A 111,143-nucleotide genomic window follows, 5' to 3' on the forward strand; every position below is an offset into this window, starting at 1 on the left:
TGTCGCTGACAAAGATATTAAACAGTGCCGGTCCCAATACTGACCCCTGAGGAACGCCACTCAAACATAGAGCCGCTGACCGCAACTCTTTGAGTGCAACCATCCAGCCAATTCCTTATCCACCAAGTGGTCCATCCATCAAATCCATGTCTCTCCAATTTAGACACAAGGATGTCATACAGGACATTGTCAAATGCTTTGCACAAGTCCAGGTAGATGATGTCAGCTGCTCTTCCCATATCCACCAACACTGTAACCCCGTCATAGAAGGCCACCAAATTTGTCAGGAACAATTTGCCGTTAGTGAAGCCATGTTGGCTGTCACCAGTCACCTCCTTGTTTCCCATGTGCCCTAGCATAGTTTCCAGGAGGATCTGCTCCATGATCTTGCCAGGCAGAGAGGTGAGACAGACTGGCCTGTAGTTCCCCAGGTCTTCCTTTTTTCCGTTTTTAAAAATGAGGGTTATGTTTCCCCTTTTCCAGTCAGTGGGCACTTCACCGGACTGCCATGACTTCTTAAATAGGATGGAGAATGGCTTAGCAACTTCATCTGCCAGTTCCCTCAGGACCTGCAGATGCATCTCATCAGGTCATATGGACTTGTGCACCTCCAGGTTCCTTAGATGGTCTCGAACCTGATCTTCCGTGATAGGTGATCGCAGATAGGCGACAGGACAAGAGGAAAGGGCCTCAAGTTGTCCATGGGAGGTTTATATTGGATATTAAGAAAAACTTCTTCACTGAAAGGATTGTCAAGACATTGGAACAGGCTGCCCAGGGAGGTGGTTGAGTCACCATCCCTGCAGGTATTTAAAAGACATGTGGATGAGGCACTTAGGGACATGGTTTAGTGGTGGACTTGACAGTGTTAGGTAACGGTTGGACTTGATGATCTTAAAGGTCTTTTCCAACATAAATGATTCTATGATTCCACATGGAGCTCTAGTTATGTGTTCCACTTACTTTTTCCATATCGACATTTTGTTTTTCATAATCTAAAGGTACCGTCGACTCTTCGCTTTCGGCAGCTGGTTGAAAGACTCTTAGGTATCCTTGATTCTGTAATGTTAACATTAGTGGTGGGAACAGCCTTCTGTCTTGAGATCTGTAACATTAATTGAAGGTGGATTGAAAGTAGTCTGGAGACAGATACAGATCAGTTACAGATTCAAAATATTAAACACTGTACAGTCTCATACACTAACTCTAAATGCGTATCTGACAACATGGAAACCCTACAAACTTAAGAACATAAGTATATAATAAACACAAAATAAGACAAAAAAAACCCTGTAAAGTAACAGCTTTCTTGGTAAACTATTGCTAACTAATCCTACCAACCCCTCTGGATGTATTTGTCTGTTTGCTGCATCTTTTCTTACACCTAGTAGGTTAGTTTTCAGCAAGTGGTTGTTACCTTTGGTATTGGTCTGGTAGTGTGTCCAGCACAATGTGACTTAGATCTTTTATTTAGCTTCCCAAACACAACTGTAATGAAAACAGTAAAAACAACTCCTGTCTACATACAGTATACTCAGCTGTACAAACTGAATACAACTAAATTCTACTTTTAAGTTATATAAATGAACACAGACATAGAACAAATACCAAAAACATAATAAAATTAGTAACATCCTCAGAAAAAATATTTTATTTCTTCCATTGTAACAAAGATTTTTGGGCTGAACTACATGCTACAGAGTTCCCAAGTAACTGATTCACTTGAAGTCATTGTCATGAGACCTGTATAATACTGGAAGAAGGAATTTGTCAAGTTTCACATGAATTCATAAGAATACTCTCTTACAAACACAATTGACTTAAGTCCTCCATTTTAAACTGAAGCTACTATTGTAATAAAACATTTCTTAGACTTCAAAGCAATTTCCAGAATAAGTTCTCCTTGACCAGAATGTTATGCTATATCCTCCATACCCATTTCCAGATAAATTAAAAATTTTCTGTATCCTTTATTCATTTTTTTTACTCTTAAGAACAACCTTGTTTGTATCTTCTTGTACTTGCGTACATAATTTTGCTGTGACTGGGGCTGAAGGAAATTTGGTTGGGCTGGTATTGACTTCAGTCACCCATGACAAAGTCCTGCCCAAGAATAAAAGCTGCCCCATTTGACTCAAAACTGTTCTTCCTGGGTTCAAAAATATCTTGAGTCATCTTCATGGTATAGTCAACCTTTCTGTTTTAAAAATGAGATTTGAATTACAATAGGAATTTGGGACACTTACTATGCTTTTCTAATATGTCTTCCTTCATTACTACAGTTATACTGTAAGGAAGAAATTCTTCACCATGAGGGTGGTGAGGCACCGGAACAGGTTGCCCAGAGAAGTTGGGGCTGCCCAACCCTGAAAGTGTTCAAGGCCAAGCTGGACGGGGCTTTGAGCAACCTGGTCTAGTGCAAGGTGTCCCTGCCCATGGTGGAGGGCTTGGAACTAGATGATCTTTAAGGTCTCTTACAACCCAAACCATTCTATGATTCTATAAACTATTAAAAGTAAATGTGTGCAATTGTGTAAGAGGCTGCCACGACAATAAATTCGAATTGCAACCATTTTGGTTACATCAGTGGAAAAAAAAAAAAAAGAAGATGGTATTTGTCCCTTAAAAAACTGTATTCACTACAAGCTAATCCTTGGCTACTTTTAAAAACAAAACATAACATTACTCAAGAAATATCTTTATCTGTGTCTACATCTCTCTTGCTGGTATTTTCTTCGGCCTCCTGTGGTATTCTACTGCTGGCATTTGAACAACTCACTTGAAGGAGAATACAGAAGTTGCTGTATTCCGAAAGACCTCTAAAATAAATCACATTATTGTAAGATCTTTTTCACTAAATCTAATCAATCCATTAATAATTGTAAAGGAATTCCACTGTCTCCTTGCCCTCTGGAAATTAAACACTGCTAAATCAATCCTTTGACTAACCCTCTACCTACTATAGAAAAAGATACTTGGTTTGGGCAATGGACTGGCATCAGCCTCCTTACTCTGAGGCATTTTTCTGAACTATATCAAGCTCTAAAATTAAAACCCTGCCAAGTTCCTCTTCCTTATGTCATCATTTATTTATTTGAAATACATTTTAAGAGACAGAATGCTATTCACATGCCACTTCAAAAACTTTAACATTAACTTTAAAAGTTCTGTGTGTGTGGGCTTACACATTTGGAAGACAGTAAATATGCACCCATACTTTCTGAACTGTTGCATAATCTCATTGGTTTTATACTTAACAAAAATCCTCCTAATGAAAGGAGGAAATTAGACTCTGGGGAAGTCCAGTGAAACAACCCATTATTCTGGGTGGAAGTTAAAAAAGGGAGGACTTTTTTTTTTTTTTGAGACTGTATACACCTCCTAAGATCATCTGTGGCCATTTTCCACTTCAACAACAGTGAAAATTTAGCAGCAGTGTGTTTCCCCTAAGCCTTCTGGTTGTGCAAAATCAGCACTGGTGACCTTGGCCAAGGTTTTAAAAACTTCAGCTGCTTTACTAATCCAGTCAGCTGATCGATGAAGCTTTGGAGAAACCTAAGGCAAAATTATGTACTCTGTAAATTAGGTGTTCAGTGCAGTACATGCTCCTTCAAATTCTTTGACCTTATAACTGCTCCATGTACTGCTTACTTATATTCAAGTATCATGGATCTTCCTTAGCCCATTATATCATTAAGACAGATAGGACTATTTTAAGTTAGCTACTCAGTTATAAAACTAATATACTTGTTTTCCCTGCAATGCCAATTATTTGCTGTGCTTGAAGTATCTGTCACGTGAGCAATACCCTTCAGTGGCAGGGAATCTCTTATCCTGAAAATTCAAAAAAGGAAGGTGCTGTCTTCAGACGAGGAAGCTATTTTCAGCTTTAGTACACGTGAGCAGCATAGCTTTTAGAAAAGTAAGAAAAAAAAAATGTATGCACTTTTCAAATAAACAATAGGCTATGACTAAGACCCACTAGCTGATCCATCTCAAAGGCACTGTAAAAATTACAACAGGCATGGAACTTGTGCAACTTAATAAAAGAAGCTCTCTTTGAAAAGCTAGAAAATTTCATTCTTTTCTCTCATGCACTAGAAAGAAAAGGTTGCCTCTTTAAGGCCAAACTCTTTAGTTATGCAAATTAACCTGAAATGCTAGAGTTAGGTAGCTGAATGACTACGGAATCTACCTCACCTTTCCGAAAGATTCTGACGGTAAATAAGGTATTTTGAGGATTAATATTTTTGTTTTCTCTAATACCATGATAAAAGCATTACTCTGGATTTACCAGCATATCTAAACCAGTAGATTTTGCTTATACATATCTTCTTGCAGCAGTGAAGATCCACAGTGAAACAGCAAAAAATGGCTGACTATATTTGATGTTGTAAGGTGTTGAGTATTCTGAACCCAACTCAATACAGTATTTTAGCATCTTTTTTAATGGTAATGGTTTAATTACTTCAATAAAGCTACGCATGTTTTATATGGTACATGCTAAGGCACTTTAGTAGATATGGGCAAGTGTTAAGTACCTTCCTGCATTAAGTTGTAGGTGCATAAACATATTCCTGGTTAAACAATTAAATGGAAAGGCTTACCCATAAAAAAATCTCACTTCTCATATTCCATGCAAATACCCTAAGAGTGGGGAAAGAGGGTGGGAGGATTTGCTTGTGTATATCAGTGTAAATTTCTCAAATTTAAACAGAGTCCAATCTTTAAAAAAAAAATAAAATAAAAATACACACACACATATATACATTTGCTCTGACTTCACCACCACATCATAGTACCCAGAATGAGACAGAATATACAACATTGACACACACAAGAATTGAAATGTGTATTTTTATTAAGCATGCAATTCCACTAAAAGGATCCCATTTCATGCTCTAATTATATGGTACAATCATACAGATTAGCCAATTCTAGCTGCTTGCTGCTACAGAAGGCATAGTTCTGCTACCCCTACTTCCTTTAATCTCAGCCTTGCTCATCAGACTACCTGCCAATGTGATTAGATTTGTTGACCTATCAGAAAACTAATCCATCCCCATAAATTGAACAGCTTCCTTTAGGTCAGCTAGCAAGTCAGTGCAGATACACAAGAGCCTACAGGACAAGACAGGAAGGCATGGCTGGAACCAAGTGTGGGAGAGGTAAGGAAGGATGTGAAACCACTTCTTCCATAAGACAGTCTGATTCCCATACAATAATTAAAACTGGCAACCACAAGATTCTCCAGCATAATAGGCATTCCTAAGAGACAGAGCAGTTTATTAAAAGATACTCCCTACCTTACTCTACTACTTAATACATTCCTAATTCAAATGATCATTTTCCTTATGCACTGTCAACCAGTTTTAATTCAGAAAAGGATCTATTTAATTTAGCTAAGTATTTAAGACCTACTGCCTTCTAATTGTTAACATGAATGATTTTATTATTCAGTAGCAAATCACTTGTAGTATAGACTCCTCCCACCTAACTTCAAGATTGTCTAAGAGCCAAGGATTCTCATTATATCTGAACCAAAATAACAGCTTGTTTCTCCTCTCTCCTTCCTTCTTGGCTCCTTCCCCTTCATATTCAGTCCCACAACTTCACTCTTCCCTCTGCCATTGCACAGACTCTGGCACTTATTTCATCAAAAATGAATGAATTCAATTATTCCAAGATGAAAAAAAAAAATCTACTTGCTGCATTAGTGACTTAAACAAGACTACTCTAAAATGAAATGAGTACCTAAGTTGACTCAAGGTAAACAAACAGCAGTGGCGCAGGGCAGGGAATGGATGCTAGGGAAGGGGAGGACGTCAAGTAGAATACAGCTCTAAATTTTAGTCCAGCAGTTAACTTGGTTCAAACCATCTCATGGAACTACAGCCTCAGCATGTAACCAATCTCCTTTGGCTCCCTCCCTAGCAAACAGAAGAAGATAAAATCTGAAGCCTTCTGAAGGTCCTTTTCTCCCATTTTGCCACCTAGAGACAGAGCCTGATTTCCAAACCTGGGTACTAAAATGGAAGTAACCCAACAAGTTTGACAATATGACCAAAAGCCATAATGCAGCACTGAGACAAGTCCCAAAGCTGGGAGGCCTCAGCCCCCTGCCACCTAACTGCTACTTACACAGTGCAGGAGAATCAGTTTAAGCACTTTGTACATATAGCAATTTCGCTGAATGTTGGCATGCTTTCTCAAAAAAACCAGGTCCTAAGCCAAGAAAAGGCTTAAAGCAAAACAAAATCTAACCCCTAGAATTCCATTATTTATATCTGCTCTCTTCCTCTTGTCCTTACTCTTCTACCACTGTTACTTAAACAGTTATTGAGATATTAAAATTGCAAATTAATTCTCAAGCACCTAAATTATTGTCTTCTATCTGAAGCCAACAATAGAGCCAACTGAATTCTGAAGCCAAATCCAAATAAGCTACTTGAAATCTCACACATATTAACATAATTGCTTCGTAAAAAAACATGTAGTTGGGTATCTAATTTAGGAACATTTGGGACTTCTCTGCAATATTTACATTCATGTTCGAATACAAAAAGCTGATATAAATATTTGAAAAAACCCTTGTGCCTTTGACAATTACAACTACAAATAATAATAAGCAGATGACTTTCTTTCCATCTCTCCCCTCTTTCCCAAGATTAATTATGAATACGTCATGAGCTTAGCAAAATGTGAAGTTTCACATGGACCTTATTAATAATTTTATGTGCATGGGCTCCATACTGATGTAAAGATCTGACTGCTGACTGGGGCCCTGCATAGTAAAGCTGAATATATTGATATTTCTCTTTTAACTTCTTATCTCATTTACTGGTGATCAAGTTTACAAAGAAATTGGATCCTTTTCTGTGAAACCTAGCAGCACCAGTAATTGCCATCTGCAACTTGGCAACCATGTGATTTCAGCAACCTTTAGCTGTGAAGGAGCCAGTTTTTCCATAATAATTCAACATCTGGTTATAATGCAAGTATGGCAGTTACTAGCATCCTTTCTTACAGTCAAAAACAAAGAGACATCTTCATTTCTTACCATCCTAGACTGATACAAAAAGAGAATTTGTATTATCATCATATAGATTTAAACCCTTGGAAATTACTAAGTATATCAATATTAGTCTGGAAAGAGTTTTACGCATTATTTCTCTATAAAGTCACAGAGAGAATGAACTACTGCAATCACTTAGTCAGAAGAACATGTTTTTCCATGGAATATTAGACTGTCTTTATAACATACATTAAGAGCTCTGATATATGGGCCACTCACTCTGGCATGCAGAGCAGTCAATGCTGGCAGAAGACATGTTCACCTTGGTAGATGCAGGATGCCCAGATTATTCACATATAGGTACACACTTACAAAGACAGCCCACATCTAGGCCACACACAAATCCCACCTGCCTTTGAGTCATGCAATAGTAGTGTGCTCTCTAATAACATATCTCAAGGCATTCATCAAGCCATCATAAGCCTCATAATACTCTCACAAAGTCAGTCGCGGAAAGTGGTAAACATCTGGGGTAAGTGCAGGCCCATTCCCTGAAGGAATCAAACCATCTCTCCTCCCTACTCTTCAGAAGTTCTTAAGCTCACTCAAAACCTGCACCTGAGTGGCAGTTTATGTTTACATATTGTGACTATGAAACAACCTCAAGCTAATTTTTAAAACACAATAGCCCGCTGTACTGTCTATATATTGGCTATACTGCCAGAGGAACTCTTTTGGTTCTGCCTGCTCTCCAGGCACAATGAATCTTCACTTCTAGAAAATACGCAAAGAACTTCCACCTCCTATTGTGGAAAATAGAGAGACTGACACTGGCTTCTGCAAGTATATACTAAGACAAGGCACGAGCCACAGATGTTGATTTGGGTGGTACATAACATCAGCTCACTGCTTAGCTGCTGCAAATTAAGCACAAATTTGTCCATCATTACTAGCTCTATACTTACCCATGCAATTCAATCTGATATGTAACACCTGATTCAACAAGGTGTCGTGGTTTAAGCCCAGCTGGCAACTAAGCACCACACAGCCGCTCACTCACTCCCCCCAGGTGGGGTGGGGGAGAGAACTAGAAGAGTAAAAGTGAGAAAACTCGTGGGCTGAGATAAAAACAGTTTAATAGGTAGAGCAAAAAACACCGCGCGGAGAAGCAAAGCGAGAGAAGGAATTCATTCACCACTTCCCATCGGCAGGCAGGTGTTCAGCTATCTGCAGGGAAGCAGGGCTCTATCACGCGTAGCGGTTGCTCGGGAAGACAAACGCCATTACTCTGAATGTCCCCACCTTCCTTCTTCCTCCCCCAGCTTTATATACTGAGCATGATGTCATATGGTATGGAATATCCCTTTGGTCAGCTGGGCTCAGCTGTCCTGGCTGTGTCCCCTCCCAACTTCCCGTGCACCCCCAGCCCACTCGCTGGTGGGGTGGGGTGAGGAGCAGAAAAGGCCTTGGTGCTGTGTGAGCCCTGCTCAGCAGTAACTAAAACATTCCTGCTTTATCAACATTGTTTCCAGCCCAAATCCAAAACACAGCCCCATACAATCCAAAACACAGCCCCATACTAGCTGCTATGAAGAAAGTTAACCCCATCCCAGCCAAAACCAGCACACAAGGGCTCCACATCCTTTTTATATTTATACATGACTGACCCACTACAAAATTACACGCTGAACTAACACAGTACCAAGTTCTTTCCAGCATAAACAAGTATTTACTGGCATCACTTCCTGCTACCTTCAGGCAAATACCTGCGCCACGTCATGTGTCTCATTCTCAGCAAAATTTGGCCCATTGTGACTGTATAGCAAAAACAAAAAAAAACACCTTTTACAAACAGGGAGAAAATTGAAAAAAGAGTTGTCATGACAGATATTACAGGTAACAAAGACATACTTCAAAATAGAAAAGCAATAGACAGGTATATAATCTTATCATTAAAGCATTAATGTCATCTGAATTGTTAAGACAAGTTGCTTCTTACCACAAGGTATTTTTGTCTCCTAAAAAAAAAAAAAACACCAAAAAAAAACCAAACCAAAACAAAACAAACAGTCACGTATCAATGTTACATTATCATTTTCAAGTCTACCGGGCAAATCTGGGAACACAGTAAGGACAACCGCAGAGGATAAAGAAACAGGCAAGAGGCTGAGAATTCCCAAGACATTGTACAACAGCAGCTATGCATCCCAGGTTAGTTCAAAGTATCTCTGAGCACAGACAAAACTGATTTTGCTGCCCTGAGTATGAGGAACCAGGCTGCTCTCATCACAGAGATGGAATGGTGATGCCAAAGTCTTGGCCAGAGTGGTTTGTCCCTCCGGCTGCTTGAGGGCAGACAAAATAATCACTACTGTGGAAGGAACTACCATCACCTGCATCCCAATACATCAAATCATTTAGAGAGGGCAAAGATGGCATTGTATGGCTCTGGAAGAAACACACAGGCCACAAGGTCAGTTGCCACTCAGAGGTCTGCTGCCCTATGTATGTCTGCCTAATTTGCCTATGATTAGAACTAGCACTATTTTTCTCTGAAAGAGATACTTCATACTTTATTTTCCTTAAGACTCTTTCTCTCTACATCAAAATACAGAAAGTTATACTGAAGGAAGAGACTGAGTTCTTTAACTTTTGAGGCTCAAGTCGTGAGGTTTTACTTCTAAATCAAGCTGGGAATATTTTACATACACAGTGTTCAGTCCCATGGTTTTCCCACAGAACAGTATGCAGATTAATTTCTTTGCACAGAACAAGTAACAAAAAATCTTCTGTAAGGGAGGCAGATGTTTAAAGCAACACTCATTTATTACCACTGGCCTTTCCAGACCCCTTTCCAAACAGGTGAACACACATGCTGTGTCCAGCCCATCACAGTTTTGCTTCCCAGCAGCTGCCATAGGATGGTGATGAGGAGCTAAACTAATTTTTCTCTCTTCTGCTCCTTCTGTCACTTGTACCTTCTGTTTTCCAAACAGGACCACTTGGAATTTCTCAGCAGCCCCACATCATTAGGAAAAATTTCTTCACTGAAAGGGTTGTCAGGTATTGGAACGGGCTGCCCAGGGAGGTGGTTGAGTCACCATCCCTGCAGGTATTTAAAAGACATGCGGATAAGGTGCTTAGGGACATGGTTTAGTGGTGGACTTAGCAATGTTAGGTAACGGTTGGACTTGATGATCTTAAAGGTCTTTTCCAACCTAAACAATTCTATGATTCTATGATCATCAAGTCCTTTCAATTAGAAATGCCAAACAAGCAAACTATACTTAATCACTTTGTGCTGATCACTGATATGAGCGAACGGATTTTCTCATCCACATCAGAAAGGTTGGTGAGGTGCCCTACCATTCTTCCCAGGATCTTCACAACTACAGTACAGACCACCCTTACCATCCTGCAAAGCCACCTGTACGAGGAAGCCTTTTCTCCACTCTTTTTCCTTAAACTTACATGAATTACTGGGTACAATCCACAGATGCTAAAGACTTTCTTTTCCTAAAATTAGAATAGTATAATCATAGAATGGTTTGGGCTGGAAGAGACCAGTAAAGATCATCTAGTTCCAAATTAGGTTGCTGAAAGCCCCATGCATCATTAAAGAAAAAAAAAATAAAGAAAAATTATTTACAAATTATTAAAGAAAATTATTTTAGAAAACTATTAAAATTGTTAATAAAATTATTAAAAAGCTACAAACCTGAGTGTTCAAAAAAAATCCTCTTAAAAAAAGAAAAAAGAGAAAAAGAAGGAAAAAAAAAGAAAGCATATTCACAATATTCTAGCTTTTTGTAGACAATATATACTTTTAAGAACTTAAAGCTCAGAGAAACTTGAGCGATTAGCAAATATGGGGGTTTTGCAATTAAATAATTACCAAACATATTTACCTTAAGTGCCTTTCTAGAAATCTTACCAAATCGTATTTATCTGGTTTTGGGGTAGAAAATAGTTCTTGTGCATTTCTACGGTTTAGCTCTATAGAAAAAAAGAAGCAAAAGCAACTATAATCCAAGCAACAATAAACAAAATCAGTATCGGAAAATTTTCTCTCATGTCTGTCTATTTATCTATCTATTTATTCAGTTTTACTACTTATATTAATACTGACATGCTGAAAGGCTTAGACATCTGGAATTTTTCAGATTTGATACAAAACAGTTTTACCTGAATTCTGAGGCTGCTGACTACTGTTAGGTAGGAAAGAGCATAAACCCTGTGATTAATTACTTCTATAAGATCTGACTTTGTTTAAATTAGTTTCTCTTAAAATCAAAAACATTATTACATTTCTCAAATTCAGATGTATATACTGATTTTGTATCAACTCATATTCCCACAACTATATAATAACCTTAATAACATTGGAATGTAAATAAAGCAACACTGCAAAAATACACCACAACATCCTGAGTTTACTATGGACTTACATAAACCAACTTTTTTTCCTAATGCAGATGAAAATCAGATGACCTGGAAAGGGAAAGGCATTTAAAGACAAGTTCTTAGGAACCAATTTCCCTAATATGAACCACAATGCATATAATTTACCCTTTTTTTCATCAGACCACAGCTACGAGTGCAACTAAGTACTTGAAATATTTTGTTCCTTTGATTTTAGCAATAAAAATACTAATTTTATCTGATTTGGTTTTCTGCTATGCCCACAACATTTTTCAATCGTGGCTGCATAAAGGAATAACACTAGTGACTGAATTAGAAATTATCCTTACCTAAAGAGCTGTAGTGCATTTAGGATTCACACCATTAGAATGAACACAGGCTGAAGCCCCTTGTCCTGCTCACTTGTTCTCAAATGTGTGAAGACCCCACCTGCCAATTAGCCTTGGTGGCACGAAGTAAGATTTAAATATAAGATTTAAATACTAAACCCTCCTCAGTGCAAGCAATCACAACAAGTGACAATAAACAAACCCAATTGCCTCTGTGGAGAACAATGTTATATCCAGTTGTATGAAAAGCTCTCAGTTCTCCACCTCACTGTATAAGAAAACCAATTTAGCCGTGCCACTAATTGAAAATGCATTGCCAAAATCTTCTTGGATTATTTACCACAAGGTCTACTTCATTCTGCTGATAATTTTTTTTTGGCTCTGGCTTGTTGCGAGGGGAGGGGATTCTCCTATACTCCTTGACGTCTCCATGAGTATGATTATGGCTCACCTTTAAAGTCCTAGTACATCATTATTAGGACAGACCGGATTTTACAGAGAAATAGATACTCTGTGATTAGATACTAGATCTATGGATCAGATTATGAATAGAATAGATATTGAAGTATTGGGTCATGATACACACAAAAAATGGAGGTTAACACACAAGAGATGCTGCATACGAGGACACCAGCAGTTTCTAGAACAGAAAGTAACCCTTAACCTTCTGGAAGGATTGAAATAAAAACTCCTTCTCAACTACCAAAATTTCAGCTGAGGTCAGCAGGGTAGGATTTCAGATTTTAGACTCTATTAACAGCAGGACCAAACAAGAAATAAAAATAAGCTGAGTCACAGAAAAATGGAAAGTTTCTTCTCACCACGTTCTCCTTTCTCACCAAATCTAGGAAAAGTGTTTCCTTGAAAAGCGTGGACCAGCAAATGACAGTGACATGGGGAAGTCTGGAAAGTCTGGCAGAGTGGCAACTATCAACGAAGTGATGCTATGTAGCCTTCAAAAAACGGGAAGTATAGGATAGGGTTTGAAAACATTGTAAGCGGCAACAGTGCTGGCTTAAGATAACACTATATCTGCTGTCCTGTGCTGTAGCATGGCTGTGAAGCCACACTGTAAACTGAATAAGGAAACCAATGCAGCTTTAAAACTTCTTCAAAACAAAGAGTGATTTTGTGCGATTTGAGTGATTTGAGATTTTTTAGGCAGATCGGTTTGAAGCATCACAGGTGTCCTGGTGGAACTCAATGTAGTAGCAGACAGCATGGAGTAGGTTGAAGTTTTAATGCTATCTTTTTTCCTTCCCATTTCCATCTTGAACTTCAGTGTTTATATAATGCAGATAAAATCTTTCTGATTTTATGTAACTTTTTATATAAATCAGATGTTGGAAAGAACATAAAAATAAATACAGAAACTCCAAAATGAACCATATTGAAATAAATGAGACTCTTTCCATAGACTTCAATGGAAGCGGGTAAATGAGCAGCAGAACACGACGAATAATTTAAACCAGGACTGCTGGCAAAGAGTACATATCCTCAGAACTGAGCCTAAGTGAGTCAAGGCCTCCGTCTAGAAAAACAAGCTCCAGAGTAGTTGATATTAATCCTGGTTATTTGTTAAATGGTGAGCCCAGGAACAAGCAAGAACCAGTCACGATCCCTGCACTGTCAATAGGGGCCAGTAGGAAAGACAGGCTACACTATATACAGACAATGTAAAGGTACAGAGGTAGGAGATACGGAGGTAGCAGGCACTCAATCATCATCTCCCCTCTGGTGGCACTTCTGAAAACAAGCAATGTCGGGGCAACCTCTAGCAACTCTGCCCCTGCAGAAGCACATAGCCTCTTGTAGCTGGTAATACAGGAACACATTTCCAAGTTCCTTCCGGATGCCCAAAGTCTGATGGCATAAAGTACAAAACCATGCAATCCGAAACAGCAAATCATCCTATGCACACAGTGTTTTAACACTCTTATTTTACCTTTCCAGAACACACAGGTGGTAAGAATCCCTACAAACTCTGTATATTTGGATTTCAGCCTCCAGGGTTCACAATAAGCAGAGGAGAAGAGAACAGGGCCTGTTCAAACCTAAACAGTCTGCCCTTTGTTTGAGGAAATGGCCACTACCAAGCATCTATAAGAAAAGGTTTCTTGCCTTAGAACCTACATCAGATTTTAAAAACAGAATCAGCTAGGGGAAAAATCATTCGAAACAAGAAATTCAGTATCAGTTTTATGTTTTTTCTCCAGAAACAGTTTGTCTTTACAGGATGGAAAAGAATAATTATACCTGTTCACTAAAGAGGTTATAACTTTCAAATGAATTAAACAGAAAGGTTAGGTAGGAAATAAATGTTTATAAAAATATTCCAAGGAAAACTCCAGTAAGCATTACATAAGGATATTTTATACCTGTAGACCTCTCCTGTCTTGAAAAAGGAAGTACAAAAAGCAATTTTTGCTTATATTTCATCATCATAACTTGGTATTAACAAAACACTGATTAGAAAGTAATTGGCCAATACAAACTGTTTTCATGGGCATTTCTTTCTTCATTGCTTAAAGCTAGTAGGCATGGTTTTCCTTTCACATAGATCTGATTCATCGTAATACATTCAGCTCCGTCATTGTTATTTCACTCCTTGGCTGTTTTCCCTACAAATAGAGGGGCAGAAAAACAGTTTACTGTGAAATATCTCATATTAGCATTAGACAGGTAATGCCAGATGGGGGGTGGAATCCAAAACTCATCTTTTAAAGATACTTTATCTAAGATACTATTATTCGTAAAATGGATGATACTAACATTTTCTTCTGTCAGTTTCTCCCTGAGGGACTTCCCACTCAGTAACAAACAAAAATACTTCTAACATTTGAAAAAACAGGAAATTATTATAAAACCAAATCAGTTGCCAGAGAAGCCTGACCGCTCCAGTTTCTGAAACCAATTTAGATTTTATTATTTTCATCTCATGGATTCTCTTGAGAAACACAAGACACAGATCACAAAAAATGCAGTTTTTTATTTGAGAAACTCTTTAACTCTACCTATAATTGACAGCGATCTACACACAAACAAATGATTACATGGTCACTCTAAAGTTGTAATTCCTGGTGCAGATCATGTACAAGTCTACTTTTTCAAATGGGGAATGGAGAGGAGAAGGGGCATATAACCAAAGCAAAACATAGGCAAGGAATGTGATGGGAAGGGACAAAGGAAGTACTAACAAAAGACAAATACTCTGCTGATCTACCTCCAATGAGGTAGAAGTCCAATTCTACTTCCAGTTGGTATGAAGTCATATCCAAGATCTTAGAGGGCCACTATGAGTTTGCAGTATGCTAAGCTGGCTAATTAAATCAGCAGGAAACTATTCATTTATTGATAAATTTTCTGCCAGTTTAATCAGATACCAGCCATGGCTACCCCAAGGGAAGAGGCCAGAGGAGGCAACTGCTTTCAGCACTGAGTTCGATCAGCTCATTCGCCTTGTAAAAATCTCCCCTTTCAGCTGCTGGAGACGAATGGTAGGAAAGATCTAAAAAACTCGTATCAGTTCAAAACTATCCATGCAGAACATATATGTACATATAAAAACACGTATGCACAATCCATTTGACATAGAAACATTTCTGGATACAAAGAAAGCTCTGTATTCCTGTTGTGGGGTAGGCAGCGTACCACTTCTTCCAGATCTCTCATTCTAGTTGAGCACCTAAGGTATTTTAAGCCCAGGTTCACAACCGGAGCTTAGGTCTAACAAAACTACAGACATAACTGCTTTTCTAACCATAACTAGGCATGGGTCTTAACAGAAAAACAGTAGATATAAGCACCAAAGGGGAAACTTGGTAAATTAGATGCTAACTGCAGTTTTCCTCCTCACTTGCCTGTTCTTATAAGATGGGTTACTACTAAAAACAACAAAAAATATAAACCAATAGTCAACTGTGTGTTCTTGTTCCTGGTGAAATGTTACAAGAAGTTTGCCTGCAGAAGCAGAGAGGATTGAAAAATGCTCTTAAAACTGCAATTTTTCCCTCCTGCTTTCCTCACTTTTTCTAGCTACATTGGTAGCTGAGCAAGGCTTTATGCACCAGGTGCACACAATTATTTTTTTCAAATGATGCTTCAGCCAGATTTGTTTGTTTATTTTACCTAGGGCTATTTTTTCTTTTTTCTTTTAAGCTAGGACCCTAACTTCTGGTATAAGCTAAACAGTAACCCATGGCATTAATTCTAGTGAAACCCAGCAAGGCAGGAAAGGGCAGTCTCCACCTGAATCCAAGCAGAAACCCTTATAGCATGGCACACACACTGTTATCTCTCCAAGCTGACCTCAGAGAGGGCTATGATTTTTGTCCCTTGAACAGGCTTCCCAGCTGTGCTGTGGAAACAGATCATTTACCAGCACACCCTAATTAAAGCTACAAGCAATCCAGATTTACTGCGTGTCAAACACCAACACACAAAAGCACTTGGCAAAGAAGGGGTGACAGTAGCAGGGGCCACAGGGGGTGTTGCTTTGAATTACAAAGGCATTTACCCACAGAGATTTACAGTGAAGCTTTCTCTGCCTGAGAAAGGATTTTCATGTCAGCAGCCAGCCCTAAATTAATTATGGTTTTATTAAAAGCCTGCCTCTTACCTCCATGATTTTCCTTCTTGCATGGGATAAGAAAATTCAACCTCCAGACCAGTATCCATGGTGGGGCTCCTAGTTTACTAGGTGTGCAGGGAAATGTCCTGGCACCTGGCAGATTGTGCAGGGCCCACTGTGCTGAACAGGGCAGGAAGGGAGCCATGGCCAGGTAGGGAGCCCAGGGGTGTTCATCTTCACTGGAAAGCAGAATCTATGGCTGGTAGCTCTATGACAACCTCTTCTTTTATTCCCATCTATTCCTTCCCTTTGTTAATCTAAGAAAAATTTAAAAAAATTAGACACAGTCATATATTTCAACCACTACTCCAGGGTCAATCCAAATTCTAACTGCATAACTCTGTTTAGCCTATTTAGTTTTCCTTTTTCTTTTTGACGAATGCTATTTTCTTTACCTCTTATTAAAATACTTTAGTTCCCCAAAAGAAAGGTAAATATCCTCTCTTACATCCCATCATTAGGTTCTTCCTAGCCACACCTGACAGCAAAACAAAAATCAGTAGCTGTTTAAAAGGTTCTTACTGTTTGGAGGACAGCACCTCAACCCATTTGACTCAAAAGGAGGTTGAAAACTCTCAGTGCCTTGTTAGTGTAAGCCTTTTGTGGAAAGGAAATTCCTTCAGATGTGCAACTTCTTGTTAATTTCTTTTCCAACCAAGGTCAGTAATAGATATCTACCTATATCTAACCTTCTGGATAACCAAAGCCAATAATCATTTGACAGAAAAGATACAGATGATCTCCTGAAGATACAGATTCAGTTAAATGAAGGCAAGTGTGTTACCACATAAAAGAAAGCAAACTGTTAAGATAAATTCACTCTATTCTGCATATGACTATCTTCTCACTTTACAGTGATTCATGAAGAACTTCTACACTATCTACAGTCTTTGCCCAGCTTCAATCCATGCATGAGATTTAGAAAGTTGTTTGGATGTTTATTTTTAGGTAGAACTGTCACTGGTTTTTTGTGACTTTCAAAAAATAGTGTACAATCGAAAAGTACCACCAGTAGAGGCATGAGTTTTGGCAATATTTAAGGAAACAGCAGCTACATCCTCTGGTTGTTGATGTATTAGTCTGAACCAAAACCACACACTATTTTAGGTGAACGGACAGGTTGCTATATACATGCTCTTAAGAAGCACTGCTCTAAACTTGAAAGAGTATTCTCTATGCATTAAAATGCCATAAACCAAAAGAAAACTTGATAGCATACCTGAAGGGCTCCGCACTGTACATACCTTTCTCTCTCTTTATTTCCCCTCCCCAAAAGTGAAGAGGTAAGCTTTGCAGCATGCTCTGAACAGATGACTTGGGTTATTTCAGAATAAAAAAGAATGAACTTCAAAGTCTAGAACCTTTCAAAAACCAACAATAAAAACAGAAAAACAATAAAAAACCCACCACCTTGTCAGCAGCTATCTCCCTAGTTACACCAAAAAGCCTATTAACACGGAAATTCTTACAGTGTTTGAAATCTACATGACCATACACATAATTCAAGCTAGGAGGAAAAGACAATCTGTATGGGGGATATCCCTTGTTTAAAGGCAGCTAGGTTCTCTAAGTTTTAAAGATAGTTAGGAAATTAAATAAATGAAAAGTAACATACCTAAAAATACATTTTCACATGTGAAAAAAATCTTTTAATATCAGTAGTATCTCCTGTTATTTGGCTGATTGCTTCTCTTTTTTGTGATTTTTTTTGCTTTGGCTAGTAGATTTTGTGCCTGGCCATTCAGAAAAAGCCCCTTCCCTCTCTAACAGTCCAGAAATGGAAGCTTAATGGGAAAGAATATTCTGTTTTCACCTCTCCAATTAGAACGTCAATCCACATTCTTGAGTTTCCACATAATAAAGACTTTTATTTATATAAAAGCAATGAGATGCAAAATAACTTTACAACTCCTACAAAAGTGAAGTATAAGCAAAAATATCAATTATGACTTGTACTCATAACTTTACAAAAGCGTTTCTCAGTTACACTGACTGCATGTAACTGCAGTTATAACAAACTTCTGCAAATATATGAAGCCTACTACATATTGTCATATTTTACTTTGCCATCAGCATAAATCCATGTGACTCATTACCTTTTTTCTAAAGGTATCTTCTAAAGCAACACTAGAATACAGATACCAACAGAAAAGACAGATGTGTTAACAATATTATCAATATATTTCAAAATTATTAGAAAGACACATTATTTATTGTGTTATTCCTTGGCTCCTACTGCTGTTTATAAACTGCAAAGTTTTTAAGCCTTAATTCAAACAGTTGATTTACTGTGTTGGACTGTACTGTATTGGCTGCATTTGCAGAATCCAAACTACTGAGCCATCTGCACCACAACTGCTTTCCAGGCTTTGTCTTTGTCAAAATCCTTTAAGGTATTACTGGAAACCTAAAAGTAAACAAATTTCAGACAAATGGAAACATGAAACAATGCTTTTGTTAAAAGCTGAAGTTCAAGCAAATAAATATCTGAGACAATCTAGGAGAATGTAAACATGAATAGTTACAGTGTGAGCTATTAAAATATTCTATACATTGTAAATGGTATCGTTTTGTATATTGTATAGTATACATTTATGATAGAAAATATAATAGTAAATTGTATAATACTTGAGACATTTGGGTCAAAGAAACTTGGCCAAATTCCTATTTTAAACATGTTACTTAGGACATTCTTTCAAGATTTTTGCCAAAATGTGACTGAAAGCCCTAGCATCTAAATCTCTAAACCCAAAGCCAGAAGTAGCCCCCTACAGTGCAACTGAAGCAGGATTCATCTACATACATGCAAGCAAACTAAGGTCTTGCCTAAGAACACAGACTTCTGAGAAGCCAAAGGGACCTACAGTTTCACCTGTAACACTATTCATGTGTTTAAATACTAAAAGGTAAGCAAAATGGCATTGCTTTTCAGGACAAAGTGCTCCTTTTAGCATTTAACTCGCACTTAATTTCTCAGTGACTCACAAACTAGGCATACTTATGTTAATAATCCCTGGAAAAGATCTGTTTAGCCATTGTACGACCTATGCTCCAAAGTGTGACTTGCAGCAGTGGAAGTGCTGCTGTGCTTCATCTTTTATACAGAACATAACTCTCAGGACACAGATCCAGAAAATAAGCAACCTATACCAAATGCCCTCAGCAGCCTGAGAGGACATAAATCCACAGCTTCTACTTTCCATTACCAGCTGTATAATGACTTGACTGCATTTCAGTTCCTGCTCCCAATGCTTTCTATCCAGTGCTGTTTCAATGCAGATGTCCACTCTAGAGCAGCAACTGAATCCTGCACTCTATCTTTCTAGTGCTGGGCCATGCAGTAAGCATCCAGCTAATGTGAGTTACTCACTCTTAGTCTTCAAGGATACAGTGCTTTGCTCTGTACAGCAGAGGTGAGGAAAGCCTAAGGGCTACAGTGCTGTGCTAGGAGATGGATGTAGTTAACCTACACAGGCTGAAGACAGCTGGGTTCCCCCAGTCCCTGAAATAGCACTCTAACCCTGAACGACTATATGAAAAGTAGTAACAGTAATACTGGCACCACCATGCTCTAAAAAAAAAAATATGTGCCACATCTGTATCTGAAAAGATAGCTTGAACATGTAAGTGCAGGAGGGAAATGGAGGGGAAATAGCAATTCTGATCTTTATCACCAACTGTGGTAGTGTAGTTAGGACATGGAGAGACCTGGGATTCCAAGCACCCTCATCTGTACACTACTCCATACTGTCTGGCACAGGTAACCACTCAGCTTGCCCATTGTTGTTGCTACGCTCCAGGTTCTTAACTCTTCCCATTCACAGTTTTGGGAATTTAAGAGAACTAACTCAGCTTAGTAAGTTCACTCCCCCACAGCAGGCCTTGGAAAGGTACAACTATATTGAGTACTCTCATTCCATAGCACAAAACTTCTGCTCACCTTGAAAGGGTTAAATCCATTCCTTTCTTAATAGGTGGCTATCTCATTATCAGAACATGATCATGCAAGGCCCATCATCTTTTCTATAACTTCATTCTGACATATAAATAGCAATTATGGATGTGCATCAGGACAGTAGGACTATCATTTTATCTTAGTACAATGAAGAACCTCACCTATAATTGGGAGCCCGTACTACAAATAAGAACAAAAGGGGGCTTTAACCTTACAACTGTTTTTCTCTTAACAGGACTTGTCACAGGTTTACAGATATTGAGTCTGTCATGCCCCAGTTATCATTTAACCAGCAAAATATTATCTCTTTATTACAAAACTCACCAGTGCATTAACATCTTTACAGTTTTACAGAGCAGCTTATGTTGTGGTCCGAATTATGTAACATGAAACACTAAAAAAAAAAAAATCTTTTTAAATACAGATTTTTTAACTTTATAATGGGTATAAATACATACCTCTGTTGTTCTGTATTCCTGTTTTTTAACCTGTGATGCTGTCCATGACAAATCATGTAGTTTCATTTTTGTCTTGTAATTTACACACTGTATTACAGTCCCAATAGTAAGGCATGCCTGAATTAGCAGCATCAGCATCAGAAGCAACAGGAGTACATCATAAGATTGCTGAAAATACAGACATTAAATACATTGTTAAATACTTGAATAAAATACTTTTTGCCATTCCCACCCCTTGAGATTTGTACCTAGATTTAATTTTTTAACTCAAATTATAATTTACAGGTTATTTCAGCATAAAGCTTCAATTAAAATTTGAGTGCCTGAGTTTGCTCAAAGTAGGACAGATGGATAATTTTTAACAAAACGTTAATTTGCCAAATGATCTTTTCCTCTAGAAATAGAACAGAATTGAGGAAACCATCACCTAAAATATAGAGTCTTACTGCTGGTTCTGACCTGAGGAATGTCACAGCTATGCCTGGGCCTGGCCCTGTGCCTTGCTGGCTCTGATCTTACCCTGCTGACCTGAATTCCTGGCTGACCTTCGATCTACCTCACTACAATGGACTGGTCTGGCAATCACTGAACTATTGGCTGAACCTGGTTACCATGGCCAAACCTGCCTTGTTCTCTGTTTTTGGGAACTGTAAGACTGCACCCCTTGCCAATGAGGTCACTGTCCTTGTCTGCATTGCTGTCACATTCCACTCCATTGTTCACCTTCCTCCGCAGACTAGACACTAAGTAGAATGTAAGAAATGCTCTACAGGGTCACACCAACTGTCTGGACAGTCCAGTCTTCTGTCTCCAACATGTGCAACCAGAGAAGCTGCTTAAAGAGAGCATGTAAGCCTTGGCCACTTCCTGAGATCGAACAACACACTATGCTCCTCCAGTATCAGAACAGGATCACATAGTCAAAAGCTAGTTTTCCAGTCCTTAAGATCTCAGTTTAATAAATATTTTCCCTCTCTTCTTCTAAAATTACAAGACTACTTAAGGACTAGTGGGTACTAAGAAACAACACTGTTATTGACACTATTTTAATCCCCATAAATGGTTCTTTGAACATCATCATGGATTGCTAAACACTTTGACAGTAAAGCCCTAGAAAGCTCTTCAGCAATGCACTGGTAACACTTCATATCGAAATGCTTTAAGATTTGCAAACTTTTTTTCTTCTCTGCCCCAATCCAGGCTTTGAATGAATCCAGGTCTAAGTTTACAATCCCAACATGCCACCTGTTGGTAGACATCCTAAGAAACAGAAAAATGTATTCTTCAAGTAAACCTAGAATCTTTGATTTATATACTGCAAATTTATAAAAACCTCAAGGAGTCCAGCATATTACATATTATTTCTACTGATTCTTTAGAATAATATCCCATTGTTTTAAAACTATAATTCCAGGGTGGCAACAGATTTAACACATTTAAAATTGTATCATTAGTCAAATAAGAGCTTTTGAAAAATTTCTGTAACATTTTATTCAATCTTTACAATGCACTACCTTGTCTTCTTATACTTCTTAATTAATTCTTGTGTTGCTACTGTAATAGGTAGATGTTAATTTTTCAATTGCATAAAAATACATACTTTAACAGCAGGTGGATAATTTTTAAAGATGTCAACAACTTGCATGATACTGAAGGACAAGTATGCAGAAGCTGTGAACAACAACGGAGAGATAACACTGCTAATGGCAATCAGGACCTCAACCTAAAAAATAAGATAATAAATGTTAAATAAGAATGAAAACAAGTTAACACTTTGGTTTGTGAGCTATATTGCTTACAATATTGCTTGAAGGAGCATAACAGAAGTATGTAAAAGTCTGTAAGATTACACATATGGGACAAATATTAAGAGCCATCCATATTGCATGGAGATACGGAAGCAAGGTTTGAATAAATTAAGTTTCCTAGCCAAAACACTGCTGTTTTGTAATTTGTTTTCCATTTAATATAGATGATGGCGTTTTGTTTGATTTTAAAAGTGCCTTTCACATGCAGATAGAGAAAGCAATACCCAATTTAGAAAGCCAGTATAGAAGTATCACTTATTCTTCAGTTTGTATGAAATAATGAGCATTAACAGCAGATATTGCAGATTTACAACCTAAAATAACTATGCAAATACATTTGAGTGCTTTGAGGCAAATTTATTTCAATACAATAGCAGCAGAGTTTTCATTCAAATATCATCCTACAGGATCAAATTCTGACTTCAGTTGTGGTCATGCATCATTACTGACTTAAATATGGTTGCATGACTATAACTTAGAACAGATGTTTTAAGGAGGCTTAACTACACAACTGGGACAATCAAGGAATAAATGCACTCTACTGAATATTCTTAGCCCTTGTTGCTAGTCATGCAGATGAGGATTTTGTTTAAAATACATTCTAGGTACAGTGCAGCCTGCACACCTAATTTTCTTCTTTCAGAAACCACAGCTCATAATGAAAGGAGAACAGAACAGAAAGGACCCCAGCTCAGGAGGATGAAAGCAGTTCTGGGCGTACCATATGAGGTATGTCGTTTTCCTATAGTAATAACCATTCCCAAGAAACCAGTACAAAAAACCTGACAGTCCTTTGAATTCTTTTCTAGAATTGATGGAATTAAGTCTCCAAAAGACCTACTGGATTTCTTTTCAGGAATACCAGCTTACACTCGTGCTACATATTTCTGTCACATTTTGTAGAAGTAACTAAAAAGAAGTGAGCAAATATGAGTAGCGCCCACTATCAAAGGCAGGCTTTCTTAGCATTATTCCACTCTAATGACAAAATCCAAGAATTTTACATACTTACCAGACATTTACTTGGATATTCAGCAGCTACGTGACTTGCAATAGCACTTGGAAAGCACTAAACAAAAAAGCATAACAAAATAAACACTTACCTACTTGAAAAGTACAGAAATTACAACTGAGTTACAGTGATTCCCACTAGTCACAGATCACATTCTAGATTTCCTGAAAAGGTAAAACTGTATAGACTTATTACGACAGTATTAGGAATCACTTAGTCAAATGGAGATAAAACTAATCTTCATTTAACTTGCATTTAATGAGTATCATACATTAAACCTACACATACTGACATACGATTATCCTCAGAACTTGACAGTTCTACATAAAAACCTAATGAACTCTACAGAACTTTGTGAATTCTGAATGCTGAAAAACTTTATGATCTTTTTCCACTTCATGCTGAGGGATTTTCCAGGCAGAGTAGCCATATATAAATCTAATGTTCATTGTCTTCTTTCTCAACTGGTTCAATTTGTGGCAAACAGGGCAGCACAGCATCCTTTATGAATCCATTGCTCCTAGGTACAGACTGTTATTAGTGACAAGGGTTACCAATCACCGTCTCAGGCTTTAAGACAGTTAAGGCTGACAGGATAAAGATGGTGTTTTAAGGATTCTACCACGCTGAAATTAAATTCAACTTTTTATTTGGCAGCCTGAAATATTCTAAAACCTAGGACTTGTTTGACAGAACACTTCACTTCCAATAACCTTGTTGTATTACTCATTTCCATTTTATTGAACTGAGAACTGAAAAGGTATCAGAACATTTCATAAGAACCAAAGTATTGTAATCAAAAGAGAACAAGCGAACAAGCATACTGTATAAATATATTAAGTATATTGAAGCACTAATTTATTTGCTAAGCAACAATTGCCAATTAGTATAAGGGCTAAATAAATATTCCAGTAGGGAGGGGAAAAAAGAAAAAAAAATTAAAAAAAATTTAAAAAAATCAAAAACATTGTTTTAAAAGAGTGCCTTCATTTTGCAATACTTACAGCAACTAAGATCCAAAAGAACGTTACTGAAAGATATGGACCTGAGACTAGAACATCCATATTCAAAGCAATTATGCCACCAAATACTGATGAAATTCCAATAATCACCTCAATTACCTAAAACAAAGAAGAGCACACGAATTATTAATAGTGCATTTGAACACCAAATTTCCTATTTGCATACAGAAAGGAACTCACAGGATGGAAAAAAATGCATTTATGCTATTAGCTATGCATGAAGTCAATGTTTTTCACATCTAAAATATGGCAAAACTTCAGCTGGCTTAAGTGAAAACAAGATCAGCTTCATTATACATATTTATGATCTCATTTATTAGCTCCACTGAAGTACAGTTCAGTTTACACTATTTATCCTTAAGTCATTAAGTAGTCTCCTTCCTATTATACATGACAGTTATCTTTTCTCTTGCAATATTCTAAAAGGAAATATTTTAAGTTATATCTCTCATTTCTGTCTTTATTCTTTTAGCTCTTACCTACACTGACCTCTTCCTGGCTTTAAAGAAGCTTAGCACTTGGGAAGATTAAAGAACAAATTTATTTAAAGAAAGAAAACAACGTTTTTCTTACTGAGTATGACTTCAGAATTCGAGTAGGAAAGCTGACATTGCTCAAAACGATGGTACTATCATATGCAGTATTCTAGAGGGGAATAAAAAAATCACAATTAAAAAAATACACAAAGCAATACATTTACTTGTAATATCCTGTACAACCTGTTACAAATCTTAACGGTGGCATGCAATGTCTGGTTGGCCCATCAGAGCTGACAGTGACACACCACGGCGTTCGCCAGTGTCAGACCACAGCAATCACATTAAAAACAAATAAGGTAGTCCCAGATTAGCTGTTATACAACCACTGTTCAACAGTGAAATACGGTCACCTTGTCTCCCCTTTCCACCTCAAAATACATACGTTCTTACTGAGCCTTCAGATTTTACTGATGTGGATGAACACTTACTGAAGGAAGACAGTACACTACGTGACTATCTAGCAAGCAATACTTCCACTGGAACACAAAATAGCACAGCATGCTTGCTTCATTATTACCTAAAAGAAGTACTGTTGTAGAAAAATGAGGGAGGGATTTGGGAGAGCACTTGTGACTAAAGAAAATTATCTATAGGCCCAAATCCCAAAGGCAATATTCATTGTCCAGATACCACCAAAGTGGCAGACATGACAAATACTTTCCCCACCTCAGGCTTCAAAAAGGCATTGCTTGCATACATACAAGTCACAGTATTCTAATGTTTCATACGTCATTAAGTTTTGTTCCACAAAACAGAAATAAAACTTTTGCCATGCCTTTTCATAAGATATTCAAATAACCCTGTGCTGTATAATTGCAACAGATCATTTTGCAGGGGCCCACTGCACTCTTAAAGATAGAAGAGGCTATTACTGTTTAGCAGGGTACTTTTATTTATTGTTCAAATCTAGTTTTACCATGTAACATTAAGTTATATACTGGAGTTGCCTGTAAACTTTTTGATGTATGTAATACAGGAAAAATCTAGGATTTTTTAACACACGCACACAAAAAAAGACATTTTTAATCCTTAAGGGTACCTACTTTCTTTCTTGTACAGCAGTCTTCAGTAGACCTAGCTGAAATGATCACAGTAGTTGCCATGAAGATTTCCAGCAGAATAAGTAGAATCAAGTTGAAATTTATCTGTCAGTAAAATCCCAGACATAAATGAGTTACATCTTCCATATTAAAAATAAAGGAGGGGGCAGGGTCTAGCAGGATCCAGCAGTCTGTCTATTGTCTGTGACACTTAGACGTATCTATTCAGCAGATACCTTGTTAACCATGTTCTTGGTTCTTGATTAATTTCTAGGACAACATTTAGCTGTCTACATAATACTCAGAATGCCTAACCTAAGAAAGAAACATTTATTTCATTCATGGGAATATTCTGCCTGAAGATTTTAGCACTGCCTTCCAGAAGAGCACTTAGTGACAAGGGGCTGATTGCTGGGTATGTTTGCATTTTGCAGGACCTCCCATGTGAAACCAGAACACTGCAGCAAATTATGGAAGATTCACAGGAACAGAAAGAGGACAAACAAGAGCAAGCCTGACTAGCCCAGGGGCTAAGGCAATCCACTGCAGGGGGGAAGGAGGGCCACAGGCTCCCAACCCCTATGCTGCAATCCAAATGGTGCAATACAATGTCTAATGCTGAATGAAAACACAATCCAAAGAACTGGGCCAAGAATCCTAGTTCTGAGCTCTACCTAGTGCTAGTAGAGCATGGATGAACACTCTTCATGGTTTCGTTACTCTTGCAGGTCTAACAGACTGCATTATTGTGCAAAAACATGGATGCTGCCATTCCTCCTGCCATTGCTCATCTTCAAGAGACAAATAAGTGTAATACTTAACATTTCTCTTTGTTTCCTTATTATCGCATGAAAAGAGGTAGATACCTACTCTACATTTTCTACAGACATGCAAGTTAGGCAGACTGGGTCTCCCTCTCTTGTCTTCGAAAACACCATGTTTTTCCACTGGCAGCCCAAGAAAACATTTGGTGGTTAGGTCCACTGGGCAAAGTACCAAAAATTTAGGGAGAACTGACTCCATTCAGAACCTATACAATTATAGCAAACCATTGTTCAATGACTTAGAACAGAATTATATTGTTCCATCATGTTAGACCTGCTTTGTAGATCACCAAATCTCAGTTTTTCTCTGACATGTATCTTGCAGCACATGATTTTGAAAAAGATCGTAAGTGGCAGATTTGAGAGGCTTTTTTGGGCACTGAAATTCATCCTTCTCAGGAAATCTTAATTAGAACTATGTGACTTGCAGTACACAACAAACTGTACAGTTTGTACTAGAGCCACAAACAGCAATAAATGTCATAGTGGTAAGCTTCTAGGGAAAGTGCTAGCATGAAGAATAAAGACATTATTTGGCAAAAGAAGAGGTGTCAAACATGTGGCCTGCAGAACAATTTAATCCAGCCTGTAAATTCCTATGATTTGGACACGTTTTGACATGTAGTGCTGGTACTGACGTGGGCTGGCAAGGCCACACTATACAGTGCAGTGCCAAGTAGACATACAAGTTTGAATCCAGAAGCACTATAACTACATTAAATGACTAGCTCATTTAGTGCTAGCTATAAGAAGTAAATAACAGAAATTGGAAAAGTAACAGTAAATAAATCAGATTTTTTAATTTTATCTTTCCAGTATTTTTTTCTGATATGACATGTCTAGAATATCAGATAGAGCCTTCCACTCATAAAATTAGTTCAACACCCCTAGGCCAAAGTAAAAATATCTCATCTCCAGTTTTGGAGTTTGGGTGGTTTTGCTGTTTTTATTTTTTAAACAGAAATACAGCTAAAGCTAGAAGTACATACCTTTTTATACCATCTGTAACAATGGGAAATTCAATGTTAGATTTCCAAGCACTAAAGAAAATTATCTCTACAACTACCACTATACATAAAATCTACCACCAGATGCAGAAAACCAAGTAAGCTGTGTCCCTAATCCTCTTCCATGACTAAGGAATGTGCAAGTGCAACTGGGTAGAAAGTAGTAGATTAGCACAACCTTAATACAATTTGCTCTGAACCTGCACCAGGTATTAAAAATGTGTTTCACTGAAACTGTATGAAAGTGTTGAATTAATTTCAAGATTAAATAATTTAAAGTTCAATATAGTTACTTGAATGCATACTTTTAACACAATTTAAGATGTTTCAAGACATCTGCACAGGTCTGACAAATAATGACAGAGGACCTAAAGGAGACTGGAGGGGGACCAGCAGCTGGAGTGAGGCAGGACAAGATAGCACATACCTAACGGAGACACACACTTACGGTTAGGCAACCAAATCAAGCACCTACACTCCAGTATCTGTGTGCACCACGGTGACTAGGCTTCCACTACTGTCAGTGGAGACCTATACAGACAAGAGAGGGAACCCCAAAAGCTACTGGGCCAACCAGTCACTAGAGGTGGGGTTCAATTATACTGGCTGCTAGTGCCATTTGAAATACTCAAGCATATTGAACGTGCCTGCATGAATGGGATGTACGACACAGGACTGATGGGAGACTCTCACCCATCCAGAGTAGAAGCAGCAGTCAGGCAGAATATCTCACAGCTCATTTAAAATAAAAGATGTCTAAGTTCAGGCCTTGGAATCCTGCCTTAGCCATCTACACTGAGGCAAATGAGATTGCATTGCAGGGTCTCAATGACTGGATCATCTGAACTACAATGGAGGTACAGACACTCAACTCACAAGAAGACAACAAATGTATGTACTCAATTTGGAGTTAATCTGAATCCTGTTCAAGATCTGAACCCCTTCAGTTGCAGTGGCCAGCATGCACGAGGTTCCACTCATTTTTGCCCATCAGGCTTCTTACTCAGAGCTGGGAAGGAACAGAGCGGCAGCAGTGGCAGTTTGCACGTTTTACACATCGCATCCTTCATGTTGATAGCATACTAACTACAGAACTGCACACCACTGGAGTGGTGTCACATACTCACAGTCTAGGACATGGCTTGTATCTTGCATTCCATTTATCTGTCTAAAGTAATTTTGTACAGTTATCCATCAACACGAGCAACACTAATGAAGAACTACCCAGGTCCTTTATAAAGAGGGGGAGTTAAATATGAATTGTCTCAATTGGATAAACTTATCCTTTTTATGAATCTTACTGCTTTTAAATTACTGGCAGTGATTTCACATCAGACCTAGCATTATTTTCTTGTGCAGTTTCACATGGGGAGGGAAAATAAATCTGATGATGAAAGAACAGTTAAAGAGATGGTATTCTACATCTTCTTTGTACCACATGGGTAATGGAAAACAGCTGGCAGCGAGCTGCCGAACAGTGAGACTGTCTCACTGAAACAGTATCCTTCAAAGAAGAGAGCAAGTCAGCACCATGAATAACTCTTAAGACAGAAAGGTTCAAAAAAGCTCTAGAGCCAGCTTTGCACACACAGTTATCCTGACTTATTTTTATTCAAGGATCAACGACATAGTATGAACATGCAATAGGCAAGTTCAAAAGAATTAAAACCACATAACCAAGGATGTGTCATGGATATTATTGTAGATAACTAACATTTAGCAAAGACAGAATTTGCCTTGTTATAAATTTAATGTTTGTCACTTATACATTTCCAGTCTAATATAATCTCTTTTTTGAAATGGTTTGATCTGCCTTGAAAATACAAAAGCTGTTAATATGTAATAATAGAAAACACAAGTTTTTATGCAATCTAAAAACTACTCACTTCAAAAGTACAAAACTAAAGTTAAGCTCTTAGACACAGGGCCAGCTCAAAGCTTCTCAAGAGCATAAGCAAAATTAATTTTGTCACACTGGGGCTCATGACAAAATAACTATTTATCGTGGTGACAAAATGAGTCCCTTTGGTCCAATTTCCCTGGGCAGACATAGCCCTCCACTGTCCTGACAGTGCTGTGATCCTGTCTACCAGGGGAAGGGAATGCAAAGGGACTGGTAGTCTCCAGTCACACTTCTCTGCTGTTTTCTCTCAGAATGCTTAGGCTGGTTTCTAATATTTGAACTCTCTACCAAGAAAGGAAGGGAAAAGGGAAAAGGCAGTACCCCTGTGTCTGGTATATAATTCATTCAGCCCCAACAGCCTAAGACACTTGAGGGTGCAAACGCATGAGGGAACTGCTACACTAGCAATAAGCTAGCAAAGACTGTGCAAAGAATTGACTGGTGTAAACTGTCCCGAGATACACACAGAACCCAAGGGGCCATGACATTGTCCCACCAAATACAGGGCAAAACTGCCCGCATCTAAAGCCAGTACTACTTGAATTCAAGTCATCTGACTGTCCGGAGTGCTAAATCTCCACAGTTCCAATTGACTGCTGTACTCCATCTCTCTGAAAATTGGGCCAGCTGCACAGAAACGTGAAGCTAGACTTAGTTACCCAATTTAAAAAGCAGGTTTGTAAGTATTGGCCTAATATAGTGCACTTTCTAAGGGAAGTAAACACAGTTAATTTAAAAGTTCAACATCTGTGAAATCTGGAGCTAACCAGATTTTATTAAAATAGCATGGATAACTCCAAAGCAAACTCTAGTCTCTGCACTATTTTTCTATTAGAAAAGTCTTTTGTTACTAACACTAGTTCAGATCTGCTATATTATTATAGGGAGACATTATTACTGCTGAGCTCTTAGTATCACAACAGCTGATATGATAGTGGGAGAAGAACTGAACAATAGTACATGAGAGCACTCATTAACCTTCATATGAAATGTATGACGAAGTTGTATTGAGTACTGCTATTCTGTGATAGTCTATTATGAATATTCATCAATGGTAACAATAATACCTAATGCAATGTTACTTACTCATACATGTAATATTCTTATGTAGTATAGAGGTCTCAGAACATTCTACCATAGCAAAAAAAACAAAACAAAACAAAACCACCCTATAGTTCTACTTTTCGGCTCAGACTACCAAAGACAGATGTTAAAAGGCTGCGACTCAAAACCAGTGAACTTTTCCCAGCATGAAACGTGTATGCTTCAAATGACTGCTGCATTCTCTTTGTTGACAATGTATAATAAAAACGTTCATCAGAAGTTTCTTTCCTGGTGGCCTCACAAGCAAAACTATCCATTAAATAAGATCCAGGAAAGAATTATACTTAATATGATGATGAAATGTCCTAGAAGTAGCACTGTTTGGGACACCTTTTCATTTCAGTACAACTCAACCCTAAAAACTGGCTGATCCACAGATAAGCTACTAACTCATTTTCCATTTTCTCTTCTGACCCTGCTCTTTCAAAAAAAAAAAAAAAACCCACCAACAAAACTTGCTATAGTCAACATAAAAATAAAAGTCAGTTGATCGAACTGGATCACATTTGAAGATCTAATTCATGTTTTTGAACTTGAATACAAGAAAACACAAAAGTCGTTTCCATATCAATCTCCTGTAAGTTAGCTGTACCATGCATCTTTTAGCCATGTAAGTTTTCATCTCCAACGTCAGTTTTCTAGTCTTGTCTTACTCAGAAAAGTAAAGTTACTGCTGGATGATCTCTCCTCACAGACTAAGTAGGAATACTGGGGTATTGACAACAACGTAATTACATGTTATCTCCACTCACCTCACACCCCCCCTTTTTTTTTAACAAAGATAAATGTAGCATTAATTAGTAATTCTTTTAGTAACTTACATTTATAGCTGATGGATTGAGGACAAGTTTGCATCCAAACCAAATTAAACACGTTGTTGTAACAGCAAATGTAGAAACAAACAGAATCTGAAAATTGGGTATCTGAAAAACAGTTTCAGAATGAGTTTCTCTCTCATTTTAACCACAGGGGGGAAAAAAAAGATACAATTGCCAATAAAATCCTATACTTACCGTATTAATTTTATTCCTTGCTATAGCAAAGCTCACAACTGCTGAAGGAATACACTGGGAAAATTAAAAGAGAAGACTAGTGGGATATTCTGCACAAAAAAATTTTTATATGTATTTCTATACATGTATTTTATTTGGTCTGAATTAATATTTCAGTTAACTTAGACAAACAGGAACTCTGAGGAAAGTCTGTCACTCTTGTCTGAGCCCATTAATTACAATCAGTGTCTGAGGATTACAAGAGGTTTAAATATGCCTTCCATATCCCTCAGTTTTGACTAGCTACCCAGCAAATGTGATGAATAAAGGAAAGAAAGACTTTCATGAGGCATTTCATGTCTTCGTTAGTTTAAATTAACTCTAGAAGGCCTGAGATCCTTGAGCAGGAAAAGAAACGCACTGCTACTGCCAAACTGGGCCTCCACATTGTTTTAACCAGACAAAGTCACGGTTGTGTAAGCTAAAATTTGGCCAGTCTCAATACAGTTCTGAAGAACTTTGTAAAAACTGATCTGTTGAGTCAAATTACACTTTAAGAATTGTGCCTGGGATCTCCGCTACATTCACTAGGAACTGTTTTTCTATACTTAAGGGCAGAGCTAAATGGAAAAATCATGCATAAGTGAAAAGTTTCACAAAGTAATTTCTCTATCTTTAGCTGTTCCCCACTGCAATAGATATGGTAGCATTACAGATCCAACGCTATTTTACACAAATGCATAATGTTACAACATACTAATAAGCAAAATAAAAATATACTCAACTAAATTTATTAAATATGTTTCCATGTTAAACAATGAATAATATAACAAATGCTGCATTTCTTTACAAATTATCTTTTCACACATCTGAACACTGATGGCTTAACAATGGAACCACTACAATTAGATTAACAGTGACATTTAAAATTCTTGGCAGCACTTCCTTAACACCTAAATGACCTATATTTAACATAATTAAAACATCCTTTTATGTCCTGGATACCTAGTCTCTAGAACACTACATGACTATGTTTAGGCAACTACCAGATCTACCAGATCTTTGGAAATTATCAATAAATACAAAGTTCAAAGAGACAAGATTTAGGGCACTAAAAGAGACATCTCAGTAACACTAATGTTGCAGAGAATAATACATCAGCGAAGAAACTAACTTCAAAAACTGCTTCAACTTTATTCTAACACCTCTAGCAGAAACGTAAGCCATAGCTCATTCACAGAACAACTCCTGGGACTTGTTTGTTTAAAGTAAAGCATTAGTCTTGCACCTAACTTAAAACAAATCTGCAAATCAAGTTGCTAAAATAACAATGACAGAACAGAATCCTGCCATGAACAAAGCAAGTACATCAGACTCATCTTATACACATAGAGCTAAAGTGTAGATTAGCATATATAATACAGTAAAAAAACAGAAGAGTGCCTAAAAATACAGCAAAAAAATACTAGAAATTGGAAAATGTCAGACATCTAATGCATATTTTACTAATAAAATAATAATATTCAAGAGAACTTTAGTCTGCTTCAGTACTTGGATATTACGGCAAAATAAACTGAAAAAGTAATACTTTGAAATACAATCTGAAATATACTCTGACAGCATTTAGCCAGGAAATTCCCCAAATACATAACAATGCAAATTTTTGTAAAATCAGTCACAGAAAAACTGTTCATGCAGATAACTACTGCATGCCAGTGGTAAGCTGGTTAACGAAAATGGTAGCACAAACCACTTGTTTTATGGCAACTGTTATTCCCTTAACCATAGGATGAAAAGCCATTTAATGAACTGTTAAATAGAACTAAATCTTTACTACTAACTTTCTTCATGGAAAAGACAGACAGAATAAAAAGACAATAAAACCAGAAAAATTATTTACTACTGATTTTGCAGTCAAACAGCCACAGCAAATAATTAAGAATGCTTACTGAACCTGCTGCACAACGTAAATAATCCATTTCAGATGGAAAAATATTTCCCAGATACAGTGAAAATCCAGAAGTAATAAGGAGGCAAGTCTGCAAAGCAACAAATAAGACAAATTAATATGAATAAAACTATTTTTAAAAAAGCAACTAGTCAGATAGAAATCAGTAATTCCTTTCAAATTAAGCTACTGATGAACATTTAATGCAGTCTTTGTGTGAATAACTTTGAAGAAAAACATCAAAACATGCTGAGTTCTGAGCAAGATGTTTTTCTGGTTACCAAGACTTAATACTGAACAATATAATCATGTCTGCATCAAGCATTGTGCCCTGACTAGGCAAATACCTAATTAAATGCTCAAAAGGTAATTGCAATGCTCAGCAGTAAAAATGTTTCAGAAACCTCAACTAAGCCTCTACTTTGCATTCTCTGCTTGGCTCCACTAACATTCATTATGCATATGGGCAGCTGGGCAATTACCAACTAGAACACAGTAACAAAAACAATAGTAGGATACATTGATGAAGATTCTTCCACCTATATTCCTGCCTCCCTCCAAACTCTCTTCCTGCTTTGGTCCAGCAGCACACCCATAAATGTTCAACTCCTCCTGTTCCCTTGCTAACTATTCCATTTATTTAATAATTATCAGAGTTACACTCTCAGCAATAAATGATTAGCGTATTCTACTAACAATTTTTCCTTTTGCTTGTCATTCCTCTGGGTAGGCATTTCTTTTGAAGGGGCTGGGGAAGATGAGAGACAGAATGGCTCTTTCACGTTATTTGGGCATTTTTTTTCATGTTACGAAATTATGGGGGTCTTTAAAAAGTCCTTGTCAAAAAATGACAGAAAATAGGGTTAGCATGTGTGTGTGTGTCTAAGCACACACACATAGAATTCTGGCAGACTGGAAGAACAGTATTTATAGAACACAACTTGAAATTGTGCTTGAAGCATACTGAATTGTTCCCACACAAGAACAGCCCATACTAGCAGCCACTTTGATGTCACTCTACAATTTGCAACTGCTCCCTGAAGTAGACTGTTCTGTTAACTATGACTTCTGTTGCTCAGCATACAGACTTTCCCTTCTGGACACTGTCTTTCAGAAGAGTCGAGAGAGATTAACTACTATAATACTTGGGAGAAAAATCTAATTGGAATTTATTGAATTATTTTATTAATTAAATTGCATTTTCATTTATCCATAAAATTCATGCTTCTTTATAATATGACTTCAGCAAATGATCATTAAACATTAGTATCTCCAATCATTCACAACAACTCAGTAAAAAGAAAATCTAATTAAAGACAGTTGCCCTTTTTGATTATTAAGTTTGAGAAAATTTAATGCAAAGAAAGCCAGCTCTTCTTTTCCTCTCTTTTTCTGTACATCTGAAAGCAAATCCAAGTTTTGCAGACTGTCAGAAAGGAAAAAATCTTCAGCTGTTTCCACAAAAATAAGGCAATACTTTTATTCACTGTGCAAGAACAAGTAATTACCATATTAACAGTGAAACATTTTTAGCTCTTAATAAAAATTACTCTTCAAAACACACAAGCTGACAGAAGAAGATCAAATTCTAATTGCTATGATGAATTTTAATTAACTTGGCTCAGAACATGAAGCAGCACATGATGTACGTGCAAGATCAGCGTCCTATGATTCTAGCAGTGACACAAAAATTCAAATCACTGTGACATTCCTGTAAGAAACACAAGTAAATCTCTCACTACATGAAGATTCTCCAAATAACTACATGACTACCAAACCTTGAAAAATTAATGTGGCCATTAAGTACCATACGTATTTTTAATGCCAAAATGCTATAATGGCCAGTGAAGTACTTTTAACAGTTAAAAATATGTTAAAAGAACGCATATGATCAGGATACTTCACATCCTTTACCAAAAGGCACTGCTTATATATATGCATGGGTTATTTACCACTACCACACTTATTCTCTGTTTATGCTACATGATTAATATTAAAGATAAAAACCAGCCTTTGTATAGCATCTTTGAGTAGTGCAGAATTATCCAAAGAATACCATTAGTCAGTTAAGTGTTACATTTTAAATTTGCTAAATATGTTCCTTTCTGTACAAATATTTATATTCAATATTATCAGTGATGAAATTCTGAGTCCCCAGATGATGTGAAACAGAACAGATTACTGGGCACTGAGACCTCACCTACATTTTTACATTTTGTATCATTTGAAGTACTTACTCCCATCAGCAAAGAAAAGATCCATGTTCTGTAACTAAAGCAAGGATGCAGCCTCTTTGATAGCTGAAGGTCACTGGATTTGATATCTGGTATATAATTTCCATTTTCTTGTTTTCCCCGCTCCAAAGTTGGCATCCTGTCATAGCTAAATTCTTCTCTGTAACCTTCTTCCCTCGTCATAACACTTCACAAAGGCAATTAATAATGGAAATGCAAGTGATGAAGAAAGACAAAAAATAGATCCTTGATACGCTCAGATCAGTGCTCAGCTAGGTTTTTGTCTATTTAAGACAAAATAAATAAAAGCCATATTTAGTAATGAGCTGTATTTACATTTCAAAATATGTAAACATTCTAACAACTTGCATACAGTAAGCACATTACATCCTATAGCCACAGTTCATAATAATACAGTATGAATACCAACGAAATGGAAGTCTGTGTATTTATGATACCTCAATAGACTTTTATGTCAAGATCTAAGAACCATTTTTGGAGGCGTTTAGTTTGAGGGTAACTCTAAAATCAAAGCTTTTTTTTTTTTTAACTCTAGGACAGAAAAGATATTTAAACATGTTTAGATACTAACTTCCATTTGATTTTAACACTTCTTATCAGGCATTTAAAATTACAGACTTCACTATGAGTCCGATGAACTCATATACTCACAATAACTCAGCTACAGGAAACTGTATCAACCATTTCTCTTGTTCACTTAGCCCTTTTTTGTTCATCTCACTGCTTTCCAATCTGTTCAAATACCTTGAGAAGTATCTTGTATTAGAATTTAGTTACTGCAGATTTTTCAACAGTTAAAAACCTTCATGCTTACCTTCAACTGAAAAGTTAACTGTCAGTTTAAAACAGTCTTGTGAACACAGCTGCCTGTACACTTTGTGATATTCTCACCGTTCAGTGAGTCATGCCGTCTTTGAAAAGTTCTCCCTTACACTCTGGCTTTCAACAACATCTATTCAGATATGGAACAAAAGCACAGCAAAAACTTCAGTTAAGCCAGGGAACAGGAAAATGCTTCCTGAATTTTAATTAACAGAACACACTAGAAAATGACTGTACTACATTCTCATACAGCTGCTTCCAAATCAGACAAAATTAAAAATGTTTCAAGTCTGTTTTTTACTTGAGTAGTACCCCTTACTTAACTTCTTAAATAAATCCTTTCTCATAGTTTACCAGTTTTAGTTATTATAATAGCCAGTGATAACTATATTCAACAATCTAGTTCTTGTTTCAAAAGAGCTAAAGCTACTTACAATGCAGTATTCTCCTAGAATAAACTACGGATAAAAATTCAACTATTCAAGTACCCCAACAAGTTGGGAGGTTAGAAAGTTAGAGGTTAAAAATCTATCAGTAATATTACTGGTAGAACTCTTCTTTATCTTTTTCTACTAACCCTAGTTTTCTAGAGTGTTCAGATAAACCCTGCACAATTCAATCATGCTGACGTTCATACTTACAGAACACCATGATGGCTAAACAACATATTTTAAATCTAGCAGGCATCAGTGACATGCAATGGCCAGCATGCATTGGATCCAGTCCTCCTGCTTATTAGGCAATGAAAAAAAATGCTTTTATCTTGAAGATGTTGGCACCTTGACAGCTACAGCAATGACAGGGTCTTTTGTCTAAACTTTAAACAGTCTTGTAACCAAGACACAATTAAATCTTCAGTACTCTGAAGGGCATCACCTTTAAAATATGCTAGAAAAACTTTAGAACAGCACTACTTCTCAATTCATACGGGCTCTAGATTTTGCTCTTCTCACAATGTTAGCCAATACTGAAAGAACATTAAAACTTTACAGTTGTTTTAATAGACTGAAACATGGAAATTAATACACCATACTCAGCACTAGACACAGCTGTAAACTGTTAGGGAAGGGGGCGGGGGGGGGGAAGACTGTGTAGCCAAGCAAAACTGTCTTAAGTAATTAAGCCCTTCTGTTCCTCTGTTCACGGAAGAAACACTATGCAAATATTTCCGTTATATGTAACTTTTCAAAAACTATGGCTTAATGGAAAATGGGTAATACTTACTTCACATCTTTTTCAATGAATGCTAGGTACTGGTTTGCTCTAACACAAATTACCATAGATATAAAACAGGATCATATTTTATCCCTTTTGACCAATTTAGGGAGATCAACTTATTTTTTACACAATATTGGTGAGAAGTTCAGGTATTTACTTGACCTAATCTCTTTGAATAAAAAGAATTTATAGAGTCCTGCACCACTGAACAGAGCAGGGCTCAAACCCTATAAATTTTTGTTCACAATTCCAAGTGTTTCAGCCAGTATTGTACCTGAAAGCTCCCTCTTTCAAGCGTGGCACTACAGTGTTTTCTCTGGCTATGGTGAAATTCCTTCTGCCCCCTTTCCTGTGTACTCAGTATTTGTGATTTTCCTTTTTGGACAGAGGTTCACCACACAATTACTGTATCCTCTGCATTTGACATCAGTGTCAACAAAAACCAATTAAACTTCACAGTTCAGTTTCTATTCTAAAAATTTTCTGGGGCCCTTATTTTAGGTTCCCTTCATTTCATGCTCCTGATTCCGTAAAAAGTCTTGGGTCATTTTTGTGTATAGACAACCACAAAGCAAGACCTGGTAGCCAGAGCCCAAGTCACAGGCCAAGACTAGGTAAGGTACTAGGCCAATGCTAGGTAAGGTACGAAGGTGCTGTACAAAGAGATTCTTCCTAATTCTAAAGAATGCACAGGAAACATACACAAAGACTGCAGGAAGTATAATAATGCCAACAGAACATTACAGGTTTCTGAAAAGGATTTACAAATTAATTGTTTTTATTCTAAGTTAGGCCAAAAGATGTCAAGGGATGGCAATCAAATCAAATCATCAGAAGCTATGAAAAACTACTTACTTTCACCACTGGAATGACCACTGAAAAAGTTCATACTGCCTGAAGCAGCTATAGCAGATGCTAGGTCATTTGTCAGGGCTGTGCCATGCAAGCATCCCACACAGTAACCACAAAAGATAAAAAACAGATTGACACTTATAACTGATCTGGCATGGGACAATACGATAAAAAGGTACATAAACTTGCCATAGTCCTCCTTTTGTATCAGTAATTAATAAAAAAGCATTCTGTCCTGGAACAGTTCCCCTAGCACTGAACCCAGGCTCATGCCTGTGTTCCCAAATCTATATGCAAAAGCATACAGCACCTGAAGCTTTAGTGAAATTTATTTTTACGAGGCTGACCAACCCTTCCTTTCTCTGATGAGTTTTCATTACCTACACTACCTATGCATTCTTTCACACAATATTTAATTACACTATTTTACCTCATTACCTGTAGTCCTTGTTCAATATTTTCAGCTCTCTTAAAATCAGCTCTTTGAAGTATTTTGTTTCTCTGGAGCTGATTTCTCAGCCTTTGTTTCCCAGCTCATGTCTTGGGGCATGTACTGAACCAAGAGCAAAATACAGGCCCAATAGCTTCAAAGGGATGTCTTGCTCCTCTAGTATAATATAAATTCCTTTGGATTTAGTCCTTCACATGAATCATCATACAAAGAGTTTAAACAGGTTCGATCCATTGTATGCTATTAATATACAAAATACTTCTAGTTTATGGATGTGATAAACAGATCATGTTAGCATTTTAAAGGACATTCAGATTGAATATTGGTCTTTTCTGCCTAGGCAATTTTCTTGCAAAAAGATTCCTGAGAAGCACAACCTGGGAAGGCTGTTATAAACTACAGGATCTTCAGACAGGAATTTATACATGTATAACTACTCCCCTCCTCTGGAAAAACAATTTCTTCACCTGTCACAGTTTTGCCAACCAACACTTCCCTGCCTGCACTCCACAGGAATCTTAGTGAAAGAAAATGGTAGTTAAAATGCTTTAAATCAATGTATCTAAAAGTGGAGGCTGTCACTTCCTCAGCACTTTTCTAAGAAGATCACTGACTACAGACACTCATACACATTTCTCCTCCCAATAGCATCACCTCAGTTACTTCAGAGCACGACACTGGAACCCATGCATAATTACTGGCAACCAAAATTTCTTCTGGTCTAGGAACTGTATAGAACTCTATAAAAGTGTTAAACAATCCGCAATGCACTCCTAGCCCTTCTTTGCCTAAATAATGCTGAGCTAACCATACAAGTAGAAAATAAAAGGTTGCCAAAGACAACTGCTGCTCTACTCTCAGAATCTAATCACAGACTACGCTGCCTTTCTGCAACAAACAGCCATAAAGTAGTTTCCCATAGGAGTGTACACTGCTCTGCCCAGCTTCCTGAGACTGTCTCCTATTAACAGTCTGACGCTGCAGTTCCCATTGAAATTACTGGGATGCTGAGCTCATCAACTCAAAAACTATGCTTTGTGAAACACTATTTGATAATCAGAATTTAAATTTAAATGTTCTAGAGCTTATTCTGTCATTTTGAAACTGTCTGCTACTGAGATTACAGCAATTCAACCATATGCCACTTGCACATGCATGCTTTCCCACGTACTCCCATTCTACCGCATCAGACTCCATGCCTCACTTACTCCCAGTGCCACCCAAGTGCACGGAGAGCCCTCAGCCCAGGTGAGATGGCAGCCTGCCTGCGGGTTTTGCCTGCTCAGGACTCCTCACTTACAGAAACCCAGAAAACCTGTCAATACAGTATGACTGCAATTCCAGACAGCATAACCAACAGGCTGCGTGCACCCCTTTGCTTCAAGCTTTTTGTGGTAACCACACATGACACAATCTTCAATGTCTCCTCAACCCCTGCTGCCCTGAAACCCTACTGAAGGAGGCCCTCTCGCCCTCCTTTCGGCCAACGGTCCCACCACTCGGCCCTACCAGCAGAGGGGCCTGTGTCTCCTCCGCCAGGCCCTGTGCCGCCTGTGGCGAGGAGCCAGCGCGCCCGCCAGCAGCGCAGGGGGGGGTGACAACACCCCGCCCCTCCCCGGCTCCGCAGACATCGTCCCCTCAGAGCCCGGCACAAAGGGGCCTCAACGCGCCGTCTCCTCACGGCAGGGCGGGCCGGCGGGAAAGCGGCCAGGGGTGAGGTGTGGGGGGCAGGCGGCACCGCTGCTCGCGCGCGCCGCCCCGAAGAGAAACCGGGAGGCAGCCGGGGGCGAGGGAAGCGTCTGCCACCGCTCGACGTCACGTGACGTCACGCTCAAGGCGCGCGGGCTGTGCCGTGGCTGCTACAGCCCACTACCGGGCGAAGCCGCTGGCGAAGCCAGCCGCCCGCCCGCTCGCCCGCTCCCTCCCATCCCATCCCGCCCCGCCCCGCCCTTGAGCCCGCGCGCCCGCAGCGGAGAATGACGTAACGGCCCCTAACACACACACCCCCCCCCCCGCCCCACGGCACGCGGCGTGGGCTCTTTCACGTGACGAGGAGCGAACACAGTGATTGGCCAGCGGCGCCGCGGGAGGCTGAAGCGCGGCTATAGGAGAGGGCGCTGAGGTCGTGTTTGGGTGGGGGGGGGTTTGGTGTGGGTGTCTGGGGATGCTTGGCCTCTTTTCTAGAGTGCTCTCCTATTTCTGGAGACATGCAGGTGATGAGGAGGGAGATGAGAGATGGGCGGCCTCAGGTAGGAGTTCCTGGGCCCATTGTGGGTTTGCAGTGCCAGATGCAGGGCCTGTGGGTGGCTTCAGAGCCTTGATGGTAATGGTGGTCTTGTCCCCTGCATGAGTGCGGCTGAGTGAAGACCTGTTTCTTTGAGAAAGGATGTTCTGAAGAAAAGACAGCTTTTTGATTACAGAGCATGTGGGAGTGTTCCTAGCAGTACTTTTTTGCTATGCTTCCTGAGTAGCACAGGTTACTGTTGCTGCTTAAGAGTATGGCATGAAGTGTAAGAGGAGTGTTGTGGCAGTGGGTGATGGATGCTTTGGGCCTTCCCTTGTGCTACTGTCTTAATAAACAAACCTTCATCTTTCTTGGGCTGTAGACTGGAGATGATAGTGTAGCTTTGATGTTTGGAGGGTCTAAAATGGTGTATGTTTAAGATGCTTTTAGTAGCGTGAATCAATGTAGCAAAAAGTGCTTTTTAGTATTTATGAATACATAAAGCAAAAAAGATTACTTACTGTATTAATAGTCTTGACTGTGAATGTAGCTAATAATATGTTAGAAATCTAAACTAGCATACTTAAGTTCAGCTTTAAGCCTGAAGTTGTAGTGCAGTGCTGTTGAGTGAAAGTTTGTGTGATATGTAAGTAGATACTACTTCTAATCCAAAAGATGTGAAACTCCTAGGTCTCCAGAGAAATAGCACCACAACTCAGTTCAGAATTGTATTAACTGTAATATTTTATATAAACAAATTTGAAGAATTAATTTATATAGCTTGTTTACTTTTCCTGCTTTTTTAGTATAGAAATCTTAGAAGTGTTGGATTCCCCATGTAAACAATGCTGACAACTTTCTTTTGCTATGGAAAATCTTGAAAATAGTTGTTGGCACAGAGCTTTTGGGACAAGCTGTTTAGCATGCAAGTATTTTTTATCTCAAGTTTTTCAAGGTATTTGAATATATATATTATATATATATATAAGTGCTGGATTCTGCACCTGAAATGGGTGATCCTGGCCTGGTTGAACAGACAGCTTTGGAACTTGGGGACAAAAAAATAGAGAGTTTATGACCTTTGGAGGAAGGGGCAGGCAACTCAGGAGGACTACAAGGATGTTGTGAGGTTATGCAGGGAGGAAATTAGAAGGGCCAAAGCCCAAATAGAAATTAATCTTGCTTCTGCTGTAAAAGACAATAAAAAATGTCTTTTAAAGACATATAAAAAATACAGTAACAACAAAAGGAGGGTTAGGGAGAAGCTCCATCCTTTATTGGATCCAGGAGGAAACATAGTGACAAAGGATGAGGAAAAGGCTGAGGTACTTAATGGCTTCTTTGCCTCAGTCTTTAATAGTAGGACCAGTTGTTCTCTGGGGACCCTGCCCCCTGTGATGGTTGATAGGGATGGGGAGCAGAATGAAGCCCCCACAATCCAAGGGGAAATGGTTAGCAACCTGCTACACCAGTTAGACACACACAAGTCTATGGGACCGGATGGGATCCACCCAAGGGTATGGAGGGAGCTGGCAGAGGAGCTTGCCAAGTCACTCTCCATTATTTATCAACAGTCCTGGCTAACTAAGGAGGTCCCAGTGGACTAGAGGTTAGCAAATATGATGCCCATCTACAGGAAGGGCCCGAAGGAGGATCCGGGGAACTACAGGCCTGTCAGCCTGACCTCGGTGTCGGGGAAGATTATGGAGCAGATCATCTTGAGTGCCATCATGAGGCACGTACAGGAAACCCAGGGGATCAGGCCCAGTCAGCATGGGTTTATGAAAGGCAGGTCCTGCTTGACTAATCTGATCTCCTTCTATGACAAAGTGACCCACTTAGTGGACAAGGGAAAAGCTGTGGATATAGTCTACCTAGACTTTAGTAATGCCTTTGACACCATTTTCCACAGCATTCTCCTGGAGAAACTGCTCATGGCTTGGATGGGCGCACTCTTCGCTGGGTAAAAGACTAGCTGGATGGCCGGGTCCAAAGGGTTGTGGTGAATGGAGTTAAATCCAGTTGGTGGTCGGTCACTAGTGGTGTTCCCCAGGACTCAGTGTTGGGACTGGTCTTTTTTAATCTTTATCAATGATCTGGATGAGGGGATTGAGTGCTCCCTCAGTAAGTTTGCAGATGACACCAAGTTGGGTGGGTGTGTTGATCTGCTCGAGGGTAGGAGGGCTCTGCAGAGGGATCTGGACAGGCTGGATCAATGGGCTGAGGCCAATTGTATGAGGTTCAACAAGGCCAAATGATGGGTCCTGCACTTTGGCCACAACAACCCCATGCAATGCTCCAGGCTTCGGGACGAGTGGCTGGAAAGCTGCCTGGTGGAAAAGGACCTGGGGGTGTTGATTGACAGCCAGTTGAACATGAGCTGGCAGTGTGCCCAGGTAGCTAAGAAGGCCAACGGCATCCTGGCTTGTGTCAGAAATGGTGTGGCCAGCAGGAGTAGGGAAGTGATCATCCCCCTGTACTTGGCACTGGTGAGGCTGCACCTCGAATACTGTGTTCAGTTTTGGGCCCTTCACTACAAGAAGGACATTGAGGTGCTGGAGCGTGTCCAGAGAAGGGTGACAAAGCTGGTGAGGGGTCTGGAGTACAAGTCTTCTGAGGAGCAGCTGAGGGAACTGGGGTTGTTCAGTCTGGAGAAGAGGAGGCTGAGGGGAGACCTTATCGCTCTCTACAATTACTTGAAAGGAGGTTGCAGAGAGGTGGGTGTTGGTCTCTTCTCCCAAGTAACAAGTGATACGACAATGGGAAATGGCCTCAAGTTGCGCCAGGGAAGGTTTAGATTGGATATTAGGAAAAATTTCTTCACCAAAAGGGTTGTCAGGCATTGGAACAGGCTGCCCAGGGAAGTTGTTGAGTCACCATCCCTGGAGGTATTTAAAAAGACATATGGATGAGGCGCTTAGGGACATGGTTTAGTGGGTCTTGGCAGTGTTATGTTTGCAGTTGGACTTGATGATCTTGAAGGTCTTTTTCAGCCTAAATGATTCCATGGTTATACATACAAATTGGGGGACAAAAGGCTGAAAGAGATCTGGGGGTTTGGATTGATGGCAAGTTGAATACGAGTCAACAGTGTGCCCTGACAGCAAAAAGGGACAGCCGTGCCCTGGGGTGCATCAAGGACAGCATAGGTAGCTGGTTGAGGGAGGTGGTTGTCCCACTCTACACTGCACTGGTTTGGCCCCACCTCAAGTACTGTGTGCAGTTTTGGGTGCCTCGATACAAGAAGGATATCAGACTATCCGAGTGTGTCCAGAGGAGGGTGACCAAGATGGTGAGAGGCCTCAAGGGCAAGACTTATGAGGAGTGGCTCAGGTCACTTGGTTTGTTCAGCTTGGAGAAGAGAAGGCTGAGGGGTGATCTCTGCACAGTCTACAGCTTCCTTACAGGGGGCAGCAGAGGGGGAGGTGCTGATCTCCTCTCTCTGGGGACCAGCAATAGGACGCGAGGAAATGGAATGAAGTTGCATCAGGGAAGTTCAGATTGGACATTAGGAAAAGGCTCTTCACTGCGAGGGTGGTCAGTCACTGGAACAGACTCTCCAGGGAGGTGGTCACAGCACCAAGCCTGTCAGAGGTCAGGGGGCATCTGGACAATGCTCTTAGTGATATGGCTTAGTTTTAGGTAGTTCTGCGAGGAGCAGGGAGTTGGACTCTGATCGTTATGGGTCCCTTCCAACTTGAGATATTCTATGATTTTTTTTTTTTATGCAGCTTAAAGAATGTTGTTTTTACAATGTAGTTTGTATTTAACTAGCTTTCTTAATTGGTTGAAGCCATAACTTGCCATAAGACTTCAAGATTTAAATGTGCAACTGATTAGTTGGCAACTGTTGGTATTTTTAGCGAACACGAGAATGACTTTTTGATATAAAGGATAGCACTTTTAGTAGCATTCATTACCTTGCATACATTACATTGCATAATTTTGTAAACAAGTGATTTGGTTTTATGTCAACACTTTTCCTCTGGATGCAGGTGATAAAGAATTAAAAACTGTACAAGGAGTTGTGACAAGATTTTGCCATGATTATGGGATGATAGATGACATGATAATCTTCACAAAGGATGCTGTTACAAAAAATATGCTGTTGACTGTTGGACAGGAAGTTACTGCCACTGTTGAAGAGGATAAAACATCAGGTGGATTGAAGGCCATCAGGGTAAGAGGTGAAGATAAATTGTAGTCTCACTTTCTCTGTAAGTTCCTTGTGACTTTCTTTTGGAAGTTACTATATTTTTAGCCTCCTAAATTCTACAAAATAGGAGAAATTGCCAGCCCTTCACTTAGTGGGGATAAGTTGTTTTGGTTTTTTATTTTATTCCATCTCTTTTAAAATGTTCCTTTAATACTGATTCTCTGAATATCTGTCTAGATGCAGTGAATATGAGATAATCGCATCAAAATTTGTTTAATCGTATCTAGTTCAAATCTCTGTGGATCAACTTTCTTGAGCTTCAAAGTCAATTTTATGTTATTGTTATATGAATGGATAAGAAAATAAAAACAGGGGCTGCAAGTTTACTCTTTTTGCACAGAAGTGAATAAGAATATAAATTTCAAAACTTACTGTTGTAAAAAATGGGTGACTTAATGTCATGGAGAGTTATAAAAACGGAGATTTCGTACCTTTCTGCTTAACACTTCATTTGTAAACCAACTTCAAGTATGATTATAGATTGTCCAACTTTACTGTAGTTTTTTTTAATCATATAGGCTCAACTCTCAGGTGCCTGTGATAATCCAGCTGAGAAGCTGATTCAAGTGGCCCTTCTCCATTTAGATATTATGTAAATATGACTGGCGTTTGAAAAAGTGACAGCAGTGCAGAAGCAGTTGATAACTGGGTGGTACAGAACTCATCTTCTTGGCTTGTATCTACTTGGCTTAGCTGCGTTATGCTTTAAGTACAGCACTAGCCTAGTATACTTCATCTAGTAAACTCATCCTGACTAAAAGTCTGAGCCAAAGCTTAAGCTGCTTGTACAGAGCAAATCACAGTGTAACTAGTTTAAAAGTTAACTTGAGTTTTCTAGTAAATGGGTGTCTTATAAATAAGCAACTTATCAGCTCATGCCATCTATAAATATATAATCAGCAAACATAGTGGCTTCGGGGATCATGTTTCAGATAGGAAGGTAATGGTTAGCCAAAGTATTCTAATATATCTAGTAATCTTATTAGTAAAGTTCTGATATGCAGGTTTAGTAAGAGTGTAAGTTACCAGATTGAAGAATTTGTCATTACTATGTTAACAAATGATACCTAAATTGGGGAAAGGAAATCAAAATCCTGCATTGATTAGCATATAGTGTTTCTGGTTCCTCATGCCTTTCTTCTGTGCAACATCCTGATTTTGGTACTTCGGAGATATTTTGGTCAGTTGCCAGCAGTATCCAGACATAACCAGCTGTCGTATGGAAGTGAGTTTGTACTATTTTGATACATTCAGTAATTCTGTGGGGACCAAGTGGCATATATTAATAGACAGAATTACAGTTCATAACTGAAACTGTTATTATCTCTGTGTTAATATACTGTACACTTTTCAGAATTAGTCTCTTGACTAATCCTGAAACTGTTCATACTAATGGTAAGTAGAGACATACCTTTAAAAATACTTTCAGCTGTCACCATGGGATTACTCCTTATTTTTATTTCTCTTCTGTTAGACATGGCTCTTCTCTTGATGATAAACTTGAGCAGTTGAATCCATGGGATTTTTCTGTGCATTCTTTTCCAAAAAAAAGACCTTAATGGCTTTTAAGTAAGGCCCTGAATATCAGCAGAAGCATTGACATGTCTATGGAAAGCAAGGTTGTATGGTGTACTCTCTTCCTGGCTCCCTATCCCCCTCAAAATTTGAGGATTTGACCCATCTGTTTTAATTTTCCAGGTGTCTGAAGGTCAGGCTAACTCAAACTACTGAACACTTGGAAATCCAGGGGGTTATGTACATGTGCAGAGGCCTCTACAATGTATCTGTGATGTGCAGAACGTGTAACTGCTGGAGTGTCATTGGTGCCTAAAACATCTAATTAAAATTGAGAAAAGGATGCATATTGTGCCGAGCATGTGTTGTATGTACGTAAAACTCACATACACATCTATGACTGGAAGTATAATAAAAATTTTAACACTGCCTGTTGATGGTACATAGGTTTTGAAGAGCTGCAGTTAAGGCCCATAGAGTCTCTGTAAAGAATGACCAGAATGATACCATCATAGGCTGCTTTGTGAGTGACCACATGAGCAGTTTAGTACAGTACAGTTCCATTCACTGTAATGGTCTTCCTTTGAGTATGACTGCATGGATGAAGGAGAAGTGAAGGTTTGTCTTTGCCGTGAGAAAGAGTTACCTCCTGTAAAACACGTTAGTACAGGTGTTAGTCTAGAAAGTTACTTTGTTTTATTATATTTCTCACCTTTTTTGCCTTGAATTTAAAAATCTCTCTAGGATTCAAAGCTCTAACTTCATCAGCCACTATAGCTGTTGGTCTTAGGGAAAGATCTTTATCTAATCAACCTATAGATAGGAAACCAATTCAAAGATGCTAGATGCCTGCTGAAAGCCTTTTTTGTAATCATTATTCGTCAACAATACATAAGCTTTTCATCTGAACATGGTAATAGTCCATGAGATACACGCCAGGCTAATGGGGAAGACAAGTTTTCTGGCTGAAATAGTGAATTGCACATGATAAACTCCTCTCTAATGGCTGGACTTGAGCTCAAAATATATGCAGACCTTAGAATTTTTTTTCCACTAATGGTTGAGTTGGCAGTAACTGTACTGTGTCTGATAAAATTAAGTTGACTAGAAATGTGATTTCTCAAATAGGAGTAGACAGAAACTAAAAATACTAGAAGAGTAACTTGATTTGCGTTCTACTCTGTGTAAGGTTTGGGGGTTTAGATGCATTTTTATATATTCGTGAAATCTGTAGACTCCTGAGGAAATGCAGTAGAGTTACTTGTACAGACTTTTTTCAAGCTGTGTTACTGGTTTGGTAATAACTAACGATCTCATGAAAACTATATCTGAGATGTTGGCAGTTAATAATCAGCTGGGTGGGGTTTTTTAATCTGGGTTTGTTACACATCTGGTTTTTAATACTTTATTTCAGGAAGAGTTAGAATGTTGCATGCTTCCATTTTTCTCAGTTCTGTCCTTCCTTTAACTCAAAGTAGCAACAAGAACAATTCCTGAAGACTAAAGTAAATAAGATATTTCATATTAAAGATATAACTATATAAGAGAGCAATATATATAGAATATATATATAAAAAACTGAGAGCAACACTAAGTCGTAAAATGAACTCCAGTTACATACAAAATTTTGAAGGGAGTGTTTCCTAGCAAATACATATAATTTTGAAACCAATGCAGTTTCATTGATTAAATAAAACTGAAGAAAGAATATTATTGGGGAGAAAGTTTTATCGTATGGTCTAAAATGAAACATAGAAGAAAAGTGAAAGAGAAGTTTGTTTCTAAAATATTACCAGCTCTAGTGCTGTCAAAAACCTAGCATCTTGTAAGATAACCTTATGTCTCTTCTTTCTTTCTTTCTTTTTTTTTTTTTTTTAGTGGAATGACTTTCTTACATGAAAACTAAATATTCCGAGTCCAGCAAGCAATTTCAGTGCTGGTTGGTAAATAGTACTCACACACAGAGTCAAAAAATAAATTAGTTTAAATCTCCTTTCTCCTTCCTTGTTTTCCTTCTGACTGACAGCTTTCACAACACTGTTGAAATATTGTCATCACTCCAAAATAAGTAAACCTGGTAACTGAGAAACTACATAAGGATCTCCAAAACAACTAGGTTATTTTAGCAGTTATGGGATGTTTTGTTGTATGTCCTAGATAATGGCCTTTTCAAAAGTACTAGGGATAAACATAATGATTTATCTTGTTCCTGTTTGTGATGAGCTGTAAGTCCTGCAGGCATCTTGGAAGATCTTTACTGGCGATGTAGTTTTTGACTGGGTGAGCAGCTTAAAGCCAAGCTTATGCCCAAAGCTGACTGGACTCTATAGAAAGTCAAAGTCCAAGGGCAGTCGTGATTCAATAAGTAAGGAGACAAAGCTCATTTCTTCAAAGTATGCAGTAGTCTGAGCTCTTGCAAATAAAAAGGAAAATGGTATAACTGGTCTTTTCAAAGATGGGAAAGGGGGGAAGCATCAAAGTTACTGATGAGCAAGAATAACCATGACTATAATGGGCTTCCTGCATAAGGAGTCCAGGGTTCCCACTTCTGGTCCCAAGGTTTTGTCTGTTTTACTGATGTAAAATACCTAATTTCAGGAGAATAGCACTAGTCTCCCTTCTCCAAAGGGTCTGTTCTAAGTGCTTGGATAAAAAACAGAAACTCATTCTGTCTTCTATGACAAATCTCAAATTATTTTCCACGTAGTGGCACAAACTTGAGATGCCCTGAGAGTTTGCTCAGAACAGCTAACAGCATTTCAATCATAGTCTTTTTTTGGGCAGAGGGAAGGAAGTAAGTCTCTTTTTAATCCCCTAGACTGAGGGAAAAAAAATCAGCTTCCTGCCAAGCATAATCATTAAATATTACACAAAATGATGCTTGGGTACCAATACTATCTCCTTCCAAAAAACGGAGATATTACCACTTAACTTTGTTTAAGTGACCTAACAGATACTCCTCTAATTTCAGAAATGAGTGCAAGCTCTATAGCCTGAGTACTGCCAACATGCAGTTTTGGGGAGAATCTGGAAGGTGCAGTTTTAACTTCTGTGGTGTCAGCAGTGGTGTTTGTATATTCTCTACTTTAAGGAAGAGTGTGGTTAGCCTTGGGTGGCCCTCTGCTCAGTGTACTGTTTCAAGTGCTGTTTGGAGCTACTTGCCTTGTGTTTTGGAAAGATCCTAGTTCAGAAGTTTGGATTTCAGTTTGTTTGAAGTCAAGTCTAATTAAACTCTGCACTAAACAATTAGAGGTTCTGTTGCAGGCTCTACCAGTGGTAGTAGGAAGGCCATTTTGAGCTAGTACAAGAAACAACTTTACAGTTTTATTGGTAGAGGAAAATTAAGTTGAGAAATATCAAAAGAGAACTTAATGTTGGGAGTTTAAGATGTTTTCATGTGTTGAAAGCATTTCCTTAGGTTTACAGATTACTTTCAAGTATAACTCTGTATGTAACTTACATTAAATGTAAATTTACTAGTCTTCTGTGGAACAGTGTAATTGCTTATTCAGGTTCTATCCATATGAAGCCATACAAATTGCTTAGGAGAAAGTTTGATGTTCTCAGATGTTCTTGGTGAATGTGAAGATATGTCTGTCAGACTAGAGCAAAATACAGATTTTTTTTTTTTTACAGTGAGTTTTCATGTCATTGAAAGGAATACCATGTAATAATAGTTTTTTTAATGCAATAGAACATTACTGATTAAAAAATAGTTGTATGTAGTTTAACTGTAATGTTTGCAGACTCTGGAGTAGAGGTAGAGGCTATTTATTACTATCTTAAATGGTAATATTTATTATGTTCAATAAAATAAATCATATAGAAATTAGGATCATAGTATAGTTCAGATTGGACCAGACTTCAGGTGGACTCTACTCCAACCTCCTGCTCAAAGCAGGATCAGCTTATGGTCAGATACAGGTGACTCAGGGCTTTATGCAGTCAGGTCATGAAAACCTCTGAGGATGGAGAGAGGCTGCCTAGCCTCTCTGGACAACTTCTTCCATTGCTTGACTCTCCTGTGGTGAAATTTTTTTCATTATATCCAGCCTGAAGAGTTTTTGTTTCAATTTATGCACACAATGAAGGCTCTGTGTTCGTGATGACTTCCTGCTAGGTAGTGGGGTGCTGCTGTTAGGTCTGCCTGAAGCCAGGCTGGATGAGCCCATCTCTCTCAGCTTCCCTTCCCAGGGCAAGTGCTCCAGCATCCAACCACTGAAGTGGCCCTACACTGAACTTGTTCCAGTTGATTGATGTCTTTCTTGTACTGTGGAGGCCAAAACTGCACGCAGTATTATAGATGTCATCTTTAAGAGTGCTGAATAAAGGGGAATAATCACTTCCTTTAAATGGCTTTTTATGTCATAATGTATTTCGTAAGCTTTCTGAAATAAACTGATTTAGGCTAGTAATTAGTGTAGTCTAGACTAGTACACCTGTTGTTGGGGTTACATTTCACTTGTGTAAACAGAATAGTGTTGTTTAAAGTGAACAGTGTAACAGTCACTGCAATGGATTGTGCTGGGATAAGATCACCAGTCCTGCTGTTAGCTCGTCAATGGGTATATATGCCACCACAGCAGGTACATAGAAGGTGTCCCTGTCCTAGCCAAGGACGAGTCTCCCTCCATAAACACTATGTAAATTTTCAGAGGGTACTTTCATGTGGAATTTGTTGTCAGTTCCTTTGCTAAGCCGTTCTGCGTTGTAAGAGGAATCAACTTGCAGGCTAGTTCAGGTAGCTTCCCTCACCAGTTTTCATTTTGGGATGATGCCTTGGCATCTGGAATAGGATACATGTGATCAAGACAAAGCAGTTAACATTCGAACTGTTTATTCTTGCTTTGTAATGTACGTGTTCTTTGTGAAAATTGTGCCTCCAAGAAGTGCACCGCACGAAGGTAGTAATATTATTTAATAAGTGTAAAATTCTTCTTGATGTTTATGAAGAGTGTGGCTATAGGAGGACTGTTTTCCATCTGTGCATGAATGCTGATCTGTAAGAGGAAGATGCCACTGTATAGAGTCTTTTGCCAGTGTATTACTTTTTTCACATTATAAATTAAGAAAATACTTTTTATGCAAAGTTTCTAATCTTCATGTAGAAATGAAAACACTACAGCTAATTATTTTTTTTCTTTTATGTCCAGTTGTGGCTTTTTTAGATACTCCCTTATCTGCATTACTCTAGTTTTCCACTCAGTTTCTTTATTCTGGTTGTGAATTTGTAAACACGTAGCTTTCTGAAATAAGCTGTTCGTTTAATAACCTTACTTGTACACTTACACTACAGTTCATGGAAGATGTTATCCACAGGCAATTCATTCATTGTTTAATCACTGCAGAGATACCTTGCACGTGTTCTTTATGCTTTCCTACATCGTCATTCTCACAAGCCTCACAAAAGATGAATTTGATATCCCTTTCTCTCTTGCTTTATTGCACAGTATAGTTTCTCTACATACCATCTGCAGTCAGCAGTTTTTGCTTAACGGTAATGAGTGCTTCTGTCCAGTGGCATTGGCATTGTTACTGGCTCTGACAGTCCTTGTAGACAGCAGGAAAGCTCTGAAGAGCAAGTGTTTGAACTGCACAGTGGAGACTCCTGAACCCATGATGATGGCGGCCCTTTGGCAGTGAGGAAGAAAACTCGCAGTTCTAAGACTTCTACTAATTAAGAGCAGAGATGCTATATCCTTGCCCTAACATAGCTAGGGGGAAAAATGGTTTGTATACATCAATAGTTTGTAGCTTGTGTTCTGCAGAGGGCTGTTTAAGTAGGTAAACTTATATTTGAGGTGGTGATATGGAGAGTCTGTAAGAAGCAGCTCTTGAGATTTTTTTATTCAAATTATTAAAGAATGGCTATGGCGTAGTCTGAAATACATATAGTGTTTATAAATAGCATTTTCAAAAACATTTTTTACTTTCTGAAATAGTGATGTTCTAGTTCCACTTGTGTACAATCAGATTGCTGGGGGGGTGGAGTCCTCTTGTCAATATGAAGAAAATTCTTCAGTAGACCTAAGGGAGCATGAGAAAGATTTGACAAATCAATGTGTAATTATAGTAGTTGTCAGTGTTGCAGCATACAGTAGACTTCTTAAAAGAGAAGTTACTTACTGTTTTCTACTCTTTTTGTGTATAAAAATGAACAGCTACAGTGATTAGAATTGTCTAATAAGAAGATTGACTTCCATAAGCAGTTGAAATTCTGTTATTTATTGTAGGAATATATGTTTAACATATAAGTGTCAGCTGTTTGAATGTTGGGGTTTTTTTGTATTAATAGGTAGACACAGTCCAGAATACATGGGGAGACTCCGATCCTACTTGTGATGCTTCTGAACTAAATATGAAAATATTAATTGGCAATATTACCTCTGTCTCTAAGGATGGTGGCTATATTAATCAGAATACTTTTTTTGCAATGGAAGATGTCTGTGAAGGTGTGTAGGGGCTTTCTTGTTTGCTCTTCCTTAATTTTTTTTATATGTACAATAGAAATATCTTCTGATAAACTTGCAGTCTACATCCCAAATAAGTTCTAAGAGAGTGTATGTAGTGAAACGAATGTAGGGATTTGGGTGAAGAAAGCTACGTGTTCATTCTTACTGAGCATAACTTGCACGCAGTCATGTAAGCATAAGTTACATGTAAGCAAGTGTATTTTTCCACTAGCATCTCTTACATAGTTTGTTATAACCTACTGGGGGCAGAACTGAAGAGAAGTTTGAACTCAGTGGATCTGAATAATGCATTGTTCTGGCTGGTCATTTTATTCAACTTAAACTAGTTCTGTATGGGAGTAATGCAAATGTCATCAGTAGCAATTAAACTTGAGAAATGTTCTGGTTTACATAGGTTTCAAACCTTGCGAAGGTGACTGGGTGCAAGCAAAATATTTTATTAACCCAACAACATGGAACAGTGAAGCAGTTGCTGTCACACCTTTGAGATATAAGCGAGTAGACAAGGTAAATGTTCTGCACATTGTTTTTGGCAAGAGGAATCTGTGTGCAGTGGGGTTTTGAAGGTGGTTTTAAGTTGGTAATATTGGTAGATCTTCTGTAACACATCTTTAATTAAAAGATAAAACATAACAACTCTTCCATTTATAGGATTATTTCTAAAATAATAAAGCTTTTTGAAAAAGTATACGCATTTTGGTTAGAACTGGAAGAGTAACTAATTTACTGGCTATCAGTTGCTGATTTGGATGCTTACTGTTGTTTTAGTTACATTGGTTGTAGTGAGGATGTGTGGATTTTCAAATTTTTTTGAAGTAATGACTGGGGAATTTGCCATGTTTCCTTTAATTTATCCAAGTATTTTGGCTTAAAAACAACCGTTGTCCTTTTATTTTAATGGAAATACTTGTTCCCTCTAGGAATACATGTATTAGGTTTATGGTTTATTGTATTTGACTTAACTGTATATATTGAAAAATATTTATATGTCAAGCACAGGAAAAAAATTTCTTCTCTTGTGACTGGTAGTATTGAAGTACAAATTAGGTAAGTTGGTAAATCACAAGGCAGGTATGATGATTAAGTCAAACGTATGTATTGTAGTATGCACATAAGTGGAACCTAATGCTTATCTGAAGTATTTGTGTTTCTTTACACTTTTAAATCTAAAGACAAGAACAGTGATTCAGGGTTAGAGCTGTATGTTAATCTCCTATGAATAACTGAAACTTCAGAATGCAGCTCTGTTAATGCTAGAATGACTGTTGCAGGAAAAAAACTATGCAGTGGTAGTATGCCTGTTAGCTTAAGTGGATAATATCAAGTAACACTGAATAACAAACTGTTACAGGTTCGCATTTCCAGCATCTGTGGAAGAAGTGGTACAGTAGATGACAGTATATTTTTCACTTTGGATTCATTGAGACTTCCTGATGGCTATTCACCTTGTAGACATGATCTAGTGAACACGATTGTGGTGGAGAGCAATCAGTCATGTTATATTTGGAGAGCTCTCTGCTTGGTGCCGGTCAGCCAGGATGGGTAATATTCATTCTTTCATCCTCTTTCCAATTAATAACAAGTAGAGATGAATTGTAATTACGCAGCTTAAATTTTGTTGCGTCTGTTAAGTGAGAAATACTGGGAATTCTTCACTAGCCGACTCGAAGGCATGGTAGATCATTGGGAAGATCAGAGTGTGCTATGATTTGGCCCTTGCTTTTTCTTCCTTTCCAGGAGGTGGGGACATCTGTGCTTACTAGAGAAGCAAAACTAGTAGCAGCTGAGCTCAGGGATACTACTAGGCAAGGAAGAAATTTTACATGATCTTGTTAGAAAAATGCCAAGCTCATGCTCTTACGTTGTGTTTCCTCTAATCTGTGTTCTTCTAGTGAGGACTTTACTGTTTGAAAACCAGCAAAACTGATGTAAAATGTATGTTTCTTTCATCCATTTTGCTTAAGTTGTAGTGATTCTTCAGATATCTGTCCTAAACAGAATAGTTTAATGATCTGAAGAATAGAGATTTGTTGGGCTTGCGGATATCAAACTGAGAGGTTCTGCAGGCACCTTGGATGGCATGTGTGATGTGAGGAGGACCTGGACAGATTGCAGAAAAGGCTGGAAAAAGTACATGATGTTCAATATGGAGAAGAAGCGAAATTTTGTGAAATAATCAAATGTAGACTGGGCAACAACCTGTCAGTAGCAGTTCTGCAGCAAATATCTGGAGTTTGACTTGTGAGTTTAAGCATCTGTCCTGTGAAAAACACAGATACTGCCCAAACATATACAAATAGGGCTATTACCTGTAAAATCTGTCACTCTCAGTGCTAACAAGGCCTTGGTAGGATTACTGACTGTGATTCTGCAGGCCAAAAATAAGCTGTTGACCAATTGGAAAGTCCAAAGGAGAGCAAAAAGGACGTTCTGGTAGTCTTTGGGAGAACTTGCCTTGTTCGATCTCTAGGAAATATAGCTAAGGGCGATACATATGTCTTCAAAGGAACTATGAAGAATGGAATAAGCTGTTTTTACTGGAGATTACGGATATAATAGATTCACATTGTACCTAGATGGAGCTTGAAATGTTTACTCCCTTTGCACAACAGTACAATTTGTCACTTATTTTTTCAGTTGGACCTATTTTTAATGATGGATTTTATGCAGAAAATTATTACTAAAGCCAAGTTACAAAAGTAGACCTTAGGGTTGATTTCTCAGTTTTAGTGTATTTCTTACCATGTCAAAAAATTGTGGCAGCTTAAGCTGCAATGGGAGACATCTAGTGGGCTTTGCTAGTAAACTGATGTAGCTAATAAAGAACAGCTGTAGTAATTTTCTATTTTATTATGTTAGATAACTAAGGAATACTCAGGGTGTGTAAATATTGGCGAGATTATGAAAATATTTCCAAGTTATTTTCATGCCACTTTATCTAACTGAATAGTTTCTTAATTGTAGAATAGAAACAAATTTTTAAATGGTTTCTACAGGTAGCTGACACTGTGAGGTTAGAGCTCTGGTCACTGTTTCAGACAGGGAAGAGCATGTGACTTTGGTTTCATAGGCATTTTTCATCAATAGTATATGTGATAGTTTTTAAGGGTGCTTTTTGCTTTTCAGCTTTTTTGAATTTCCTCTTCAGTTTGCTCCTTTCAGACTGTAGCAGTAAGCAGAAGACATAAGTGTTGGGGCACATGTTGAAACACTTCCAGTCTAGTCATTTTATCTCGTAAGCTCCAGTGCTAATCAGGACTCTTGCTAAGGAGCTGCTCTTTGTGTCTTGGTTGAGCTCCCAAAGAGATCCATAACAGCTTCAGTCACCTTTTGATTCAGCTCTTCAGCAAAGATTAGCTAGCTTCTTAATCATTTTAGGCTTGTATCCAAAGTTTTATTGTGCTGCTGACAAAAGGCTTGTTGTTTTTAATTTGCTGCTTAAATTAGTAAAGGTAATCTAATTGTCTTGAAAGTATAAGTAGCTGAGAAAAAATGAACCCTCTCACCTGATTCTTCCTAAGTACTGTGACTATGCTTTGGTATAGTGATTCTTAAGCTTGTGCTGAATCAAAGATATTTGCTGAGTCTATTTGTGTTTCAAAATTGCTGGCTAAAATTATTTTTACAGACAATCTCAGTCTAATGGAGTCAGTCTGGATGACCCTTATGAAAACTTAATGAGAGACAAAGGAGGGTTGGAAGTATCAAGAATGACTCATTTTGGAACTCTGAAGCAGGGAGAATCTAAGAGAATGATCATTTGGATAGAGTAAGCCTTTCTGATTGTTCTAAGCTTTTCTTTCTTTCTTTCCATCACTCCCATAGTCTATAAACCTGTCTTTCATACAGAAGCCTCTCATAGTTGAGCCTGTGGTTCATGGTCTTCAAGTAACCTGCAAATACTATGGAATTAAAGAGAATTTCATATTGAATTTAATGTCTTTAGGATAGCCTTTTCATTGAGCATCTATTTTGCAGATAGTGCTTTGAGACTCCCCCAATCCTATGGGTTTTTTCAATCCTAATAAAATCCTTTCTGGAATGAGGATTAAAGTAAATGCTTTTACTTATAAGTGTGTTTAAATTAAACTGCAGATACGCTGCCATCATAAGTTGTAGAACAAGAGGACTGTTGCATGCTCATGTATTAAAAGCAGACCATTTTTTTTTTCTGATTTTTTTTTTTTTTTAACTTGGATGCTGAAGAACTATGTTCGTATAACCTTGAGGATTTTTTGTTTTGGTGGTTTTCTTTCATGTTTTGGGTTTTTTCACATCTGGGCATGAAGGCTCAAATGAAGTCACACCTGAATACCCTCTATTTGTTGCTATGTGCTCTTTCCTAAGAGTTAGTTAACCAATGATAAATTTTAAGTTACCGTAGCTTTTTTTTATTCTCAGTATTTCTGTATGCTTCATATGGTAGTTGATGTGACCTAGAAATATTAACATTTAGCAGAGGTTCTAGTTCTCATGAGTTAGAAGCAGCAGCGCAATTTCTTTCTGATAGTGGTTACGAAATAATGGTGAACTAAGCTGCTACAGACAGTTGTATTTGACTTCAGGTAGAATTAAGCTTCCCAAGAACATTAACTATGTGTTTAATTATGTAATTAATTACATAACTGCTTCTAGGAATAAAGGGAGTGTACCACAGTCCTTAATCAGCTGCAGATTAGCTGGATGGGTGAAAGACAAGCAATTCAGTTTTCAGATTCCTCAAAAATGTGAGCACAGTCCAGAAGCGTATCTGTCATCTTTTCCGATAAATCAAGAAAACCCCTCAAAAGCTGCAATTAATTCGTATAACCACAGTGGAGAAACAACATATGAGTCATTGAATAATACATCCATTATGAAGAATGGAGTCATTCCAGGTACAGTGAAATGTTAACATTTGAATGCTGAGTGTTAACTCCTCAGAAGAACTGTAGGTTTGTTTGAGAAGACTTCCCTATGCTAATGATAGCAATTGTGGTAACAGAATTTATTATAATCTGTTTACTGCAGGAGTTAACTCTCAGGATACAAATTTATCAATGACAAAAGAAAACTTTTCCTTGCTGAAAGATGAAAATCTACATAATGGAGAGAATGAGCAAAGAGAAGATGTGGAACAACCAATAAAGCACATCAATATTACTGGAGAAATTGTTATACCACCAGGTGGAAAAACATTCATAGTGATCATATGCACAGCTGTGTAAGTATTTCTTTCCATTGGTTCTGCCTGATATAATGGAAACAAGTCATAAAAATTGACTTAATAGTTCCCTTATTCTGGGCACAGTTGCCTTTTTGGTGTGCAATAAAGCCAGCCAGTACATATTAGAAAGAAAATGGTAGTAGTAAATGAAGGAATATAGCAGGAGTAGATAACTTCTCTAAAAAAACACAGTAAGGTGAAGATAATGCCTACAGCTGGTTATATTCTTTTCAGGAAACTCATTGCTCCATGAGCACTAGAGCTAATGCAGGTTTTCTGGGAATTTTTGTGTTATGTCTGATATGTTTCTTCCAGTCTCGGTACCCTGACGTCATACTCATGTTGCTACGTTTCTCGATCTCAAGCTTCCCTGTCCTGTGATATTAAATGCAGGTTATGTGTGCTGAAAGAAAAAAGAAAAAAGCTGTCTTCCTTGAAGGTGTAGTTTATAGAGGAAGTGGTTTGCAGATCTTAAAAAACCCTTGAAAAACAAAAATATTTTGCTGTACAAAGTATTTCATGGATTTAGTTAGGAATAAAAAGTGGCTTTGTGTGAGCTCTTTCAGAATTCAAGTAGGAACCTCATGCTGGAAAGCTTACTTTCATGTACTTTTCAGTTACTTCCAGCTGTAGCTTTATAAACGTTGTGTACCACAACCATTGATTCTCATGGTCATAATTTAAAAGTTGGAGAGGGGAAGACAAGGTCAAATGGTTTCATTCATCAAAGTAACACTGCATTAACTTTCACACTACTTCTGTTACCATTTTAAGTAGTGAGGCAAGGGGTAGAAATAATTTCAGGAGGATGATTTAGCTGCAATTTGAAAGATAAGCTGCAGGCATGGCCTGCCTTTGTGGAGAAAGATGTGTAGAAAGAACAATGTCTATTTCACTGTAGATCTGTAAATGCAACAAAGTCTGAGAATCTTCTAATAATACAGAACAATCCACACAAAACTCCATGGGAGGCTGCAGCATGAAGGTAACAAGTGCTTGCTGGCCACTTAAGAGACCATAGTGACTGCAAATTTAGACCGTAAATCTGGGCATTTCAGTGTCTGCACTGAGTTCATGTATCAGAGAAAACAAGGCTATAGCTTTAACCTGAGCAGATAGTGTTAGTTGGCATGGAAAAGTAGTACTCCTGCCAAAGAAAAAGTAAGCTGGAGTCCTGGGATGCTTTTGTTTCAGGCACATAGTAACAGTGTTGGATCCATGTAGTTAGTGCTGAGGAGAGAATTGGGTTCTGGGTAGGGCTGGGATGAGTTCATTAAGGGATTTCAGACCAGATGGGGTGTGTTAGATCTTTTGTCTTAAGTTCCTTAGAAACCAGTCTGAAGAAACTGTTCCCTCTGATCTTTTCCCCTGTCGCTCTCCAAGCACCACTTACACGTATAAAGAGCGTTTTTCAGAAATAAAGGTTCTTTCCTACTTTCTCCACTGGATGTGTTTACAGTTAGGGTTCAGTTCTGAGTAGCCTTAAGCAAGGTGGAGCAAAGCTGTTGCTTGAAGGGATATGCTTATCTGATGGAAACGTTTGGCTAATCTTTTTCATTAACAGTAATTCCAGGATGTTCCTTGTGACAGAAGTATTAATTCTGTACCTAGTATGTTGAGGGGAGGGATTTTGCTCTTTACCCAAGTTTTTGATGAAACTGGGGTTTTGAGATTTTTACTTTTTTTTTTAATTATTTATGATACCTGGATTGAATCAGGGTGGGGAGTGAGTGTAAGGAACTACCTTAAGTTAGCAGTTGTCATATGTTACTGAAATGAGAATCTACAATTTTACTTTAAAAAATACTTACAACTGGGGAAAATAGTGTGAACATGATGGTTTTAAGAACATAATTTCTGCTTACTTGAAGAAATCCTGGATACAGTAAAGAGCTCCTGTTGCTTGGTTTTTCTGATTTTACTGTTGGACGCTATATTGAAGCCACTGTAACAAATGAAGAAGAATTACTAATAGCACCTGTGGAACCATTTTCTCCAAGAAAGGCTAAAATTATTCCAGAACCTCAGCCAAGAAAGACAACAGTGGTTGCCCCTAAATACAGAAGGTACTGTAAATTAGAGCAAAAAATAACACTAACCTAATACTGCTCTATTTGGTATTGCTATATCTGTTCTGTAATGCTGACAAAGAAAATGTGAAACTGGGAGGGTCTGTACATGTTTATATATGTATGTTGCAAGCAAGATAATTGTGGACATCACTGATAAAAGAGGTTGGTTTAGTAATGAACTGCTTGATTTCTTTGTAGATTTGTCAGACAGGAGCTCTTTGTACTATATTATGAGGTGATAAACAAGATAAACACTGTTGCATAGTAACCTACAAGTAACACAATTGTGTTATTAAAAAAAAGATAGAAAATCGGAAATAGTTTTCTGAGAGAGTTAGCTTCTTAACTCCTCTAGCAACTTTGACATGTATATCTGATGTTTCCCACCTTTCATTCAGAACTTTTAGTTTTGCAAATAAGCTTCCATTATACTTACAGTATTTGCTTAGTTATAAAAATATCATTAAACTGAAAAAGCAGCCACACAATATTTTCAATGATCTGTAACTGGAATGCTTATGTTTCTTCCCAGTATACCAAACTTCTCAACTGTCACTTTGAAGGAATCATTGGGTCTGTCGTGTGCATGTGGTTTGGTTTTATAGCCTTGATGATGTGACATGTTAATTAGCTGGTTTTCACATACATAGTTTGACAAAGCTAAATGATATGTCACACATTTTTGTTTTAGAAGTCATAGAAAGCAGTTGCCAAGCTTTCTCCCGCATTATACCATACCAGATGAGTTAAGAAAATGTGTGGAGCGGAAGTTAGACATACTGACCTTTCAGCCTCTCCTAGCAGAGGTATGCAAGTATAGGTTTATATAAGAAAATATATTTTATGTGTGTTCAAGCTGGCCTTAATTTAGCAAAAATCTGCAGCCCTTAGTGTAACAGAAGATGACGTAATACTGTTACCAAGTAGACTTAAGACTTTAGTCTGTATCCTGTAACTTCTGTGGGTTTCAGTATGTCAGAGAATCCAAGCTTCACAGAAGCACAAAAAGATAAATGTGAAAAACTGAAAATGGAGCAGAAGTATACTGGGAGGGGGGGAGGGGGCGGGCAGGGAGGGTATATTACAGAAGCTGAACCAAGATTGCTCTTCACACTCACTTTTTAGGCATCATTGGAAAGGGGTTTTTGGGGCGTCAGACCAGTAGTCCAGTAGTTGTTCCGTAGCAAATGAAAGCAGAGATTCTTAAGTTACTGCAGTAACAGAGGACTTTTTTTTCTCATTGTTCAAAAAGTTTTTTTAAAATCCTCAAATGTAATTCACTACAGCTTGTTCAAATTCTTCCGGCAAGTATAGTGATTTCAGAATACGTATTGGAAAAAAAACAAAAAACAAAAAACCTGAAGTCTAAACAAGACTATTACAGTGATTCCTTCTCCAAAACTTTGTACTGATTTTTGGTAGAATATTGCTGCAACTTACTTTTTTCCCCTAACTTTTTAAGGACTTATAAACTGGGCCTGATACTTTATTTTTAAAAAATGTAAAAGGCTGTGTTGTCTGCTTTCTAAACAGCTCACAAAAAAACTGAGGTCACAGCATTAAGATAGTACGTTAGTGATCCTCTCTCAAAAAGACGATAAAGTTCTGTAGTGTTTGAAATAATAATTTTATACTGAAAGCTTACCATTAATGGTAACTTTTTTTAACCACACCTTAGGTTCTGTCTGGTACTGGTGACTGTTTTAAGTCTGTTCCAGAAAGCACTGCTCATTCACCTTGTATTTGAGTGAGAAGATAGCAAATAGAAAGCGTTCTGTGCTATCAGTCATTGTTTACACAGAGCTTTGTACTGTTGGAGAATACCTCTTCAGTGAGATGCATTAAGCTCTGAGGGAAAAAGTTCAGGTTCTTTCAGCTTCCCATAAGGTATATAATCATCAGTGAGGGCCAAGACTGACATGACTCTATCTCTTCACCTGTCTCTGCCCAGTTTACTTAGATTTTATGCTTTCTGGGATTGCTGAGCATAGAATTCAGTTTGTAGACTGCCCCTGAATTCAGATGTTGAAACTGCCACTGTAGTAGGGAGAGACTTGGTTAACTCTTTAGCTGAATGGCTATTGTATCTGAGCTCCAAGGACTATACTAATTCTGCTTTGACTGCTGGGGGAGTTTAAAATATTAGCTAGTCTACAGATAAATGTATTTAGGTGCCTTAATTAGCAACCAGGTTGCTGTGCAGTCTGTCTTAAGAGGTGTTTTGTATAATGTTAAGAATAGTGGGTTCCATATCTTAGTGTGGAAGTTACAACAATAATATATACTGTATTGTTTTTCAGCATCTTAATCTAAATAATTATAAAGCAAACTTTTCTACTCTCTTGTGGCTTGAAGAGATCCATGCAGAAATGGAGATCAAAGACTTTAACATGAGTGGGGTTACTTTGAAAAGGAATGGGAATTTGTTAGTGTTGGAAGTTCCAGGAGTGGAAGAGGGCAGACCTCACCTGATTACAGGTAGCAATTGATGTGAGATAAAGCCAAATAGCATGTCGATCAATATTTTCAGTGCAGCACAAACTCATTTGTTTAATAACTTTGTGTTCAAATATGTGAAATACTTCTTTAATTTAGGCTACTAGACAGGTGAACTGCACTGGTAGTGTCTCAGTGTGAGTCTTACAGTGGCTGCTGTCTGAAGCAGCATTGCATGTGTTTGTTCTTATGCATGTTCCAATATTTTAAGATTTTTTTATGTACAAAAATTGGTGGGGCTTTCAGCAAAAATAAACTGTACAATGTAGTAATAACTTAAAAGACAATAGGTATATAAAAAGGAAAAGCTGGGAAGGTAGTTAAAATTGAATTCAGAATCTCAGATAATATAATACACAAGATGCTGGTTTTAGGAGGTGCTGTTTTTAGGAGGTGTTGTCTGATGGCATCAACGTTAGGTGCCTTTAAAACGTAATATACAACTGCATATGGCATTTCAGAACAGATACTCATAGGTAGAGCAACTTTGCTGAAGTTAGTTAACATCTAGCATCCTGCAAATTCCTAGTTTAATGATGCAAAACAGGAAGAAATTAAGTGCTGTGGTGAGAATTTTATTATTCCTTGTAATAGTATGTTGCCTTTTAACTTTGTTTACAATTAGGTGATAAGGTGATACTGAAAAGTCAGGTCTACTCTGAGCATGTAATAGAGTACGTTGCCTATATTACCGAGGTAAGCAAGGTGTATCTCCTGTTGAAAGTACTGTGGTCCAGAGGTTTTGAAGGGGAAGCTGGCAATTCATGGAGTTACAGACTAGTTTAATCTGACTTTTGGGAAGCTAAATTTATTTTATCTACATTCTGAGAGGTTATTTTGTATTTTTACTGTATTTTTGAAGACTTTGGCTTCCCTATTCTGTCTAGATTACGATCTTTCTATGCTCTGAAAGCACTCATAACATAATCTAGATATGCAGTATGTTGATAGCAGGTAAATTTAGGTGTTCTTTTTGGAGGTCATGGGGGGGTTCAGTGCTTTCAGAGATGCTTCTTTGTGTTTAAAGTACTAAACCTTCATCAGCGAACTGACTTTTTTTATCCTTGCGACAGATATGTAATGAAGATGTTACTCTTAAATTTAATGCAGACTTTGAACAGGCTTACAACTTGGAACCCATGGATGTGGAATTTGTTCACTGCAGGTATTTTTATAAGTTTCCAAAAAGCTGCATTTAATGATTTCTCTAGTAAAGTGACTTTTAAAATATATATATGACTGTCAATTCGTTATTTTGGTGGATACAGATAGCAGAAGGACATAACTGAGATCTTGCCAATTCTTTCACCTCTTTTCCTCAACACACCTTTGCCACTACATTCATTGGTAAAAGACTGCAACTGTAGTCACTATGTATAAAGAATTCTTGTCTTAAGCCTCTCTAACTGATTGCACCAATGCCAGGCAGTGAAATGGGGCGGGGGGGCAGTGTGAGGTGGGGTGTTTTGTTTTGGGGTTTTCTTGGTTTTTTTCTTTTTAAGAAAAAAATATACCAATATAGCTGCAAGACTATGCAAAAAAAACAAACCAAAAAAAATTGCTGATGTTAACCACCCATCCTCTTTTACTTTTGTTTTATTCATGGGATGTTATTATCTGCATATAGTTGCTTAATCTTCTCTGTAAAATCAACTTTGCAGAGAACTTCCTTGAAAGACTGTCTTAAGTCTAGAACACCAGGCCATCTTTGTCTCACTGAAGAGCTAGATAACATATGTATCAATGTTATTCATAGCAAAGCTGTTGATTGACACTTCTGCAGCATATTTCTCAATAGATGCTTCTTTAATGAAAAAAAAAAAAGTGGTTTTATATAAAACTCCTATTTTTATATGCATTGGTGCATAGTAAAAAATACCAGATACCTTGTTAGGGGTATACTGGTTTAGTTTACGGAGATGTAAGCTTTTACTTTAATCTACAAATTTGTATTCTGGTAACAGGATTACCAGCAGGCGATGCCAGTTGGCAGTTGAGCAAGCTATCTACCTGGGTGAAAAAGGTACACTTCGGTTGACTTAAGCTGCCTAGAGGAGTTTGTTTGTGGGGAGTCTTGTGTTTTATATTGCTTTCACATCAGGGCATACTGAGAAGAATGCATTGTTCTTAGAGGAGTTTTCTGCAAGTGTTTATTTTTTTTTAAATCAACTCTCTGAATCTAGAGTAGGTGTCATCAGAATTATTTAATCTGTTGGCCATCACAGGGGAGAGGAGTGGAAAAAAAATTTTGTAAACTGTTTAACCCAATAAGAACAGTGGAAATCATATTGTTAAAATAGTAGCAAGTGAAATGGCAGTGTGTTTTGTTACTTCAGAACTTATTAAAAAGCACTGATTTCCTGTTTTATGGTTGGGTAGAACGATCCATATGAACTTCACACAGGTCTTTACCACTGTTACTTTAATTCTAATAAACGAGTTTTGGCAACTCAGAGAAGGCTGATGTATCAGCAGTCATGTAATCAGAGAAACATGCGAAGTGTTTGTGTGGCTTTCAAATTTCTCTACTTTCTCTTTCTCCTCTAAATTTGAAGTGTTATTTCCGGAAAGGCTTGTCTTACAATCACCACAAGCTATCAAGACCCAGAATACTACTGAGTATTGTGGTGATGATGGCCTTGAACCATGTTCCCAGCAGGAAAGTAAGGTATCTATTCTGTAAATGTTCCTTAAAATGCTGAATACGATTCAAATTGGTAACAGATACGTACTGTGCAGTTATTTTAAACTTTAAGTTTATTTTTAAAAGGTTTTGCATAATGGAGTATCAAAGAATCAAAGTTGTATTCTGCTGCTTTCTGATAACAGAAGATTTTTTTTGCTGCCTGGGGACAGGGGATTTCATGATAACTGATGCTATCAAGCTAACACTCCCATCTCAAATGAAAAGTGCTTATAAAAAACCTGTATGATTATAATTGGAATTTTCAGATTTGCCTTGGACTAGTTTTCATAGTTACTGTTGAGTAGGTACTTAAGTCCTGTCACTGTGGCAGGACATAATTTTATGACAGAAGGTAATCATCCTGTTCTGAGTAAATTTACCTAGGTTTCTTAACTGCTGGTTAAATTATATGGAGAAAATGTAGAAATCTTTCTTAGAAGGGACTTCAGGCGGTTACCTAGTCCTCCTTCCTATTTGAAGCAGGACTGTCACCAACACTAAATCAAGTCAGCTTGAGGGAGGCAGGAGGGTGGGTGTTTCTTCATTTTTGTCTAGAAGTTCCACAGCCACTGCATAACCTGTGCTTCACCACCTTTCCACTCAAGATTTTTTCCTAATTCCCAGTATGAATCTTCCACCTGCAACTTGTGGATGTGGTCCGTTGTTATATCGTGTGTGACTACGAAGAAGAGTTTGTCTGTCATTTTTTTGTGTAACTCTGATTTACGCCATCATGGGCTATCAGACTGCCTCTTCACCTCCTCATGGCCAAACTAAAAATCCAAGGTCTCTCAGCCTTTCCAGTTCATAACAAGAACGTGATATTGGCTCGTATACAGTTCTAGCATCCACAGTAACCCAAGATCCTGAAAAGGGCCTGAGGATTATTACTGAGCCAGTGGGTTCTTGGCCTCTCTTGGTTCACACAGTTATTCAGTCCCAGGTGTGGAGCTTTCCACTTCTCCTTACTAAATTTTATGAGTTTTCTGTTGGCTCTGTTGCCAAGTTTCTCATGGTCCATCTGAACTGAAGATGCACCATCGGGCATTTGAGGTATGACTCCTGACTTTATGTTGTCTGCAAATTTGTCGAGGGTGTTACTTGGTCTCATCCCAGTCGCTAATGAAGATACTGAATAATATTGGTCCCAACACCGCCCTGGGGTTCTTAGCTTTTGACCAGCTTCCAGCTGAGTATCAAACTATTACAGAATCACAGAATGATAGGGGTTGGAAGGGACCTCTGGAGATCATCTAGTTCAACCCCCCTGCCAGAGCAGGTTCACCTAGAGCAGATTGCACAGGAATGCGTCCAGGCGAGTTTTGAATATCTCCAGAGAAGGAGACCACATAACCTCTCTGGGCAGCTTGTTCCAGTGCTCTGCCACCCTCAAAGTAAAGAAGTTGCTCCTCATGTTTAGATGGAACTTCCTATGACCAAGTTTGTGCCCATTACTTCTTGTCCTGTCACTGGGCACCACTGAAACAAGACTGGCCCCATCCTCCTGGCACCCACCCCTTAAGTATTTATAAGCATTAGTAAGATCCCCCCTCAGTCTTCTCTTCTCCAGACCAAAAAGACCCAAGTCCCTCAGGCTTTCCTCATAAGAAAGATGTTCCAGCCCCCTAATCATCTTTGTAGCCCTTTGCTGTACCCTTTCCAGCAGCTCCCTGTCCTTCTTGAACCAGGGAGCCCAGAACTGGACACAGTACTCCAGATGCAGCTTTACCAGGGCAGAGTAGAGGGGGAGGATAACCTCCCTTGACCTACTTGCCACACTCTTCTTGATGCACCCCGGGATGCCATTGGCCTTCTTGGCCACACGGGCACATTGCTGGCTCATGGTCATCCTGTTGTCCACCAGGACTCCCAGGTCCCTTTCCACAGAGCTGCTCTCCAGCAGGTCAGCCCCTAAACTGTACTGATGCATGGGGCTATTCTTCCCCAGCTGCAGTACCTTACACTTGCCTTTGTTGAATTTCGTAAGGTTCCTCTCTCCCCAGCTCTCCAGCCTGTCCAGGTCATGCTGAATGGCAGCGCAGCCTTCCAGTGCGTCTGCCACTCCTCCCAGTTTTGTGTCATCAGCAAACTTGCTGAGAGCACACTGTATCCCTTCATCCAGGTCATTGATGAATATATTGAACAGGGCTGGACCCAGTCCTGACCCCTGGGGAACACCACTTGTTACAGACCTCCACCTAGACTCTGTGCCACTAATCACAACCCTCTGAGCTCTATTTATCAGCCAGTGTTCAATCCACCCCACTGTTCATTCATCTAACCCACGCTTCCTAAGCTTGCCTATGAGGATGATGCGGGAGACGGTGTCGAAAGCCTTGCTGAAGTCAAGGTAGACAGCATCTACTGCCCTCCCCTCATCTATCCATCCAGTCATGCCATCATAGAAGGCTATCAGATTGGTCAGGCATGACTTCCATTGATTAATACTCTTTGAGCCCAGTAGTTCAGTCAATTTTCAACTTGTCTAACTGTGTGTTGATCTAGCTAATATGTCCTCAGGCTACAAATAAGAATGATGTGGTAAGTGAACCATTTCAAAAGCCTTGTTGAAGTTAAGGAGTATTACAATGACTGCTTTTCTTTTGTCCACATAATAGTCTGTCCACATAATAGTCTTCATCGTAGAGGAAAATCAGGCTGGTCATGAAAGGTCTACCCCTTGGTTTAGCTATGTTGACTATTCCTGGTCACCCTTCCAATCATATGAAGGATGTGGAATCCAGAAGGATGTGCTCTATGGTATTCTCAGGGACTGGAGTGAGGCTGACGTGCTATAGTTCCCCAGATCTTCCTTGTCCATCTTAAATTGGAGCAATATTATCTTTTTCTTGCTGTCAGAGACATTCCCTGGCTCGTCATGGTTATTTTTTCTTGTAGATAATAGGCAGCAGTGTTCACAATCGTATCAGCGTGGTGAATCACATCTACCCTATCCAATGTCTCTAAGCAGTTTGTAGCACGGTCCTCCCCTTCTGTTGCTTGTCCCTTTCCTTCCCATACTGTTACTTTGCACAGGAGTCTGGAGGCCTGCATGTGAGGCAGAAAGGGCATTGAGTTCTTTCCCGTATCATCCATCAATAAATTGTCTTCTCTCATCCATCTGTGAGCCTCCGTGATCCTTGAACTGTTTCTCTTCCACCACAGCATTTGTGAAATCCCTTCTTATTCCTCTGTTCTTGCCACGTTTTAGCTTCAGCTGTACTTTGATCTCTTTGATCTTCCTGATTCGGTCCAGCTGTCCAAGCAGTGTTTTTCTTTTGCCTGTCCTTGTTTCTGCTCATAATGAGCTTTTTATAAATTCATCAAAAAAGCTACAAGCTTAGCTAAGTAGGCCTTCTATTGAAATCCCTGATGATCTTGTTCAATAGGATCATTTATTTATGATCTTTCAGTAAGCAACTTTTCCCCCACGTGGTAGCTTCCCAGAGGATTTTGCCTGGTGATTTTTTACAGAAATTGAGGTTTGCTCTAGAAGGGCCAGAGTTCTGACTCTGCTGCTTTACCTTCTTGGCCTTGCTCCAGTCTTGCAATCTCTGCCACAAAAGCTGGTATATGGACGCATGCTCTTTCCTGTATGTGAGCAGCAAGTCTAGTAGAGTTTTACTTCTGATCAGTATGTCAGCCATTTATGTTAGGAAGCTGTCTGTCACCAACTCAGTCTAGAAATTCTAGACATTTCCTGGGTGGTTTGCAACAGGTGTGTGAATGATTGAAATCTCCAGGAAGCTGCACAACCTGTCATCAGGACACTGATGTCAGTTGTTTGTCAGAAGTATTATCCATGTTGTCTTCCGTCTGGCGGGGATTTGTTACAGACCACCAGACAATATTGCTGCTGTTCCATCCTCCTGTGGTAACAACTCAAGACACATTTCTGGTTTTGCAATTAATAATGTGCAGTCAAGGAGCTTCTGCACATAGACCCAGAGCCATGCTGGTGAGAGCAGCAGCACAGCTATTTCTTGTTCTGCAAGATGCCTGCTTCTACTGGGGCCTTTCTGTTTGACTAGAAGGATGGTGGAGGACACCACCAGGACCTCTCCTGGGGAGAGGGAGTAGTCAGAAGGACTACATGAGCCTTGCAGTCTTTCCATGACTTCATGGCTCTGAGAAAGCAGCAAACATCTCTGGATGATACCTCTGTCATGTACAAGAATGAGTAATCAACCTCTAACACTAATCACTTCACTGGATTAGGGTCAGTATTATTAAGATGATTGAGGCATCTGGTGCAGAACCTTGCAAACACCACATTTCCTACAAGCAGTTTTCTCCCATGCCGCAATCTGAAAGAGGTATCATCTTGTTTAGTGGTATGGAATGTGAATGTTAGCTTTTGTGGAAGGAAGCAAGTTATTCAGCCGTGGCTTCAAAATCCTCATCTGAGCCAGCAAATTATTTGTGAAAAAAATGTTTAATGCTAACATAAGCCAAACTTTCAGAAATCTTAAATTTAAGGTGAGAATTCCTAGCACCTTCTACTTCTCTATCTTTCTGTCTTCGCAGCAGATATTCTATTTAATGGGATAATGATATTTAATGGGGAAAATTAAAACCTAGCAACTTCGAAAGTGTTAGTGAAGATAGTTGCCTGTCATCTTAAGGTTGTAAATGCATTTATCTTCACTCGCTGTTTTCAGGTCAAAAAGCTGCAGAACAAACAGGCAAAATGCATGGCATCAAGGGAGATGAACATAACAGATGTGATGAGAGTAGCTGCGCAAACAAGCCAACTTGGTATACTTTAATACTTTATATTCAAGTATAGACAGTTGAGGATTGCAATCACTTCAGCAAACCAGGGCTGAGTAAGACACCTTTTAGATGTCCTCGTGCTCTGTCTTTTAAAGACAAATTCTAGAACAGTACTAGCAGGACGTTTCATTTGAGTCTTTCTGTGGATTACTTAAGCATCTCTGGTTCATAGAATCATAGAATGGTTTGGGTTGGAGGGTACCTTAAAGATCATCCAGTTCCAACCCCCCTGCCATAGGCAGGGACACCTGCCACTAGATCAGGTTGCTCAAAGCCCCATACAACCTGACCTTTGAACACTTCCAGGGAAGGGGCAGCAAACATCTAGTGATATATTTTTGTAGTCAATAAATTATCATTTCCCAGTTTTTTACTGGAAAGCTTTTGGTCATGTTCAAAGTTTCCAGTTTGTTACTGGAATACTGTGTCTCATCCTTGGGATAGCTACTCTGGCAAAGATGCTAAAACTTTAGAAAAGTGTTCAGAAAGCCCAGCTCATTCCTATGCTTTTCTGGAAACTGTGACTTTAAATATCGGTGTACTTAATTGCCAAAGAGGGTGATTTTATCACTTTGTAGTGATAGGATGCCTGAAGAAATATGGAATGTATTACCTAGAATGCACTTCTGTCCAAGGGCTAATAAGATTCTGGTGTGGAAAGCTAAAGCTAGACTAATTCAGATAGGATTAAGAAAAAAATTGCAGTAGTCGTGACTGACTGCTGGTCATCTAGTACTGGTACTGTCCCTGAAGTGACAGTTACTGAAATTTTGCCATTCTAGGACAAAAAAGTGACCTTGGTGCTAAAATTACTGAATAGAGCTTTTACAGATTGTTGGGTTACATAATCATAGTCCTTTTCTGGCCTTCAATTTTATTGAAGATCAAATACACTTCTGAAATATTAATGGCTTACTTTCTACATGCTATTCTATGGAATCAGAATTTTTGAGAAATTCATTAGTTGTTACCACATAAGGAAAATGAAAATTTTCTTGAAGCATAATGTGAATTGGAATTGCTTTAATCTACGTATGTTAAAAATATTTATGTGGAGTTTTAATGTATGCTTGTCTTGATTATAGTTGGTGAAACTGTGACACTTAAACAGAGAGCTGGTGAATTTTTCAATCCTATGCTGAATGAGCAACAGAAACTGGCAGTGAAAAGGATACTGAGTGGTGAATGTCGTCCAACACCTTATGTTCTCTTTGGGCCACCAGGAACTGGAAAAACATTAACAGTAATTGAAGCTATTTTACAGGTAATGGTGGATGGCAGATCATTCCTCTCTAATCTTTCCAGTGGTGGAATACTTGCAGTAATTCTGTAAGTACTGTCATATTTTTTTTCTCAAGGAGTTTTCAAAATACTCTTTTTAAGATCATTTTCTATAGCTCGATGAAAGAGGAGGGATCTTGATAGGATTTAACAGAATTCCTGAATGGCTTATTTTCAAGTCGTCTTGTCTTTGTCTTTTAAAGCTTTAGTGAACAGTATCTAACTTGTGATTCCAGTGGTGCATAATATATTCGTGAAACACAGGTATACATTAATATGATAACCATAAACTAATTCTGCTGTCAGTACACTCAGTTTGAGAGTATTTAGTCATGACTGTCAAGACTATTGTTCTTGAACTACAATAGGATATGAATATAACGTATGCAAAACTCCTCTGGATTCTGTATTCTGTGAAATAAAATGGGCATGTTTGAGCTATTCCTACATTTCTAAATAACCTTTTTTAATGTCCATCTTCTTCAATGTAGATACATTATACTCTACCAGATAGTCGAATTTTGGTTTGTGCACCATCAAATGCTGCAACAGATCTGATTTGCTTGCGGCTGCATCAAAGCAATCTGTTAAAACCGGGAGCTATGGTCCGAGTTAATGCTAGCTTCAGGTCAGCAGAGGTAAATATTATAGATATCTGCCAGTTAATATTTCCATTTTAGTATTTTGATCTTAAAATACTGATATAGTAATGTAACTGTCATTGATTATTAGGCTGGTTAGGCTTGTTTAGGATTCAAAGTACAAACATATAATTTCAGCTTTTCCAGAAGATGAGCTGGAAAATGTTGATCATAGTCCTTAATTTGATTGTATGAGCATATAATCTTAACCTCTTTCCTGCAGTGCTTAACTCCACAAGGAGCACATACATATCAGTGGGATTTTTAATGTGGTAAGATGCTTTGAGTTACAAAGCAATCCTAAAATCTGTTACTGAAGTCAAGCCTTTGTCTCCAAATTAAGACTACTTACACAAAAAAGTAAGCAAGTAGCATTGTCATCTTTATACAGTACATGCACCCATTGTGTGTGCATTTTATATATATATTTATATTCATATATATATGTACATATATGAAACATCCATATGTTCAATTTTCATCCTTAAAATAAAAAAAACACAGATGCCTTGCATATGTACTACTTTGTTTAGGCAAATTAATGAAGAATTCATTTTGGTGTATGAATGGGTCTAAATCTAAGTGTTTTGCTCAGCTTCTAAAATAGTTTTCAGTGATATTTTTTTATTCAAATTAAAATGTTTAGGTTTAGAGTGGCATTTTGTTTTACAAAATACCTTTCTGTTTCTGCAGCAAATTGATGACATGGTGAAACCTTATTGCAAAGATGGTGATGATATTCGGAAAGCATCGTGGTTCAGGATAATAATTACCACATGCAGCAGTGCAGGAATGTTTTATCAAACAGAAATACGGTAGAGTACTATAGATAAGAATATCACTGAGACAGCTGGATGCTACAAAACCTAGAGTTTTTAGATACTTTTTGTACTGTAACTTGAGCTGTTTTAACACAGTTTGCTGCATGTGCTTCTATTTTGAAATTGTCTTCCTAGCAAACCACTTGGTTTTAGTAATATTTCAGCAGAGACTTTTTCCATGGTAAGTTTAAGAATTATCTTGAATAATGTTAAAAAATTTTGACACAATAACTTCTCCTTCACTGCCAATGGGAGCCATGGAAATTATATTGCTGTTGATAATCATTTTGGCTCAAAATGATTGTCACACTGAAAATTATATTGTACTTGTTTTTTATCAAGTCACCTTTGCTAACTGTAAACAGCCACCATGTCAAGTGCTGTTAACTAAAGATTCCTCTTACAAAGTTAAAATCAAAATCAGAGGACACTCTGCAGCCTAACTGGCTTGAGTTGTTTGGCAGAAACAAAGTCTGGGGATTGTCTTTGCTACACCAAGTGTGTTGTTCTAATTGAATAGCTGAAGGAAGTTGAGAACAGGGAAAGCTTTTCTGTGTGTCTTAACCTTGGTATAAGCAATGCTTTAATTAAGATAACCAGTGGTTGTGTATATCAGAGATGTAAGCAAAATCAAAGATGACAAATTAAAGTTACTGTGTTGGTTTTTCTATATTTCGTGTTGAACTTACCCATCTTTACTCTGCGTGTGTGGAGTTGCCTGGCACACTTGCCGAGGAAGTTAACAGAATTGCAGAGGTCAACCATAGGGTGGCAGAATGAACGAATCTGAAAACAGCCCTGTTTTGGGTTCATCTTGTTTAATTCTAGGCTTGGACACTTCACTCACGTGATTCTGGATGAGGCAGGGCAAGCAAGTGAACCAGAGAGCCTGATTCCTATCGGGTTGATTTCGGAAGCTAATGGACAGGTAGTTCATAAGCATCATTTACTGAAAGGAAAAAAGTTCTGGTTTACTGATTTATTTTTGTGAATGATGTAGAATGCAAGCAGCCATTTCCTGGTAATGAGTATGGAATTCTGAGTATTTGTAATAAATCTTATTCATGCGCAATATCCATTTTCCACACTTAAATGAGTTGTTTTACATCTAAAACAAGTGTACATTGGTAGGACAGGATTCAGTGTGTGGAAGATGTCAAAATAAAAATATGTTTTCTTTAAGACTACAGTGTACTTCTGTTCTGGGCCTAACCCTTCTTTGTCAACAGATTAGATGTTTGGAGGAAAGCAGAATGCTTGCTCTATCTTGACCTTTGAATTCTGAATTCTGAAGTGTGTATGTTGTTATTGAAACTACTTTTTTTAAGAAATGTTTTAATGCAAGATGGATTTTTTTAATTGCATATGCAGATAGTTCTTGTTGGAGATCCAAAGCAGTTAGGGCCAGTAATAAAATCTAAAATTGCGCTGACTTTTGGATTAAATATGTCCTTGCTGGAAAGGCTGACATCAAGAGAGATGTATCTGAGAGATGAGGATGCTTTTAGTACCTGTGGAGCATATAATCCTTTGTTGGTGAGTAAAACTACTATTTTAATTAATATTTTTCATCTAAATCAAAAGGAGAAACTGTGGTTCCTGCTATTTCTTTACCACCCTTTTGCTCCCTGATGTTTAGTGATAAGTCTAGCTTGAGCACTAGTTCTCTGGGAAAGCTTGATTATTTTGAATATGTACTCTGAATAGCAAGGATGCTGAGCCCTCCAGCATGTTAAAACCTTTCTTTGAAGGGGTTCTCTATTCTTAAGCAGAGTAAGTCAAATACGGTGCACAAAGCAGAATTCTAAATAATGGCTTAAAATTCCCTTCCATCTCCATTGTCCACTTTTACCATAACTTCATAACTTAATTTTCCACAAATGAACAAGTACAACTTTTACATTTAATATAAAAAGACAAACAAAGCCTTCTCTTTAAACATGAAGATTAATTTTGCAAACATCATGTATCAGGAAGGGAAAAAAGAAAATGTTCCTGTTTCTTTATCACCTCATCCTCTGAAGGATGGCTTCCTAAAACTCTTGTATGGTGAAGTACCTAAAGTCTATATGTTAAGTGGCAGAGGTAGCATAGTACATGAATGAGTACAGATGTTTCAGCTGCTTTAGATTATTGTCTGAATCTGAAATACAGGGCTAAAGTTAAACTTACTAAGATGTGCCTTCCCATTCTCATGGTAATATACTTTGAAGAATAAAACTGAGAGCAAAAGATGACTAGATGACCAGGTAAGAGGAGGGAGGAAATCTGATGGCAGACTTAAGGGGTAAAACGGGGGTGTTTGGCCCTAGGCTTTAGGTTGATTTCAGCCTACTGAAAAACCTGTCACACTTCCTCTAAAATCTGTTACAGCAAACTTTCATTGTTGTGTTCCTTATACAATGCTTAAGGAGAATTGGCATAGTGAGAGAGCAGGAATTGTGAGGGCTTTAAGGATACTATTGGACTTGAGTATCATATGTTAGTCTTTTTACAGGACATATTTTTTTCAAGCTGGTTTTTACTGACTGGAATGCTTCCTTAAGGCTGTTCTTTCATTTAAAGACAAATAACATTTCTGGTTTCTAAGGCCAGCTTCTGTCAGCTCTTCTGATGCTCCCTTTCTGCCTGTCAAGACTTCCTCAGAAAAACAGCTTACATCCATGGAAACCCCATGAAAAGAATCTGACTCTCTTAAAAAAAAAAAAAAAAAAAAAAAAAAGAGAGAATGTGCCTATAGATGAAGAAAGTGGAGAATGACCAATTCATCTATCATGTACATTCTGTTCTTTTTTCTTTCTTTTTTTTTTTTTACTTTGGAGGTGAAAGAGATTGTCCTTCAAAAAACTGCTTTTATTTGGTATTTACTTATAGAAGATCACACCTGCATTTTTTGCCTTTAACACCGTTCTTTGGCAGCTTTAGAAAAGTTAAATGCTAGAGGCTGGTAAGGTAGTATCTTCTTGGGAGCTGTGTACAGCGAAGTCTGATAAATAATTATCTGTTTCAGTTATGGATTTGGGGTTTTGTCTCTGCAGATCACAAAACTCGTAAAGAACTACAGGTCGCATTCTGCATTGCTTGCCTTGCCATCTAAATTGTTTTATCATAAGGAGCTAGAAGTTTGTGCAGACACTTCAGTTGTAACTTCTTTGTTGCATTGGGGGAAATTGCCCAGGAAGGGATTTCCATTAATTTTTCATGGAATAAGGGTATGTAAAAAGTTCATGTAGTGAAACTATGAATAAGGAGGCCTTATAGAAGTTTGCTGATGTTGTAGATGAGTTTTCTTTAAAACGAATTCTAGAAAGGATATGAAAAAAGGATAAATGTGACTTCCTGACCATCTGGTTTTAGAAACAACTAGTGCAGTCAAATGTTTGCTAAGAACTTGAGCAGCTGCCTGTTGAAGTGTATTGTGGAGACATTTGGATACAAATTTAAACTTGTAGCAGATTGACCAAGATGGTGTTACAGTCGGCTGCCTTTTAGATTGCTTTGGATGAGAGTTTGCTACTAGAATGAATATAAGCCTCTAAAACTAGAGGATTATGAAAGCTTAAGTAGGCAGGGGAAAAAAGGGTACTTCGGGGAAAAAAGGTTTTTCTTTAGACTTCCAAGAAGTTAGTGTAAAGTGATAATATCTACTGCTTGGAGAGACTTGGTTTTGAACTCTTCTACCTTGCACAAAAGCAAGATACTAGCTTGCTAAAACATGTTATTCTGAGTTGAGATTTAACTGCTTTGTTGCACACTTAAAGTACTGTTGTCATATAAATTCTCCAGCTTAAAAAATACAATATAAAATGTTAGGTGATACTTGTTGATTGGAAACTGTGTATAGTGAAGAAGATAAATTGTATACAATATTACATCACTTTTTGTTTTGCATTTAGGATGTATAAGAATAATCTATTAATAAAAACGTAGTCACTTCTGCACCTGGTCTTCATCATCTTCTTTCCTTTCCCCTAATTACAGGGCAGTGAAACACGTGAAGGTCACAGTCCTTCATGGTTTAATCCAACAGAAGCAGTTCAAGTAATGCAGTACTGTTGCCACCTTGCTAAAAATGAAAATGCTGCTGTGTCAGTGACTGATATTGGAGTAATTACACCGTATCGTAAACAGGTATAACTGATGTCTAAGAACGTCAAAGTTGCTGTATTTCATCTGTGGTTTGTTAAAGCAGGGAGGCATATCTCAAAACTTCACTCTTGTGTGTCATATTACACAATGTATTATCAATCATTAATGATGTTTCCATTGAAATCTAAACCTAGAGAAAGACAGCAGTAATGGCATTCTACTTCTTTTAGTTTTAAAAATCAGGAAATTATTAAGGAGAGATCTACTTGCCGTTTTGGAAATAGAAGCAGATTTTTCACTTTTTGGGAGTAAAGAGTGCAAGTCAATAATTTATTATCCAACAGCTGGAACAACAATCTGATTCTGTCACTTGCACTCCGCACTGAGGAGAGGAACAAAAGGGAAATGTAGTGAAGTAGGTGGCCTGTCACTTTATGGCTTTGAGGAAACTAGAGGAATTGGGACTTCTTAGCTGTCCCGTAGTCAGGCTTGAAGATTATGCTGCTATTCAAACCTGTAAAGAATGTTGAATGTCAACTTCAAATGCTGTGCTTTATTTTTAAAACTATTTATATTCAAGTCTGTTAAGTATGTGATGTCTGCTCTCATTTTAAAAAGAAGATTAAATCTGCTTTCATTTCCAGGGGATGCTTTGGACAGTGTGCATATTGTTTTTCTTGGTGTTCACATCTTAGTACTCATGGCCTTGCATGCGTGGGTTGGGGGAAACACTGAGGTGTGTGGAAAAGACCAACCCCTTTTGAAGAAATCTCACTTGCAAATCAGAGCTCTGCCTGTACTGATCCTACTGGTCAGGTGTATGCACCTGCCCATGTTTACAGTTACTATTTATTTTTCAAATGTTTATATATAGTATTGTTGTGACTGAACCTCTTGTACTCCTAAAACATTTCACATCATTTAATATGATTATGTCCTTCATCTGCCTATGACACAAGACATATAATAGTAATGTCTACTTCAAGAAAGTCACCTTGTATTGCAGGAACACTGATTAGAAAGTAGTCATTGACTGTAATCCTCAGCTTAGCCAGGCATGATTTCATGGTAAACTTCTTGGAGCACTTAAGGTATAGTCTCCAAGCAGCTTTTAGCAGATGGTAATATACTGATCCCACACATACCAGCATTCCAGTGCATGAGACTCCTTGTTCTCTTTCTCTTTTGGGGAGGGTGCTTAAGGTCACACATCTCGCCTCTGTCTTTCACTCTGCATGATGCAGCTGGCAAACAAAGGTGGAATCTCTGCAGTCATCTTGAGGGGCTGGGGGAAGCTGCTTGCCCTACCACATCTGTGGTAAGCGGGTTTTGGATATAATGCACATTGGAAGAAAAGGGTTTATGGATTTAAGTTGTTCTCATTAAAATCTGAATTATTAAAAATCTGTTGATTTCTGTTTAAATGGTGGTAGTGAGTAATTCACCTTCTAAGCTGTGTAATAAGTGTGATACTTCTCAGGAAAAGCTTCTGGTTTACTTCAAAACCTTACTAGTGGATGATAGCTAAGCTTGGTGTGGGCATTCCCTGTGACATCTCTGTGTTAAATCACATACTTGTGTATGTAGCATGTTTTCAGTTTTGAAGTAATCCACTCTCAAATGTAAAAATAAATACCTTCAAACTTTTTTTTGGTAGGTGGAAAAAATCAGATTTCTTCTAAGAAGTATTGATTTGGCAGACATTAAAGTTGGCACAGTAGAAGAGTTTCAAGGGCAGGAGTACATGGTTATCATCTTATCAACAGTATGTATATTTGTTGTGGTCCTGTGGAGAGTTTTTGTATGTGTCTAATTCTGTTTCCTTTTTGATATAGGGCTTTTAAAAATAAAAATTAAAAATTTAAAAGCTATATTTTTGTCATTCTGTCACAGTATTTGAAAACAGAGCTTATTTTTAAGTGCATGGAAACAGTACAGCATCTGTGATTTTGAGGTAAAGGTTAAACCTTTGCAGATACTCATGCTGAATTTATTTTAGAGTTCCATGTGGATAATGTACCTTTCACTTAAGTGTGCACAGGGAGAATGGAAACTTGGATACATTATAAATATTAGAGAGACAACTGTGTAAATCACAGTATTAAAAAGTAATTGCTTTATGACTTATAAAAGCTGATCTAAGTTCTTACATTCTTTTTCACCTTCAGTTTGAGAATCATCACTTAATGGTATACAACTGACAACTTCCCAGACACCAATGCTGACTGTGCCTAGAAGTTTAATACCCTTTATCACAATTTATTTATTTTGCATTGGTAGGAGAGCACTTCATAGTCTTTCATGATCATCTTGATAGTGCACTTTCAGTGCTGCGCTGGTTGTATTACAGGGGTGTTGGTATAGGTCTTTTCTAGGTGCTAGGTTTTTGAATCTGAAGCCATCAAATGCCTTGAAGAAAGGGTCCGGGGGAAAAAAATGCATTTCAATTTCTAATTCAGCAATACACTAGTCACAGGCCATCATTTTAACAGTACATCACCTTGATTCGGAGTTGGTTTTGGTTGACTCCATCTATGTGAATATGAAGGTATAGGGGCATAAACTGCATCACTAGAGATTTTTAGATAACCATGAAAATGTAGAGGTGTTTAGTTTCACTCTTTGCAATCAATGGGTCTTTCAGAAAAGTGTTGACAAAAGGAAGCGTTCAGGAAATGTTGGAAGATGCACGTGTTTGGGAAGATGATGTTTGTGGATTTGTATTGAGCCCATCCCTTGCATTTGACAAAGGGGGAAAGAGAGGATTGTGTCACAGAGTACTGGGAGAGAGATGCTGTTACTATTTGGAAGCTGGCAGCCCTTGCAAACATGACTGCAGATGTCTGTCTTTTCTGAAAGATCTCAGTGCATGTTATCTGCAGATGAGACAAAGATGTAGTCATAGTTTTCAGGCAGTTGACTAGAGTGTGGAAATGCTATCTGTAGCCGCTGAAACATCAGGCTTCAGAAAACTCTGAGGTCTCTAAATGCTAGATATTACTCCAGTGCACATATCCCTGGTATTTGAATTCACGTGAAAGCCCCATAAAGGGAAAAACTACAGCAGCTTCTTTATGTCCTACTTTTCTGTCCTTTGTCGTCTTAGGCGTGTAAGATTGTTGCATGGTGCTCTTGACAGGAGACTTTTCTTTGTGCTTCTAAGTAGAAATCAATGTGGAGTCAAGAAGTGTAAGCAGCAGCTGATAAGTCAGCTGATAGCTACTGAGGCTTTTTGCAGATGGCTTCTTGCTACCAGAATATGTGATACCAGTCCTTTATGTTCTGAGACAACATCCATCAAATGCGCACTGTTGTAGGCATGCTGAACTGATGGACAGAAGTGAAAATCTGTACTGGATCAGTGGAAAAGACAGTTGGGAAACTTTAGAGAAAGGTTAACTTAATACTTGGAACATCAGCAAGTGATACCAATTCAGTATATTCTGTTTGAGGGTTTATACTTTCTTTTGGTGGGCATTATGAGCTGTGTTTCTACAGTGTGGAATTCAGTTCACAATACAAAAAAAGTCTACATATGCTTGCTTTTTTCCAAATGGTAATGTGGTTTTGGTGCAGTAAGTCTGTAAGTAAGATTTAAGTGTTTGGAACGTAGAGTTCCTGAGGTGTTTGTGACGCAGGATCCCTCAGGGCTGTTCAAGAATGTACAGTACTGGTAGAGCCTGTATAAGTCTGAGTAACGGCATATAAGGGAAACCGATCAAAGAAGGAAGTATAGACCAGGAATGTGTAGCTGAAGATGTGACCAGTACTGAACTACTTTTCACAGGAGTACATAGAATTTCCAGGAGAGAGGAGGATAAAACAGCTATGTAAACAACCAAAGCACTGGAAAGCAGAGTGAATGCGGGGGTGGAGGAACAGCTGTTTTTTGGGGGTTCTTTTGTGGCTTGCAGGAAGAGTTTGTGGGATTTCCTTGCTTTTTTCTTTTTTTTTTTTCTTTTTTTTTTTTTCCTGAGAGCAGTGGTACTATGCTTACTTTGTTCTGCGTCATACCATAGCTTTTCAATCCAGCATTGTATCTCTCTTAAAGTAGTTCTAGGTATGTACTATGCTCCTATTTATAAGAACTCATTATTTAGGTCATGAAAATTTTCTTTTATCAAAGATGGGTTCAAATATAGATGAAATAGATAGAAGTGAAAATTTAATGAGCAATAGTTATAGCACAATAGTTGCTTTGGCCCTTTTTTCTAAGCTAAGTCAAAGCGCACTGATGAGGCTACTGAAGGCAGCTTGCAGAAAGACACTGTCAATTGTCATTCAACCGTAGGAATTCAATACCAGCAGCTCTAACATTTCTTCTACTGAAAAGATAAAATCACTGTTTTCTTAGGAAGCAGTTTTGGTATCTTGTGTTTCAAATTACAGTGGCTAATCCTGATGCTAAAATAAAACTAGTACACCATTCTCTTCAAACTGCTGAAGTTGCATTAGCAGCCTGTTAGAGAATAGACCTTCTGTGGGAAAGCAAATGGTGGGAAATAGCTAGCTGAAAGTTGGATTATGAAGCTAAATTGTGCATTGCTGACACTGAGCTGTAGATTGCTGCAGTAAGCAAATATTATGTTAAAGTTACACTATGGCTAGGTAAGTTGCTTTCTCATTATTCTGTTTCTAACATTATCCATTAATTTTAGGTGCGATCTCATGAAGGCTTATTTGGTGATGACAAATACTGTTTGGGCTTTCTCTCTAACCCAAAGAGATTTAATGTAGCAATTACTAGAGCAAAAGCTTTGCTGATTGTCGTGGGAAATCCTCATGTTCTTGTGAAAGTAAGTTTTGTTTTTATATCTTTGAATTGCATATGGTATTTGGCACAGTAGGTGAGTGATTGGGGGTGGTAATCTGATGTGAGGGAACATCAGATTATGTTAGGAATTGGTATGCTGTCCTCAGTCTGCATTTGGGAATATCTGAAATCCATAGGTTCCTATAAGTATGGACAGTTCAGGCTGTAGACTTCCAAGCACAAAGGAAATTGTAATGCTGATGTGTGCATACAGGCTCCTACCCCCTTTTTCTCTCTAGAAGAGGTCAGAACCTCAATGCTTAAGTTCGCCAGCAGCCTGCAAGTTCAGTAAGCATGTTCTGAATAACCTTATGCAATCAGGTTCTTAACAAAATGCAGTTGCTTCACTTTTTAAATGGAGGGTGGTAGAAGTGAATGTTCCCAATTAATATAACAGCCTGCCAGGGAAGCGGTCTCCTTTTGAACCCATGCATGGTCCTTCCATAGGAATAAGGTGAGCTTTTCTTAATACCTGATAAGATGTCATGTCTGACTTTCCGGATAAGAAGGAAAGTAATATTCCAGAAATGGTCTGAATAGAAAGTTCAGTCTCCCCACACCTACATGCAACAAATGTAATTTACAGCAGCTATAGGTATCTTCCTCCTGTTACATTCCACTTGCACCATTTATAAAGTTCTGTTTCTGGAAAAGGTCCTATTAAATCTCCTGTATTCATGTGGCATGTTAATTTGTTTGAAAATTCACTTCACAGAGCAGCATGATTTAAATTAAACATTAATCTTCTCTTGTAGGATCCCTGTTTTTGTGCACTGTTAGAATACAGTTTAATGAATAGAGTTTATATAGGTTGTGACCTGCCGTCGGAGCTGGAGTGCCTGTAGAAGTGAGTGTCTGGTCTTCACTTTAACCTTGCTAGATATGGGTCAGTTTACAGTATTTTTAAAGCTAGTATCGTTTGAAAGATTGATAAATACAACAACCTGTGATATCATAGTAGGATTTGATTTTGCATTCTTAAGTACTGTAAACGTAACAACATGTAATGTAACCATATTTTCTTCCACCCCATGAGAATAGTCTGAGCATTAAATATTAAATAAGAGCTGTTGTTGACTTGTATCCCTGAATGATGCATTACGTATTTGACGACCATAAGGATTTGGGGGTGGGGGGATGCAGGGGAAATGTTTAAGGTGGCTGTACTGTAATTGAAGAAATTTGCTTGAAGATTGATTTAAACATGTCCCTTCTAGTAACATGTAATACATTGTTAAATGGGTATTATCTACTAGATGAAACTTTATCAAAATTGTTGTTCATGGAAAGGAAAGCAAAATTTTTATCTTATTCCCTTTAATTGACAGGTGTGACTAGTTTTTCAATGTTCAAGATGCATTCAGTCCTCATCTGTTTTGAAACTAAGAATACTTAACAGAAATTCGGTCCTGAGCAAATCCAGCACCTATTGTCCTCAGGGAAAGGCACATGTTCCGGAATAGTTGGAAGTTTCTCCAAACAAGATTTTTCATACTTTTTTTAAGAAGTGAAGAAGTTGAAATTTAACAGTATAAAATACGAGTGGCAACTTACTTGCTTTTCTGTTTAAAATGTATATGACTTCATGCCTCTGCGTAGAACAGTATGCCTGAATCCCTCAAGCCTCCGAAGAAAAATATTAATGAACTCTTATGTTAGCTTTTCCTTATTCTATAATTTTTTCAGCTTCTCAGTTTTCTCAGACTTTTGTAGTGCCTCCTGAAACGGGACTGTCCGAAGAACATACATGTGTCTTGTAATTTTGTTACGGGAATGTTACAGTGATATATCCACAATGTGAACTGGAATGATGCATTAATATCTCCACTTGACTGATGCTAAGTATCTTAAGCCAAGCATGCTTAAAATCCCTACTTCCAGTTTTTAAGGCCTTTGTATATACAGCTGAGATTACACAGGATTTTCTTGGTTTTCCACTGCAGTCCACCTGTCTGCTGTGGTGTATGTGAGAACAATGTCTCAAATGGTGGGTTAAAAAAAAATAAATAAAATTAAAACTATGTTTTGCATTTCTACAAATACACTGTAGAATAAAGTATCTTGTTTTATTTTGACAGAATTAAAAATAACTGATGGGTTAGCAGTATTCCTGCTATCCGCTTCCTTGGGTGCTCTGCTGTCCCCTTAAACAGTGTTTTTTTTCTTGTCCTTTTGCCGCACAACACTTAGTGGCTAGTTCTCCAACTATTCTTGTGTTTACAAACTGCCAGTACAACAAGATGGCTTTCTGTAACAGACAGAAGTATTTTGGATAGGACTATTGCCTACAGAGAAACAAATGGTGGGGAAGAAAACATAGCAAGCTTTTGTTCACTTGTTTACAGTCCACTCATATCACTTCCATTCCTGGTATGCACTGTACTACTTTCCTCTGCAATGCACAATATGTGTAGACATGGCAACTTACAAGATGGCAAATGTGGTAAAACATCAAAGCCAGATACTACATAAGGGTACACTGTACTGTGACACATAGTGTAGAGAACCCAGAACTACCTCTCCCCCAGACTACGCTGTGTGAGTGTGTCCAAGCTCTGACTCAGACATACTTAAGCAGTGCTCTAGACTATTCAGTCCAGCCTCTTTGTCGTGGTATTATGCTGCTTAAATTGCTTTTACTTATGACAGGCCAGAATAGATGGTTTGTGTTGTTGCAGTATGATGCTGAAAATACCAGCATCGATGATGCCATGCTCTACATCAAACTCAGGAAGTTTTTTAACTAAGAATCTGTCCCAGCTGTTGCCTATTGAAAGACCTCTTGCTTCAGGATTGTGTTATGATGTACCACATCTCACAAACCACTGTTTTGATGTACTACTGCTTAGACTTACTGCCAACCTTGCTCTTTGTTAGCGTGCTCATGCACTCTTCAGAGAATCACTGAAGATATTGTAATGGAGATGGATGATGCTTACTTTATTGCAAGATATAATCCAGAACTTCTGATTAGTATTTCCATGACCTCTGCATAGCAAAGTAGCAGAGGATTGATTATATTGTGATACTTAATAGCTACAAGCTAATAATCTTTTAACTGTAATAGTTTGCATGTTGACATTGGTTTCTACAAAGATAAAAAAATTACTTGATTTATTTTTTTAACATTGTGCTTTTATTGTTCAGCAAAAGTCAAATGGTAAATACTTATTATCATACACAGTGTTTATTTTTCTATAAGAGTTCTTAGTTTAAAGGGTAAGTACACATTTTTGAGGGAAGAAAAGAAAAATCTTTCATCCAACAACTACGCTTTGCCAGTGGAGAAACTCATGTACTCTTTTCACTGATAACTATTCTTACTGTAACCTGTATCTTCCACAACTGAAGTGTGGAAGCCTTTTCCCTCAGTTACTAATAATAGCCTCTGACAGTCTTAAAAAGTGCTTCCAGAGAAGTGCTTGTGCCTCAATGAGATGGCTGCACAAAGCAAGTTCGCGCTCTCTTTATGTTGAAGAACGGGGAGAAGGGGGATTTCTGTTCCTGCTTCTGTTGTTATGCATTTAAAACTACATTATTTTTTCTAATCCTTTCACCTCACCCTGTGTGCAGCTGCTTATTAATGACTGAGAAACTGTGCGATACAGAACAATTTTGTCTTCCTCCTTCTCTTGCAATGTTTCTCATCTCTTTCTGCCTACCCAGCTGCTACCGAAAAACTTTGTTTGAAGAGAGACCTTACCCATTGGAATTGTACAGTATTAAACAGTGTTTGCAACTTTAGAACAGTTTCTTCTGGCAGCTTGATGTGTAGGCAGAGCTGGTTGTTCCAGAGGTGTTAGCTTCAATATTCTAGTCATCTCTCTCGTGAAGACATATGGCCTCATGAGCTGGAATGAGGAAGAGGGGAGAAAACAGTTTGAGTTCTCACTATTGGTTAAAATTATCTTTCATTTTTACTGTGACAAATTTACATAAATTTCTTTTGGGATATGCAAAAAAGTAGGATCGGCCATTGCCTGCAAAAGTAGCAATGACAGAGTCAGTTTAGAGTCAGTCTCTTTCAGACACAGTCGAACTAACTCTGTCTTTGCATGAAAACCATGTTCCAGTTATTCAATCCTGTGTACAGGAATGGCCTTTTCCCAAAGAAGGGGGGGGGGGGGGGGGGGGGAACCCTCTTTGTCATGGCTGTTTCTGATTTATTAATTCCTTGCCTTACTAAGAACTTACCAAAGCCAGAGAGAGGGCTTCCACCACGTCTTGAGGGGCATGACAGAGGTACAGCAAGTCAGAGAACACAGTAAACACTATTACAAATTTCTCTCTTTCCCAGCTTCCCTCCAAATACTGTATTAGACGTTGCAGGCTTAAGAAAAGCAAGAGACTGAGAAAGAGGTAGTCTGTAAAGCAGACGGCTCCTGAGCCGTTTAACATAAGCAGTTAAGAGTTCAGATTTTAAAAACGCCTTTGAAAGACCAGTCAAGACATCAGAAAAGCCCAGAGCTTTCCTCACCAGAATCAAAGCATGTAGTACTCAACTGCACACTGAACAGGTTCTTGTTGTTCTCTCAGTATGTTTCAAACAGTAGCGAAGGTCTGAAGTACATTCTGCGTTGTAGCGCTCTCAACCTTACAGGCTGAATTCTGTGCCGTGGCAGCAAGAGTTCCCTCAATGGATGGTCTTTGCTTTTTTAAAGAAGTACTTTTACTTGTAGGGGACTGCATTTACATCACAAGTAGAAGAAAATATATGCACTTCTAATAGTATTTTAGAATATGAAGGCTTTATTAGAGTGGTAATGCCTCGATATTGTTCATTGTAGTCTTCCACTGACTATTTTTAATGTTTTTAAGTTCCCCTGAAATTGCTGTTGTTCATCTGTCCACACGGGCGCAGTGTAGGTCAGGTCACACTAAATCACTGATTGATGCAGGAGTTGCTGGGCAAGTATTTTTATAGGTTTCACGTGTTCTTTCTGCTAGTTCCACATTTTTTTCGTAACAGCTGTTTAACTGCGCTTTATCTAATAAAAGTTCCATCCCTACCAACTAAATAGCAATATTTTGAAGGTCAAACTGTGGGCCTCTGACATGAGCCTACTTATTCAAGTCATACCAGCTCAGTAGTCCAAGACACGTGCATGGCTGGATGCTGCCCAGGCTACACAGATATGCTATGTGTATTTTACTAGATAATGGGGGGTGGGAGCCCGGTTAATTCTTTCTGTCCTTCATCCTCCTGAAAAATGATCAACCTACACCTGAAGGGAAAAAAAATGGAGGCTGTAGTTACAACCTGTATTCAACACCTTGTGTGATCGTGTTTTTTCCGTAGAGCCCATTATCCCAGTAAGGACATCAGATCAATGGGACAAGAAATAGAACTCTGAGTGTGCGGGCAACTGCACCCACTCTTTACTGTCTTCTGCAACCTTGATTTGACAATATTATAAAAGTTTAATAGGCTTTTCCTCTTTAAATAAAATAGGTTCAAGGTGTCAAGGAGTATTGTGCTGCGCATTTTGGAGTTTAGATGCCAGAATAATAAGTATTATAAATCTAAATAAGAAACAGACACTTTTAAAAAGCTATATTGTTCTTTTGCAACTAATAAAAGAGAACATCAGCATTCATTCATAGATTCAGAAACAATTAATTTGCCTCAGTTTTACCAGGTTTGTTGAAGTTTATATACTCTGATTATTTAAACAATTGGCTTTTTTTTAATAGTAATGGTAAGGAAAATGCAATACACCTCTAAGCTGTAGGGAAGGGTGTTCTTAGAGCACATGGTGAAGAGTGGGAGTGTAAAATAATCCTTTTAAACTGCTTAAATTTCCTTACAGCTTTAAGTGTTGTTATATCTCAGTATCTCTTTAGAGACATTTCAGTACCAGCTTCTTGAGAATTGCTCTACAACAGCAACAGGAAACGCTTCCACTGTGGTGTCTCACAGAAGTACAGTAAGCGAGGAGGTGATGTGCTGTAGAAGGACAGAAGTCAAACTGCAGACCATGGCATGAAGAACTGTATGCAAACAGAGGACAAAGTGCTGTTGAAATGTTAGATTTGGAAAGGCTTGGAATTTTTTGAAAAGGCACAAATGAATAGTTCTAGTCTAGAACGAATAGTTCTTTTAAGGAATACTAATCTCAAGGAAGAAAAAAATAGGAGCCAGAAGAGACTATAGGTAATGAAAGAATACAGTCATCAAAGGGAAAATGGGGAAACAATTTTTAGTTTAAATATATATATACACACACAAAATCAAACAAACAAAAACCCCCACAAGAATTGGTCACTTTTCTAACCTTTACTTGTTTCTCTTCAATGCTTCTCGTATATGACTTCTCTTCCTTATGCCTAATTGAAAGGTGCAGATTATGTGGAAGTGCTAGAACTGAACAGAAGATTCCTCTCTGTCATCTGGTGCATACACAGCTGGCAACGTAAATGCCTGAGTTGTGTTTTTGTCTAGATTGTCTAGGCTACCTCTCTAGCTGATGGAGAGAAATTACTCTAGAAGGTGGTTTACTTCATCCTAAAATGTGTCTAGAATATGTGAATGAATCCCCGAAGGTGCCTGTCCCTCTCCACTGACTGGAGAGGGAGCCTAGAAACTGAGACAATTCAAGTTCTGGATAACTGGAGCTAGGAGAGGGGAAACCTGCCCTAGCTGCCTGCTTCATCTTTTCCTAGAAGCACAGGAAGCAGCTTTTCTCCTAGAAGTTAATGAAAAGCAGCATAGCTAAGAGGGGATGGGACAGTGTTTGGGAAAATGACACAACTGGAATTTTAATTTTTTTTCTCTTGCTGAGGAAGTAAAGGTTGATGATGTAGAGGTAGACTGGTTTACATCTGTGGAATACAGTAGCACATAATGAAATGCTTCAGTGATCACTAACTACTGAAAAGCTGCATCAGTAGAATAATCTGAGTCATGATGGCAGAGCTCAGTACATCTTAATGTGAGGAAGTATGTTAAGGAGTTGTTACATGCAATTGATACCAAGCTAATCTCAATAACAACAGTGATCACATGGAGAATAAAATAAGGCCTATTTAAGGACGGTCTTACTAGGTTTGTGAATAAATTAAATTTACAAAAGCCTGATGCCAAAGACCTTGGTTTATTGATAAATGGGGAGAGCTATTCACTGTGACAGCACTCCTCAAATAACACCCACACTGCAAGTCCAAGAGAGTTGCAATGAATTATCTTAGATCACTTTAAAATGAATCAACAGTTAAAAGTGTTTGTGATGCAAAATAAACAGCAGCTGTTCAAATATATACCCTTCCTAATGGGAAATAACATTCCCATGTAGACAAGTCCTGGGCAGAACTTTGGTCCTTTTTCATCTTCTTTTGGTACACTTTAATATGATGGAATTTAGTTACCATCTTCAAGGAAAATACTGCCACTTTTCTTTTTACACTCTGGAGAATGCACAATGATGTAAAAGGTAAAAGTATGTAAATACTGTGGTTCATGGTTCACGCCTTGTAGTTCCTTCAGCTGGGAAAAAAGTGCATCCAAACAGTATCAAAATTAAGGGAAGGTGAGGAGTAGCAGAAATTCAGAGTAGGAAGGATAGCAGAGATGAATAATAGTGATGAGTAATAAGAGAAATATTTCTATGTGCACTCTCCTTAAGGAGAGCTATCTGGCAGTAGCGTTGAATCTGCACATGGGTATCTGAAGGTGCAGCCGATGCTATTCTAGCTGGTGGCTGAGGGGGTTGGGTGGGTAGTGCTTTATGGCTTCTCAGTTCTTTCATAAAACCATACAGATGATAACGCGAGGGGGAGGTCCATGAAACGTATCCTTTGTGTCAGGTTTTAACATGCTTGGGCACCTCTTTAGTGGCACACAGTAAAGCTAGGGTCCCAAAAAACACTTTGCCTCAATAAAAGCTGGGGTGTTTGGCTGCTTTTTTATCAACGGAAAGCTCTCCCTTAATGTGCCTTTTACAATGATGCTTAGCAGAAGTGTGTGTTTTGGTTAAGAGAGCCGTGTATTCTTAATAATAGGTCTGAAAAGCAACAAAATGTGTCCCTGTATGAATACCAGGAAGGTGATCCCAGTCACTGTCAACCTAGTGGGTGATCGCTATCAGAGTATTTGAGTGTGTTTAGAGAGGTGATAACAACCAGAAGAGCAGCCCTGCTAGTGTAAGGGGCAAAGAGGAAGCGGGGTTGTCCCCAATAGCAAGACTTTTTAAGCAACCACGTGTACCATGTTGACCGCAAGACAAAAATGTGCTCCAAAGGAAAAGCCCTAATGCTGCAGCCTTTGTTCTTTCAGTTGGTCCTCTTTGGCAGGGTGGCCCTGGGGCAAGGTGGTTGTCCCCGGGGTGAGGGAGGGTGGCCGGGCTGCAGCCCACATCACAGCCTGGTGGAGCAGCAGTTGCCTGACCGAGGTGCAGTTGCTGCTGCACTTAAGGATCTGCCTTCAGCACAGAGCGGGTGCACCAGGCCATCTGGGGCACAGGGGAGCAGCACCCATACAAATCCCCGGCAGCAAGGGGGGGTGGAGGGGAGAAGCATGAAAACATGCATAGTGTCAGCTCTTGGCAGTTTGCTGAAAATATTTATTGGGAAGTCAAGGGCCTCGTGGTGGTTTCCATTCTGTTGCTAACAGCCGTGCCCTGGGGCAATGAAGAGGACAAGATAGCGAGGACAGAAGGGTAGTGAAAATTTCCCTTTTGGCTTCCCTTAAATTAATGAGCAAACAGCACAGATGGGATAAGTGAGGCAGAAGAAGAAATCCAGCATAAATATTCCCTGTAGAGTGCCTAAAATGAAGACATTCTTCACGTGGAACAGGACAAGGACCAACAGGCATTTTCACCTCTCTCGTTTCTGTTTTGGGAAGAGCTCTCTGAAGACTGTTCAGGTCTTGCTGTAGAAAACGACGGTGACAGTAATTATTAGCCCTGTAACCCTCCAGATGTGTATTTCCATCTTTGAAATAACACGCTGGTTTTCATAGGCGCCCTACCTCTGCCACCAGCCCGGCAGCCCATGCTGGAAGGGGCAGGTGCTGGAGCGGGCAGAGCCAGTCAAGTTCAGCACGTGCTGTATTGCCTTCACGCTGGCGGGTGATGCAATTCATTTGATCTGCCCAAATTTCCATAGTCTTGAGGCTGTGCTGGAGTTGCCTGGCTTAAGACATGACATTTGTCAGATGTGACGATTTTTAACTTCAGACCCAAGGAATTGCTAATAATAGGCTAGAAAATAGCATGCAATTAACTTTCTCAGGCTGTTCATTAATTTTACTTAACCTATCACCCATTTTTAAAAGCAACTTGTTTGCCAGTCTTCAGTCTTCATCCAGTATAATACTATCAAGCTTTTATTTTAAGTGTGTTATACTAGGTACTGCTAACTAGGTAATAAGTCATCCCAAATACATTCCAGGTGAATGTTACCATCTCGTTTGTACTGAAAATGGTAACTGTAATAATATTGCCCCTTTGTACTTCAGCATGTCCTGAAATTAAGTCTTAAAAATGATTGTGTGCTATAAGCATATGTGGCCTTTATGATAGTGCCCTATACATGAACCTCATTGTGTGTGGAGTCATTGCTACCACCACAGAAAAATCTAGCAAGAGAGAATTTAAAGAAGCAAATATTTTTTAAAGTGACTCATTGCAGAAGTACACATGGAAAGAAACAGATTACAAAAAAAGCAGAAATAATTTTTACGCAATTTATTAATAGAAGAAATAAAAATAAATTCATTACAGGCAGATTAATGCTGTTATTTGTAAATTGCTATGTAATCTTTATCCAGACTACACTGCAGATCTGCCTGGGATTGAAGTTAACAAGATCTGGTCTGGACTCAAAAGCCAATCTTTATTGTCCTGCTGCCTGCTTGTAGAGATATCCTGAAACAAAATAAGTAAGTTAACGTGGTTTCCTCAGCATGAGAAGAGGTGTTAACAGTGCAAGACAGCTTTCCCTTCTGGTTTTCATTCTTCCGTCCTAGTGTTTGCATCACTCTGTGTATAGCCAGGCAAGAGCAGAGTGCTACCTTTAGGCTAAGGAAGGACTAACAGGTAATGAACGAGAATTGGCCTTGCATACACCATGCCTGAAGATATGGTAGTGGACAGTCTGGTGACAGTGGTTCGAACTGCACGTTAATGTGGTTTCAAACATGTTCCTTTTATAAATGATGTTTCAGACATTTTAAGAGTAAATTTTTCAAAGTGCCAGCTGGAAATCGACTCTTACCTCACACAGTAGGTACATTTTAAAAGTCTCTTGAAGACAAGTGCTTTAAAAGTATGTTCTCCTCTCTTTTCTTCTGTTAGTCCCCAGTGCATCAAGCTCATCGTTATTTCCTACAACGTAAAATTATGTTTGAGATCCTGGAACAACTCTGTTCCAAAAATGTCTATTAGTAATTCCTTGTGGTCCTACTGTAAATGGAATTTGCTATTTCCTGTTTTTTATAATGGGAGTTTTTGCATTGAACTTGTGGCTGCAAACCCATAGCAAGCCATACCTTGTAATCCACAAGCCTGAGGTAGCAAATATCTGTATTCAGACAAAACTCCACATAAAATTTGCATCAGCAAGCCTTCGCTGAATGACAAACAATTCATCAGGAGATTATCTGATGTAATCTGAAGATAGGGCCTAGACACAAAGAAGTAAATTCACTCATGAGCAATGCCATTGAAATTCAGGCATTTTTCTAGACAGTGCTGAGCACTCCACGCCCAAAGAATAATGTAATTTAAGCTTGTGAGTAACCTCATGGATTTCACAGACTTTTTGAACGTGCTTTGAGAAGCAAAGGGAAACTGTAGATCTATTTATTTCAAGAGTTTCAACTTCTTTTTTTTTTCACATCTTTTTGTGCAGTAGGTTACGGATGTATGCAGAAAGCCTCATGATGTTTGAGGAAGCCGTTGACTCAGTGTCTTGAGCATCTGTAAATGTAGACAACTAATGGTATGTTAAAAGTGTGAACAAACCCACAACTTCCATGCAGTCAGACCTGTGGGGCTGTCGATTTACTTAGCTCATTTTAAAGACTGAGGACTGCAGAACTGGATAAGAACATGAGGAATTAAATCATCCCAGTTTACAGTTAAAGGTTATCCCAAACGTAAACTCCTAAAAAACATCTATGTACTGTTTGCATCTGGAAGGTCAAGTTCTTACTGAGCATTTTTGATGCTTTGAAAAACAACTGATTTATGTAGTGCAGATACAGGCTCTGTATAAGGACATCATTGACTCTCCACTGACTGCAAAGGAATCCCATTAAAAGCTCAGGAGGTAATATAATTTTAAAAAATAACATTTTCAGGAAGTGCATTGTCTTTATGTCAATGTGTATATGCATGCATTGGGACTGAAAACCTTTAAATTATGACCTTCATTCAGGTACTCATTGAATCTCTTTCTCCCCTTTTAAGAGAATATTAGATTTAATGAAAATTTTTGAACAGCTGCCTGCATATTTTGTGGTAGATGTATGCAGTGTAATAATCCATTAACACCTGAGCAGTTCCATTAGCACAGACGGAATGAGACAGGTACCTCAGCAATTCTTGCACCTCACCAACGTCACCAGGCATCAGCAGTGCCTGGAGAGGTACGTACCTCCCTCTCCCTAACAAAGTAAGAAATTACCACATGCCCTCTGCAGTGCCTCAGACTGATCAAATCTATTGCATTTAAAGAAATTACGTAGCCTGATTTAACTCCCACTGCCAGCAGTTTCATGCCATTCATGTATTTTAGACTGTAGTAGAGTTACTCCTGCTTTCCACTGGGTGATGCAGAGCAAGGTTTACATAGGCACCTTGTTTCTTTCCTCAGATAATAGTCAGGTTTTTTGCAGGTTTAATCAGGATAACTGTTAAAGATTGTTACAACTATGACGTTCCTTTAATAATTTTTTCCAGCTTCATTTCTTTTACAAATCAAAAAAGAGTATTTATCTTATATTCAGATAAGAAAATACATTATGATCTAATATTGCAAAGACTAATTTTCCTTTTGTGGCTTTAGGATCATGATGAACAACTACAGCCCACAGATACTAAGCTGAATGCTCGAAGGGCAGCATCAGATTTTCTGCAGATATTACCTGTCTTGCTTGACTTGACTGTTTTTTACTTGACCTTTTCTTCCAATGTGAAAATGTCTTTATATATTAATTTAATTGTGCTCCAGCAGAAACTTTATTGAATAACCTAAGCTTATAAGCTTTTTCCATCAAATATCTATACTGTTGTTATTGTCATATATCTAGTGGCTTGTGAATCAGCATGGAAGTTATTCATATGCTGTAATTTTCTGTATCAAACAGTTAACAAGTTATGATTTAATATCATAAATGCCTTCAAAAAGTCTATTACATCAAGTAATTATTTCAGAGTTTATCAACCAAATTTGTAATTTTATCCAAATGTATTTGATACAGTTTGCTTCAGATGTGGATTTCTGGGTTCCTGGTGTAACACCTGGTCTTCTCTTTGGCTTCTCAGCAAAATACATCAGTTCTAAGAAGCTACAGAGACGTTACGGCACTGTGCAGAGCTGGAAAGCCTTTGGTTCCTGCCAGCTGTAAGTATTACATGATCTGATGTTAGCAGGGTTAGGAAGCAGCCACATCCATTCCACAGCCTTCATACTGGGGCAGTGTCTGCCCGTATCTTGTTGATTGGCATGAGTTATGGTACTGTATACAGTGTGTTCTCTACAATTGCTTCTCAGGGCAGACTACATGGCTTGTAGTTCCCCATGTCATGGCACTCACCCATCTTAATTATGGGTAAAATGGTAGGGGTTTTCCAGACTAAATAGAACTTCTTCAGGGTTCAAGCAGTTGTTTAAGTTCAAAATTATTCAGATTATTTTTTAATTAACTCCTTAAAAAACTCTCTGCAGATGAACTGGTTGCCTTAATTTGGTGGGGTTTTTTCACATGACTATTTTTTAACAAGCTCTAGTAGATAATGATGGAATATAAAGTATCTCCCCCTTACTGCAATATATTAATTTTGTCTTCCTGCTACTTTCCAAAGAAAATGCTAAATTAGTGTAACTCCATTTTCTCCATCATGACTGACAGCTTCACCCTCCCTGCCCACTCTCTGATCTGTTCAGCTGTTAGGGTTTCATCTGTTCCAAGTTTATGCCACTTGTCTTTATCCCCACAAACAAAAGGGGTTTGATCAATAACCTTAGCTTATAGCTTTAGGCATACTATAACTTTAGCAGTAGGGGCTTATGCCAAAATCAGTATTTTATAATATAAATTCAGCATAATGGGAAATTATTCAACCATTGATATTCTCTATTCAGAGGTAAGTAGCTCAGTACAGTCAAGTTAATATTGGAGAACTCCACGTTACTACACCTAGATTACAGCAGCGCCCACCGAGAGCTTGGCCATACTGGAGCCCGCTTGGGCTAAACAATGTACAAATGCAGGCCATTTGCAAACTTGTGCAGTAGCTTAGCCTTGCTAGCATGAATATTTCCACTTTTTTTAGTATAGCAGACTGCGTTGGACAATAAAATTAAGACAGTGTGTCAGGGTTTACAGAACCAGTGACACAACCAGCAGCACGTGCAGGTTTGCCAAAACTAACAGAACAGCACATGAATTAAACATGTTTTGCCCAAGGCTACATCAGTTACATTCATAGGATTACAAGAAAAACCTGTTATGTTGATAGATGAGAATCCAGCTCTGCAGTAGATGTGTGGCATGTAATCTTACGCTAATAGCTCTTAGGGGTGACATCACTTACTTACAAAGCAAAATGTTTGCAGCCAGGAATGGAGGGACATGATTTGCAGCAGCTATACAGCACTTAGACCACAGTAGCTCTCAAGGGCATGTTTTCTTTCCAGGTTTGGGCATCTTTCCAGATGCAAGAGAGACCTGAAATGCTACCTATGTAACAGAAGGTTATGGAATAGGTTTAGCTTGGCAGGGACCTCTGGAGATCACCTAGTCCATGCTCCCTGCTCTGAGCCTGTCCAACAGGGTCAGGTTGCTCAGGGCCATGTCCAGTAAGGTTTTTAATAGCTCCAAGGATGGAGACTCCACAGCTTCTCTGGGAAACCTCTTCCAGTGTTTGACCACCATTACGGTAATTTTTTTTCATACATCTAATTAGAATTTCTATTGTTCAAACTTATGTCCTTTCCTTCTCATAGGAAGGTGAAGAGAAAAATTTTTCTTCAATAATCTTCTGAAATAAGAGAAATAATAAAATAAAGCCAAATTAAAAAAAAATAAATTTGTCTAAACTGTCTGAAGCAAGCAGAAATTCCTTACAACATATCTGTGAGGATCTGTTTGCAATTTTGACCTTTACTGGAGGACTGATAATTACTAACTATCTCTGGAACAAGACAGAATTAGTATTACTTCAAACCTTTATCAGTTTAGTTTGCCTTGTGATTTTAGGCATCAAATTTCCTCGCACACCATTTGAACATTAAGTCAATAGAACTACTCAGAGTATGTAAATTACAGAAAGCATATTTATTATTCTGGTTTTGAACTGTGGTTTTACTTAGTTCAAGAGCACAAGAGGCTAGGACACTCCAGATAGATAGCCCAAAAATCTAAGCACAGATGCAGACAGCAAAAATGACAGTCACACTAATGACGCTGCATGGCATTACCTAGCGCTCCAGATTCCTGGGGAACTAATTCCTGTTCCTTCTCAGCCCAAGCAGGTCTCTTGCCTTTGTCCCACATTACACCTAAGCCACTAAGCCCTGTGAAGAGCTGGGACAAGGCTACTGGATGGACTAGAAGGACTTCACTGTTTGTCGCTTACTTCTAAGCATTGGGCAGTTTGGTTGGAAGAGTGGTTCAGACCCAGCTGCAGGACGTCCTGAGGAAAAGACTACTGGACACACGCAGATCAGACCTGCAACTGAGGACACTGAGTTTGCAGATGCAAATGCTACGCTGTAGTGCACAGACAGCTTGCTAGCACATGGCAAACCTGACTTACTCAGGACATCATACAAGACTCGGCAAGTAACAGGCACGGTGTGCATGTAGAAGTTGTGAGGAGCCTCATCTGCGCCAGATTTCATGCACTTCTGTCAGGGAAATCACAGGAACGCAGCAGTCCTACCGCAGGGTGCAATGCAGATGCTGCCTATGGCTGCTGGACTCAAGCTGGTTCTGACAGGGGCAAAAACATGTTTTCACTGTGCTACATAAGGTTCTATCTGTGGCACTGATATTGGTCATTGCTGTTGAGAATTAACTCTATTTCTCATATATATTTGGATTCTAATTTTTATGAGAAATGCTGCAAGAATTTTTCCCTTCTCAGCTCTTTATTTCAGTCACTTCTAAATCTCTGAGCTGAAACTAAACCAAAATATTCATGTATAGGCTATAGTCAAAGCTCATTTAACGGGGAAAAGATGATTATGAGTTCTTGAGTAATAAAAACAGATGATTTTTCTATTTTAACTCATTCTCTTTGTTGCTATATTATTATTAAAACCAGCTTTATTATTAACTAGGCAAAGCACTGGTTTTATTCAGAGTTTTTGTCCACTCTTGTTGTTCCAGAAATTTATGTTTTGGCATCCATAAGAAAATATGCCCACGTCTGGAAATAAACGCCAGGAAATCTCCATTTGTATGTGCCCACTTGCAAACATTAGACAGCAAAACCCACTGAAGAAAGATTGTATTCTGGTTCTGCATTACTTTTTCTGTGATATTTTCTTCTAACCTTGAAGAATGTCACCAGCTGAAGTCTTCTGGACACTAAGTCCTTTCAGTATGTGGTTCAGTTTACACTGGAACATCTCTTGAGGATAGGCCGACACCCAAACTCATACCCAGCAGCATCTGCCAAAAGACGTGACAAAGGCTGCCTGACTCCCGTAACTCAATGTACAAAAAATAATTGACCTTATGAGGCAGGTACATATTAGGAAGCATCCACACATCTGCACATGTGGATGCCAAGCTTGAGACAGGTAAACTCCCTTTGCTCCCACACATGCTGTCTTGCCTAACGGACTCCAATCAATGGTTATTGGTGCTCATGCTGTGCTTAACGGTCTTATGGCAGTTGGTGGGGGCAAATCCACCCTCTCCATTGGAATGCAGAGCTGTTCCCAGGAGGACACTTCCCTGTGGTGCATTGTGAGACTTGCTTTTTCTTAGCAGGCTCAAGGGCAGAAGTTGTGTTAGTCTGCCAAGGCACATGGCTTTGCAGGGCCTGCATACTGTTTGGTTCTGTGTTTACTGACAGCTGCGGTTTGGGACACTAGATCAGAGAGATCATTATGTGAAGGCATTGAGTATGGAGACTGAACACAGAGCATATGATAAATCTGGCAAACAAGATGAATGCTGCGTTCTCATCCATCAACACTTAAGGAGCAGCAGAACAAGACACAGCATGGTAGGTGGGATTATACTGCCTTGCTGACATGGGATGACCAGTAATGGCTCCACAATGTCTGGAGGATGTCATGGCTGTAAGAGAGGTACTCTGGTCTTTCAGGGCCATGGTACATGACTGAAGAAATCCACTCAAGTACTGAAACAGGCTCTCAGCAATTTTACTTTCCAGACCAGGATATTTAGAAGATTCAGGGTAGTGTTGGCCTGTGCATGTGGCACACAAAAGCAAAATGGCACTGGCTTGAAAATCACCTGGATGTCAAGACTGAAAAAGCATGTACATACAGCCATGACTTGCTTTTGTCACAGTCTATAACTGGGAAACTAGAGGCAAGTAATTTTTGTGGAGCAGAGATTACATATTGATGGATCCCTTAACCAAACAATGTGCCCTCATAAGAACTACAGACTTAAGGTTAAAGCAGGCAATGGAAATTGGGGATGCCATATGTGCTCGAATTCATGCCACGCCTGACAATTCTAATGAGTAATTATGCACTGCTAAAGCATGTGCTGTTTTGTGGATTGTGAACTGTTGTTAAACATGCTGTACTGATAGCTTACAGATTTTAAAGTGCTTCTTTTGCCTTTTGGGTTTTTTTTTCTTTGAGTGCTCCTGGGATGAGGGCACTGTTTATGGGGTATTTTGTGCCTAATTAATTTTAAGGACTTAGGTAGCTGAGGGGTTTTATTCTCCTTTACAGAATAAAATATCAATTAAAATGTAAATCTCTGTGATTGCTGGCTGGGGGCCATGGGGATCCCTATAATTGAACTATGTAGATTACTCACTGTTTTCAAATACATTAATATGTTGGCACAGCTGCTCCTTCTCATTTCCTTACAATTAAATGGACAATACCAACTGTTAAAAACAAATGATGACTTGTATTGATTTTGCCAAAGTATGCAAGGGGGTTAAAATCACAGAATCACTACGGTTGGAAAAGACCTGTAAGATCAAGTCCAACCATCAACTAACACCACCATGCCCATTAAACCATGTCCCACAATGCCACGTCCACACATTCCTTGAACACCTCCAGGGATGGTGACTCCATCACTTCCCTGGGCAGCCTGTTCCAGTGTCTCACCACTCTCTCAGTAAAGACATTTTTCCTAATATCCAGCCTAAACCACCCCTGGCGCAACTTGAGGCCATTTCCTCTTGTCCTCTTGCTAGTCACCTGGGAGAAGAGACCAACACCCACCTCTCTGCAACCTCCTTTCAGGTAATTGTAGAGAGCGATAAGGTCTCCCCTCAGCCTCCTCTTCTCCAGACTGAACAACCCCAGTTCCCTCAGCCGCTCCTCATAAGACTTGTGCTCCAGACCCCTCACCAGCTTCGTCGCCCTTCTCTGGACACGCTCCAGCACCTCAATGTCCTTCTTGTAGTGAGGGGCCCAAAACGGAACACAGGATTCGAGGTGCGGCCTCACCAGCACCGAGTACAGGGGCATGATCACCTCCCTACTCCTGCTGGCCACACTATTTCTGACACAGGCCAGGATGCTGTTGGCCTTCTTGGCCACCTGGGCACACTGCTGGCTCATATTCAGCCGTCTGTCAATCAACACACCCAGGTCCTTTTCTGTGGGGGAGCTTTCCAGCCACTCTTCCCCAAGCCTGTAGCATTGCATGGGGTTGTTATGACCCAAGTGCAGGACCTGGCACTTGGCCTTGTTGAACCGTATACAATTGGCCTCAGCCCATCGATCCAGCCTGTCCAGATCCCTCTGCAGAGCCTTCCGACCCTCAAGCAGATCAACACTCCCGCCCAACTTGGTGTCGTCTGCAAACTTGCTGAGGGAGCCTTCAATCCCCTCATCCAGATCATCGATAAATGTATTAAACAAGACATGCCCTAAAACTGAGCTCTGGGGGACTCCGCTTGTGACCGGCCGCCAGCTGGATTTCACCCCATTCACTACAACTCTCTGGGCTCGGCCATCCAGCCAGCGAAGAGTGCACCTGTCTAAGCCACGATTCGCCAGCTTCACCAGGAGAATACTATGGGAGACAGTGTCAAAGGCTTTACTGAAGTCCAGGTAGACAACATCAACAGCCCTTCCCTCATCCACTAGGCGGGTCATAAAAGGAGATCAGGTTGGTCAAGCAGGGCCTGCTTTTCATGAACCCGTGCTGGCTGGGTCTGATCCCTTGGTTGTCCTACACATGTCCTGTGAGCACCCTCAAGATGAACCTCTCCGTAATCTTCCCCGGCACCGAGGTCAGGCTGACAGGCCTGTAGTTCCCTGGATCCTTCTTCCAGCCCTTCCTGTAGATGGGCGTCACACTGGCAAGCCTCCAGTCGTCTGGGACCTCCCCTGTTAACCAGGACTGTTGATAAATGATGGAGAGTGGCTTGGCAAGCTCCTCCGCCAGCTCCCTCATCACCCTTGGGTGGATAGTTCTGTCGTTAGAAAAGCTGATTGATAATAACAGTTAACGGTCCCTATCAAAAAGACTGCAACCTGCATGAACAAAAACTGATGAAAAATGCAGGAGTTTCACTTACCTCCTTGCCTCTCCTCATTTCCTTTCCCTTTCACGTCCTTACTTGGACAATGTGATGGAGGGCTGGCTAGAGACCACCTGGATGAGAACTGTTGCTCTCCTTCATTTGCTTGAGCTGTCCGTCTCCCTGGAATCATCTTCACTCTGTGGTAGCAAAAATGGAAAGTCCAGATTAACTCCCTATTAAGCATCTGCAAAGGAATCTTTGCAGTGAAAGGCACGTGTATCTCTCCAGAACAAGACACAGAGGTCTGAACCACAGCGCAGGGAGAGGGGAGCTGTGTATTCATAACCCTATACAGAATCACAGACGCCCAAGAAAACATGCTGGAAGTTGCTTAGGGTTGTTGTGAACCGTCATTGCTGTCCCTCACGTGGACTCTCTCCTTCTTATTCCACAAACCTGTGCAAAGTTCTCCACTCTGTTCCTCCTGCATTTCTCTACCCCCTGGAACATGGCCTCTTTCTTTTGCCTCTGCGGCAGTATCTTTCACAGCTCTCTTCCTAAATCCCCTCCAGGGTAGCAGCAGGATGCTCAGCCTTCTGGCAGTACAGCTTATCTTGCAGATCTCAGAGGTCTGTGCAGAACCACCCAGCTGGAACTCCCTAACAAACAAGCAAGAGGAGGAATCCCTCCAGTACTACTTCTGTATGCCAAGATGTATGGTTAAAACCTTCCTTCCTCTTAATATACAATTTATTTGAAGGCTGATGCACAGAAATAGCAAGACAACAACTGAGCATAACTGAGTGCTCTGAGCAACTGCAGAATTACAACATTAGTGTTTTCCTTTTTTTTTAATTAATGAAAATTCTGACATCCTGTAGCAGAGAAGACAACACGATATCCTAGGGGTTACAGCACTTCCCTGGGAAATGAAAAATCTGAGCTTTAGGCCCTCCTCAGCCTGAAGAATTTGAATCTGTACTTCTCAATAAAATGCCTAATCATGCTACAAAATAGGCTACAGCAGCAGTGTTCTTCATCCATCCTGCTGAAGCAAAGCCAATGTGCAGCAGAGAGTGCAAGATTAATGGGACCACGGAGAGGGGACAAGCAATCAGGGACCTGTGTGTAGCACAGCGAGATGAGGACTCCCAGCAATTTATGAGTCCTGGAGAGTTTTGTTCCTTGATCCAAATGATGTTTATGTATTTTGGCTTATGATGCTCAAACAAGCAGGGCTAGCAGCAGAAATCAGGGCTTTTACCCCTTCACTTAGGGTTTAATGAAAAAAAAGCCATCATCATCTCATCTGTACTTCCTTGTACTTTTACTTCAACTTTAAATGCTTCTTGCCACACTGAACTGGAATTATGACAGCCTCCCATGTGATACTTAATACCACCGCCTGGCAGGATGAAGCCTTTACTTTGCAAGCTTCAGAGTGGAATTTGAAAGAATGTTGCTGATTGCAATCTGTACTGAGCAAAGCAGTTAAGCATGTGCTTTGCCTTCTTTTGTCAGAATTTGAAATTTTGAAGCAAGAGACTAAAACAAGAAACAAGCTGTCTTCTGGCAACAGAAAGATACAAGTATAAAGATGCCATCAACTCAATACACAATACATTTATGTCTTTAGTCTCTTCTGAAGTAATACAAACTGCCAAAATTAAATTCAAATAAATTTTTAAGATGCTGTTTTCTTTGTTTTTTCCCCTGGTGTTAGTTTCTGTACTTCGGTGGGCTCTGTCTGAATGTCTCTTCAATCTCACATTGGAAATTTCACCTCCAGGTCCCATGCACTATCATGCCCAACCTTTCTAATACTGCATGCATTTCCTGGCATGAGCAATCTGTAAGCAGCTGCAGTCTCTGCTACTGAAGCATTTCAGCAGTGTGTCTCACTGTCTTCAACCGCAGTACTGAGCCCCTACAAAACGTTCATGTTTGGACTCCATAGGGCCTTTTGGCTTGCACCACTGTAAGCTCTCTTGTCTCCACAATGATCAATGCCATAATGACATTAGAATAAAAGCACTAGGTCAATGCTGCAAAAAGTCCCACATCACAGGACACAAAAGTACTCCCTGTTTCATTTTCTTGGCTGTTGTGGATAACTAGTTGGGAAGTCTTTAGTAAATGAAATGGTTTTAGTTTTTTGCATATAAAATAGCTTTTAAAATAATGATCATAGTATATTATGTGTCTGACTCTTCTCCTTTAGATTGGAGACCTAAGAGGTAACTGATTAACAGTTATGATGTTTATTGATTAATCAACACACCTCTAAGAGACTGATAATACCTAAACTGGCTAACGAACAAACGTTTAATATTAGCAGTACTCATTCACAACTGTATCACTACAAACACAACAATTCTGAGTTACAATTATATTGCCTGTTACTAGCAGCAGTAATTCACAATTATATTATTATGAAGAAATCGTATAAACCGCATGCAAGCTCTATCATGTTACAATTCTACTGCCTTCCCTTCTCCACTCAGTATTAGGGCACAAGCCCATCCCTTCTCACCCCACCCTTGCATGCCAAGTCTTTTGGACATAGACATGATGAGAGTCCAGTGGGTTGTCCCAAGAGTGTTGTCCTGAGTCCTGGGGGGCTTGGGGCCACAGGTCAGCTTTACCACTGGAGGTGTCTACACTTCTGTGACCAGAATATCCCGCTCTTCTTTGCTCTCCACTGGATTATACCTAATGCCTATTATTTAAATTTTTTTCTGGGGTTTTTCCTATTTAATTATTTTAATTCCTAGTGTTTATTTTCCTGAGCCCACCTTCTCACCAACCCGCACCTCCCTTTCTCTGCCTAGGCTCCTCCCAGACAAATGGGACCTATTTAATGACCTGCCCCTAATTATTTTTTCCTCATCAGTCCCAATTCTGCTACATCCACACCCAAATTTGGTGTTTCTAACACTGTTATCTAGGCAGTTTTGATACAATATGGTATTACTCGTACTGTTATCTAGATAGTCCCCAGACTCCCTTCAGACCCTTTCGTTCAAGCTGGTTACATCTATACCACATGCTTTTTGGACAGAATTATGTTACCTCACTTTAGCCTTGACTTCCCTACTAACTCTATTTAAGCCAAGCAATTTCTTGTTTTATGCAGAAACAGCTTGAATACCAGAACAACAGAATAATCCATTTTGTGCTCACACAGTCTCTTTGCTCTTGAACAGTTTCAGTCGCCCTCCTGGTTCCCATGGCGGCGTCAGCAGGTTTTGAAGTCCAGTGTTTCAGCAGGACCTCTTACTCACAGTATGGCCCTGCACATGCCAGTGCTTCCACCCAAGTGTATCCCTGCACATGGCAAGCAGACGGTGCAGAAGTCGCTAAGAGAATGTCTTGCTACTTCAAAGCCTCACCACAGGCCTTTCTTAGCACAAGAGGACACAAGGAAGAAAGGACATAAAGAAGGCAGCAGAAATCAGTCTCCTACAGCCTGCACTGCTGACATGGTGGGAAAGAGCCCAGGCCACATCATGTCTTCCTGCAGCAATCCCTTCCTTCCTCTGCACAGAAGAGAGAAGCTGAAGTAGAAGCAGAAGGAAGAGCGAGCAGCCAGCCAGCCCAGCGCCCTGCTGTCACTGGCCAGGCTTGCAGGGTGAGCACCATCTCCTACTACCTGCATGAGCCTCTTTTGCTTGAATGTGTTACCAACACTCAGTAGGCAGGAAAGGGAAAAGGACCTGGAATCAGTACTCCTTCTCCAAGCATTTTAATGAGGCTGGTTGTATAATTTCCTCATAACTTCTCACTTCATCTGAATGGAAGGGAGCAAAATTTGCTTTTGATCACTCACTTCTGCTTGAGAAATAATACACAGCACAGTGAGATGAAACTTTTAAGGTCTGGTTGAATAGGATTCTCCAGGGAACTGCAGGACTGGGAAGACAAGAGACATAAAAAAAAAGGAGGTCTAAAGAAAACATTGGACAGATGTTGTTGAAGATGGTCATCTGACTAATAGGGATGAAGTAAAAGCAGAGGCATTCAAAGCTTTTTTTGCCTCAGTCTTTAATAATACTGATAGACCTTGGGCTGCCTGGTCCCCTAAGTCGGAGGACGATGAGGGCAGGAACAGTGACTTTCCATTTGTGGACACTGAAATTGTAAGGGACCAACGGTATCAGCTGAACATTCACAAGTCCATGGGGTCTGATGGGATTCATCCCAGAGTTCTGAAGGAGCTAACAGATGTTATGGCTGGACCTCTCTTGATCATCTACCAAAGGTCTTGGGAGTCTGGGGAGGTCCCTGCTGACTGGAAGCCAGCCAATGTTATTCCAATCTAGAAACAGGGCATGAGGGAAGACCCAGGGAACTACAGACCTGTTAGTCTAACCTCATTTCCTAGAGAAAATTATGCTGGGTACTGTTGAAAGGCATTTAAAGAATAAGGCAATCATCAGGCACAGTCAACATGGGTTCACAAAGGGAAAGTCCTGTTTAACTAATCTGATATCCTTCCATGATAAGGTCACCTACCTCGTGGATGAAGGGAAGGTGGTGGATGTAGTTTTTCTGGATTTTAGTACTGCTTTTGATACTGTCCCTCACAGTATCCTTCTGAACAAGTTGTCCAGCTGTGGGATGAGCAGGTACACAGTGTGCTGGGTGAAGAACTGGCTGAACAGCAGAACTGGCTGAACAGCAGAGTTCAAAGGGTTGTAGTGAATGGGGCTACATCTGGTTGGCGACCAGTCACCAGCAGTGTTCCTCATGGTTCAGTTCTAGAGCCAATTCTGTTCAATATATTTATCCACAATCTGGATGCAGTTGAATGCACCATTCTCAAGTTTGCTGATGATACCAAACTGGGAAGCACTGTTGACTCTTGAGGGACAGGAGGCCTTGCAGAGGGATTTAGATAGATTGGAGCATTGGGCTATGAGTAATGAGATGAAATTTAACAAGTCAAAATGCCGAATTCTGCACCTAGAATGGAGTAACGCCAGGCACAAGTATAAATTGGGAGAGAAGTGGCTGGAAGCAGCCCTGCAGAAAAGGATCTGGGGGTGCTGGTCGACAACAGGCTCAGTCAGCAGCGTGCCCTGGCAGCCAAGAGGGCAAACCGCATTCTGGGGTGCATCAAACACAGTATAACCAGCCGGTCAAAAGAGGTGATTATCTCACTGTATTCAGCATTGGTGTGGCCTCACCTTAAATACGGTGCGCAGTTCAGGGCCCCACAGTTTAAGAAGGATGTGAAGGTCCTTGAAGGCGTCCAGAGGAGGGCAACAAAGGTGGTGAAAGGGCTGGAAGGAATGTCCTATGAGGAGCAGCTAAGGACGTTGGGCTTGGCGAGTTTGGAGAAAAGGAGGCTGAGGGGCGACCTCATTACTCTGTCCAGCTTCCTGAGGAGGGGATGTGGAGAGGGAGGTGCTGATCTCTTCTCCCTAGTACCCAGTGATAGGATGCATGAGAAATGTTCAAAGCTGCACCAAGTGAGGTTTAGGCTGGACATTAGGAAGCATTTCTTTACCTAGAGGGTGGTCAAACACTGGAACAGGCTGCCTAGAGAGGTGGTCGATGCCCCAAGTCTGTCAGTGTTTAAGAGGCATTTGGACAACACCCTTAATAACATGCTTTAACTTTTGGTCAGCCCTGAATTGGTCAGGCAGTTGAACTAGGTGATCATTGTAGGTCCCTTCCAACTGAAATAATCTATTCTATTCCAGACAACCCCAGAAGAGATCCATTAGCAAGGGGACGTGCATTGCCGCAAAAAGTACTTCATCAGTGTCAGCAACAGTATCACATCTTACTGTTAAGAGTCACTTTTTCTTGACATGGAGCACAGAGTCTCCTCAGTGCCAGCAGCCATAGCCAGGCTGCACTGCCAGTTGCCACTCTTCCCTATCATCTGGCATCTCACTTCACTTTACTGTCAAAACCCTCACCTCAGTGCTAAGACCCACTGTCACAGCTCTCTGCCATCTGCCAGTTCCCATTGCCAACCCTACACAGTCTCGTCTCACTGGGCGCATCTGCAAAGGCATGACTGCTCTCACCAAAGGCACGGCTGCTGCTCACGCAGACAGCCAGCAGTACCCGCAGAGCTGTGGCAGCACAGACTACAGACCTAGCCTAGCAAGAGCATCCCTGCAACCATGGGAGTAGTTGGTCTGCGCAAGGGCCACACTGCCCCCACGCCGCTGCTTGGTGAGTGATGGGATTCCCCAAGTGGGCTGATGGGGTAAAGGCTACATGGATTAGAGTCACAGCCTTGGTTGATGGCAAGAAACGCCCCACAGCTGCTTCCCAGTCCTTCTACTCCTCAACGATATTATCAGGGAAACTGCATCCTTTCCATAAAGACATCCTGGGGGACTGCATGAAGGATTCATGGTAGCATGACCAATGTTAAAACCACCAGATTAAAAGGCAACAATTCCCAAGTGACTAGGAACTGACAAGGACAGTACGCAATCACCCTTGGGGAAATGGCTAAGCTGGGACAAACTGTAATACAAGAGACAGCGAGTGGGATTAATGTGTAAACTCTGGACACCTACAATGTGGAAATGATTCATCTCATTTTGAAGAGGACATCTGCATTTGGTCACATGAACTGCACCATTACATTTAGTTATTTCTCCTCCTACATGACTCAGGAATAGTGCTCTGCAATATCTAGCTCAGATGCCTTTGCATTTGAATAGATAAATCTCATCTTGCATCTAGAGGTAGTGTACCCTCTGCTTAGAAGGCAAATTCTGGAGGCTACAGGTCTCCCTGTCAGAATTTACAATCAACTTCTCACTTTTACTCATTTGCTTTTAAATTTCTGAACTTTCAGAACTTCAGAAAACAAGATTTAAAAAAGCCACACACTTTACCTTCAAGAATCAATAAATTCTATATAACACCAAATGATTTATTCAAACTCTCTAAAAATAATACTCCTTTTTTGATCTTTTGTTAGAATTCATTCACATGACTTTCCACTTTGATCTGTAAATCAATTTCTGACCCTACCAGTAGCTTGTGAAATATTTATTAGCACAGGATTATTATCACAGCCTGATTATTGTCTAGATTATCCAGCAGCATACATGCCAGCATGTTATTGCTGAGAAACTTGGCTACGGTGTTTGTCTGTAAATTATAACAGTAATTTCCTGCGTCCCAGTCTCTGCCCTACTACAGGTTTCTGTTTACCCACATTTTAGTCTGACAGTACTGTTCCATCTTGACTGTCTCTTTGCCTTGCTATACAGACATCATCTTGCCAAGCAAGATTACAAAATCGATATCATTAAATCGAATAATGGTATTATAATGAAGCAAGCTTCAAAAGAGAAATTTACATTACTTGTGGATGTCATATTTATTTTAAAAACAGACTGTCTGATTTATGGTTATTTTTCTATGCCAGTAGGACTGCTTGCATATTAAATGTGGACCTAGATATAATTTAGGGGGAAGATATAATAGGTGTCTACAAAAGCATATGCATCATGGAAAAGCTGGATAGGGATTGATCCAAATACCTTCCCATAACTAAGACCCATCAAATTAAATTATGTCTGAAACAAATAGAACAAGGTGGTTTTGATACAACAGGTTGTAAGCCTGTGGAACTCCTTAACAAAAGAGGCTGTGGATGCCAGAAATTTGCACAGTCCCAACGGGAGACCAGAAAAAACACTCTGAGAAGAGACCTTTTGGGGGTTATTACACCATCACAAACTCAGAAATTCCCTGAAAACAGTTGGAAGCTGGGACAGTGTTAGGGAAAGGGTATCAACACAGGTTGCCTCATTTTTATCCTTCCTTAGTTGTCCAGTTACAGCCACACTTGGAGATATAAGGGACTAGATGGACCCGGGATGTCTGCTCCTATGTTCTTAAAGTTTGTAGATGTTTACATCGAGCTTCCTCAGAAATGGTTACTAGATGCTGGCATTATTTCCTCATGGGAAAACATGAGGAAGCATCTAGAGCCAGCATCTAGATAGCAGACAAGTGGTAAGAGCTTAGGCAGGGGAAGGTAGAAGGAGAAATACCACAGGAAGTCTCTGAAAACAAAAAGCAAGCTGCTCGTTTTAAATTAAGTAACTGGACAGGCAAAAGAAAGTATTCAAAAAGGAGATTACAAAGTGAAGATTAGGAAAATGGTCTTTCAGCAACATTCTCAATGAGCAGGACAAGATTGTCAACAGCAGAGAAAAGCATGGTAAAACAATTACAATGTTGAAAGTCTGAGCAAAAGTTTTGCAGAAGATCAGCTGTACCGCCTCAGGCTGTCAGTCCACCTTGCTCAATACCATCCCTCTGGCAGCAGCAATAACAAGTGCACAAGGAGTTTCAGCTGTTTGTTGTTGGAATGGAAAGCCTGTATATTAGGGGCTGATAAAATACATGCATAGCCCAAATACAGCTATGGCAAGAGAACTTGGTGCATCCATTCCTCACCGCAGGCAGGAAGGATTGTTGAGGCTTGAGGCCTGACACAGCAACCGTCCCCCTCTCTCCTCACGTGAGGGAAATGACACAGGCTGTACTCCATTCCCAAGTTCACCACACCAGGCTCCTCACTGCTCTGCCTCCTACCTTGCCCTGCCTACTCTCCCGCCTGGGATACAGCTGGTGATCAAGAACTCTCTGCTGCGCTACATCGCAAGTACCCACTGTACCTGGACAAGGGGCTGTGAAGACGGTACCTCTCCTCCCTGTCTTTGCCCATGAGGCAGATACTGCGTGTTGGTCCTTACAGAGGACCAACAGGGGTTGGTCCTGCCGGGGTCACCCGTCCCCCCGCCTCCAGGTCCCCTTCAGGGCCTCCCCCGCCCGCCTCCGTGCCCCTCAGCGGGCAGCAATGGCCGCTGTGCCCACCCGTCCCGTGCCCCCGCGCCGCCACAGCGCATGTGCATTACAGAGGACCAACAGAGCCACAGAGCCTACAGAGCGTGAGAAGCAGGGAAAATGAAACAAGTGATGGTGACAGCTTCAGGTTTAGGCTTTCTTGCCTTCTCATTCTCAGTGCTCTTCAGGAGCACGTGGCACTGACAGCTTTGTGTCTGCCGCCTGGGATCCTTCATCATGGCTGTCGCCATCAGGACATCTCTCTTGCCTTGCTCATTACATCCCTGCCTGGATGGAGGAACCCTGCCAAGAAGTGTTATTTAAAGCTTGCACCCAATATTTAAACTTGAATAACAAGCAGGACCATCATATTGTTCACAGTGACTGGGGAAAGGGAAATTTCAAGGCAAAGATGAAAACCTCTGCCTTACTCATGCTGTGTTGCAGATGACAACTGCAAATCTTTGAAAGAAATGTCAGCAATATTTGTTTAAGCTATCTCTGGTTTTCATCTAAGT

The 111,143-nt window shown here is 39.2% G+C and overlaps 2 protein-coding genes across 6 annotated transcripts; one reads left to right on the plus strand and one right to left on the minus strand.

Annotated features, from left to right (window-relative positions):
- Nucleotides 1-18,728: 18,728 nt before the first annotated feature.
- MLC1 (modulator of VRAC current 1) lies at nt 18,729-36,425 on the minus strand. 5 transcript variants are annotated; one of them, XM_009812912.2, is made up of 11 exons: nt 36,246-36,425; nt 34,010-34,099; nt 32,082-32,135; nt 31,890-31,991; nt 26,234-26,335; nt 25,225-25,296; nt 24,634-24,750; nt 23,630-23,686; nt 22,410-22,532; nt 20,810-20,977; nt 18,729-18,803 (listed from the first exon to the last, which is right to left on the minus strand). In XM_009812912.2, exons 1-11 carry the CDS (start codon nt 36,423-36,425, stop codon nt 18,729-18,731), a joined length of 1,140 nt encoding a protein of 379 aa, XP_009811214.1. The 5 variants fall into 5 exon arrangements, with proteins under 5 accessions (XP_009811214.1, XP_059673001.1, XP_059673002.1 ...); XM_059817018.1 differs by lacking the exon at nt 34,010-34,099; XM_059817019.1 differs by lacking the exon at nt 31,890-31,991.
- A 9,444-nt stretch (nt 36,426-45,869) lies between these two features.
- Nucleotides 45,870-83,760, plus strand: MOV10L1 (Mov10 like RNA helicase 1). Its single transcript, XM_059816046.1, has 24 exons — nt 45,870-46,010; nt 53,857-54,013; nt 54,429-54,541; nt 55,386-55,576; nt 57,663-57,803; nt 58,670-58,911; nt 59,045-59,237; nt 61,112-61,306; nt 62,004-62,118; nt 63,613-63,790; nt 64,434-64,504; nt 64,882-64,973; nt 65,773-65,831; nt 66,364-66,471; nt 72,356-72,534; nt 73,043-73,189; nt 73,886-74,007; nt 74,842-74,941; nt 75,385-75,549; nt 77,052-77,225; nt 77,995-78,144; nt 79,760-79,867; nt 82,761-82,898; nt 83,671-83,760. Exons 1-24 carry the CDS (start codon nt 45,885-45,887, stop codon nt 83,758-83,760), a joined length of 3,354 nt encoding a protein of 1,117 aa, XP_059672029.1. The 5' UTR covers nt 45,870-45,884.
- The last annotated feature ends 27,383 nt before the right edge of the window (nt 83,761-111,143 follow it).

The sequence above is a fragment of the Gavia stellata genome, chromosome 4 (assembly GCF_030936135.1).
Source record: "Gavia stellata isolate bGavSte3 chromosome 4, bGavSte3.hap2, whole genome shotgun sequence".
NCBI lineage: Eukaryota > Metazoa > Chordata > Aves > Gaviiformes > Gaviidae > Gavia > Gavia stellata.

Excerpts from the sequence above, each read along its gene's own strand:
- MOV10L1 (XM_059816046.1), top strand. The coding sequence starts at position 45,885 with ATGATAGATGACATGATAATCTTCACAAAGGATGCTGTTACAAAAAAT. Across the intron at positions 74,008-74,841 it reads TTTTATCAAACAGAAATACG|GCTTGGACACTTCACTCACG; the intron begins GTAGAGTACTAT and ends GTTTAATTCTAG. Across the intron at positions 75,550-77,051 it reads GAGCATATAATCCTTTGTTG|ATCACAAAACTCGTAAAGAA; the intron begins GTGAGTAAAACT and ends TTGTCTCTGCAG.
- MLC1 (XM_009812912.2), bottom strand. The coding sequence starts at position 36,425 with ATGACGAGGGAAGAAGGTTACAGAGAAGAATTTAGCTATGACAGGATG. Across the intron at positions 31,992-32,081 it reads CAAGGAATAAAATTAATACG|ATACCCAATTTTCAGATTCT; the intron begins GTAAGTATAGGA and ends ACTGTTTTTCAG. Across the intron at positions 23,687-24,633 it reads TCTTTTGGATCTTAGTTGCT|TGCTTTCCAAGTGCTATTGC; the intron begins GTAAGTATTGCA and ends TTTTTTGTTTAG.